The 141,971-nt window shown below is 46.2% G+C and overlaps 4 protein-coding genes and 5 non-coding genes across 12 annotated transcripts; 7 read left to right on the top strand and 2 right to left on the bottom strand.

Annotated features, from left to right (window-relative positions):
* Positions 1 to 36,648: 36,648 nt before the first annotated feature.
* On the top strand, positions 36,649 to 60,172 carry FBXO47 (F-box protein 47). 4 transcript variants are annotated; one of them, XM_032871780.1, is made up of 11 exons: positions 36,649 to 36,793; positions 39,182 to 39,391; positions 39,812 to 39,982; positions 43,116 to 43,192; positions 45,185 to 45,262; positions 47,837 to 47,945; positions 52,955 to 53,131; positions 54,243 to 54,389; positions 55,056 to 55,198; positions 59,155 to 59,314; positions 59,959 to 60,172. In XM_032871780.1, the coding sequence occupies exons 2-11, from the start codon at positions 39,208 to 39,210 to the stop codon at positions 60,069 to 60,071; spliced, it is 1,359 nt and encodes a 452-aa protein (XP_032727671.1). In that variant the 5' UTR covers positions 36,649 to 36,793; positions 39,182 to 39,207; the 3' UTR covers positions 60,072 to 60,172. The 4 variants fall into 4 exon arrangements, with proteins under 4 accessions (XP_032727671.1, XP_032727672.1, XP_032727670.1 ...); XM_032871781.1 differs by having other exon boundaries at positions 36,649 to 36,828; positions 39,890 to 39,982; XM_032871779.1 differs by having other exon boundaries at positions 36,649 to 36,828.
* Positions 60,173 to 73,387: 13,215 nt separating this feature from the next.
* Positions 73,388 to 108,272, bottom strand: LASP1 (LIM and SH3 protein 1). Its single transcript, XM_032871467.1, is given in 8 exon segments — positions 73,388 to 73,582; positions 75,452 to 75,555; positions 75,932 to 76,019; positions 76,021 to 76,059; positions 84,756 to 84,863; positions 91,551 to 91,635; positions 101,037 to 101,131; positions 108,204 to 108,272. Coding segments are annotated over 8 exon segments (762 nt in total). The 3' UTR covers positions 73,388 to 73,408.
* An 873-nt stretch (positions 108,273 to 109,145) lies between these two features.
* TRNAC-GCA lies at positions 109,146 to 109,217 on the top strand. Its single transcript has one exon. It is a non-coding gene; the product is annotated as a tRNA-Cys (tRNA).
* Positions 109,218 to 110,919: 1,702 nt separating this feature from the next.
* TRNAC-GCA lies at positions 110,920 to 110,991 on the bottom strand. The gene has a single exon. It is a non-coding gene; the product is annotated as a tRNA-Cys (tRNA).
* Positions 110,992 to 114,746: 3,755 nt separating this feature from the next.
* Positions 114,747 to 114,818, top strand: TRNAC-GCA. Its single transcript has one exon. It is a non-coding gene; the product is annotated as a tRNA-Cys (tRNA).
* Positions 114,819 to 122,151: 7,333 nt separating this feature from the next.
* On the top strand, positions 122,152 to 127,502 carry RPL23 (ribosomal protein L23). The gene is made up of 5 exons (XM_032871465.1): positions 122,152 to 122,250; positions 122,824 to 122,907; positions 123,200 to 123,328; positions 127,159 to 127,272; positions 127,374 to 127,502. Exons 1-5 carry the CDS (start codon positions 122,157 to 122,159, stop codon positions 127,454 to 127,456), a joined length of 504 nt encoding a protein of 167 aa, XP_032727356.1. The 5' UTR covers positions 122,152 to 122,156; the 3' UTR covers positions 127,457 to 127,502.
* Positions 122,939 to 123,073, top strand: LOC116876128. The gene has a single exon (XR_004384346.1). It is a non-coding gene; the product is annotated as a small nucleolar RNA SNORA21 (small nucleolar RNA).
* A 3,382-nt stretch (positions 127,503 to 130,884) lies between the features above and the next one.
* Positions 130,885 to 134,165, top strand: CUNH17orf98 (chromosome unknown C17orf98 homolog). Its single transcript, XM_032871464.1, has 3 exons — positions 130,885 to 131,107; positions 132,993 to 133,092; positions 133,957 to 134,165. The coding sequence occupies exons 1-3, from the start codon at positions 130,901 to 130,903 to the stop codon at positions 134,112 to 134,114; spliced, it is 465 nt and encodes a 154-aa protein (XP_032727355.1). The 5' UTR covers positions 130,885 to 130,900; the 3' UTR covers positions 134,115 to 134,165.
* Positions 134,166 to 134,932: 767 nt separating this feature from the next.
* On the top strand, positions 134,933 to 135,004 carry TRNAC-GCA. The gene has a single exon. It is a non-coding gene; the product is annotated as a tRNA-Cys (tRNA).
* The last annotated feature ends 6,967 nt before the right edge of the window (positions 135,005 to 141,971 follow it).

Here is a 141,971-nt window from a genome sequence, read left to right as displayed (position 1 = left end):
AAAGGAAGGTAGGTAGGTGTGAGGCCTCTGCCGTAACCTCTGCAGCTGGAAAAAGCTCGAGATTCCTCTGCCAGGTCAGAGTGAGCCTGACTGACCCCAGCAAGGACAGTGGTGAGGGCAGAGACGGCCTGTTTACAGCAAAAAGAGCTAAAGATGTGTCACTGGATATTAAGTCTTTGGACTTCTCAAGCCAAAACACATAGCTCCCAAGATACAGAGCCTGGCATCTCACGGAGTTAACCCTGGTTCCAGCTACCCTTAGGACTGGGGACAAGAGAAGGGTCTCCCAGATGCAGGAATTCTACTCCAACATTTAGAGCAGGCTCGCCGGGTAGCTAGAGAGAGAGGCTCACTTGGGGAATGAGGGACCAGAAGAAGACACAGGGGTCTTGCGGTCAACCTTCCACGCCTGGCTGACAGTTCAGCAAGGCCAAGTCATATTGCACATATGTGTACAGTCAACCCGAGAGGGCTTGCAGCCGCCCAGGACCTTCCGCACACACAGTCTCCAGGGAAAACAGGTGACTGGCAGTACCTTTCCCACACGGGGACTTTGTGTGTCCTCACAGTGATCTCATTGCCGGGTGGGAGGGTGGATTCATGAAAGTTCACCACTGCGACGGGAAACTTCAAGCCTGTGAAACAGGGCTCTGGAGGCTGTCTGTGTTGCACTCAGAAGTGAGAACTTCTCAGGGAAGCTCTGCTTTATACCAGAACTCTTAAAAGAGCCAGCATGAGGGAAAGAAGAGGAACAAGGAACACAGAGGCCGGACATGAGGGGGGCCGGGGGTCAGGCTGAGAGCACCTCCTGTGCTCCTCTCATCTGCTGACCCAGGGGCGTGGACGTGTCCTGTGAGGTCTCAGGGTTTCTGATTCTAGAACATGGACATATGAGCCCACCCATCAACCCCGACACCAGGAATGCAGATGGGGTTTCCGAGCTCACGTGACTGGCTATCTCCCTCCCAACAGAATCAGGTACCACCCGCTCCCCCCAGCAGACCTGTGATGCTGGAGGCCACTTTTTGGGTCTCAGCCTAGAGCCAAGGTGTAGAGTGTCCTTTGGTCACTGTTCCATGTTCTCTATGGACCACAGAAAGCAAATTTTTCAGTTTGTGTGTTTTATCATAACTCCCCTGTGCACAGTATCCCCATGTGTATGTGCACATGTAGGTGTGCACACACATATGTGCACACACGTGTGCATTGTATTGCCAAAAACATTGGAGGAAGCTGATGCCATCCTCAGGCTTAAGGCAGTGGCAAAAGCTGCCAGCCAACTTCACCGTTTGTTTTGTTTTGTTTTGTTTTGTTTTTTAAAGATTTTATTTATTTATTTGACAGGCAGAGATCACAAGTAGGCAGACAGGCAGGCAGAGAGAGGGGGAAGCAGGCTCCCCGCTCAGCAGACAGCCCGACGCGGGGCTCGATCCCAGGACCCTGAGATCATGACCTGAGCCGAAGGCAGAGGCTTTAACTCACTGAGCCACCCAGGCTCCCCAACCTCACCGTTTTGAAAGGGCTGAACACTCATGTAATTGTGGACAAGGCTAAGACTCCCTTCTCCCGGTCCTGGAAAGGATGACAGATTTGCACAGAGCACTGATCAGGAGCTGCCCACAGACTCTGTGGCCTCGGGAACCCACTTCAGGTAGAGTCAGAGAAAATGAAGCCAACCTCTCTGTTCTCTCTCTGTCTCTGTCTCTGTCTACACCCCCTTTTCCCCCCACTCCACCTCCCAACAAAAACCTGAACTTATACTCAGTGTTAATAATAAAAAGCAACTTTGGGAGGCCCGGGTGGGTGGCTCAGTTGGTTAAGCGGCTGCCTTTGGCTCAGGTCATGATCCCAGGGTCCCGGGATCAAGCCCTACATCAGGCTCCTTGCTCAGCAGGGAGGCTGCTTCTCCCTTTGCCTGCCACTTCCCCTGCTTGTGCCCTCTCATTCTCTCTCTGACAAATAAATAAAATCTTAGGGAAAAAAAAAGCCACTTTCTTCTAAGACTTCTGCAGTGTGCAAAATAAAATGCCAAGAATCCTGAAAAAAAAAAAAAAAAAAAAAGGAATTCCAAGTTCATTCTGCAAATTGCAGCTCCTGCCCGATGACTAGCTCTCCTCTTAGGAACTGGACTAAGGAGCCTAGGAGCAGCCTCCAGCAACCTGCCCATCCTGGCTGCTTCTCCCAACCTCCCATCTTGCCTCCAGGAGAAACAGCCTGGAAAGAGATCCCAGCTCTTTATTTATTTGAGGTTTGTAAATCCCTGGAAGTAAACCTCATGGGTTTCCAATCTACCATCTAGAGACACAAAATCCATCTGCATACGATGAGGCTGCCACATTTCTGGAGGCTTCGCAGTCAAACCACTCTAGTGGCCTCATTGTGCTTTTATTACTTTGCGCTTTTCGTTCACAAAACGAGAAACAAAGCAGACCAAAACGAAGAGAGGAAAAATTTGAACCCCTCACAGCCAAAATCAGCTGCACCAAATTTTAGGTTCCAAACAAGCTGATTTATAAATAAACACACTGTGTTTGCCGAGTGAGGAGAAATGTGTTGCAGAAGGCAGCAAAGACTAGTGCAGAAAGTGCCGAGGTGCCTAACTGCTTAGAAGCCAGGAGCAGTAGAAGCCCTGTCGCTGAGAAGCTGTGTGGTGTGGGCCAAGTCACCCAACTTTTCTGGGTGGGAAGATGCCCCTCTCCTTAGCTAATGGCCTCACCTGCTTTTTTATTCTTCCCCCAGTTCACACAGCAGCTCAACCCTTTCCTGTCCATTATCCTGACGGGGTTACAAACTTTTCTAGTCTGCCTAGAACTTTCTTGGTTTGAACACTGAGGGTCCTACGTCCCAGGAAACCCCTCCAGGATGGGCACCCTGGATCAACTGGTTAGTCTAGCCTTGGGGTCTGTCCAGATTCCACGGGCTGGAAAGATAAGGTTAATAATTTCAAGGACTTTAGGGTCTTGGACGTAGCTACTCCAAGTGTGGTCTGGATCACCATCCCCGAAGGATTAGCAGAAAATGCAGAAGTTAGGCCCATTCGACCCAGAATCTGTGCTTGAGGAGCTCCCCAGGTAACTCATGGGAAGCCCAAGAAAGTCTGGGAAGCACTTCTAGGAGGCAAATTTACTTACATGAGTGTAGCCTATTGGGGAGTTGTTATTCCCCCATTTCCCAGATAAGGAAACTGAGGTTCAAACAGGTGGTTTACTTGTTTATTTCTTGATTTGATCCATACTCGTGAAGCACCTACCACGCATCAGGCACCATCAAGTGACTTGTCCAAGGTCACATGGCTAGTAAGTCGCCTAGACAATCTCCAAAACCAGAGCTTTGGATTCCCAGCTGAGGTTATTCCCTGGGGACCACCAGGCGGCGCCAGAACCCCCGACCACAGTTAGACAGGAAGCGGACTGTGGAGTCACAGAGTCCTCCCAAGGCCTGTAGAGAGGCTCACAAAGACACACAACGATGACTTCAGATCCTCGTTCTTGGATCCTGAAACTGTGAGCTTATCAGGTATTTATTTACACAGTCCCAAGAGCTTAAAAATGTCCTCATTGTTCCTGCCTCCCCCCGCTCCTCTGGCTCCCGGCTCCCCAACTCGGGTAACCCCTCACACGAAGATTTGGAAGCATTCTCCACAAAGCTTTACAGAACAGAAGCCCAGGCCTCTGTGCTAGTCTCCTTCTTGAATGGAGGACAACTGATGACTTCATTTGCCATGATGGGGCTGGAGAGCAGGGAAGTGGGAAGGGGGAATCCTCACTTGAACTGCTGAAACCAAAGAGACAGTCTTTGGGGGGCGAGGTTTCTGATGTTTGTAAGACATTTTTACATTTGGTCCCTAGAGACAGGTAAATCATGCCCACGGTTTTCCACAAAGTTAAAAGCACCGAAAAGGAACTATCTGAACGCAGGCCAATAATATTTCAGCATATACACTCCCAGTCATACAATCCAACCTCCCCTTCTGGCTTTAGTCGGTCCTCTTCAAAGGTTTTTTCTTTAGATCAAGGGTCCAAAAGGTATAATATAAGGCTCCCTGTGTCCAGCTGAGGAAAGGCTGAAAATACTCCAGAAGTAACAAGTCCCCTCTCTCTTCCACTGACCCACCTCACAGTTCCCTCAGTTTAGATCCCATTTTGAATTCACAGACAGGTAGCTCTCAACTAACTCAGATGTGGTCAGTCAAGTGCCGAATGGAGAGCTCTTTGCCTTGACACCCCCCCTTTCCCAAGGAACCGGAAGTCATTTCCAGAGCCTCTCCTCAAGGCCTAAAAGGCAGCCTGCCCCAGGGCCCACGGTGTCCCCTCTCTCGAGCTGCCCACACCCCTCTCTGTTCCTTGGGGCTCTTCTCCCGCAAGGCCTCTATGGACTGAGCCACATCTGCCCAGCTGACTTTGCTCTTCCTCCTGCCTCCAGAGATGAGCACTCAGCCCTCTTCGTGGTGAAGGAGGAACCAAAACTAACAAAACTGGGAATTAGCCAGACTTTCTTACAAAAGCCCTGATCTATTTACTTTCATCCTCTGAGATGACGAGGGGGCAGGTAGCAGCTCACGTTTACTAAGTGCTGACTAGGTGCCAGGCGGTGTGTCACAAGATTTATTTGGGTTGTCTCCTGTGAGGCGGGTCTGTGGTTAGCTCTCCCTTACAAGGCAGCCACTGAGGTGCAAAGCACATGAGGGAATTTGCTCAATTTCTGAGGCCCCACAGATGGAGTGACTGACCCCTAGTTCACTAGATGTTAGCCCTCTAGAAACGAACACTCTGGGGGTGCTCCTGCCACCCTTTGAGCCACACATCTTGGAGGCTGTTACCTGATGTGTTCTTGTCTAGGTGAGCCCAGGCTACAAGAATGGCTTTGTCCACTTCCCCAATCCCTTCGTTTTACAGAGGGACAAACCGAGGCCCGTGAAAGCCGGGCAGGCCAGGAACAACTTGCCCACAACCACACAGAAAGCCCGAGAGCCCCCAGGCTGCTGGTTCTCAGGGCTAACACCTGTGGTGGGTAAGCGCAAGGGCTCTGATGTTATCGAGTCCGAGCTGAACACTGGTGATGCCATATGTCACCTCTGTGACCTTACACAATGACTCAATGACCTTGCTTGCCTGCAGCATTAGTTAAAAGAAAGTGGTAGAAAGAGTAGCACCTGGCAGCACCTGGGTGGCTCAGGTGGTTAGGTGTGTGACTCTTGATTTTGGCTCAGGTCATGATCTCAGGGTCGTGGGATTGAACCCTATGTCGGGGTTCTCTGCTCAGTGGGTCTGCTTGAGAGTCTCTCTCCCTCTCCCTCTGCCTCTTCCCCCACTTGCACACCACTCTCTCTCCCTCCCTCTTAAAAAAAAAAAAAAATGAAAGGAAGAAAGAAATAGTAGCACCTGCTTTACCAGGCTTTTGTGAAGGTTAAACATTCCAGCATTTGGAGACAAACCTCGCACTGCGGAAGACCTTGGCTGCTTCTTTTCTTGCTTAATTTTACTTGTTAATTGCTAACCTCAGCGGGACTTATTATGGGCAGTGGCGGCGGGGTGGGGAGAGTGGCGGCCAGGGGATGGGATTTTCTGGCACTTTCTGCTTCCTTTATGTTTGGGTATGGTTTTCACCAGAAGGAGGCGCTCTGCTGGCGACCTGTTCAGCAGACAGCATCTTCCTCTCTGAAAGCCTCCCACGTCCCCCAGGAGGGGGATAGACGTTGACAGACATCCTTGCAACGGGGTGGCTCTCGTGACTCTGACCAAAACAGGCACTGAAACTAACTTCTCCTCCCTCTCCATTCTTAGCTTTCTATATTTATCTTCAAAAGACTTATTTTCATGTTCTTTAGGGGGGGAAAGAAAGAATATGAGAAAGGGATATTGTAGGATTCAGCCTGCAGAAATCAACCCCTGACAACTTCCCTCGGTGATTAATTTTGAAGGGTTCAATACCCAAGTCTGACTGTTTTGTAAGAGATCAATTGAGGCACTGAGTTTATCCTTCTAGTTCCCGTTAAACCTAAATTAAAAACAGATTACTCTAAATAAAACTGGAGGTATCACAATCCCAGATATCAAGATATACTACAAAGTTGCAGTAATCAGAACAGTGTGGTCCTGGCACAGAAACAGACACATAGATCAATGAAACAGGATAGAGAGCCCAGAAACAAACCCACGATTATATGGTCAATTAATCTTCAACAAAGGAGGCAAGAATATACAATGGGAAAAAGACAGTCTCTTCAACAAATGGTGTTGGGAAAACCAGACAGTTACAGGCAGAAGAATGAAACTAAACCCCTTTCTTATACCATATGCACACACAAAAATTAAACTCAAAATGGATTAAAGACCTAAATGTGAGGCTTGAAACCATAAAAATCCTTAAAGAGGACATAAGCGATGATGCCTCTGACATTGACCATAGCAGCAATTTCTAGATATGTCTCCTAAAGAAAGGGAAATAACAGCAAAAATAAACTGTTGGGACTACGTCAAAATAAAAAGCTTCTGCACAGCAAAAGAAACAATCAATAACACAAAAAGACACTGAATGGGAGAAGATATTTGTAAAAGACATATCTGACAAAATGTTAGTATCCAAAATATATAAAGAACTTGTACAACTCAACACCAAAAAAACCAAAAATAATCCAATTAAAAAATGGACAGAAGACATGAAGAGACATTTCTCTGAAGACACACGGATTGCCAATGGACACATGAAACGGTGCTCAACATCACTCGTCATCAGGGAAACGTATATCAAAATCACAATGAAGGGGCACCTGGGTGGCTCAATGGGTTAAAGCCTCTGCCTTCGGCTCAGGTCGTGATTCCGGGGTCCTGGAATCAAGACCCACATCGGGCTCTCTGCTCAGCAGGGAACCTGCTTCCTTCTCTCTCTCTGCCTCTCTGCCTACTTGTGATTGCTGTTAAATTAATAAATAAAATCTTTAAAAAAAAATCACAATGAAGTGTCACCTCACACTATGGCTAAAATCAAAAACACAAGAAATAATAAGTGTTGGCAAGGATATAGACAAAAAGGAACCCTCACACACTGCTGGCGAGAATGCAAATTAGTGCAGTCAGTATGGAAAACAGGATGGTGGTTCCTCAAAAAATTAAAAATAGAACTACCCTACGATTCAGTAATTTCACCACTGGGTATTTACCCAAAAAATAGAAAAATACTAATTCGAAAAGATATGCACCTCCTATGTTTATGGCAGCTTTATTTACATAGCCAAACCATGGAAGCAATCCAAATATCCCTCAATAGATGAGTGGATAAAGAAGATGTAGTATGTATACACAATGGAATATTACTCAGCCATAAAAAAAGAATGAAATCTTGCCATTTGCAACAATATGGATGGATCTAGAGGGTATAATGCTAAGCAAAATGAGGCAAAGAATGACAAATAACACATGATTTCACTCACTTGTGGAATTTAAGGATGGAAACAAATGAACAAAGGAAAAAAGAAACAAACCAAAAAACAGACTCCTTTTTTAAATTTTATTTATTTATTTTTGACAAAGAGATCATAAGTAGGCAGAGAGGCTGGCGGAGGGAGTGGGGAAGCAGGCTCCCTGTTGAGCAGCGAGCGGGATCACTAGGCCCCTGAGATCATGACAGATCTTGAGCCTCTTGGCAGAGGCTTAACCCACTGAGCCACACGGGCACCTAAGAAACAGACTCTTAACAGTGGAGAACAAACGGATAGTTATCAGAGGGGAGGGGGGTTGGGGGATGGGTGAAACAGGTGATGGGATTTATGAGTGTACTTATCGTAATATATAGAGTTGTTGAATCACTATATCGTACACCTGAAAATAATATAACACTGTATTTTAATGACATTGGAATTAAAAAAAAAAACAGATTAAACTAATAAAGCCCCAACATTGAGGTCTGGCACTCCATAGGCATTTTGCCTATTTGTAGAAAGGGCGAATGTAGGAGAGACATGCTTCTTAACCCAAACAGAAACCCTTCTCTTCCTTACCCGAGAAATCACTCTCACAGGTATTTTGATGGAAAGGAATAAGGTGAAAAGCCTTCATTTTCTTTCAAAGGCACATAAAGCCAAGAAAAGTCCAGCTGTGTCTCCCTTACAAGCCTTGGGTTCAGGTGGGCTGCAGGTTAGCAGACCCCAAGGGGAGAGTGGGATAACCTTCAAGCCCAGCTAAGGAGGGGACCGCCTATCGGTAGGCTCACAGAATAACCAAAAGACCCAAATTTAGAATCCTCATTTCTCCCTTGGCCGGCTTCCTCTCCTTCAGGGGAGAAGGTTGATGTTCCGGCAGCTTCCAGAAGCAGGACAATGGATCTTTAGACAGGGAAGCAATTCTCACTCTTTGCCCGCCCCAGGGCTGGGTCTGCCGGTTTCTGGTGATTTGGCATAAAAGCACAAATTAGCTTGCAGGGCTCCGGCACCCAAATAGATGACTCACAGTCAGCCCCCGGCACAAAGAAAGGACACAAAATGAAGAAATGCAGAGCAAAGTGCCAGAGGCACTGGGAGCATTTCTGGAACGAATTCCTTCCCAGCCTGGTCTTCGTCATTCAGATTCTCAGTTTCTGGGGAAAATCACTTTCTGAGATATAAACACTGTGGGGGCGTGGGTGGGGTGGGATCACGGCCCAGGGTGGATTAGAATCAGGCACCGGAAGGCTACAAAAGAATTTCTCCCTTCCTTTGTTAGAGATGATTTCCCAAAAAGGCCCTTTGGGGAAGGAAATACCCTTGAGACCTCAGAGGAGCATTGAGGCCCACAGGCCCTTCTCCAGGCTTTCTCCCCATTCTGCTACTTGGGTCTGATAGTTAAAGAAGTATCCACCACAGGGGTGGTTTCTGTTATTCCGTCTGAGTTCCTTCTTTTCAGGCTACTCCATAGATCTGACATAGATCTGATCTACCCCATAGATTGCAGGAACCTGAATGGACGTGGGGTTCCCGGCCACGGCCACTTGTACTTCCTACACCCCCGTGAAACAAAGCGCCTCCTCCGTTGGGCCTGCACGGTGCTTCTCTCCTGCCTTCACTCTCCCTCAGAATAAAAGGATCCCTTGTGGAGGGCTTTACAGCTTCCAGAACATTTGCACACATTCAGGTCTCAAAGGCAAGGCTCACACCGTTGGGGACCTTCGGGACACAGGACTGTCCTGCCCCCAGCCCCAGCAGGATGCTGCTGTGCAAGAAACCATGCTTCTTACTGACCGATCTTAGCTTGCAAAACCCTTGTCTCAGTATCTTAGGGATGATTTGAGTTTCAGAGTGCTTCCTGGTTGCCAGGCTTGAAACTGATGGAGGCAGGCAAGGTCTGGAGCGCCCCCCACCAACCCCCTGCCAAGAAAGAATCCTTGAGATGTCTTTGGTGCAAAAAGGTAATCTTATGAAAGCATGGGGACAGGACACCTTGGGCAGGAAAAGAAGCTGCACCAGAGCTGCGGAATGGCTGGTTATATATTCTGGGCTTGGGAGAGGTAAGGAAAAAGGAAGATGTCCAAAAGGACTTACTTTTTATCTTTTCTTTTCTTTTCTTTTCTTTTTTTTTTTTTTTTTTTTTTACTTTCAATGTGCTAGATTTGTTGTTGTTGTTTGGTTTTTGTTTTTTTCTTTTTTTATTATTAGCATATAATATATTATTTGTTTCAGGGGTACAGGGTCTGTGATTCATCAGTCTTACACAATACACAGCGCTCACCACAATGCACACCCCCACCAGTGTCCATCACCCAGCCACCCCATCTCTCCCACCCCCTTCTGCTCCAGAAACCTCAGTTTGTTTCCTGAGATTAAGAGTCTCTAATGGTTTGTCTCCCTCTCTGGTTTCGTCTTTTTTTTTTTTTTAAAGAAATGGTATTTTATTTTTTTTTTAATTTTATTTATTTATTTGACAGAGATCACAAGTAGGCAGAGAGGCAGGCAGAGAAAGAGAGAGAGAGGAGGAAGCAGGCTCCCTGCTGAGCAGAGAGCCCGATGCGGAGCTCAATCCCAGGACCCTGGGATAATGACCTGAGCTGAAGGCAGAGGTTTTAACCCACTAAGCCACCCAGGCACCCCTCTGGTTTTGTCTTGTTTCATTTTTCCCTTCTTTCCCCTATGATCCTCTGCCTTGTTTCCCAAATCCCATGTATCAGTGAAATCATATGATATCTTTCTCTGATTGACTTATTTTGCTCAGCGTAATACTTCTAGCTCCATCCACATTGCTGCAAAGGGCAAGATTCATCTTTTTGGTGGCTGTGTAATATTCCATTGAATGTATAGACTTCATGTTCTTTATCCATTCCTCTGTCAATGGACACTGGGGTGCAGTTGCCCCTTCAGTTCCCCACATTTGTATCTTTGGGGTAAATGCCCAGTAATGGAATTGCCGGGTCATAGGGTAGCTCTGTTTTCAACTTTTTTGAGGAACCTCCATACTGTTTTCCACAGTGGCTACACCAGCTTGCATTCCCAGCTTTTTTTTTTTTTTAAGATTTTATATATTTATTTGAGAGAAAGAGAGCCCACAAGAGTGGGTGAGGGGCAGAGGGAGAAGCAGACTCCCCACTGAGCACGGGTTGGGGGGACTCCTGGGATCATGACCTGAGCTGCCAAAAGCAGATGCTTAACCCCTTAACTGATTGAGCCACACTTCGCAAGGATTTTCATCTGCCCAAGAAGACCCTCAGGATATTGGAGGTATGGCTATCATCAGACTAAGTTTGTTTTTCCCTCTAGCCACGCATTAACATTAAGAGAGTTGGAAGTTAATCACACAGATCCCACCCGGAGTAGGGATTAGGGGAGGCTGTCCAGTGCCAACCTCGTTTGTCCTCAGCTTGCCTTCTTCTCCCTCCTCGGAAACTAGCATCTCGTTGTAAGGATAATGGATAAAACTCCGAGCCCCAATGGTTTTCCCTGGCCCCACTGCCTCTGTCTGACCAGAACACTGCAGTAGCCCTCCTACATGTCTCACATGGCAAGGACAGCTGAGCTGATGGAGCAAAATCTTTTATGATCCCGTGGGACTAAGCATCTCACAGGCATTTCAACCACAAGATAAGAAGGAAGGCCATCGCTTTTACTCATGGTTGGATTCTCAAGGCTGTCAATCAAAACTCGCTTCCTGGGCAATTTACCCCGAGCCCTGCCAAGCAAGAGCTGTGGAAACACAGAAAATCAGAGCTGGTTGTATCTATGGTATTAGGGCAATGTCTGTGAGAAAGATGAGATGGAATGAAACAGGGGACGAGAGGGTCTAGTCGGCATTTAAGGCCTAAATTGGTAAGCAGACTAAACTCTCAGAGAGTTACCCTAGCTGGAAGGAGAGCCGAGGTAGAAGATTTTGGGCTGTCCTCTTCAGTCTGAGCGCTTAAGACAGAGCTGGTCCCCACGGGGAGGTGCTTGTAAGTGTAACATAACTCTGGATTAAAAAAAAATTTGTTTTAGATTTTATTTATTTATTTGACAGAGATCACAAGTAGGCAGAGAGAGAGAGGAGGAAGCAGGCTCCCCGCTGAGCAGAGAGCCCGATGCAGGACTTGATCCCAGACCCTGGGATCATGGCCTGAGCCAAAGGCAGAGGTTTTAACCCACTGAGCCACCCAAGCACCCTGGATTTTAATACTGGAGGGCACCTGGGTGGCTCAGTGGGTTGAGCCTCTGCCTTTGGCTAGGGTTGTGATCTCAGGGTCCTGGGATTGAGTCCCGCATCAGGCTCTCTGCTCAGCGGGGAGCCTGCTTCCCCTCTCCCACCGCCCCACCGCCCCACCGCCTGCCTCTCTGCCTACTTGTGATCTTTCTCTGTGGGTCAAATAAAGAAATAAAATCTTTTTAAAAAATCTAATACTGGAAAAATGACTGTAAATATAACTCATTAATAATTTTGATATTGATGACACATCGAAATTATAGTATTTTGGATGTGTTGGGTTAGATAAATTATTAAAATTAATTTCACTCCCCTAATGTAGCTACTAGAAAATTCTACATGACCTATGAGGATGACATTCTATTTCTGTTGGACAGCGCTGGTTTCAAATAATGGTCTGTCATCCATGTGCTTTCGATGCCAATAGTGCTAAGCACTTTATGTCCGTTCCCTCATTCAATCTTTGAATCATTTCCATTATCTCATTATTATTCCATTTTACAGATTAGGAAGCTATGGTTTAAAGAAGTTAATTATATAGCTATTAAAAAGGGTGAGTTAATGGGGCGTCTGGCTGGCTCCGTGGGTTCAGCCTCTGCCTTTGGCTCGGGTCATTACCTCAGGGTCCTGGGATCCCCCACATTGGGCTCTCTACTCAGCAGGGAGCCTGCTTCTCCCTCTCTCTCTCTCTCTCTGCCTGCCTCTCTGCCTACTTGTGATCTTTCTCTCTGTCAAATAAATAAAACAAATCTAAATAAACAAAGCAAAACAAAACAAAAAACCATGTGCATTGTGATGGAAGGTATCCATAATAACTTGGGTTTTTTGACAATGATCATTCATTATCAGAAAAATAAAATATGCCTATATAACTTATTTTGAATAAAGGCATTAAGTGACTTGCTCATATTCATTCAACTAACTGTAGAGTCAGAACTTGAACCCTGGACCTATGACAACTCCACATTCATGCTCTTGTCCCCATGAGAACCTATGGAGGTAAAAAGCCTTTGGGAGGTGTTAAAATCAAGTGTAGACAGAGACCAGTCTGGAAGGTTCCCTGAGCAGACAGAACCAGTTTAGTCATGCAGACAAAGCTTAATTTAGCTTATTATGCAAGGCTAACTTGACCTGGATTATTCCTTGCTTGTACCTCTGGAAATGATAAGCAAAAGTTGAACTGTTTCCCAGGTTGATATGAGGGAGCCACTGAAAATTGTATTGTAACCAATCAGTGTGAAGAATAAGCAGTCACAGCTTTGTCACTGTAATAAGCTGCTTTATAGCAATAAACTCCTGAGCCTCATTCCATGTTCTGGTTCAAGTGCTCCCAGTTTGCAAACTGCCTTTTTGGTGTGTGCACAATAAATTTTTCCTATTTACTGCCTCAGCGCTTCATTGGTTTTACTCTGGCTATTTTGAACCTTTGACAGAGGGCAAGGAGCTGAACTCCCACCCATGTCCTGCCATCTCTCTCTGTAGTATTCCTGGAAGGCAGACAGCTACCATCTGCTTGAATACCTCTGGCAATGGGGAGTTCATTACCTTTCCTGGCAGCATGCCCCATTGTTGACCACCTGCTTATTAGGATTTTCCTCCACTAAATGAGGAGAAATCAGTCCATCCTAAGTCCTGTCCTTGAATTCTGGATACTTAGATAGGAGGCAGCCAAGTTGAGTTTTGGCCAAAAGGATGGGTTGGCTTGCACAGGCCTCTACGGAGAGAGCTCAGATGTGGGTCCAGCAGATTCGACACTGCTATGTGGGGACAGGAGCCCTAATCTGCCCTCCACCCTGCTCCCACCACCTCCACTGCCCAATCCATCCCGCAGACTGACCTAGGTAAACCTCCCTTGCTTGATGTGCACCGATGGCCTCCCTGATTGGCTGTGGGGCCACAGCTGCCTCAAATGTCTGAATTTCCATTCATGGGAAGGCCTCCCACTGCTGAAAGGGTAATTATCTGCCCGCTGTGCTGACAGGTTCCCATCTGGTGAGGGCTGAACGCTGTCTCTTTAGAAAAGGCAAGCTTCTAGCCTGGCTTTGACAGATTTGCTCAGCAACGCTATGGGGAAAAAAAGACATTGTTGGGGGTTAGGGACAAGGGGGTCGGGTAGTGGAGAAGCCAAGAAAGAAGAGAAAGAATCTGGGATGCTAATGAATTCCTTGTGATCTCACTCTCCTTTTACCAGAACATGTCCTCGGCAAAAATCCAAGGGGCCACTTTGCCAGCCTGGGCCTGAAATGTGCCCAGGTAGAGAGGATCCCAAGTCCTAGGACAGCCTGTGGAATGCTGGCTACCTGCTGATGGCTGAAAGCTGAGGACAGAAAACAAGAGGACGGATCTGCAAAAGGGATCCCCCCACTCCCTTGACATTGTACTTCAGGGGTTCGCTTTCCCAGTCTGCCCTCCTCACAGTGACAACAAAGCTGTGAACTTAGAACATTTATAGCCGATGGGACCTTAGCACGGCCTCTTCCCTCCTCTCCTTGCTGCTTTTGAAATCAAAAAATAATAAAAGAAATGCCCTTTAGGAGTTTGAGTAAAGGGCCTGAAGCCTATCATTTGATCCCCAGATCCCCAGAGCAAGTAGTGAAGCTGTGGCAGGCTCCGTGTGGTCAAGACGGCAGGCCCGCTGTCTGCCAGCAGCCACGACCCGCTCTGAGAGCTGGTGTCACTGAACAGTTAGGCTCAAGCAAACCCTGAGTGGCATTACTGATTGCCAGCCACGTCCCAGGCTTCGCCCTAAGGACTTTGTACACTTGCTACACATTTGTGAACCAGGATTTATTCTCATTAACCTTTTAGAAACGTGGAAAGTGGGCTGGGAAGAATTAAATGAGCAGATTACCCAGCCAAAAAATAGCAGAGAGGGGATTTGAACCCAGGTCTGCCATGCTATAAAATCTGTGCTTTAAACAACAAAACCAAATTTTTATTATGGAACGTCTCCAACATACAAAAAAAGCAGCACAAACTAGTGCCGCGAACAGCCCCCTACCTAACACCAGGTCCTAACGATCAGCAACATGGGGCCCCTGTTGCTGCTCTGTGCTCACCCATCCTCGTTTATTGGGGTATTTTTCTTTTTTTAAGAGACACAGCGAGAGAGGGATTACAAGCAGGGGGAGTGGGAGAGGGAGTAGCTGGCTTCCCGCTGAGCAGGGAGCCCGATGCAGGGCTCGAGATCGTAGAATCCTGGGATCATGACCTGAGCCGAAGAGAGATCCTTAACGACTGAGCCACCCAGGTGCCCCTATTGTGTTATTTTGAAGCAAACATTGGCCCTCATGTCATTTTATCCATTAATAGTTCCGTTTGTATTTCTAAAAGAGAAAGATTCTCCAAATCTGTGCTCTCGACTCCATCAAAATACCAACCCTGGGTGAGATGATCACAGAAATCTCCAGAAAAACTGCAAGATTTCCATCGCCCCCAGGGGGAAGTGACGCATTCCCATACTGCCTGTGGCGTTTCGCCATAACGTGGGGAGACTACGGTCATTACCAGCTAAGTCCAAGAACACCCATCTGGCAGCCCAACACCAGGAGGACCCGCCCACCCGGCCACATGGCCAGACCTTTCCTGCCTGTTACTCCTGGTAGCTTCTAGCTAAAGAAAACAGCACCTGACCAGTCTCTTTTGGAACCCTTGACTGTGTTGGCTGTCCTAGGCACGTGGAATGCTGCTAACATCTATTCAAGACATCTACTGTGCATCAGACCCTGACCTAGGAGTTCTGATGTGTCAGGAACCCAATGTTTGATTCCTTTTTTAAATTTTGATTTGATTTTTGTGGTTCAAATTTCCATGTGGTTTGGAATCTCATCTTGAGCTGAAATATTCTGGAAGGGACTATATATAATCCCTTCAAGTGTTGGATTCAACCATCAGCAGTATTTCTTGAGAACGTGTGTGTGCGCACGTGCGTGTGTAAATCATCCTGTGAGTCACCCCGGAAGTACCGAGAATAGTTCCTGCTTTATACCACAGCGGAAGAAATGTCCCTGTATTGAAGTCTGCAGATACTTTATTAACCTCCTTTTCTCGCGCCACAGGGCTTGCGGTCCCCATCCTGAGAGGTCTAGTAGGGTAGGTAAGACAAAGCACACAAGCAAGCAGATCTCCAAGGCGGAACATACCACTGCCCCAGCAGATGTAAAAAGAACACGTCGTGGGAGCTGAAAGGTCTTCTGATGGCAGTAATGCGTGACCTGGAGAACTCAGGAAAGCGCTGGTGGCATGTGAGATGTAGAACGTTCCCCTGGGGGTGCCTGGGTGGCTCAGTCGGTTAAGCATCTGCCTTCAGCTCCTGTCGTGATCCTGGGGTCTTGGGATCAAACTCCCTGTTCAGCAGGGACCCTGCTTCCCCCCCTCTCTCCCTGCTGCTCCCTCTGCTGTTCTCTCTCTTTCTCTCTCTCTCAAATGAATTAATTAATTAAACACATTAGAATGTTCCTGAGAACTCTGTGAGCTGTGCTCTACACGCCATGTACCACAGACTAGAGAAGCCACACACTGGGTGTACTCTCAGCTTCTCTTCACCACAACAGGGTCCCTGGCTCTGGTCCCATCTGCATTCTTCTTTCCTTGAGTGGGAGCTGCCCCCTAACCACTCCGGGCTGTCCCTCCCTTACTGTGGGAGCCTGGTTGCTGCTGGTGATGGCTCTCGAGGGGTTGCTTGCTGACCCCAGAAGGCGGGGTGATGCTGTAGCTCTCTGTGTCTCCAGTACGGGCTTTGCTCACCAGACCATTGGTTTTCTGCACACCGTGAGGATGACAACGGATCTGAAGCGCCAAGGGAGGAGAGCTATGCCTCCTGGAGTCAGGGCTGAAAACAGACCTATGGTTAGGATTTTTACAGGTGGAGGTGATCGGGGAATAGAGCTATAAGCAGAAAGGCACAGAGGCAGGAACAGATCGCTTTCCGAGAACCCCACCCAGAGGGAGGGCTATAGGGGAAGACAGACCATGGGGATGCATCTGGAGGCACAGGCTGGGTGCCTGATGAAAATCCATAAGTACACGCTAAGGACAAATACAGACAATGGAGAGCTAATGAAGGGACCTGGCAGAGTTGTCACCGTACCTTAGGAATGTTCCTCTGGCACAGCAAGTATCATGGACTGGGATGGAGGGAACAAACAGAGGCCAGGAGACCCGCTAGAAGGCCCAGGGTGTACACTCTTCTGCTTGCTTATCATGGCCGGGCTGGAACATGGGCCTCTTGAAATAAGCCTTCTATTGAGTCTCCGTATCTTGGGAAGTGGGCCTGCACTGCATTCTTTTTTTTCCCAGGGCCTGGCACATAGCAGGTGCTCATTAAATATTAGTGCCTGGTACATAGTAGGTGCTCAATAAATATCTGTTGAAAGAAAGAAATGGAGAGGGAGAAGGAATGGAGAGGGGGAAGGAAGGAAGGAAGAAAAAGTCCAAACCCGTGCTATGCTATGAAGATAGCTTGGGGAGAGGCCATGGAGGACTTTCTGTAGCAGTGGAGGAGTTAGAATTGGGAAGGTGGGGGTTTGGGGGAGCCACAGATATGCCAGTAAGAGCATCGGGGCCTGGCGAGTGGGAGGAAAGCAAAAAGGAGGAACCTAGGATGACCAGGAGAATGATGGGGCCATTAAGAGAAATAAGACAACCAGGAGAAGAAGCAGGATGGCGGGAAAAGGCAGTAAAAGGATGATTTTTCACTTTGGACACTTGGGAGTTTCAGGCGCCCCCCAAAGCTGTCCCATCTGCATGGAAAGAAAGCTCCAGAAGGAGCTAGGTATGCAAAATACAGGCTGGCGAGGCATCCGCAGAGAGGATCCAGTGGTAACCGTGGGAGTGGGTGAGATCGTGGGGCTGGGAAGGGAGAAGACCAGAGGCCCCGGGGGCAGAGGCTTGAGGAATGCCAGCACCACGGGAAGGGAACAAGCAAGTGCTGGAGACACAAGGGAAACTGGGAGGTGCAGCCTGTGCTTACGAGGGGGCGTTTCAAGGGGGAGGTGATCAGCAGGACCAGATGCTTCAGGGGTCCAGTGGGATGAGGTCTGAAAACCAGCCTGCGGGATTTGGCAACAGGAGGTCACAAGAGCCCTCCTAGGGGCGAGGGTGCGGCGACAATGACGCTGCTGCCGTGGGATCCAGATGGCGCCTCGTAAGAAGGGAGTAGGCGGTGAGAGCCCGGAGGCGGCCAGCGATAGCGCTCCTGGAAGGGCCCTGGCAGCCAAGGGGAGAAGAAAGGAAGGACCAAGGCGGGGAAGGAGGAGGGCTGGAGGAAGACGGGCTTTGGGAATGGGTGAGATGAGAACAGACTTGTAGGCGGGAGAGAAAGGAGAAGTGAGGTGTACAGGAAGGTGACAGAGGGCATTTGGGGGAGCAGAGCAAAGCCTGAGAGGAGGGAGAAGATCAAGAGAGTTGGTAGTTTGAAAAAGTCTACCAATCAAAGCAGCACATAAGTGATAACGGTAAGTCCTTACACTGAAAAGCAATGAAATGCCATCTACAGAGCATTTTAATGTGTTTTATCTCATTTAATCCTTGTGAGGGGCCTATGATTTTCTCTACTAAAACACAAGGAGGTTAAATGACTCATGTAAGATCACACATCTAATCAACAGAAGAACTCAGGATCAGAAAGGCCACCATGAGACACTTATCGATCAAATACGGGCTGGGCCAACACTGTTTGGTGCCAAAGATCCCAAAGAGAATGCAAAGGGCTCCTGCCCCTCAAGGAGCTCACAACCCAGGAGACTGACCTCCACGTTACTGACCAATATGCTCCATGACATAACTGTGCTCAGACCGAGAAAAGGAGAGGACCCAAGGGAGGGGTAGGACCCAAGGGGGTCCTTCCTGAATTGGTGATGTTGAGCTGGGCATGGAAGTTTAAACAGGAATGAGCTGGCGCACAAGCAGGCAGGCAAGGGGAAAGGCATTCCCAGCAGAGGAGATCAGTCTTGCAAGAACCTGAAGCCTTTGGAAGCTGAGAGCAATTCACTCTGCAGGAACGCGGAGGTGGTGTAGCAAGGTGGGGGAGCAGGGCATGCTACCTGAGGACGTCTAGTCATACCCTTAAGGTGAGAGCACCTCCAAAGGGTTTTAAGCAAGGGAAGGAGATTAGATTTGCGTTCTAACACAATCACTCTGGAAGACGCCTGGAGGCAGTGTGGAGGATGGATTAGAGCAAGATACTATGGGAAGCAGGGACACAGTTAAAATGTACATGTAGTGGGCTAGGCAAGGAAGGATGAAGCCAGCCTGGAAGGGGCTGTGGCCTTTGTAATGGACTAGAGGGAGGAATATTCCCATGTGTGTGATAAAAAAGCTGGCCAGTCTTAGAGGAGGAAGGGGAGGAGGAAATAAGGAAATGGGAGGGTCTAGGATGACTCCCAGCTTCCAGCTTGAGCACAAGCAGGAAGAGAAGCAGATTTTGGTTGGAAGTGGGGTGTTGAGTTCAGGACATACTGGGTTGAGAAGCCCATGGATATCCAGGTGGAGATGCTCCGTAGGTGGTTGGATAGGGGATCCAGGGCTCCTGGGGAGGCTGACCTGAAGATCTAGCTTTGTGCATCACAACATAAGAGAGTGGTTCAAACCACAGATTGGGGTATTTGGCTGGGGGAGAAAAAACGGTCTCTTACACGGCCAACAGGAGCATCGGCACTTAAGGAGTGAGAGGATGAGAAGGGGTCCCTGAGAAGGGGGTCAGAAGGAGAGGCCAGAGAGGTAGCAGAGAACAAAAGGAGAAAAGGATGTTCCAGAAGATGCTGATTTTTCCAGCGGCTATTCTGGGAAAATGCTATGGAGGACTAGAATACCATTGTCATTCCCTTTCAGGGGGAGAGGAGATCCCCCTGGGCTGGTCAGAGAAGCTTTTAGGAAACAGAAGGAGGGCACCTGGGTGGCTCAGTGGGTTAAGTCTCTGCCTTTGGGTCAGGTCATGATCTCAGGGTCCTTGGATCGAGTCCCGCATCGGGCTCCCTGCTCAGCGGGGAGCCTGCTTCCTCCTCTCCCTCTCTCTGCCTGCCTCTCTCCTTACTTGTGATCTCTCTCTGTCAAATAAATAAATAAATTCTTAAAAAAAAAAAAGGAAACAGAAGGAAAGTGAGAAAAAGAAAGTGGAAAGAGAGAGGGTTATGCCATCTCGTCTCTTCTTTAACATGTTTTCTTGACTCCGGCTGTAATAATCAGTGCATTTGTAGAAAATAAAGCACGTTATTTGATGAAAGGTGGAGAATCAGAAGTTCAAAATGTTTCAGTGACGTGCTTTGAAGCCAGACATGCTAAAAATGGAGACCATCCAATGTGATCATGCTGTCCTTCAAAATATTCCTTTGATAAACATTAAACTGTTCTTTTTACCAGAAACATTAACAAGGAAAATAAACAGCAGGTCTATTTAGGAGTATTTCAAAATTGAACTTGAAACAAAAAAGAAAACAAAAGGAAACAAAAACAAAAACAAAGCAAAATCCAAAACTGAGTGACCATTTCAGACTTCAGCTGCCCTTAAAATCTTTTTCTCCTTCTAATGCTACCTAATTCTTCATGAGCCCAAACTATCAGGTTCACATGCTAAAACTCAGGGAGTAGGTGTCATACTCAAAGGACAGGGTATTGAGAGGGGAAAATGATATAGAGATGAGAGAAGGTTTGACACATAAAGGTCTGAGGAACCTTTTCTAGAGGAACTTTAAGAATATTATTGATGCACATTCCACAGAGACCATACTTCAAATTTTGCATTTTTGGGTGTTTTCCCAGGCCAGCAGTGTGCAGTAGGATGCTTTCTCATGAGGCTGGGCAGGGCAAGCAGGCATGTAAACAATGGACATACTAACAACCATCCCGTACCATACCACCGTCTTACACTTTGAGTTCAGTATTCAGTAAATCATGAGATATTCGACACTTTATTATAAAATAATAGGCTTTGTGTTTTGCCCGGTTGCAGGCTAATGTAAATATTCTGAGTACATTTAAGGTAGGCTAGGCTGAACTATGATGATCTGTAGGTTGGATGTATTAAATGCATTTTCGACTTAATATTTTCAACTTACCAGGGGTTTATCGTGAAGTAGAAGCACGTATCTGCGCCAAGAGGAAGCAAGAGACCTGAGCAGTGTCCCGGCTACCAGGAAGAAAACAGCTGCTGACAGGACCAAGCCCACTCCCCGCTGCGCGTGATAAAAACTTTACAGAAAAAACGAAGTGGCAAGAAGGAACTCAAACACACGGCCCAGTAACACAGAAGTCAGAAGATGGGTGATGGAAATTATGGTGTTTTAATGTCCTTACGGTATTTGGAAGAAGGCGAAAGAATGAAGATATACTTTGGATGAGTTAATGAGGCAAGATACATTTTTAGATCAACTACTCGAAGTCTAAGAATAGAATATGTAGCTTCCATCCTAATAGAGGAAGAAACATGAAGTGAACCAAATACAGTTGACCCTTGAACAACACAGGACTTAGGGGTGCTGACCCCCTCCCCATGCAGTCAAAAATCCACGTGTAATTTAAACTCCTCAAAAACTCAACTACTAATAGTCTACTGTTGACTGGAAACCTGATTGATAACATAAACAGTCGATTAACACTTTTTTTTTTTTTTACTTGTGTCACTTCTACGCTAGAATATTTAATTTCCAGCGTGAGACCATCCAGTGCTCGCTTCTGCTGTGATGGTCGTGGAAGGATGTGTTGAGAAGGCGCCTCCACCTGCCAGGGTCCCTGAGTCACTAAATGAGCAACTGGCATTGGACATATAATGTGACCAAGAAATAAACTTTTGTTGCTTAAAAAAAAAACCAACTTATTTTTATATGTATTATATACTGTATCCTTACAATAAAATAAACTAGAGAAAAGAAAATATTATTAAGAAAATAATGAGGGGTGCCTGGCTCAGTAATTAGGTGTCTGCCTTTGCCTCGGGTCATGGTCCTAGGGTACTGGGATGGAGCCCTGCATCGGGCTCTCTGCTAGCTGGGAAGCCTGCTTCTCCCTCTCCCACTCCCCCTGCTTGTGGTCCCTCTCTTGCTGTGTCTCTCTCTGTCAAATGAATAAATAAAATCTTAAAAAGGGAAAGAAAGAGAGAGAGAGAGAAAGAAAGAAAGAAAATAATAAGGAAGAGAAAATAATATTTACAGGACTGTACTGTAAGAAAAAAAAATGCGTGTAAGTGGAATCACATAGTTCAAACCCACGTTGTTGGAGGGTCAACTGTAGACAACAATTTAAAAGAGAAAACTAGGGGTACCTGGCAGGCTCGGTCAGGAAAGCATGTGACTCTTGATCTCAGAGTCATGAGTTCGAGCCCCACTTCGGGTGTAGTGATTACATAAATAAACTTTTAAAAATAATAAAATAAAGAAAAAATAATTTATTATCAATGTGCCATGCAATAGATGCTACAAATTAAAAGATTGTCAGAGTAGAGAAAAGCCCAGCTCTATCCAGTTCATTAAAAAACCCACCTAACATAAGGATACAAAAAGACTGAAATCAAAAGAATGGGAAAGATGCACTAGGCGAATGCTAAGTCAAAGAAAGCTGATATAACTCTGTAAGTACCAGACAAAATGTACTTGAAAGGAAAAAATATATACTATTAGGTGAAAATATTATTAGATCACTATACATATAATGATAAAAAAATACATTGCAGAAACTGACAGACCAAAAGTCGAGGCTGAAAATCTACCATGATCATGGGAGATAGTAAGTAATACCACCCTTCAATGACCAATACACCAAGCAGGCAAAAAAAAAAAAAAAATCCATAAGTATTTATGAAATTTGAATAGTGCAATCACCAAGCTTAATTTAATGGACATCCATAGGAAAATGCCAAAGCAACATTCCCAAACCGTACAAGGACAGGATGGGGAAAGAATATGATATACCAAGTTCACTCACAAATATAGATGCAAATATGATAAGTGAACTACTAACAAACCGAAGTCAGCAGTGTTTAAAAAGGTAATAGGTTATTACCAAGTTGGATTTATCCCAGGAAGGTGTAATAGATTTAATATTAAGAAGTCAACTAATTATTTATTTTTTTCAGGTGTGATAATATATTGTGTTTTTGAAGGAAAATGTCCGTACACTTAGGAGCTGCATGCTGAAGTATGACATGAGGAACCTATGGTGGTCAAATTCATAGAGAAAGAAAATAGAATGGTGGTTGCCAGGAGCTGAGAGGAGAGGGGAATGGAGAATTAATATTTAATGGGGACAGAATTTCAGCTGAGAAGACGAAAAAGTTCTGGAGATGGGTAATGGTGATGGTTGCACAACAGTGTGAATGTACTTAATGCAATGGACGCTTACAGATGGTTAAAATGGTAAATGTAACGTATATTCCACCATAATAAAAAATGGTTAACACAAAATTCCAGGTAATACTAGTGTCTAGGATAAAAACAGGAGATGCAGCTGGAGAGGTACACACATGAGTCTTCTGGGACGTGATAATGTTCTTTCTTGGCTTGGAAATAGATTCCCAAGTGTTCATTTTATTGTTGCTTTTTTAAAGAAACATAGGTTTCCATGCATGATTTTGTATGCATGCCGTATTTCTCTTAAAAGTTTAAGCACATATAAACGCGTGCTAAAACAATAATGAAAAGCAAGTAGATATATAAGCACAAATTCAGGATAATGGTTACCTCTGAGTGGGGAGGGAAAGGAGGGGACCTAGAAGGGGATCCTAGGGAACTTCAGAGGTCATGCTGGTTTTTATTTTCTAAAACTGAGTGGTGGGACAGACACAGGAATCCCTTACATCACCATTCTTAACTCCTCACATGTATTTTACAAATATACCTAAGTATAGGTGTGGATTTTTAAAGTTCGGCTTTCCGGGGCGCCTGAGTGGCTCAGACAGTTAAGCATCTGCCTTCTGCTCGGGTCATGATCCCGGGGTTCTGGGGTCCAGTCCTGAATCAGGCTCCTTGCTCAGCCAAGAGTCTGCTTCTTCTCCCTTTGCTGCCCCACCCCCCGGCTTTCTCTCTCTCACTCTCTCCGTGTCAAATAAATGAATAAAATCTTTAAAAAAAAAAAAAAAAGAGAGAGAGAGAGAGAAAAAAAATAAAGTTCAGCTTTATTTGTAAATCTGGCATGTGTCAAACCCTGAGGCCAGCTACTTCATTGGGCTATTTGTCTAGGCTATATCTTCCCTAACACCTCTGTGTGCCATGGGATAACCACCATGGTCTTGTGATGTGATGAACGGACAGCTTCAGAGCTTAATAAATGAGCACTCTCCTTTATGCAGGCGGTTAAAAGGAGAACGCGCCCTCCTTTGGGCTGTATTAAAGTTCTGCTGCAGCTCCAGTTTCTTACAGGGTGGAAACTGGGCCACTATGTCCCTTGGCTGCGTCCAGCCCATTAACTTCCTCTGCCTTTTTCCCAACACCAACAAAGAAAAAACACGGAAAATACAACCACATAAAAGATCCTGTCATATTTGACAAAGGAAACATTTTTCTAGGATAAAGTACCAAGTATCTCTATTCTATCAGAAAGTGAGTAGGGCTTATCATGGGAGGGTCAGAGGGCTGTTTGGCTGAGCCCTCACAGCCCTAAAAGACCTCAAACTTAGCTCTTTGACCTGGTCTCCACAAGAGATTACAATACAGCCACAAAGACATACAAGAAAGATGGAAACATTTGTTATGCTGTTTTAAATGTGTGTCTCCATATCAGGCTGCACTTCCTGTAGGTGTTCTGAGAATGAACAGTTGTTATGAGTCCTGTCGTTATCTTGGGACCAGCACTTATATGGCAAAGTGGTTTCTGCTTGGAATTCTAATTTATTAAATGTAAGTGTTTAAAAATTGAGTGCAAATTTAACACCGATTTGGCATTTCTTCATTTTGTAATAAATCAGGAGATTTTAAAACTCAAGGCTGCCAGATTTAGCAAGGAAAAATACAGAACACCCAGTTAAATTTTAATTTCAGATAAGTAACGAGTGATTTTTTAGGATGAGTATGTAGCATACAGAATCAGGGACGTATTTACACTAAGAAAAAAAAAAGTGTTTATTGTTTATCTGAGATTAAAATATAACTGGGTGTCCTGTATTTTATCTGGCAGGCCTAGTAATGACGTAGTCAGTCTTACCATCTCTGTGTACCCTGGCATGGGTAGAAAAAGCAAATAACATTCACTGAATGTCTGCTAAAGATCAGCCAAATACATTACAAGTGAGATCTCATTTAAACCTTGCCACAGTCCTATGGCACAGTCCTGTCTTATTACTTCATTTTATAAGTAAACACAAAGCTCGAGTAATTTACTCAAGGTTAGACGGCAGACATGGGATGGAGGAAGAATCACATTCAAATCTGCTTCCCCAATCTGTGCTTTCTCCCTCTCAGTGCACTTTCTACCAGAAAGCTTTCACATGGCTTTTTAAAAAGATTTTAATCAAAAAGAGATAGAGTTCTCTTGCCATTTGCAACGACACGGATGGAGCTAGAGTGTATAATGTTAAGCCAAATAAGTCAGACAGAGAAAGACAAATACCAAATGATTTCACTCATAGATGGAATTTAAGAAACAAAACAAACAAGCAAAGGAAAAAAAATAAGAGAGAGTCAAAGCAAGAAACAGCCTTCTAATCATAGACAGCAATCTGATGGTTATCAGAGGGGAGATGGGAGGGAGGGATGGGTTAGATGGGTGATGGGGATTAAGGAGTGCCTTTGGCATGAGCACAGGGTGTTGTAAGGAAGTGTTGGATCACTACATTGCACACCTGAAACTAATGTAATACTGTATGTTAACTAACTGGAATGAAAATAAAAACTTAAAAAAAAAAAAAAAGAGAGTTCCAGAAATATTCCAAAGCCTTTTTTATCAAAAGTTAATATTTCATGTGAAATATTTTATTATATCTAATTAAATGTGTTTGCATGGCATGGAACGTAATTACAAATGAAATCTGTATAGCCTGACAGGTTTCAAGGAATTTTAATGCAGTTTTGCCTTAGGAAGGTCAGATAATCTTTCTGGAGCTCGGTTTCCTCATCTGTGAAAAGAAGGTGTTTTGTGACAACTGATGTACCTTTGGGATTTCCAGGCCCAGGGGGGTGGGGAGGTTGGGGGGGGGGGGGGCGGTAGTGGTGGGAGGAGAGACGTAGTAAAATCTTATACAGCTTTCTGCTGCCACCTGCTGGAAAAATTACAGCTCCCATTTCTGCTTGAAATGCGCTCTGTTCAGTAACCAGCCAGTACCCTTGATCCCAGGCTTGTTTACTTAGTAATTTCAGTCAATTAATGAGAATTATAGTTTTCTGAGTTTTCCCAGCTTCAGTGTTTTCAATTTGTAAAACAGTCCAAATGAGTCAAGCCTGAACTTTGACCATCTGGAAATTAATTTCTTAGGTTTTCCCACAGGGACGTATTTTTTCTACTTGTCCAGTGTTTTGCAATGACCGTCCTGCCAAATCTGCTCACATGAATTCTCTTTAATACTAGCCGTTAGTAAAAACAAAACAAAACATTGCCGTTAGTGTTGCATTCGTGAGGTCTGATAAAAAGTATTTAATAGAACAGAAAAAAGACATTTTTCTTCAAGTATCTTTTAAAGATTTCTGAAACATTTAATTTTTCTGCTCAGGAAGACAAATACAGTTCTCACCTACATTCCTACAAGCACACACAATTCGGAATACATTTTTTTAAAATCTGACTGCTTAACATCTGAAATCTAGTTGTTTCTTTTTTTCTTAAGATTTTATTTGACAGAGATTGAGAGCACAAGCAGTGGGGAGTGGCAGGCAGAGGGAGAAGAAGAAGCAGGCTCCCCTCTGAGCAGGGACCCTGATGTGGGGCTCAATCCCAGGACTCTGGGATCATGACCTGAGCCAAAGGCAGATGCCTAACGAACCAAGCCACCCAGGCACCCCTGGAATCTAGTTTTTTTAACTGGAAAAAAAAAAAAATTCCTAAATTAAAGGCTGAGTTGTATATTCACTATACTGGAATTAAAATAAAAAACTTAAAAAAAATAAGGACTCAGTGTTGGCCTTAACATTTTTTTTTACATATAGACTATTTTTTGGAGCAGTTTTAGGATCCCAGCAAAATTGAGTGGAAGTCATAGTGCCCATGTGCCCATGCCCCACCCCCACACAGCCTTCCCCCACCAGAGTGGTACACTTTTTAAAATGGATGGGCTTATACAGCTACATCCTTGCCCCCAAAGCCCACAGTTCACATGAGGTGTTGTACACACTCTCGGTGTTGTACATTCTACGGGTTTTGACAAATGCATCCTATGTATCCACCATGATAATATCATACGAAATATTTTCAGTACCCTAAAAATCCTTTCTGCCTCTTCCATCCTCCCTCCTTCCCAACCCTTGGCAATCCTTGGTCCTTCCACTGTCTCCATCATTTTTGCCTTTCCCCCATGTTACATAATTGGAGTCATACAATAGGCTGCCTTTTCAGACTCCCTTCTTTCACTCGGCAGTATGCATTTAAGTTTTCTGTGTCTTTTCACGGTTTGATAGCTCATTTCTTTGTAGCACTGAAAACTATTCCATTGACTAGATGTACCACAGTTTATCTGTTCACCTACCGAAAGACATCTTGGTTGCTTGCAAGCTTTGGCAGTTACGAATAAAGCTGCTATAAACATCGTGTGCAGGTTTTTGCGTGACATAAGCTTTCAGCTCCTTTGGGTAAATACCAGGGAGCATGATTCCTGGATCATCTGGTAAGAATATGTTCGGGTTTGTAAGAAATCACCAAACTGCTTTCCAGGATGGCTGTACCATTTTGCCTTCCCACGAGCAATAAATCACGGGTCCTACTGCTCCACATACCGACCAGCATCTGGTGTTGTCAGAGTTTGGGACTTGGGCCATTCTAATAGGTGTGTCCTGGGAAGGTTGTTGAAATTTGCAATTCCTTGATGACAACACAATGATGTGGAGCATATTTTCATCTGCTTACTTGCTATTTGTGTATCTTCCTCCATGAGCTCTCTCTTTAGGTCTTGTTGTTCATTGTTCAATCGGGTTGTTAGTATTCTTAGAGTTGAGTTTTAGAAGTTCTTTGTATATTTCAGATAACAGTCTTTTATAAGGTATGTCTTCTGTAGGTATTTGCTCTCAGCCCATGTCTCATTGGCCTTCATTTTTAAAACAAAAATGCTTTCCAGAATTCCCATCATAATGCTAAAAGGGCAGTCTGAATAATTCAATCATAAAATATAAAATATAGGACTAAATATATTGCCAGCTGGGCTTGAGTCAGCTTCACAGGGTGGGAGCCAAAAGCCAGTCCCTTCGTATCTGAATCCACATTATCTCAGGGTTTTGTTGTATACCTGCCAGAAGCTTGATGTAATCAGAAGGGCAAAAAAAAGCAGAATCTCACTCCTTTCTAAAAATTAACCTTGAGGTAGGGCTTATTTTGAAAGGAGATCAGGAAAAGATCTGGGGGAAAAAGAGGTGATGCCCATTAATGGTTGTGCCATTTGCTCCTTCTGCCTCGTGACTTCCCAGACAGAACTATCAACAGGCCTAGATAGTTGAATACATTTATTTATGACCATCTTTCAGTTTATGATGATACTCATTAAAACGCTAAAACTCATTAAAACCCAAACTATTGGGATGCCTGTGTGGCTCAGTTGGTTAAACGTCTGCCTTTGGCTCAGGTCATGATTCCAGTGTCCTGGAATCGAGTCCCGCATCAGGCTCCTTGCTCAGTGGGGAGTCTGCTTGTCCCTCTCCCTCTGCCTCTACCCTCTGCTTGAGCACGCGCTCTCTTTCTCTCTCTCTCTCACTCTGTGCATCTCAAATAAATAAATAAAATCTTTAAAAAAAAATAAAATAAAACCCAAACTATTTTCCAATCCTTCCATTTACGGTACCGTAATAGATAAGAGTGCATATTATTAATGTTTTTTCTGATAAAACAAGTAACACAGGCTCCATATACAGAGCTTGGAAAACTCAGAAACGCAGAAAAGAAAAAAATAACTTAATTCCAGCTCCTTTTATATTGCCATGCAAAAATGACTATGGCCAACATATTAATGGACAAGATCCCATGTGATTCCTCTAACTGGCTTCATGCCAGGATGCTAGCATTGAAAATCTTGGATAAGACATTTAATTCCTTGGACCTTGGTGTCCTTGTCTGGAAAGTGAAGAATTTCTTGCCATTCTCCTGCCAAAGCCTATTTTGGGGTGATGTTTTATCACTATGACACATCTCGAGGACTCCATATAACAGCCCCCAGTTCCACATACCCTCAGTTTAAATGGAGTTTTATTTTTTGTTAGTCTTTATTTTCAATGGCCCTATGCAAATCATTGGGATCTGCCTTATTATTTTTGCTAGCAATTTTTGTGATTCAGCTGACTAGTCTTTAAAAATAAGTAAAAATAAAATAGCCATCTTTTTAATAAAAAAGGATGACAAAAGCTAAAAAGAATCCAGCATTGGGCTTTACTCTTGGTGTATAAAGAAATAAATGTATAAAAATAGAGGATGAAAATCACTATATTTCAATTCAATTCAGACAATTATGATTTACTAAGAAAAAAGGGTAGAAACTTAGAGACCAAAATAAACCAATGTCAATAGAACACAAAAAATATTTCAGAAGGATGGAATAGGATTTGGAAACTCGAAGGAAATCCAACTAGAAAGGAAAATTACTTACTCTAAGGAAGGGAAGTTAGAGGTGGCTTTAATTACATTCAATTATATAGAAGACATAAGCCAATTATGTGTCTTCTCTATCAAGAACCAACAGGAAATTGGCTTAGGCTGTTGTTAGATTAACTTATACATTAAAAACTGTTAATAAAGGGATGGAAAAGGTGGCAAAAATGTACCAAAAATGGAAAATGTGCTAACCTTTTGTACAGGGACTGCTGTTATACACTGATATCTGCTCTTTCCTTTTTTTTTTTTTTCCTTCAAGAGATTTGGGTGGGGGGGGCAGAGGCAGAGGGAGAGGAGAGAGAAAATTTCCAGCAGATGCCATGCCCAGGATCCTGAGATCATGACCTGAGCGGAAACCAAGGGTCCAACATGCAAACCGACTGAGCCACCCAGATGCTCCCTGCTCTCCCCTTCTTATATAGTAATGGAATCTCCTATTTTTCATAGGGCACAGGGCCCTGTGAAATATTTTCTTTTCTTTTTTTTTTTAAGATTTTATTTATTTATTTGACAGACAGATCACAAGTAGGCAGGGAGGCCAGCAGAGAGAGAGAGGAGGAAGCAGGCTCCCCGCTGAGCAAAGAGCCTGATGCGGGGCTTGATCCCAGGACCCTGAGATCATGACCTGAGCTGGAGGCAGAGGCTTAACCCACTGAGCCACTCAGGTGTCCCTGTGAAATATTTTCCAGTTAAGTATGACCATGTTACTAAGTTTTGGCCAAATGCATGTCAAGGAGAGTCTTTAAAGGGTCAAAAAGGGACACCTGGGTGGCTCAGTCAGTTAAGCATCTGACTCTTGGTTTTCCCCTTAGGTCATGATCTTAGGTACATGGGATTGAGGCCCATGTCAGGCTCTGTGCTAAGTGAGAAGTCTGTTTCTCTCCCTCTGCCCCTCCCTACACATGCATGTGCTCTCTCTCTCTCAAATAAATAAACTTTAAAAATAATAATAAAATAAAGGGTCGGAGAGAAGTCTTTTCCTCCCCTTTCTTCGTTTCTGCAGGCTGAAATGTGAGTATGATGCTTTGCATTCAAGCCGCCATCTTGGGCCATGAGATGGAAGCCACAGGGTGAGTATGGAAAGCAAGAAGACAGAAGGCGCCTGGATTCCAGATGATTGGTAAGTGCCTCGCCAGCCCTGAGTGCTTATCTCTAGACCGACCTTGTTTAGGTGAGAAAAACACATTTTATCTTGCTTCAGCTACAGTGGTTGGGAGTTCTCTATCACTTTCAGCCTAACCTAATTTTAAATGGTATCACTCTTACAGCCAGAAATGAACTTTAAAGATTTTACCCTAAGATGAATATACAAAGTGCTCCTTGCAGCATTAAGTAGCAAAATATTGAAAACAATCTAATGAGGCAGAACCAATTAAGCAAATTTGTATGATATATCTTTATAGTGAAATACTGTATAACTAGTAAAAAGAAATGATACAGATTTATATTTTTGACCAGGAAAGATCCCCATCAGGAAGGAAATGTACCCAAGTGTCATTAGTAGTTATCACCAGGTAGAAAGATTAGGTTGGTTTTGGTGGTGGGGGTTGGGGTGGGGGAAGAGGTGGAAATTGTGTATATTTTTACTTTTGTTTTTTGCAGTGAATACTGATTTTTTGTAGGAATTTTCAATTAATATATTTTTTAAAGATTTTATTTATTTATTTGACAGAGAGAGATCACAAGCAGGCAGAGAGGCAGGCAGAGAGAGAGGAGGAAGCAGGCTCCCTGCTGAGCAGAGAGCCCGATGTGGGGCTCAATCCCAAAACCCTGAGATCATGACCCGAGCCTGAGGCAGAGGCTTTAACCCACTGAGCCACCCAGGCACCCCTTCAATTAATATTTTTTTTAAAGATTTTTATTTATTTATTTGACAGAGAGAGATCACAAGTAGGCAGAGAGAGAGGAAGGGGGTGGGGGAAGCAGGCTCCCTGCTGAGCAGAGAGCCCGATGCGGGACTCGATCCCAGGACCCTGAGATCATGACACGAGCTGAAGGCAGCGGCTCAACCCACTGAGCCACTCAGGCGCCCCCAATTAATATTTTTAAGAAGAAAACCAGCATATTGTTTTAACCAATAAAAATTTGGGGGAATCTCCTTCCCCCAAATTTTTATGGAATTACAGGTAACCAGCTATTTTGGAATAATTTTGGCCAGCTTTCCACCTACTTTGAAATTCAAGGATGAAGATATAATTTTATCACACGGTATCAATCAAAGGTAAAGGGAATGATATTCAAGACTTTTGTTGGGCGCCTAGGTGGCTCAGGGAGTTGAGACTCTGCCTTCAACTCAGGTCATGGTCTCAGGGTCCTGGGATTGAGCCCCACATCAAGCTCTCTGCGCAGTGGGGAGCCGGCTTCTCCCTCTCCCTCTACTTGCCTCTCTGCCTATTTGTGATCTCTCTCTCTGTCAAAAAAAAAAAAAAAAAAAAAAAGACTGTCGTGACATACTGGTGAGATACTCATTTCCTTAACAAAAATAATTGCAAATGATTTCCCTGCCCACACGTGGCATATCTGGGAGTCAATTTATATCTGGATCCTGGCAAAATTCTGAGTATCAAGTAAAACAACATGTAGGTTTGGGTGGGTATACATGTGTATACAGGATGCAGCAGGAGCAGAAAGAGAAATACCAAGGGAACTAACTCATCTCTAAGTGGAGACTCCATTGTTAGTGCTTTCAAAGAGCTCACGGAATTAACCATGACTCAAAGGCAAAATGAAACGCCCAGAGAGCAGTACCAGAATGAAGAAGGTTCAAAAGAGGAAAAACATTTCTCATTATAGGGATTTTTTTTTCAAACTTAAAACTTTTATTTTACCAATGGAAATGATAAAATGAATTAGTGACATTCTTTGGTTTCATATTCTATCTGAGCAGGTTTTCATTTACCCAGATCCTCAATGACTAGAATGTCCCTTATGAGGATCAACTCTTACCTCAGAAATTCTGAGAACTTCTAAGGATTCATTTAATAAAATTCATACTATTATTCTATCAAACACCATGTTCACAAACTAAAAAGCGTCATCTACTCAGAATCTTCACTCCAAATCCCCCAAGTACAAACGCTCCTCTAGCTTGCCGTGGAATGACCGCAGGAGTTAAAAAGGATCCAAACAATCTAATACAGTAAGCTCAACTAAACTTTGAAACTTGCTGGCTTAGAATTTTGATCTATGCTGCTCATACATTTTTAAACCATGGGAATTTATAAAATTTCAATAAAAAGTAAAAGATAACACTAGCATTAACTGTTTGTTAACTGCCCAGGGAGATATGCTGAAGATGCAGAAGGGAGCACTGCAGGTTTGGAAGATGTCTGTAATGCTCCTAAAGTGTCATCTTTTTGATGGTCTGGATTATTGAATAGGTTTTGGCTGAGCCCACGTAAAGGAATGCTGTCTTCCCTTTTCTTCAGGTATTTGGATTCCAGCCCTACATTTGCACAATTTTCTCATTATAGGGATTTTTAAAGGTTTAAGACACTTAGAGGAAGTAGCCTGAGAAATGGCCAAAGTCCATACATCTCAAACTAGACTGTGGATTCTGTTAAAATGCAGGTTCTGATTCGGGAGGCCTGGAGCAGGGTCTGAGAGTCTGCATTTCTAAGAAGATCTCAGGTCATGCTCTTGGTCCTGGGACTCCTTCCAGAAGCAACTGTCTAAAGTCTATTCTTAGGATGTCAAAAGGTAGAGCTCGAAGATGGAGATTTCTTAGCAGAGAAATCAGCACGAACCATACCACTATGGGGACAGCAAGAGGGTCAGTGTTGGGGAAGTAAGGAGAGTTTGAGGAGTGACCTAGAGACATAAAATTCAGCCTCATTGAGACAGGCCTTGAAGACCAGGTTGAGAAGCTTCTATTTAATTAGAGGCAATAAGGAACCACTGAAGGCTTTTGGGAAAAGGAATGATACAATCAGTAACTAAAATCTTCATAGAAATCCCAATGAATAAAACAAGCTTAGGAAATCAATAAATATTTGAAGTTAGTTAATTTGGAGTCCATCAGCAAACATGTATTCAATATTTCTTGCTCTTTATGACTACGAAATCAAGTGCAGGATCTTGGAAGGGGTCTGTGCAAGCAGGAGGCTCATGGTAGATTCATCCCTGTATCCATTGTTCTTCCATATATGAAGGATACAAAAGAGACATACGGCATCTTAAGGAGTTCACAGTTTCGTTTAGGAGGGAAAGCATACTTACTGAAGAAACAAGCTTCATGCAAGGTGCAAATCTTAAAGTAGGACCAGGGGAAGATTTAGAAAGGAGGGAAATCATTTTTTAAAAGTTTATTTATTTTTTTCTTTTAGTAATCTCTATACCCAACATGGGCCTGGAACTCACAACATTGAGATCGAGAGTCACATGCTCTACTGACTGAGCCAGCCGGCCAATGATTTACCCTGGTAAATCTTTTTTTTTTTTTAAGATTTTATTTATTTGGCAGATACCACAAGTAAGCAGAAAGGTAGGCAGAAGCAGGCTCCCCGCTGAGCAGAGAGCCTGACTCGGGGCTCGATCCCAGAACCCCGGGATCATAACCTGAGCTGACGGCAGAAGCTTTAACCCACCGAGCCACCTAGGCACCCCTTGATAAATCATGTTTGATGGAAGTTTCAACCCAAGAAGGTGGGGGTAAATCTGCTAAGGACAAACCTCTCCCATCCATTCTCCCCAACCCCTCATCTGCACAGAAGAAGCAGGTCTGTCTCCTTGGGAAGGAGCAGAATACTTGTTAGACCAGGTCAGGTGCTTGTGACCCTTAGCCACTAGAAGGCAGAAACTCTATTTACCCTGCAATTACCAATGGATTTGGCAGAAAGTAGGCTTGGGTCAAATGTAATGAATGAACAAGTAGAGGGAAAGAGATAATAGAGAACACTGAAGAAATGGCAGAGAGTTGAATGTGATGTGGCTGGCAAGGCAAAGTCACTATACATTCTTGAGATGGGAAATGACAACATAGACCCGAAGTACTTCTCCCTCAACTGGATTGCCAATCCAGTGGACACAGGTAGGACTCATCTAACAGACAACTTGTGGAACTCAGCAGCACTCAACACTACCGACCCTGCCTCACTCTTGAAACACTTCATTTCCAGCTTCCATGATTCCATTCTCTCCTGGCTTTCTGCTGTTTACTCTACCAGAGGCTCCTTTTTAACTTCCTCTAAGAACTTGTCCTACTTTTCCCAATCTTTCAATGTCCGTAAATGTGTATCCCCAGAGTTTTTCTTCCAACATCCGGATTCGTAAATTCAACGACTTTCTTGATAGCTCTACTTGGATGTTTCCTAGACACATCAAATTTACTATCTGCCAAATTAAGCTCTGAATTTTCTGCTAGAAACACTCCTCTCCACTTGCATATCTCAATAAATGGGATTAACATCTACCCACTCATTAAAATCCAAAGCCTGGGAATCATTCATATCTTCTTCCTTTCTCTCACACAATGTCTAATCCATCAGCAAATTCAGCTACTCTATGCCCCAAAATATATCTCAAACCTATCTTTCCAGGGCCACTACTCTCTAGTCAGGCATCAACATCCTAACAGATCTCCCCTCTTCTACTTCTACTAGCTTCAGTTATTCTCCACATAAAAGCCAGAGAAATCTTTCAATGATATAAATCAGATTATATCACTCTGATGACTTTCCATGACACTTTGAATAAAATGTAAACTGCTTACCACTCAGAATCTTTATATTCATTAGGTGCTCCTGGCTCCTGGGGCTAAGATCTTCATGAACCTATAAAAAATGTTTGAGATGGGGAAAAAAAAAGAACTAGCTCCAAAAAACTAAAAAATCAAAAATCAGTGTTTGTGATTACATAATATAACAATATGTCAACTAATCCTAAATGTAAAGTTAATCATTATGTAGTCATTTATGTATTTTATTTTAATAAATGATGTGGATATAAAGTAGAGTGGGTCCCCCAAAGCTCGAATATATAGAGCCTACAGGGGTTCTAAAATGAGCCTCTTTTAAGGCCTTTATATAAGGTCCTGCATACCCCATCTGTGCCTACCTCTCCATGGTCTCCATGATGCTACTCTCCTACTTCCTCACTAAACTCAGCCAGGCAGCCTTACAAATCCCTACAATGTACCAAAATCTTTCCTACTGTTCCCTTTGTCCCAAGCTCTTTCCTGACTGGTTCCTTTTCCTCCACTAGTTCTCGAATTAAGTGTAATCTCCTTAAAGAGACCTTCCCGACCAGTCCATTTAAAGTAGGCACCCCCCCCCCCTTCCATACTATCTTTTTCTCTGTTGCCTTATTTCCTCCATAACACTGTGTGTTTATGCTATCTTTCCCATTAGACTAATAAGCCCCATTAAGGCAGGGAAATACATGTGCCTTGTTCTCTCTAGTGTCCTTAGGGCCCACTCCAGTAGCTGGCCCAGAGCAGGCTTTAATAAATAGCTACTGAATGAATGAATAAATGCGTAAGAACCTCATTTTCAAGGGAAGAGGGCCAAGCTAGCAAGTTCTGTCTTGGACTCCATCTTGGGAGGCTGGAGGTACAAATGCTCGTCTGATTCTAGGAACCCAGATAGGTTTAAAAAAGAATGTTTGGAGGTTTCCTCCAACAGAAGTTTTTTTTTTGTTTTGTTTTGTTTTTTTTCACTATTTTTTTATTTTATTTTTTATAAACATATATTTTTTTTCCCCAGGGGTACAGGTCTGTGAATCGCCAGGTTTACACACTTCCCCACACTCATCATAGCACATACCCTCCCCAATGTCCATAATAACCCCATCCCCCCCAACCCCCCTCCCCCCAGCAACCCTCAGGCCAACAGAAGTTTTGATGAAAGCTGTCTAATTTACCCTTCTGGGGTGGGGGCAGGGGGAACTAAAAAGGGGCTCAAAACTAGGTTGAAGGGAGAGGAAGTGGTTTGGAGCAGACGCCGGGAGCGCCAGGTACGGGCTCTTCCTTTGCACCCTCCCCTCCCCCTAGACTCTAACGGCTCCACCCCTTCCTGTCTTCAACTTGGAGCGAAGGGTCGCGTTCGTCTCTGTTTGGGCTCCGAGGACCTCATCCTCGTTCATTATTCATGGTGTAGGAGGGCACTATGGGTGCTCAGGTTTTTACTATTCATGAGGAGGCGGGGTCTCTTTCCCGTGTGGGTGTGGTGCTCCTGAGAGGTTTCTAAAATATTCATGAGAGAGGAGGGCACTATGGGAGCCTGGGTAGGCGGCTTACTATTTATGAGGGGGCGGGGCTTCCTTCCCGCTGGGGCTCCTGGGAGGATTCTAAAATATTCTTGAGGCCACCGGGACGCCTGGGAGGCGGGAACGCAGCTCCGGAGCCGACCAGAGCTGGACCCGCCCTCAACCCGGCGGGAAAACCTTGAGGAGAAATTTTCTTTTTTAAACTTTAAGAAATTTGAGGATGGTGGGGCAGAACAGCTAAGTCCCATTTGCCTGTGATTCCTTAGGCGGAAAACTGTCAAAATCTGTGGTAAAAAGAGATTTTTTCCCCAGTACTTTCTTGAGATAGTTTCATCTTTTCCTTGACTGAAGGGGGTAAAAAAAATGCATCACCATGTGGTTTAATTCTTATATCGGCCAGTTTCTGCTTTATGGTGTCCCCGGTTTAGCTCTTTGGAGGTGTTTCGGGCCAATACCCTAGCAGGAGTGGGTCTCTTCTAGGGTTTTCTTAGGTTGAGACAAAATAGAAATTGCGGTGAATTGCTGTTGGACGGTTTTCTCTGAAAGGGGGGGAAGTTCAACCAAGAAGGCCCTCAAACCCTTTCCCAGTCAACAACGAATGGGGTGGAACGGAGGCATGGAAACTTTATTACTATTATTTGGTCAATGATTCTCATTCTCTTGGGGGAGGAGGGAGAAAGCCGGAAATAGTTTGGGATTACACCTTCGGGATTTTCAGAAAAGCCTGTATTCCCCCCCAAATCGTCCAGCTCTCCTCCAGTGAGGAAAATAAGGAATTGTAAGAGGAGACTTCGGTGTTAAACGAAGGGGCCCATTGAGTTTTAATCCTCAGAGGTTTAAATATATACGCTTAGTGGTTGACACTGAAGTCCCCGGGGCTCCCAGGGGTCAGTGAGTCTCTGAAGAGCCCAAAGGCCCCATCTAAGTCCCATTTTACATGTTCTTCACAGACCGGACAAATCCTAGGACCGATTTATAATTTTATTACAATGAAAATGCTTCACAGTGCCTACTGTGAAAGTTAAAAACAACCTCACGGATCAACATTCTTCCATTTATTTACATGCAGCCTTTAATATATATATATACTTGCAGAAGTATCTATTGGCATGGAATGAAGTTAGTTTTCCTTATCATTGAAAAAAGCGGATTACAAAATAGTATGAACAGTGATCTTTTTTGTCAGAATATATATATATTCTATATATAGTTGTATGTGATATATGTAATTCTGGAGTGATATAAACCAAAGTTTCTAAGTGAATTTAAGTGTCTTCTTTTGTCTTGCTGCACTTTGTAAACTTTTTTGACAATGCAATATGTTACTTGTGGAATTTTAATGATTATTTTAAAATAGCTTCTAATTGAAGTGCTCATGGAATGCTTAAGCAAAGTGCTATGGTATGGTTTTAAAGGAGGTTCACATACGTTTTTCACTAAGAACTAAATTTCTTGGCCATGTTTTCAAAGTATAACTGATTTTAAGTTGATATGTAACCTTTTAGATGAGTAAGTAACAATGATTTTAGCAAGTTTGTGACAAAAGGAGAATATGCATTTGGGTCAGATATATTTGTAACTCTTTGATGAAATGTCTTAGTTGTTACTTCAGAAATAGAAAGGCTTAGAGTTGTAGTTATGTACATGTATGGGTACATGTACAAAAGACAATGTCTTCTGAATTGGCGTAATAGTGACACAAAGTCACCTATTATGAATATTTTTTAAGAATTATTATTTGGTGTAAGTAAATTATCAGAGTTTTTAATAAGTTCTAAGAAATGTTCATTTCAAAATCAAGTTGTGTAGGCCCTTCTTAAGAATTGTAAGTGACCAAAAGTGGAATTAGGAGGAAAATTATTGTTCATTTATTTATTCTAATCTTTTTAATTTTACAGGACTTTAATTTCGCTGTTTGTGTTATACAGCCCAGCACATAATTGGTAATAGTAATGCAATCTTCTTAATCTGTTAGAACTTGTAAATTTTAAATGTTCTAAAGTTAGAATTTCTATTTCTTGTCTCTATTTTTACTGCTTCCAACAAAGAAAATATCAGTACTCAGTTTGAAAGAAATGGAAAAACTTCACTACAAAATTTTAAAGCTACAATGATATTTTGATTTTTTTTTAATGTAAAGATTATAAAAGCAACATACTAATTGACAGATCTTGAATGTTGAATTTGTTATATTGGTTTTTTTCTGTCAAATCTTTTACTTTTTAAAGATTTTGCATATTTTCTTAGGCTATATCTCATCCAAATACATGTCTCTTATTCTGCTAAAATTCTTTTTCTAGAATATTTGGCTAAGAGGGAAAAGACTTTCAAATACTTCATATCATTTGAGATGAATCGATTCACTCTTAATTGGTGGGAGCTCCGTAAATTAGACATTATATTAAAGGTTTTGTTAATAGAGGGGTTCCTAGTTGACTGAGTCAGTAGAGCATGTGACTCTTGATTTTGGGGTCCTAAGTTTGAGCCCTGCAATGTGGGTAGAAATCACAAAAAAAAAAAAAAGTTTTGTAAATAGATAGCTATTTACCAACAAGGTATCAGTTTCTCCATTTTAAAAAACAGCTCTTTGTTGCTATAATTTCCTTTCTCCTTTGTCTCTTGTATTTTATTTTCCTAACCAGGATAAATTCATGAGATAAGAAAAAGGATGGCATCTAGAATAAATACCAGTTTCACTTTGATTCCCAACCAGAAATATAGACGTAGTAATCGTCGATCCAGCAGCTATTTTTCCAACACCCTTGGCTCAGATTCTCAGCCCTTATCAACGCTTGGAAATTTTAAAGCCTTGCCATTGGAAATATTCCAAATAATCTTAAGATATTTATCAGGTGAGGTCTGGGAACTATGAGTACGCTATATAGATGTTTGAATTTTTTTTTTTTTTTCCCCGCAAGAACTACTTTGTCATCTTGGGCCCTGCTAGAATGTTAATGGTATTTACATTATGTTTGTTTTCTGGTTTCATCATTATTAGGTAAGGGATATAATGAAGAAAGTGTGGCATTCAAACTCTTTAAAGTATGCCTCTAATTATAACTTAACTGTTACATCCCTAAGTATTTCCAACTCATTGAACAGGAGATTTAAAACAATTTAAAATTTTCCCCTTTTCCTCCACTTTTTTATATATTTTATTATTTAGTATATTATTGATGAGCTAACTTATAAATTCATAGATTGTACTAATAATGATGTTCTTGTAATTAAGCTATTTATATATATATATGTATATGTATTTCTTTTGGTAGTGAAGGATATCAGCATGCTAAGCATGGTGTCCAAAACAGTCAGCCAGCACATTATTAATTATATTTCAACCTCGTCAGGAAGCAAAAGACTTTTACTACAGGATTTTCATAACCTTGAGCTGCCTAGCAAGAGACAAGACTCTGCCATACTGGAACATTACAGATCTCTAGGTAATTTATGTAATGAGAATTGTAACAAGTAAAGAACTACACTTAATTAAGGGGATTTTATTAAAGAATTCCGTAGGGCCTGTGGGAAATGGGGGATATTTCTTAAAATGTGCCTATTTCTATGATGCTTTTATTCTTCAGTGTGAAGACTTTTCCATAATAGTCCCTTAGACTTATCTTTAAAGATGAGAGAATGCGCTTTAGTGTAAAGAATCAGTCCTTGTGGTTTCATGTGCATACAGTGTCACCTTTCCTTATTGTTTAAGTGACTTTCCAGTGAAATTGATGTACTTCCTATACTTCCTGGGGATCTAATGAATTTTATTTCTAAACTTTTTTTCTCTTTCAACCATAATCTAGTAATGTAAACACATTATTGTGGAAGATCACTTATTCTCTTATCAGAAACAATTTTTTAAAAGTACTCCACACATTTATTAATAAATCATTACACTATAATAAATTAATCTTATCAAAGGAAATTCCATATAATCCATTCCCTTGGCTTAAAATCATCTATGTCTTTTACCCCATTCATTGATGTACTCAAATAAAATTCTAATTTTGACTTGACTGGTGGCACCAGTTTAATTATGAAACTACCTTATAATTAACCAAAACATGGCAATAAAGCCTAAAATTAAGGTGATGTTTTCAGTTTTTAAATAAAGGCATAATAGTTAAGTTAAATGATTATTACCTTTTAGTAGTGCAAGGAAGCCTAGCTTTAAGATAATAAAATAATAATCTCACAAAACAAACTGAGGGTTGCTGGGGGGAGGGGGGTTGGGGGGTAGGGTTATTATGGACATTGGGGAGGGTATGTGCTATGATGAGTGCGGTGAAGTGTGTAAACCTGGCGATTCACAGACCTGTACCCCTGGGGGAAAAAAAAAATATATATATGTTTATAAAAAATAAAATTTATTAAAAAAAAGATAATAAAATAAGACTATATACATGTATGTAAATACATAAAAGTATATTTAATAAATTAATAAGATTACTATTAATTAGATTTAGTTTCATAAGAGTAAATGAAAGGTATGTAATCTGATTACAGTGTTATGTGTTTCAGTATTTGTAGTTGGACTTAGTAAAGCCTGTAACAGAATATAGCAATGACTTTTTGCTACTTGTCATTGTAAATATCTTTTTTCAAACATCCTTAGTTGTAGAATAAGTGGTACAGTAAAAGAGCTTATTTTATGGTTTTGATCTGAAAGAATTTTTTTTGTCCTTAACCAAGATTCAGTCACTTAAAGAAGCAAAAAAAATTAAGATAATAATTGGATAATTCAGTGAAAAATACAAATATGTATTGATCTTAATAGCCAGCTTTTATTTATTTATTTATTTATTTTTAAAGTCTGCATTCCAGCTCTGTTTGTTTGTTTGTTTCTTTCTTTCTTTCTTTCAAGATTTATTTATTTATTTATTTGATAGAGATCACAAGTAGGCAGAGATGCAGTCAGAGAGAGAGAGAGGAAGAAGCAGGCTCCCCACTGAGCAGAGAGCCCCATGAAGGGCTCGATTCCAGGACCCTGGGATCATGACCTGAGCTGAAGGCAGAGGCTTTAACCCACTGAGCCACCCAGGCACCCCAATAGCCAGCTTTTAAACACAGTTTTATTCACGTAATGATTTCAACCTTCCACTTAGTTTTGGTGCAGACACCTGGCTTATGACTGATTCTTTAGGTAAATGTTTGATGTACTTACCGTTTTCTCGTGTAGCCTTTCTTATCTGATCTGTTCTTGTTTTCAGACATTAAAATAACATTTTCAGAATTCTGTGCTCTGAAGATTATAAATTTTAATTTGCTTCTTCATATAAGGCAGAGCAGATGGCCAGTGTGAAAAGAACATTACATCTGACTCTATTTTAGTGGGAAGAAATTTTAAAATTTAGTCTCTAAAGGGTATAGCAGAGCACCTGTGTTAAAAAAATAAATAAGTCAGCCAGTATTGGTTTTTATGGTAAATTGCAATCCTCAAAAATAGGAGTTTTACATTAGAAAAAGCAACCATCATACAATTATAGCTTACACTTCCCCAGCTATGATCTGCCATGGGACTGGATGCCAGAACATGAAAGGGAAAGAACTCAGCTTAAAAACCAAACATTGAAAATGTCTTTTTATGTACAAAAATACAGAGGGTTTATATTTCAAACTCAATTCTGGTCATGTGTTGTCCAAACATAGCAACTTCTAAAAATAAATTGGATTCCCATAGATTCTACAGAATTATCTGAAGTAGCTATCATATATGTTAAAAAAAAAAAAAGTAAATGCAAGGAAGATAAAGATGGAGAAATTCATGATATTCAGGTATTTATTTTCCTACCATATATCTTATTTTTAGTAACACTGCCCTTATAGGAATGTTAACAATTTATTGCCATTTTAGGAAAACAGACACATAAAGTTAGAGGAAACAGATCATACACTTCTGTCACTGTAGTTCAAGTTACATGTCTCCCTGGGAAATTGAAGGGTTTTTTTTTCTTTTTTAAAATATCTGAACACAAAATTCTATACATTCTTAACATGTAAGCCCCATAAAAGGATATCTTTGAAGGAAGAAATGGATATTTCATCCAAACTGAATACTTTCTGTGAGTGAAAATAACTTCTAACCTCTGAAATTTTAAGTACTTACGATTCAAAAACTTTTTATATGGAGAAGGGAATACAAAGTCGCTTTTCTCATTCTTTCCATGTTTTACATTAACAACTCTTAAAGCATTTTCCTTTGTGAACATGTTAATCTCAAGAAATACTGGAATCTGTTTTCTGTAGAATAAAGATACAGTTCCACTAGTGCATCTTTGTGTCTGTTGTTATATCTTTTTTAATCTAAATATTTTCTATATCTATTTTATAATACCAATTTCATCATTTTTATAAGATTTTTATACCACTTAGTGGACATCACAGTTACTTGGTCAACACCATATATTGTGTTTGGTACCCTTGCTCCCAAACTTCCTCTTCAGAATCATATCAGCTCACAGTCCACTGTGATTTACTGTACTTGACTTTCAAGGAAATGTTATGCTGTGCTTTACAGGTACTTTTACATTAATTGTATCGTTGTCATTTTTGTCATGTGTCTCTTTATGTTTTCAGGTCTGCTGTTTAAAAGATGTACGTTGCTGCTACCCACAAGGGAAAGACTAAAGTACATTCACAAAACACTGGCAGAAGTAAGATCACACTTCTCAACTGGTTCACAATCTTGATTTCTAGTAAAGCTATTTGTTATAGCTTTTTAACAAGCTATGGATGGACCATTTTAGATCCATCTTCAATTAGTAGAATTTTGTGAATTAGTACTAATAACTGATTGATGATAATCTAATACTATACCAAGTATCCAGAGATTATAAAACACTAAAATGTAGTAGTCTTTTACTTATCATAAAATAATTTTTATGTATAACTAAGAATATCATTCAAGTTTATTAGAGTTATCAGAGTATAAAAGTATTTTTTAACCTACATGAGAATCCTGAGGCTGTTTTAAAGTGGTGATTTAGATTTTTATTAAAATGAAATAATTTCTGAATATTTACTCTTACTGTTTATGAATGTATGAAAACAAGGAAAGTATTTTTTTTAAGATTTTTATTTATTTATTTGACAGAGATCACAAGTAGGCAGAGAGGCAGGCAGAGAGAGAGAGGAGGAAGCAGGTTCCCAGCCAAGCAGAGAGCCTGATGCGGGGCTCGATCCTAGGACCCTGGGATCATGACCTGAGCCAAAGGCAGAGGTTTTAACCCACTGAACCACCCAGGTGCCCCAGGAAGGTTTTTTTTAATATTAAAATAACAGAACTTCTGAGGGTGCCTGGGTGGCTTAGTTGGTTAAGCATCCGACTCTTGGTTTTAGCTCAGGTCATGATCTCAGGGTTGTGGGATTGAGCCCCATATTAGGCTCAGGCCTCAATGGGGGATTTTCTTGAGGTTCTCTCTCCCTCTCCCTTTGCCCCTAGCACCCCCTCCCCATGCACACAAGCACACTCTCTCTCTTTAACTCTCTCTAAAATAAATCTTTAAAACATTTAAAAAAATAAAACTTTTTGTTTTTTTTATTTATTTTTTAATTTTTTTATAAACATATGATGTATTTTTATCCCCAGGGGTACAGGTCTGTGAATCGCCAGGTTTACACACTTCACAGCACTCACCATAGCACATACCCTCCCCAATGTCCATAACCCCACTCCCCTCTTCCGACCCCCCTCCCCCCAGCAACCTAAAAATATAAAACTTTTATGGTAATTTATGACATGTGTATCCATGTGTTTAGGCATAATCTCTGTATAAGTGTTGATTTTCAATATACAAACTCAAACATACATCCAACACTGATGGTTCAGTTCTACACTCAATAGTATGCAGACTGTTTCTGATGCATTTGCTTTTTTTCGTGTCAGTATTTGCACTGAGTTCAGGTCTATATTATTAGAGCAGCTTCTCAGATAATCTTTCTGCCATCTCTTTCTTTATTTTGCAAGACATTCTGTGTGCTGAATCAAGGTTATTCTTCCCAAAGCATCCCTTTCCTTGAGTTAATTTTCTTACTTAAAAATCTTTCAATGGCTACTTAATTTCAGCAAGATAAGGTCCAAAGTCTGTAGCTGCTATTTAGGGCTCTTCCTGACAGTGCAACCTTACTCCCTGCTACACTGAGCCCAGTTAAGTATGTCATATCTTTCTTCCCACATAAAGCTTTTCATTCCTACCATTGTACAATGTTATCCTTATTTTTTCCCTCACCTATCTTTCCTATATTTTTCATTCCTTATGTTTGAATCCTACTTTAAGACAATGCTTTTTTCACATGCTTCAGAAGCTGTTTTGATCATTCCCAAATTTATCGTTTTTGCTTTCACAGTGTCTAATAGAGTGTGTATTTAGTCATTTTCACATCTATGTATATTCTAACCTGAATTATCAAAATAATTTCACATGCGTCTATTTTATTCTTCTAAATAAATTATGAACTCCTTTAAGACACTCGGTTTTATACTTCTTTTGTGACCTTACTTTTGTAACACAATGCTAGTTATTTAGCCTTTTCATTATTTTCAGTTAATAGTGAAAAATATTCCTGCATATTTCCATTAAATTTGAATGTCCAATCATTGTACAGTTCCATTGTAAAAGAGGAATTAATAGTTGTTCTCTTTACAGGTTTCCTGTTTTAAATTCAATGGCTGTGCAGCTCCTATCCAATGTTTAGGATTATCATGTTATGGCATATTTTTACAGGTACATTTTTTTTAAATGAAAGAGGAAAAGGCATGTTTTCTGAAGTGTTAACAGGTAGAGCATGTAGTCTACATTTGCATAGGTTAATAAAAATAATAATAATCTAAAAGAGAACAAAATAAAATTATTAAGATTTGAGGAAGTGTTACTCTAACAAGGTGTTTGCTACCTCAGATTTTTTTCTTGAATTTCTCGAAACATTTATTTGCTCAATACCAATATACTTGAAGTTTCCAGCCGGTTGTAAAGACTAGAAATCTTGTGGGGTGGTGTGCGCAGGCACGCGCACATGTGTGTGTGTATGTAATGAATTTTTAGTTTTTTGCTAGTTATTTAAGATGTGATATTTAGAAGTGAAAAAAAATTAAAGCTTTGGAAGATGGTAGATGTGTTAACTAACCTTACTGTGGTAATTATTTTGCAGTATGTACAATTGTAAAATCACTACATTATATACTTTAACTTACACAATGTTATATGTCAATTAGATCTCAAGCTGATAAAAAAGAAATCAACTACCTGATTTTTTTAAAGTTTTTGACTAACCTTTTATTATAAACAAAGAAGATTAATACTATTATTTAGTGTTATTCAATATTAATGGTATATTATTAATCTATTATATTGTTTTAAGCAGTTTAAATGTATAGTTTACCTTTGAAGAACATGGGTTTGAACTGTCCAGGTTCACTTATACACAGATTTTTTTCAATAAATATAGTATAGTGCTATAAGTGTATTACCTCTTCCTTATGATTTTCTTTTTTTATGATTTTCTTAATAACATTTTCTTTTCTCTCACTTTATTGTAAGAATACAGTAGACAATACATATAACATACAAAATATATGTCAGTTGACTATGTTATTGGAAAGGCTTGCAGTCAGCAGCAGGCTATTATTAATAGTTAAGTTTTGGGTAAGCCAAAATTGACTGGGGGGGTATAAGTGCCCTAATCCCTGTCTTTTTCTTTTCTTTTTTTTAAGATTTTATTTATTTGACAGAGAGAGATAGAGGGAACACAAGCAGGGGGGGTGAGAGAGGGAGAAATAGGCTTCCCACAGAGCAGGGAACCTGATGTGGGACTTGATCCCAGGACCCTGGGATCATGACATGAGCCAAAGGCAGATGCTTAATGAATGAGCCACCCAGGCGCTCACCCCTGCCTTTCTCAAGGATCAACTGTAATGACTTATTTAAAACTTAACCTTACAGGGGTGCCTGGGTGGCTCAGTGGGTTAAGCCTCTGCCTTTGGTTCAGGTCCTGATCTTGGGCTCCTGGGATTGAGCCCCACATCGGGTTCTCTGCTCCACGGTGAGCCTCTTCCCCCTCTCTCTCTGCCTGCCTCTCTGCCTAATTATGATCTCTCTCTCTGTCAAATTAATAAATAAAATCTTAAAAAAAAAATACCTTGCAAAGTTTACAACAATTTTGCTCTATATGCCAGCCTGCCAGCCACCATCTGCATGCCCAGATTCCAGTAGCGTAGGCCCTCCTACCATCTCTCTTCTAAGGTTTTTTTTTTTTTTTGCTTTTGGGGGAGTAAGGATAGGTAATATAAACACATATATTTATATAAAATTCAAAAGGTGCAAACCTGTATAAAATGAAAAGGAAGTCTACCATCAGGGCCTGTCTGTGGTCCACTGAGTTGCCTTCAACAAAAGTAACTGTTGTTAGCAGTTTCTTCTATGTGCTTGCACAGGGAATGTGATTAATTCGTAAACTATTAAAATCCAGTTCAACTATTTTTTTTTAAGATTTTATTTATTTATTTGACAGACAAGAGATCACAAGTAGGCAGAGAGTCAGGCAGAGAGAGAGGAGGAAGCAGGCTCCCTGCTGAGCAGAGAGCCTGATACGCGGCTCGATCCCAGGACCCTGGGACCTTGACCTGAGCCGAAGGCAGAGGCTTTAACCCACTGAGCCACCCAGGTGCCCCCAGTTCAACTATTTTAAGAAAAATTGATATGATTAATCAACCTTTTCAAAATCTAACTATAGATTAGCATGCCATTTGAATTTCCTTTTCATATATGTTTAACTGTACATTCTGGTTGGGTCAAAGATAAATATTAAACTTTGTCCTACTAAAAAATTTTTGCTCACTCGCATCAGTTATTAGTTATTATCAGTTATTACTAATGTTATTAGTAAGTGCTCATAATTGTCACATTAAGATGAGGTCATTCTCATTTGTAAGCAGTATCATAAATGATAACTAGAGGAACTCAAAGGGATTCTGCTGAAAACTAAACCACGGTATGGCTGTGCCACGTATCTAATGTTGTGCTCTAGGATTTTGGTCTTTGTTACTTTGCCCATACTGTCAGCGTTCAGGATTCAGCACCATTTGAAAGTGTTCTGAAAGGATACTCCCTTGACAACCAAAAAGAAACTGGGTTTGGGGGCTTTCTAGGATTTGTTTATGTATATTTTCTTATTAATTTTAATTTTCCATTGTGGATAAAAATTGCACATCACCTTGATCATGCTCATAAGCTAGCAGTGACTTATATTTTGATTTGATGGTCAGGACATCTGTAATATTTCCTTCATTTTATTATTCTCAGACCTTAACGGCAGGTTGGGATGGACTCGAGTGCCATCGCGTGTATAACTTCTTATGTGAGCTGACTAATCTCTCCCGCAAGATGCAGACCGTTGTCTGCAGCAAACCAGGTAAAAAAAACTACAGTTCACAGCTAATGTTATACAGATACTAAAATAGAAAAAAAAAAAAATAGCAGAGTTCGAAAGTATGTTTAAAAGAAAATCATGACATCCATATGTAGTAAAAGGACAAAGAAATGTAAGGAGAGGATAAACACTGAATTAGATTGTGAAGCACGTGATTACAGAAAGAAGTATTCAGAGAGCTCAACTGTATGAATAATATTTTATTAATTAAGACTGGATGGAGGATACAAAGGTGTTCATTATAGTATTCTTTAAACCTTTATGTATATGAGATATTTCATAGTTTTAAAATTATGGAATCCTACAATCTAGCAGTTTCACTCTGAGATACTCCTACAGTGTGCATAAGGAGACCCGTGTAAGAATGAGCATTACAGCATGTAAGCATGAAAAACTGCAAACAATCCAAATGCCTCTCATCAGGAGAATGTAAAAATGAATTAAGTATCCATACAGTTGGGGCGCCTGGGTGGCTCAGTGGGTTAAAGCCTCTGCCTTTGGCTCGGGTCATGATCCCAGGGTCCTGGGATGGAGCTCTGCATCGGGCCTTCTGCTCAGCGGGGAGCCTGCTTCCTCCTCTCTCTCTCTCTTTGCCTGCCACTCTGCTTCCTTGTGATCTCTCTCTCTACCAAATAAAAAATAAAATCTTTTTTTTTTAAAGATTTTATTTATTTATTTGACAGAGATCACAAGTAGGCAGAGAGGCAGGTAGAGAGAGAGGAGGAAGCAGGCTCCCTGCTGAGCAGAGAGCCCGATATGGGGCTCGATCCCAGGACCCCGAGATCATGACCCGAGCTGAAGGCAGAGGCTTTAACCCACTGAGCCACCCAGGTGCCCCAAACAATAAAATCTTAAAAAAAAAAAAAAGTATCCATACAGTTAAAACCATTGTAGTTAATATATATGAACTAAAGCCACATGTATTAATATGGATAAATCTCAAAATGTAAGTTGAGAGAAGGATAACCAAAGGATATTTTGAACATGTTACTATTTATATACAAATTAAAAACATGTAAAATAATTCTATATATTCTTTATGGTAATATACCTGTATTAAATATAAGAACATAGGAGATGTGATGTTAAGTTTGTATGTTAGCTTGGCTGGGTCAATACCCAGCACTCAGATATTTAGTCAAACATTATTCTAGATGTTTCTTTGAAGTTATTTCTTAGATGAGATTAACATTTAAATCAGTAGACTTTAAGTAAAGCAGATTACCCTCCATAATAAGGGTAGGTCTCATCAATCACTTGAAGAAGCCCTTAGTAGAAAAAGACTGACCTCCCAAGCAAGAAGAAATTCTACCAAGCCGACTGCCTTTGGATTTGAGCTGAAACTCTTCTCTGGTCTCTAGTCTGCCAGCATATGCTGCAGATTTTGGATTGCCAAACCTCCATAATCTCGTGAGCTAATTCCTCAAAATAAATTATTCTCCATACACACACACACACACACACACACACACACACATCCTGTTTATTCTATTTTTTCTGGAGAACCCTGACTAGTACAAGAGGGTCAATATCCAAATCCAAGGTGGTGATTACCTCTAAGGATGAAGGGGAAGAGGATCGGGAGTGATATACAAGAAGCTGTAACCATACCTATGTTTTATTTATTTTTTAAAAATCTGAAGCAAATATAGGAAAAAGTTAAGCCTTGACAAAGCTAAGTGACCAGTATCCAATATTTGTTATGGTATCTCTGCTTTTCTGATGGCTTGAGATATTTCCTTTTTTTTTTTTTTTTTTAAGATTTTATTTATTTATTTGACAGAGCGATCACAAGTAGGCAGGGAGGCAGACAGAGAGAGGGGAAGCAGGCTCCCAGGACCCTGGGATCATGACCCGAGCTGAAGGCAGAGGCTTTAACCCACTGAGCCACCCAGGCGCCCCGGCTTGAGATATTTCATTATGAAACAAATTATGGATCTAAAAGGCGGATTTGAAGTCTAATGAAACAATAACAAAATTACTTTATCATATTCCTCCCTGGACGAAAAACTTTTTTTTTTTATTTGACAGACAGAGATCACAAGTAGGCAGAGAGGCAGGCAGAGAGAGAGGAGGAAGCAGGCTCCCTGCAGAGGAGAGAGCCTGATGCGGGGCTCGATCCCAGGACCCTGGGATCATGACCTGAGCCAAAGGCAGAGGCTTTAACCCACTGAGCCACCCAGGCACCCCTGGACGAAAAACTTTTATTGGCTCCCCAATGTCATCAAAATAAAGTCCAAACTGTTTATACTGGCTTTCACATTCTCATCCCAGTCTACTTTTTCAAGTTTATTCCCCACTATTCTCCGTATCTGCTTGACAGAGAATAGTCTTTACCTCTTCCCTCACTGTCTCGCATATCTTTTACACATTTCTACCTCATATCTTTTATTCATTCTCTCTCTCTCTTTTTTTTTCCCTAAAATTCCATCTCTCCTCATCTTTTAAGACCCAGTTTGCCAGACTTCCTCTGTAAAGCCTTTCCTGATGCTGTGTTACCTGGCTTAATACATCAAGGGATACTTATTTCATATGGCCTTAGATCAATAGGCTTTCCATTTACTCTTGTCTTATCTACAAGTAAGTAGAACATAAATGGTATAAAAGTGTAAAATGGTGCCACAACTATGGAAAAAACTTGACCATTTCTCAAAAAGCTAAACACAGAATTATATGGCCAAGCAATTCCACTCCTAGGTATTCCTAAGGGAATTGAGAGCTGGGACTTGGAAGGATACTCAAATGCCAGTGTTCACCACAGCGTTATTCACAATAGCCAAAGAGTGGGAACAACCCAGGTGTTCATAAACGAGGAAGGGATAAACAAACGTTGGCTGTTCATACAATGGAATATTTTTCTGCCATAAAAGTAATGAAGTTTTAATGCATGCTAAAATGGATGAACTTGGAAAACATGCTAAGTGAAATAAGTCAGACACAAAAGGACAAATATTGTGTTTCCACTTAACTGAGGTACCTCAAACAGGCAAATTCATATAAACAGAAAGCAGATTTGAGGTTATCAGGAACTGGGGGCAGAGGGAAATGGAGAGTTATTGCTTAATAACTTAATAACCTCTATTTGAGGAATAAAGAGTTTTGGAAATAAATAGTTGTGGTGGTTGAACTGCAAATTGAATGTAAGTGATGCTACTGTATTGTACATTTTAAAAATGGTTAGGTTGGCAAACTTTGTGTTATATATATTTATATATGTATAAATAAATTTATATTTTTATGACAATTTTTAAAAATTAATAATATAATAGGTTTTTAAAAAAGATTTTGTTTGTTTGACAGAGATCACAAGTAGGCAGAGAGCAGGCAGAGAGAGAGGAGGAAGCAGGCTCCCTGCTGAGCAGAGAGCCCAGTGCGGGGCTCAATCACAGGACCCTGGAATCGTGACCTGAGCCAAAGGCAGAAGCTTTAACCCACTGAGCCACCCAGGCACCCCAATATAATAGATCTTTTAAAGTTTAGTTATTTAAGTAATCTCTACATCTAACATGGGGCATGAACCCACAACTTCAAGAGTCTCATGCTCTTCCGACTGAGTCAGCCAGGCACCCCGGTATTATTATAGATTGTAAACTATTGAATTATACACTTTATTTTTTTTAAGATTTTATTTATTTATTTAATTGACAGAGAGAGCGAGAGAGAGAGAGACAGGGAGAGAGGGAACAGAATTAGGGGAAGTGGAAGAGGGAGAAGCAGGCTTCCCGTGCAGCAGGAAGCCCAACGCAGGGCTCAGTCCCAGGACCCTGGGATCATGATCAGCTTGATGACTGAGCCACCCAGGTGCCCCTGAATTATACACTTTAAATGAGTGAATTTCTTGAAATGTAAATCACATATATTTTGATAAGTCTGTCTAAAAAGACAAATCCAAGAAATTACTTCATACCCACTAGAACAGCTAGAATCAAAAAGTCATATAACAACAAGTGTTGATAAGAATATGGAGAGATTGGAACCTTCATACATTGCTTGTCCAGATATAAGATGGTGCAGCCATTTTGGAAAGCAGTCTGGCAGTTCCTCAAATGACTAAACTTAGAGTTACTATATGACCCAGAAATTCCACTCCTGGGTATACCCACAAGAAATGAAAAACATATGTCCACACAGAAACTGGTACACCAGTGTTAATAGCAGCATTGTTTGTAATAGCCATTTTTTGTAATAGACCTTTGGATACAACCCCAAATGTCCATCAGCAGGTGAATGGATAAACAAAATAAGATAGATGCAATGAAATATTATTTGGCCATAAAAATGAAGGAAGTACTGATAGATTCCATAACATGGATGCTTGAAAACATGCTAAAGGAAAGAAGCCAGTCACAAAAGACCACATACTACATGATTTCACTTCTATGAAGTCCAGAAAAAGGAAATCTTTAGACACAGAGGATAGATTAAGTAACCAATGTTACTTAAGTCTAGGGGTAGTAAAGAAAGGAGGGATGGGGGTAAGAGCTAAAATAACGGGATTTCTAGGGCACCTGGGTGGCTCAGTCATTAAGTGTCTGCCTTCGGCTCAGGTTCTGATCCCAAGGTCCTGGGAATGAGTCCCGTGTTGGGCTCCTAGCTCAGCAGGGAGCCTCCTTATCCCTCTCCCACTCCCCCCACTTGTATTCCCTATTTCGGCTGTCTCTCTCTCTGTCAAATAAATAAATAAAACCTTAAAAAAAATGGGATTTCTTTTTGACGTGATAAAAATGTTCTAAAATTGACTTGGTGCTGGCTGTATATATCTGTGAATATACTAAAACCATTGAATTGTATGATATATAAAGTTTATCTCAATAAAATTGTTTAAAAAATAGTCCCTTGATAACCTAAAATTTTACAAAGGAAAATGAAGTAACACTTCAATACAAAGTATATTATGGATGTCTATCACTGACCATATCCACTGTGTGCATATCCAATATGCACATCAGCCTTTCTAGGAAGAATGGTTTACAATTTTTTTGTCTTCATAGGAAGTGCCCGAAAACTGGAGTTAAGGATAAGACTGTTCTGTAGGAACGTCCTGCTTGATCATTGGATACATCGGAGTGATTCTGCTTTTTGGTTGACACGTATATTAAAACCATGGCCAATGGTGAATCAGGCAAGATTATTATATATCATCTTCGGACCAGTATCTCCTCAAGATGGTGAGCATCCATTTTTTTAGGGATGTATGTTTCAAAAATGTTAATTACTTCTACTTTAGGAAGCATATCTTTTTATACCTCCTTAGTTTCTTCATTCCTAATGATTAAACTGTGTTTCATGATTTCATAGATATATACTACATTAACTTATGCATAGCTTGAGCTTCAAGACTACAGCCATTACCAAATATATTCCTGTCATCTCTGGTGTACTTAAAAATCACTACTTTTCATTTCTAAACATTACCTTACCTCAAGATTATGTTTCTGCTGGAAGGGAATAATACTATCTGTAAAACACAGTAGAAGTTAAATTGATGTTCTATCTAATTTGGGGTGCATATGATTATGCACATTTTTTTGCCTTTTTAATTAAGTTTGGCTTAGATTAATATTAAAATTAGTGTGCAGTTCTTTGGTTCACATTACCTATATCAGGAGGTAACCAGTTTAAAGTAGCAGCAGGAAGCCAATCTGGGATTAAATTTTATGTGTAATTCACAAGGAGAATTGCTCATAGGTAAAGATTCAAAAATTGACTGGATTACTGTGTTTTGATATATTTAATGTTTGGAAGACATTGAAATACAGCATACTCTCTTTTTGAAGGATATCAGATCTCATTTGATTTTAACAAGATTACATTAATTGTTTATTATAACTTTTTTGAAGATTTTATTTATTTATTTATTTGACCGAGAGAGAGAAGGCACCAGCCGGGGAAATGGGAGAGGGAGAAGCAGACTCCCCGCTGAGCAAAGAGCCTGATCATGACCCGAGCCAAAGGCAGACACTTAACCTACTGAGCCACCCAGGCATCCCATTATAATTTTTGTTATAGGAGTAGCATTATCTTTGAAATAGAAGCACTATTTTCTTGGTGAAACTACCTTTTCTTTACTTCATGTAGCAATTGTTGCTAAACTTCGTCACATCAGTCAGAGACGTTCACACTTATACTGTTGTCAGAATTGACTTTTCATTATGAAAGTAGCATATATAAGCAATGGGATTCTGTAATGCCACCCAATTTCCTTTTTAAACAATCCATGAATCTTTATCACAAAACCAACTATTCTGTCATAGCCTAGTTTTTGTTTCAATTATCCAGGACAGGTGGTTTGGCAGAAAATGATAGAAGGACCTACAGATGAATCCAGTCTGAAAGGTTTGGCTGATGCTATTAAGTTACTGTATGACACAGGCACCAAAGAGTGGACAGCAGATGATGTTATCAGTCTTGTAGATGAACTATCAGGTAAACGTACATATTTGCCACACAGAGTAGTAGAAATGTATTCTTAGAATACAATTATAAAATTGTAAGGATAATCCTACAGGTAACAAATGAATTGCCTATTCGAAATCAATAAATGTTCTAAAATATTTGAAGAGTTTGGTATATGCTTGAAGAGAATGCATATAATCAATTTCCTTTTCTCCAATTGCCAATAAATATATATTTATTATTATTTGAAAGTTTCGTAATTTAATCAGCTCAGTTATTCCCATTTTGCAAATTCCAAATTCTCACAATCTCCTAGGTTGTGTAAGAAGAGAGCCCTCTCCTATTGGCTCAAAAGGAAAACAGTTTTTTCTATTCCTGCAGAATCCTTTAGATTTTAAAGGTTATAAGTTTTCTTGCTTACACAGAATTAGATCACCTTGCCTTTTGATCTGTGTGTGGGAGAAATGCTTTGACTATAGTGCTAGGACATTTGTAAAAGCCACTATAACTTGGCAATAATCTCTGTTTCTGGTTGAATGCAGTAATTGCAAAACTACAACATTTTTTTTTCTATGCTTTTCCCTTGGCTCTAGTTGTATTTCCAAAAAGGTAATATAATATTGCATGTATTTAATGATGTTTACTAGAGCTATTATGTAATTTCTCACTAAATAACTGTTCTTCCTCTAATAAAAGTGGTTCCCCGTGAGTGGCTCCTAGAGAATAATGCACGTCTCCTAATCCTAAGTGGAAACAACATCTGTTTCACTTTCATGGCGAGTAAAGCTGTGAATGGACGGGCCATTGAACTGGCAAAGCTGATAGTCTTTTTGGCTTTGGTAAGTAAAAAACAAGCTTTTCTCTAGCAAGTCGTTTAACATTATATTTGACTTACCAGGGAGCTGCTTGAAGGAACTGAAATATGTTCAGAACATTTTGAATGAATAACTACTTAAGCATCTTTTTTTTTTTTTTAAGATTTTATTTATTTATGTGAGAGAGAGAATGAGAGAGAAAGCATGAGAAGGGAGAAGGTCAGAGGGAGAAGCGGACTCTCCATAGAGCTGGGAGCCCTATGGGGGCTCGAGACTCAATCCCGGGACTCTGAGATCATGACTTGAGCTGAAGGCAGCCGCTCAACCAACTGAGCCACCCAGGCGCCCTTAAACATCTATTTTATGTATATTTAAATTTTTAAAAATATATATAATGTAATATCATATTTGGAATCATTCCTTATATTAATCTCACCCCACTTAATGTCCATATTTTCATTATACAGCTCTGCCGAGTTATATTCTTTTTTAAAGATTCCATTTAAAAACAGCTTTTATGATTTGCTTTAAAATAATCATTGGGGAGCAGGAGAGGATGTGAAAGTAAATGGTAGTAGAGAGGAGACAAGATTGGTAATTGCTGAAGCTAGGGAATGGATATTGGGGGTTCACTATGCTACTATCTCCACTTCTGTATAGTTAAAATGTTTTTCAAAATAAAACATTAGGGGTGCTTGAGTGGCTCAGTCGGTAAAGCAGCTGCCTTCAGCTCGGGTCATGATCCTGCGGTCCTGGAATCAAGCCCCGCACTGGGCTCCCTGCTCAGCAGGGAGTCCGCTTCTCTCTCTCCCTCTGTCTCCCGACTTGTGCTCTCACTCTCTCTGTGTCAAATAAATAAATAAAATTTTTTTAAAAAGAAAAAACCAAAATATTAAAGGGGGCCCCCCTGGGTGGCTCAGCCGGTTGAGTATCCAACACTTGATTTTGGCTCATGTCAGGATCTCAGGGTCATGAGATCGAGCCCAGCATCAGGATTCACACTGGATGTGGAGCCTGCTTAAGATTTTCTCTTTCCTTCTCTCTCTGCCTTGCCCTCCATGCCGCTCTCTCTCTCTCAAAAATAAACAAACAAACAAACAAACATTAGATATATTTAATATTCATCCGTTTAAACACATTGAATGTTTTACTGTGGGCCTAACACTGTGTGAGATTCTAAGAGTATGGAAATTAATGGAACAAATCTCCGACCAAAAGCTGCTTAAGGTCTTTTTTTTTTTTTTTTAAGATTTTATTTATTTATTTGGCAGACAGAGCTCACAAGTAGGCAGAGAGGCAGGCAGAGAGAGAGAGGGGAGGAAGCAGGCTCCCTGCCAAGCAGAGAGCCCGACCTGGGATCATGACCTGACCCGAAGGCAGAGGCTTTAACCCCCTGAGCCACCCAGGCGCCCTCCTTAAGGTCTTTTGAGATCTATCAAAGTATATATAAATAAATTCAGTGTGATAAGTACAAATATATGTGTGTTAAAAAGATACAAACAGATGTAGCAGAGGGGAGTCAATACTGGGTGAATATAGCACAGACAAGGCTTCCCCAGCAGAAATAGGTTTTTAAAAATGAATGGGAGGGGGCACCTGGGTGGCTCAGTGGTTTAAAGCCTCTGCCTTCGGCTCAGGTCATGACCTCAGGGTCCTGGGATCGAGTCCCGCATCGGGCTCTCCGCTCAGCGGGGAGCCTGCTTCCTCCTCTCTCTGCCTGCCTCTCTGCCTACTTGTGATCTGTCTCTGTCAAAGAAAAAAAAAATGAATGGGAGGAGTTTAGTTTGCAGGGAGATGAGGGGTGGATGTGTGTGTGCAAATTATTCTAACGTGTACCTGCATACGTTACATAGAAATCTCACTGATTTGCCTACCATCACAGATGCCACCCCAGCCAGTGCTTCAGAAGCACTAGAATAGTCTTCCAGGTGACTGTTGTGAGGAATGAGTGATGTAATGCATTTCCTATGGAATAGATACAAGAATCTTTACCAAAGCAACAGCTTAAAACATGGATAAAACCTCTGTGGTTTTCTTAAAATGCGAAACTGAAGAAAGCTATCAAATTAACTACATTCACAGTGTAAATATTTATTTTAGTAATTAAGCAGATTGCCTCTGAGAAAGAGAGAGAGAGAGAGATGGAACTGCATGTGTTTGCAGGACTGTGAGCAGCTCAGTATTATTTCAGGAGTAGAATCTGCAGAGGAGGAGGAGGTGAGGAAGGGCGATAAGAACGGAGAGGCTAGGTAAGGAAGGCTTTGCCAGCCATTCTGCGGGTCTTGAACACATCTTCTAATAGGGAGCTGCTGAAACGTTTTAGGAAGGTGAGAGCCATGGTAAGTTTTAAGCGTTTGGAAGCTTACTTTGGCGGCACCGTAGCAAGTCACCTTTATTGACTCCCTAGAAAACCTCTGATAAACACCTCAGCGCTGATACTCATTTTCTCTAAGTGGCCTCAGTTTTGTCTTCTCTTCATCTTCAACTACTACTAGTGTTCTTTTTTTTTTTTTAAGATTTTATTTATTTATTTGACAGACAGATCACAAGCAGGCAGAAAGCAGGCAGAGAGAGAGGAGGAAGCAGGCTCCCTGCTGAGCAGAGAGCCTGATGCAGGGCTCGTCCCAGGACCCTGAGATCATGACCTGAGCCGAAGGCAGTGGCTTAACCCACTGAGCTCCCCAGGTGCCCCGACTACTGGTGTTCTTAAACCATTTTATGTGTGGGGTAAATTGTCTCCCAGAAGAGACTGAGAGCTCTTTGACATTCAGGACTAGGTGACTTATTTGTTTCATAGTGCCTGGAACAGTGCCTTACACATAATACATAGTCAACAAATCTTTCCTGTTAAGTTTACGTTATAACTAAATGTTGCACTACTATATATGGTTTATTTATTTATATATATGGTTTGTTTTCATACTGTATATTATTTGGCTATGTGAATCAAATTGGCCATTTAAAATGTTAGTAAATAAACCTTTTTCCTTTTGGCCAGCTTTAACTATTAACATGTAATCTTTAAATATTTTTATCCTTGGGGTGCCTGGGTGGCTCAGTGGGTTAAAGCCTCTGCCTTCAGCTCGGATCATGATCTTGGGGTCCTGGGATCGAGTCCCACATCAGGCTCCCTGCTCAGCGGGGAGCCTGCTTCCTCCTCTCTCTCTCTCTCTGCCTGCTTTCTGCCTGCTTGTGATTTCTGTCTGTCAAATAAATAAATAAAATATTAATAAATAAATAAATATTTCTATCCTTTATTTTTAAAAGATCTTATTTATTTATTTGTGAGAGAGAGTGAGCAAGAGAGAGGAGAGAGAGAGCATGAGCAGGGGGAGAGGCAGAGGGAGAGGGAGAAGCAGATTCCCTGCTGAGCAGAGAGCCCAGACGTAGGGCTCCAACCAAGGATCCTGGGATCATGACCCAAGCCAAAGGCAGATGCCCAACCAACTGAGCCACCTAGGTGTCCCTTAAATATTTTATCTTTTAAGTAATGGATAAATATTCTGTACAACTCTCAAGGTGGAGAATTGATAAGATCATAGTTCTCTTGCCTATTAAAATTGCCTGTCACCTTACTAGATTCCTGGAAAATAGAGGCCCTGTCTTTATGGCTTAACCATTGTATCTCCAGCTCTTAGCATCTGCTCAATAAATAATAACTGCATGAATGAATGAGCAGAAGTCTTATTTTTGGTATGTTTAACAATTATTTGTAATATTAGTTCTCACCTTAATGAATAATATGCTGTGATAATCTTGGACAAAGCTTTTATTTACATCACACTTTTTTCCACTAAAATTGTACCATTTGAAAGGAAAGGAAAATCAAATGTAGGAGCATTTCCCACTTACAAACTCAATATGATGTCATGTGTAATAAATTATATAAAGTCATAAACCATCATTGTCAATACCATTTTCAAATTCCAGTGTTTTCTTCACATGAAGCTTTACCATTACTCTTTTTATATCGAAATCAGGTTTGTGAGAAAGAACTATACTGCATGGATTGGGCAGTTAAAATGATGCAAAAAGTCTGTAAAGTCTTTAGCACTCCCATGGAAAGAAATAACTTCCTGCAGAGTGTGGCGAATGCATTCGCGTGTGTTATAATGGAAATGCTTCAGTCGATTATGTCCGGTGAGTGAGTGTGCTTGTAGACAGTGCACAGGTGTGACTTACAATGCATTCTAGTCTCCACTTGAAACAGCGAATTCCATGTAGACTTTCATTTGTAAAGCAAGAATAGAATAAGCATTTTTTGTTTATTTTTCCACAAGATATATTTAGCTCTTGGTTTTGCTACTTTTTAAATCTTGCATGGATTTTAATGGAAAACCTAAAGTTGAGGAGTCTGTTCTGAAAGGAGCTAGTTCCAGTTTTGCACAGCAAAACATTCACTTGCTCACTTCCCAACCATCCTAATCATCATAATAATGCCCTATATTGTTTAGTTTCAACACATATGATTATATAGTTCTATTAAGTAGCTAACATGATAATCACCCCTATTTTACAGATGAGAAACTAAGGCTTAGAGAAATTACTTGACTTGCCCAAGGTCATAGAGTTAGAGGCAGTAAAGCATGGAGCAGCATCCTTTTCTTCTGACTCCTTATTCAGTGCTCTTATACAGTTCCCTGACTTAGTAAAGATCACTGACTAGTCCTCTGTTACCTATTATTAGGGAAAATTGGAACATCTTATTCCAAATAAATCATTTATTTAAAAATTTAACTGTCATTTTCTTTTCCCTACTATCCACTCCTGTGTGTGGCATACAGGAGACCGTGACGAAGATGACAGAAGCTTTCTGAATTTGTTCCATCTTGTGCATGCTCAGGCAAACTTCCATAAGGAGGTCTTGTATTTGACCATGAATACTCTTTCTACCTAAATACTCAGGAAGTCTTGCATTTCGAGAATACCTCACCAAAGAAACAATCAGAAGAGGCTACTTTTCCACACTCAAAGAATAGCATCCATGGGACTTTTTATGACCTAAGTAACCTAAAAACTTAAAAAAAAAATTTAGAAGCAACTGCTTGTACCATTATTAATATAAAAATTACAGGCAAACCCAAGAGTGTATTGAGATTTCTCCAGAAAACAAGCTGTGCCTTTCCAGATTTTGGTAAACCTAACCCCCAACTACATAGAGCATTAGTGCCCAATTGGGGGCCAACCTGTATGTATTGGATGTTGGAAGCAAGGGAAAATTCTGTTTTTTAAGTAGAGGTGACTCAAATTCATTAAGTGGCTTCTATATGTTCACTTTGCTTAGGTCATGTAGACATAACCTAGTATGCTTTATGAAGAGCTGTAATATGATGCTTTGGAATGTGCAGATAGAAATCACATTTTTTACCACCTTATGGCACAGAACATTATATTTCGTTGATGTTTTACGTGAACTAACAGATCAAAAACTAAAGGAAGTGTGTGTATATATATATTCATACGTATATACGTATGTCTGTATATTTCTATACATACACACACACACATACACATTTCCTTCTTTAAGACAAAAGTCTATAAATAGAGGAAAGTATATGTTGTCTTAATACAATTAAGTCATCTTTTATTCCTTCCTGGAGATTAGAGTAAAATGTTGCAAATAAGGGAGAATATAAAATGAAAGAAAGTACCCATTCTGCTGCCAGAACAATCTTCACAAATAATTTGCACTTCTTCCTAAAGCTTTCCTCTCTCTCTTCAAGAGTGGGGTTTGAGGGAACCTGGAAGCAGCGTGCATGGGGAGGGCAGCCCTGAGAGAGTGGGGTTTCACTCCAGTAAATGCATTCCAAAGATGCTCCAGGACTATTTCAGTCTGACTAGCATTTACCCACCACTTTTACTATTAAAATAGAAACGAACACTGTCTCATGGAGTTGAAATCATGCTGGGGCCCTCGTGGATCTCCCATTTTCTTCTCCTTGGGTTTGACCATTTTATTTCTGCTGAAGATATACTCATTCCTACTGGACTTCTTAGAGGATGGCTTTCTTTTTCTAAGCCTTTGACTTAACTCACCTCTGCAGCTGAGGAAGGAAAGGAACACTAGAAAATACGGAAATTACCCACAGAAGTGGGGTGTAAATTGTGTAATTTGTGGGAAATTCTCAAGTGTTTGGCAAGAGTTTAATAAGATAGAAGAAGAGTGAAAATTTGGGGAAAAATATAAGTTGTGATAAAAGATTTTACTATATTTCAGTAACAAAGGCACTTACCTTCATTTTTGAAATATTGGAAGTTAACTACCTTTCCGTGATGAATCGTCCAACTATAATTTCATCAATGGCAGAAATTTTTTTCTCCAGAGTTTAGTATTTGCATATTCCTGCAGAAACAAAGTTCTTGCTTTTCTCCTGGTTTCATTTTCTTCCTCTCATTTTAAGAATTCACCCACAACTAAATTATAAGGATTAAAAATTGGCAAAGACCAAATACAAAATAATACCTTGCTTTTTAGCATTTTCTTCACCCCCTCACTCTTTTTCCTGTACATGCTCTGGAAAGCCTAATCCATATATTTATCAAAACACTGGTGATTCCAAATCGACAGTATACCCATTAGATTATTTGGGGCAGGGAAAGAAGAGTAGAGGAAAAAGTAAAAATTTTAATATATACTGAATATTTTTAGTATTTACTCAATAGATATTTTCATTCTCTTAGAGAAAGAAATTTGGCTTTGTGAAGTTTCCTTGAATTATCCAAGTCCCCACAGTGGTTTTCGAAAGAAGCATGGTTTAACTTTACACGTTTTTGACCAGGTTTTAAATCTCCTGTACACTTGAACTGACGTGACTGCTACTATAAAATTTTTTACACGTATTATTATATTATCCTGGATAATTGTGAGATTATTATGTCACCCTCCTCCAAAATTTGGAATATAAAAAAAATCGAATTCATCTTTGGGTGCAGTAGATAAATGATATTGTCTCACTACCAATAAAAAGTAAATTGACTTCATTCAGTTATCGATAGATAAAAACACTGAAACCAAACTTGCAATTTCCTCAATTTAGCAGCCTGGTTTTTTTGTTTTGTTTTTGTTTTTGTTTTCCAAATGGAGTCAGGAATAAAGTGTGATATCAAATGTTTAATTGGGAGATTAATTTGCAAAAGTGCATGTTGTTGTCACTGGTGTCAATGTTTAATTGACAGAATAGACACTCATAGTACCACCAAACAAGGAGTATTAGCAAAACACATAGCCTGAAATTACTAAGAGCTTGTCCACTTATGACTAACTTTAGAACAGTCATAACATAACAATGTGAGCTGCTAACAGGTCAGGTAATTTATCCTATATCTTTTCCTAAATTAGAAGATGGACCTGGTTGTCTAGCTCTTTTATTCCTTTTAAAAGTGATTCCCTCAATCTTCTTTCAGTTGAAGCTGATTTTTACCTCTCTTAGAAAGCGAGCCCATGGCTACATCATTATATTTATCATACTGTTGTTTCTAGACACATACACACCATACTAATAAACTGAGGACACTTCTTTTCTTAGAAACTGATTTAAAGTTTATATCTTGTGATAAATACTCTATGCCTTAAGAAACCATGGAACATCTATCCTTAACACTTTTTTTTTTTTTGATAATTCCTTCTCATGCCCTTCTGATCCCTCAACTTCATCATATTCACAATGCAGGCCGTAAATTAATGTATTGGGGAAGCAGCTTAATCATTCCAGAAGTTCAAGTGGTTGCTTATCAGGCTGCTTTCCACAGCATGAACAGTAGACACCTGACTTCACACTTTCCCCATCCTTTGATGACTTAGTTCATGCTTCCCGTTCTTCAACAAGAACAAAGATTTTTATTGCCAGGATAGCCATCCACCTTAAGTGGAGATTAGAGCAAGCATGAGGTGTGCAGGGAAAGATGCAACCGGAAGAACCATCTTATATTAATAAAAACAAACCTTTATCTCTTTGTGTGATTATTACTTGAGAGGCAATCTCTTTAAGTGAATAGGACAGTACTCAATTATATGATTACAGATTTCTTTTCAGTTCTACTAGCAGGTAGCTGTGAAACCTGTAGGAAATCAGGTCATGGACATATGCTCCTTGGTTTATTGAAACATCACTAAGATAGGAAAGATGACCCAAAAGACATCTGTATTTGATAGTCTTCTCTAAATTAAAATAAAAAGTGATGAAGTACCAAGAACACAGTTTTTTTTCATCAAGAGAGCAAATATAATTCCAGAATATTCTTCAAGTAAACAGAGACCAAAAAAAAAAAAAGTTTAGCCCTCAAAAGGCTTTCTTACAGATATATATAAAATTGAAAAATATGCATTGTATTTTTAAAGTATTTATGGCAAAATGTCTTTGATACCTTAATATTTGCTAAATTTTATTTAATTTGTTATTTATTCATATTAATAAAATTTAAATTAGAAACATTCTGACTTGTATAGTGTTTGTTATTATGCCAGTCATTGAGTATAATTCCTTTATTTCTTATGGAGAAATTTCTTATGGAGGAAATTTTTTTTTTTAAGATTTTTTTAAACTTATTTATTTCACAGACAGAGATCACAAGTAGGTAGAGAGGCAGGCAGAGAGAGGAAAGGAAGCAGGCTCCCTGCTGAGCAGAGAGCCCAGGGCTGAATCCCAGGACCCTGGGATCATGACCTGACTGAAGATAGAGGCTTTAACCCACTGAGCCACCTAGGGGCCCCAGGAACTTATTTTTATTTAAGCTGTTAGTTGTAGCTCTACCATGATCAAAACACAAAACATCCTAATATAATGTTGCAGGTAGCCATATATCTATGTTTATTTATGCTTAGTATTATAGTACATAAGTTAATTAGTTAAATAATTTCATTTACTAGCAACAACTCATAAATTGAACAATAATCTATAAGTAGAACAGTATTTTGTACTATTCTCCTATTTAATTCAGAGACCAAATTCCCAAGCAATTAATGTTCCAAATACTACAATTACCATTGTTTAACATCAGTTTCAAAAAACAAAGTGTGTAAGTAAGTATTGTGGATTACCTGCAATTTCCCATGATCACAAGCTCTCTTTTTCTAAGAAAAAAGAAGTTCTTAAATATGTCTAAATGTATCTGCCTTTGCATCTTTGAGTTCATAATGGAAGTGTGTCAATAGTTTTTTCTGTTTCCTCTTTTATAAATGATTAAAATAGATGGGACAAAACTAACTTAGAATAGGTCATTCTAGGTTTAGCAAAAATTGGAGTATCATAATGCCAAGTCATGTAATTTACAATTTTCCACTTCAACTATGCTAAGTCTTTTCTTAAAGGAAATTCCTTTTTTTGAGTAATTTAAAATTAAAATGATACTTTTAGGGGATTTGAAGTCTGAATAATGCTAATTTTAAGCCCTTTAAAAGCAAACACATTTTCTGAAATTTAATAAATCATGTCATGCCAAGTTGCAAACTCAGAAAGTTTGGATTTGATTCTGTATACCCAGAACAATGAGTCTTAGGTGGCTCAAAACTTAGTAACATTTATCTTTCCATTATTTAAATGTTTCCCAAAATATATCCTCTTTCTCCTGAAATAAAACATGTCACTTCCCCATGAAAATCTCTATTTCTTGTCGGGAAGGCAGGAATTAATGTAATGCCACATTAATTTTTTCTAAGTAAACTACAATTATTCAGAGATGTTTTTATTGCATTGATGTGGGCCAAGTACAATATCTATTCTATAGTACAGGATTGCCATATGACAGATTCATAAAATTTATACAACTTCATATTACAGAAGTAACTTTCTTCCGTGTTTTATTATGTACGAGAATGCTAATATACGCCAGTATACAAATAGTTTAAATGTGAAATTAAAAAAAATATCAAAATGATGAACACCATAAAACTCTGTTATAAACTGGCATATTATAGCATGGATATGGGCACAAAGTCCTAAAATTTCTTCCAAAACATAATCACTTACTTTTTTAAACCATAATATTTCACAAGTAATATGGGCACTCTTTCTACGTCCTTTCATTACATGCAATACCAGTGATATGTATCAATGGGGTATAACTGAAACTTCCTGCTTGTTTTCACTGAATGTTTGTTTAGTGGTTTCAGCTATGCATGTGTACAGGCTGAAGAGCCTTGACCTCATAAAAGTCTTCAGAGTGAACTTGGTTAGAGACTAAACCTTGAAGATCCATACTACTATAATTAACTGTGTAACTTGGACCCCTCCAAGACACTGACATTCGCCTTGAAGTAGAGAAAATTTTAGTTTGAAACATGAAGTTACGCCAAAGAGTCAGAGGAATGTTTTAGTGTCATGTCAAGGACTCCCCAGATAACTGGAGATCATCCCTGAATATATATATCTATATATTTATATATATTTTAAGATTTCATTTATTTATTTGACAGACAGAGATCACAAGTAGGCAGAGAGGCAGGCAGAGAGAGGGGGAAGCAGACTCCCCACTGAGCAGAGAGCCCGATGCGGGGCTGGATCCCAGGACCCCGAGATCATGAGCAGAAGGAAGAGGGTCAACCCACTGAGCCACCCAGGTGCCCCCATCCCTCCTACATCAGTGTAGCGTTTGTCAAATCGCCTCTTGCTGTTACATACCACCACATAGCATTGCTTTTGTTAATATCCCCTAAACAACTTAGGCAAATTATCACTGCCAAATGTTTGGAATAAGTAAATACTGTCATTTTCTCCTGGCAGTGTGGTTAGTGGTGCCAAAAAAAAAAAAAAAAAAAAAAAAGTTTTGCAGTTGAGTTTTTATTATAAAATGTCATGTGGAGAGAGCAGAAAAGCGAACTACTGGTAAACTGTTAAAAGTTTGTTCCATAAGAATTCTGCTCTCAAAGGTGTGGTTTCCAACAATAATGCATCCTAGAATTGTAGAATTTTAAATGGAAAGGGAAATTTCAAAAATTAAAACTAAGTTAAAATTTAATAAATAATAGCATAATAAATAAGTAACAATTTTCTAGTCCAACTCTTTCATTTGTCAGAATAAACAGAAGCCCTGAAAGTTAAGTGACTTATTGAAGGTCATTCATTACCAAGACAATGCTTGTAGAGCAGTGTTTTTCCTTGGCCAGAATTTTAAAATGCAAGTTTCCATTTTAATTGGATCATATGTTGTAGTGCCTCCATTTTACTTTTTTTTAAGACATGGAAATTGAATACAATATCATAAATCAAAACTCTTAAGTTAATCTTTCTCCTTGTTTATTTGTAACCTAGAAAGGAAAATCAAACGTAGAACAATTATGATGGACTTTTCAAGGGAATAGGAACCACAGATTTGGGGCCCACATCTACTCTAGATTCCAAAATATATGATTCCTTCAACCCTAATCAGACCCCCTCAAAAAAAAAAAAAAATATATATATATATATATATATATGTTGAAAGTTTTGTGGGTTTTTTTTCCCCAGACGAGGAACATTTGACAATATAAAAGACATTTATTTGGGAGTAAGAGACAGATTCCCCCCCCAATAACAAATAAGATGAGGTATAGCTACCCTATTTCAACAATTTATAATTCAGTCAGTGACAAAGAATGAGGACTATATATATAACCATTTCTCTCTTGAAATGAGAAGCTGGGCCACAAATGGTATGGAGTGGGAAAAAAAATATGATAAATCTTAAAAATTCAAACGACAATTTTCTTCTTTCTGGGGAGCAAGACAAGGGCCACCACACAAGCTCACACTGCGGTCTATAAAGAGTGTCAAAGTGACTACTTCAGAGATGAAGATAGACGATGTGCTCTTGAACTTACAAGGGGCCCCCTGCCTTTGAGAGGGAAAGGAAAGAACATATTTTAGCATCATCTGTTGCATTTACACCTAAAGAAAGGCTGTCACGATGAGTATCTGAGCAGTTCTCCATGGTAACTTTAATGAGTCTACATTTCAGCTCGGTGTCCTCAACACCCTCTATCCACAGCTCGAACGCACACAGCATCTGCCAGGCGTGCCCACGAATTCCTGAGGTCCCCGCGGAGGGCCTCTGCCTCATTGTCGACAGTGGTTAACCATATCCGGAAGGCTCTGGAAGAGGTCTGCCGGGTAGCAGGACCGGTGCTGCTGCTAAGAGGCCTCTGGTTGGACTGGAAACCAGGAGCTGCAGGAAACCCAGTAACAGGGCTCAGATGGGAATACCCAGGACTCTCTCAGCAACCCCGTATTGGCTACGGATGAACAAATGAATGCGTTCCTCTCTCCTCGCCACGAAACCCCACAGCTGGGAAAGAATGGACGTCTTCCCCCAGACCCCACGCCCAAGTACATTTCATTAGCTACTTCATCTTCCGGTGAAAATGAGTCATTAATTAATTAACGCAACTATGAGAGCTTAATTGCAAACCACTCTGCCGACATATAAAGATGTGTTTTACCTTTAACTACCAAGGGGGATGGGGTGGGAACAACAGACAACTTCAAGTCCGAGCACCTACTAGGAGATAATAGTCCCCCCACCCCGCACCCCCCTCCCAACCCATTCTCTCTAAAAATGCTTTGCATTGTGGGTTTTATGTTTCATTATAAAAGCTCATTATTTTAAATTAGGTCTCAAAGAAAGAAGTTGGCATTTCTTGTTCTTTGCAGAGTGGTCTGAGAAAGGCTATAGGAATGCATCGGAGGGGGGAAAAATAGGATAACAAGATCTCTTTCAATTTTGTTTTTGAATCAATACCCGGAATAACGACCAGAAGCAAATATCCACCGGTGCGTCAGCAAAGCAGGATGCTCGGGCGGTCAGCTTCATCCTGAGCTGGGTTCAGAGGGATCCCCGCCGCAGCTGCAGGCCCCTAGAGCAGATAGATAATGTAGGACAGAATGACCAGGCCTATGATGGCAAAGAACATCAGGATGAAAATATCCAGCATTATGGAGTCCTTGGCTGGCAAGCCTCAGGATTCCGGGCAAACGTGAGCTGTGAGCACGGAGGTTGCAGCCCGGGGAGAGAAATGGCTCCCTCTTCCCCCCACGGCTCCGTCTTTTCCCTTCCCCCTCCCAGGGCCCGAGACTAAGGGATGCTGCTGCTCCATCAGCAGCCTCCCCCCCACCAACTCCCCTCCGCTCCCCAACCAACCAATCACGAAGCCCGGCAGCGGGTAACCAAGGCACTGCTCGATTTAGAGCCGGCAGAAGCGAAGAGGCTCAATTTCTCCCCAGGAACCCAATCCCAGCCCTTCGTATCTAAATGGAGCCGGCATGATAGGGACGGAGGAGGAGATCTGATCTCTATCCGGATCCCCCAGGAATGAATCCTCCTGGCTGCTTTCCTTCTGCCTTTGTCCTCTAACACGTTGGTGGCCAATTATCTCGGAAAAATAATGGCTGGACGTTGGGTGGGCCATGGGCGGGTTGTAAAGGTCGCGGTGTGAAGGGACATAGGGGTCTGGTGGGAGTCCCAGTTGGCCTCTCTGGGGTTGGAATCCTTTACCGCACACCGGTTGTAAGTTCAGCCTCCCTACAAGTCTTGTACAGATGAGGCTCAGAGCCGGTCAGGAACTTGCCTGATGTTTCACTGGAAGGGGTGGGGGGGAGGGTTGGTGGTCCAAGATGGCAAAGGAGGCTTACACACTCTGGAGTCCATATTCCTCTCTCGCCTCCGCCCCCTTCCCGCACTGGCCCACCCTTGGTGTCCGAAATGCCCCTCGGCCCTCCCGACACTGCTCAAATCCCTCCGTGCACAGTGGGAGCTCCGGAGTCTCTCCTCCAGATACTCCATCTCTCTTCGTGGTCCTGACCCGCGTTCTTGTTCTCGTCTGTGTCCTTTTCCGAGAGCTCGGAGCAATGTTCTACCCAAAGAGCGAGGGGTCGACTCCCAGGCCGGTCCCTGTGTGGGGAGAGAGTCTAGGTAGGCAAATCAAGTGATGCCTTCCGAGGGGAGAGGGGAACGAATGTTTTATTTTTTTTTTTAAACTGGATGGTGGGTACTCACTCAGTTCTGTCTTGTGTTGTTTTTATGTCTTTTATATCTTAATTATTCCCTAGTAAATTAAAAACACTCCCGTGTCATCTCTGAGGCCTGGTGTCCTCAGTTCCACCCTAAAGAGTTGTTTTGAAGGCCCCCGGGGTGGGGTCAGGGGAATGAGGGCATTAGGGACCCCTTTCCACAGGCTCTGCAGAGGGAACGGAGGCCCCTTCTGGAAGGGGGTCTAGAAACTGCTCTCACCGGCCTGTGCCCAGAAGGTAGAGCCCAGAGCTTTCTGTGAGCAGGGAGTGGGGTCGCCCCTCCCAGGCAGACTGCCCCCTCCGATGGCTCTGGTGAATGAAGCCTCCTGGGAGGGAGGACTGCAGCTCCGCAGACAAGAGGGGGCAGGCCAACAGGAGGCCAGATTTGCCAACTCATGCCCCTCTGCTAGGAGAATATTACTCGGCCTGCTCCTTTGGAGACGGAGTGGGTGTCCATCCGGTCTTTAACGAGCCCACCTCCCCTCCCAACGCTCCCTACACCCCTCCAGCCCTGCAGACCCACTTCTGTCCTTCTCCCTGTGACCAAGGCTCAGGAAGGGCCCCTTCCAACTCCGCCATGGCTCTCCCAAAGCCAGAGCACCCTCCTGCTGAGCCCGCAGTGGGAGACGCCCCTCTCCACAAGCAGCAGGATGGCTTCCTTCTCTACCCCGGTCCCCTTCCCAATGCCACAGAAGGGAGGCCACTGGGCCTTCTGATGGGGGGGGGGTCAGACCCAGGGCACCTGGAGCAAAGGACAGAATGGGGGGGGGTACAAAGATGTGAGGTGCAAAGGGCAGGGGCACAAGGCCCACCGTGGCAAGGCAGAATGGATTGAGGCTGCAGGTCCTGAGACCTCGGGCCCAGCAACGTGCTGTACAACTTATGCCGAATCACAGCCCCCCTGGGCTTCAGAACCCCATCCGTGAGACGGATAGGATGGTTGGTACTCCGCTGATGAATACTGCTTTGTGCTGGTAAGATCGCTTCATCCCGTCTTATCCCACCCAGATGGTCCCTCCATCATTTCCATCCTCACACAGCACCAAGCTCTTTGCAGATGCCAGGCAGCGGCAGAGGGCACAGTGCTGTAGGGCCGAGCTGCTGAGTTAGGGCAACACAGATTTGTTGAGCAGCAATGGGCCTGGCCCAGGACAGACCCTGGGGCTTTAGAGGAATTAGATCCATCCCCTGCCCCAGGAGGGCACTGGCTCGTGCAGAGACAGGTGCGTAACTCGGGAGGTCAGACAGGAAGAGGGAAATAACAGCTCAGAGATGTTTCGGGAGTGTCATCAAGCTGGGCAGAGAGATGCAGCCAGGAGCAGACTGGCTGGAAAATTCTGCACGAGAAGCAAGTGCCAAGTCCCCATCGCAGAACCGACTGCCGCTCCAGGCCGATAGCTTTCAAACCAGTCATCCTCTCCCTGAAGGGCATCAGGGCTCTCGGGAGGGTGCCAGGCTAAGGCCCTGAGTACTTGGCATGCGTGCACACGCACACATGCACGCACACACAGCAACACTTCAGAGCCAGAGAGAAAACCAAGTCCACAGGTAAAAATTATACTTTTATTATTTGAGTCACCAGGAGAAAGATTCACTTGTGGTCCAAGTCAAATGTTGAGAGTCGTTAACAGGCCAGAAAGAGTTGATCCCAAGCACAAGCCCACGAGGGAGGGGACCAGAAGAGACCAAGAAAAGACAACCACCCCATATAAAAAGATGAACGGACGGCTTCACACACACACACACACACACACACACACACACACACCACACATACACACACACACGGATGAAATGTTTGGACAGAGGCAAATTTCACATGGTCATTTGTTTCTTTTTAAATACAGGCTTGTGGGGTGGTATTTTTTTTTTTTTTCCAGCTATTTAAAAAAAAAAAAAAAGGCCCAAAAGTGCATATGTGAGAGGGTAAAGGCAGAAATGAAGCAATAAAGTCGTTTTCCCTGGAGGGACATGAGGAAGAAAATAGGAAGCAGTAGGACAGAATTCACTTTTCTCACCAATGGACTTCTTGCATTTTCTTATTGGTCCACTACAGTTATATTCACATTCTAGCTTTGATGCATCTTCTTTCCTGGTATTAGGTTGGCCAAAGACCTTTGGAAACTGTACGAAAAGGCCAGGGACTCGACCCAGCCACCGGTTCTGTGCTCTTGTAGGGATGGATGGTTCTGGAAAGGAGCAGGATGCCTTAGCAGCCCCTGGGTCCCTCAGCACCAGTATGACAGTCCTTCTCTCTGGGGGTGTGTAAGAAAAGGTCCCCTATTTTTAGGGCAGGGGGAGCAGGGGGGCCGGCAGCAAGATTCCAGTGGCTGGCCTGCCTTGTTGTGGAAGGAAAACGAAGCGAAGGGAGAACAGGCTCCTTCTTGCTCCTCTAGGCTTTCCTCCCCTCTCTGCCCGCACAGGTCCTCCAACGACAGGACGCGTCTCTGACCTTGGTCCCCAAATCCAAGCTGTGCTTTGAGATCAAGAGGAAAGGTAACGGATGGCTCCCTCATCCCCCAGATCGTCCAACATAGACCCTCCACCTGCCTTCAGCTCTGCCGGGGCCAGAGAGAGACAGAGAGACTGCTCAGGCAGGGCTCTCCCCGCCCACAATGGTCATTTCTTCATTCTTCCGATTTGGGGAAGATATTCCAACGTCAACCCTCACGCACTGAGGACCTGACTGCTGAAATTTGCCTGTAGGGTCCCCCCTCCCCTGAAGGAACAAGGAGGCAAAGATGTCAACTGTGGAGCCTGAGGGGAAGACAGGAGGGGGAGACCCAGGGAAGGTAGAGCGAGCCCAGAAGAGATGAATGAAGCCAAGCAAGGGTCATCACAGCCACCAACGGACGAGAGAAGGGACTTGGAAATAGCACCATCTTTCCCTTCCTCATCCCGGGGTCTGTGCTTCCAGTTTTGAAGCCCTGGGACCTTCTCCCTCTGCTTCAAGGGGGCCTGAGGTTAGTAAGGGGGAGGGCAGGGGGGTAGCGAGGCACCCCCGGTAGGGGTGACAGAGATGGGGCGGGGGAAGAGGCCTAGAGCCATGGAGCCTGCCCCCACCCTCACCCCAGCAAGCTGCCGGCCCCCACATCAGCCCGGCCAACTCCACAACTACCCCCCCTCCCTGACCTCTGCCCAGCACACTGGAAAGGGGGCGGGTGGGCTTCCGCCATTTGGCAATTGAAGGAAAGGAGGAATTTTCATGCCAAAGAAGCCACCAGGGACTTCTCCCCCGCTGGGGTCCTCCCAGAGACTCCCACAGGCCTGCACCCTGACTGCCACAGATACAGAAATGCTCCTTCCCGCACAGACGGAGTCCTAGAGAGGCGCGAAGGTTCTGTGGCTTTGCACAGTTCCAGTCCACTTGGCTTTGGGCCGAGGAGGGGCGGCTGCGCGGAGGCCCGAGACATCTTCCCATGGGGAGGAGGGGGTAGGACCCACCTAATCCAGAGCTCAGGGGGGCTGGCTCTCGGTGCAGGAGCCAGCCAGGGCGCCTGGGGACTGAGAGGAGGAGGAAGTTCTCTGTGGGAGAGAACACCCTCCTCCCCTCCTTCCTGTAGCTGTCCCTAAAAGTAAGAAAGGCGAGCACTTGACCCAAGCCATGCTTCCTAGGGAGCTCCTCGCCCACGCCCCATGCGTGGGCAGGAGCGCGAAATCACAGTGTGAGAAGGAACACATGCAGGGAGGGATGAATGAACCCCGAAGCGGGAACGCTCCCCTCCTCTGTGGTCCTTGAGAGTGGGAGAGGGTGGTGAGGGGCCCCCTCAGAGGGCTGGCAGCCCTGTCTTTGAGAAGTAGAGGCAAAGCCCATCCCAGGGACAAGGGTGGTGGGGTCTCATCTCGGAATGTACGGAGCCCCTCCCCTGGGAGTCCTGGAAAGTTGGGGTGTGTGAGGAGGGCAGGAAGGTCTGGGAGGAGGGGGGAGGGCAGAAGAGAGAGAAGGCAGAGGCCTGGGAGCCAATGGGTCTGCAATTCCAGACCAGCTCCCCAGGCCTCAGCCTCCCCCAGAGAGGTCCACACCTGTTCCGTCCAGAGAGAAAAACAAGAAGTTGGTCAAGGGAAAAACCTGCCAGAGAACAGCCCGCGAAAGTGGCAGAACAAGGCTTCAGTTGGCAAAAGAAGCTGGAGGAGGGTGGGAATAAACAAGCTGTCGCAGATTTAAAAAAACAGACACTTAAGGGTGGGCAGGTCGGCCCAGGACAGAGGATGCGGTGGAATGCACTGAAGACGGGCGGGGGGGCGGGGCCGGGGCTCAGATGGCCTCCACGTAGTTGGCTGGCAGCATCCCCGTGTCGCCAGTGCGCTCCACGGTCCCGTACATCCAGCCATCGTCGATCTGCTGCACGTTGACGATGGTGTCCCCATCCTGGAAGGAGACCTCGTCCTCGTCCGCGGCACTGTAGTCATACACAGCGCGGTACCGCTTCTGCAAGAGTGGGGATGCGGTCAGCCTGGGGCCAGGCCCTTCTTTCTAACCCTATACGGCCCAGGCCTCTGATCTGTTCATCCACTGGGATCTCAGGGGGAACTTTCCAAACTGCAGACCTGATCATGTGACTCCCCGGCTTTAAGTCCTTCAGCACCAGATTTTTCTTTTTTTAAAGATTTTATTTTTAAGCAATCTCTACACCTAACGCAGACCCCGAGATCTGGAGTCCTATGCTCTATGGACCCAGCCAGCCAGCACCAAATTGCAAACTTTCTTTCAAGCAGCAGAAAATAACTCCATCAGCCCCGAAGGCTGTGTGTGGGTAAGAGGTTACACCCCGCCCCACAAAGTGACCTTGGTCTCTTATCACCAACTCCGCCTCTATCTCTTGGGCTGAATTGCCGCCAGCTATGCCTGCGTCCTGCGACAGCCTCCTCCCTAGTCTCCCTGCTTCCGCCCTCAACATTCTGCTGCCACTTCTTAAGAGCCACCCGTGAGCCTTTAAAAACAGAAATCAAAACCGTCATTCTGCATAGCTCACCAATCACAAAGGCCTTCCTGCGACCTACAAGTCCCTGCACGACCTGACCTTATCTCCTACCTTTTTCCCCTCTAATCGCCTTGGCCTTCCTGCTAGCCCCAGGGCCTTTGCAGTTGCTGCTCTCCCTAAACCACTCACTCTCTCATCTTACTGAGGACTCTGGGGCTCTCCCTCCAAACGTCCTGCTTTTTCTTCCTGGCATGTGCCACTATCCGACCTTATATTATATACCTACTTAATTTATTGCCTCCTTATTTGTCTCCCTGACTGAAATATAAGCTCCAAGACAGCAGGAAGGTGGTCTTTTATTCAGTGCCAAATCCCTCTTGTCCAAAACAGGTTTAGCGAGTATTAGAAGGACTGGCTGGTCTACCTGGAATCTTATCCTACAGATGATGTCTCAGTCCTGCCCAGCAGCCCCGTGGCATGGACACTCCCTTGTTTACCCCCTCGTGTCCAGGGCATGAGGCTCCAGGAGGACGGGTATCTCAGGCTATTTTACTTCTCTAAGTATAGTGTCTCCTACTTCTTCCTCCATGAGCTACTTCCAATTCCCAGGAACCGAGCACAGAGGAGCTGAACGCAGCCAGGAGCTCAGGCTGGGGGGCCCAGCAGCTCCCTCAGTGGGACAGGCGGCAGGACTTACAGACCAGGGACTTCAACTCTAAGGACAGTAAGCCTGGTCCTGCCCCAGTTCCTATTTTGCTCATCACTGACCTGGCAGCATTGCTGAGCGCCGGCTCTGCGCCTGGTTCAGAGCCGCTAAACCAAGAGGACGCGGCCCGGCCCTTACCGAGCTGCAAACCCAGCAGGGGAGGCAGACACAAGTTAACAAACAGAACATTCTGAGCTGCCAAAAGTACTCTGAAGAGAACCAGTGGTGGGGAGTGACAGATGTGTCAGGGGAGACCCATATGACATTGGGGGGTTTAGGAGGACCCCTTGGAGGCAGGACTGAGATCTAAAGGATGTGGTCGGGCTTGGGGGTCATCCTCATGAGGAGTGGGGAGCAGGAGGCAGGAAACTGAGCAGGGGAGGTGACTTGTACAACGTACACCCAGAGCTGGAGCCCTGGGCCCCAACCCCAGCCCAGGGCTCGGTGCCTTGACCACACAGGTCTCTCTTATCACCTGCAGAGGGCAAAAGGAGCTGGGGTCAAAGATCAAGGGAAGCCAGGCTTCCAGGTTGGGTTTCTTAAGGAGAATCTAGGAACTGTGACCATGAAGGCTTTCCCTGGGCCCATCCACCTCTGGCTTCCCCAGACTTCTGACCCCCATTCCACCTCCCAGCTCTAGGATCTCTCCCACTTGGCCACAGCTACTTACCCCGCCCCCGCCTGGGGCCCTGCATGGTATGGAGACTGGGGCAGCAGGCTCCTTGTAGCCACCATAGGATTGTGCCACCGGCTGCTGCTGGGGCTGCTGGTAAACTGCAAGATGGGAGAGACAAGGCTCAGAAACCCGATCCCTCCTTCGGCCTCCTCCCTAAGAAGCCCCTATCATGCGTTTCCACCCCCCCACAACCTTGCTCAGCCCCCACTTCTCAAAGGCTCATCTGTCTGCACATGTTCATCTGCTGGTGTTGCACACTCTCCAACAGGGGCCGTACCTCTGCCAACACACTGGAACCCGGCACGGACCCTGACCCGGGTGCTCATTGCCCCACTGGGAGGGGGCCTGAGGGTTTATAAGAGGGTTGTGAGGGTGTGTGTGTGTGTACAGAGGGATTCTTGCCAACCTCCTCCCCATCCCAAAGCTGGCCTGGTCTCAGGCCCTCTGCCTAAACAGGGGCACTGGCTTGCTCACCTGGGGCGCTAGCTGGGATGTGGTGGGGCGGCTGCTGCTGCTCCTGGGTGTCTCGGCGCTCAGACTCCATGCCCTCGCCCCCGCTGGGGGGCCATGCGGCTCTTCTCAAACTCCTCATGGTATTTTATCTGCAGTGGCAGAGAGCGCTGGGTAAAGGACTCACAGCAAACCAACCAAAGCTCCTTTCCCGTGGCCACTTAAGATCTCCCAGGAGAGGAGAGACTCCCCAAGGGCTATAGGCAGACGGGACCAGATTCCTGTGGCTACTTAACCTTGCTGGGCCTCAGTTTCCACCTCTGTAAAATAGGACATCGGAGCCCACCTCTGGTGTTGCTGCAGGACGACAAGAATGCCCGCTCACTGGTACCTGCTGGGTGCCAGGCACTGTGCTGGATTCTACCTCCCAGGCCCATTTTAGCCTGTCAGCACCTGGGAGGGGGATATACAACAGTCCCTGACTAACTGACAAGAAGGAAACGAAGGTACTGACAAGCTAAATGAGGGAGGAGAGCAAACCCTGCCCTGTTCTCTGGAGCAGAAGGAACCAGTGACTCTGGGCCCCAAGGCCTGATGGGAGCTGTCCCGGCCCAGGGCAGTCCCTTTTGGCCATCCTCTCCTACTTGCTCTGCTCCCTTCTCTCCCACTCAGTGGCATTCGCTTTGCCAGGAGGGCAAGAATTGACACTTGGCCAGGCAGGGCTTATGTTTACTAGACCCAGGCTAAAGGTCTAGAGGTGTGGCCAAGGAGAACAGGGCACAGCATCTGTGGCTCAATGCAGGCCCGGCTGGGAGGCCCAGCTGGGAGGACGGGCAGGGTGGGGGTAACACCTCACCTAGGAGTCTGGGTCCTGACGAGCCCCTCCTTTCTCTGCCCCTTCTCTTCGAGCCAGAGCAGGGACTCACCCCCAAATGGTGAGATGGGCTGTGTGTATTATGGGCTGACCATATTACTTAGGGGGAAGCAGCCAGCCCTGGCCAGACTAAAAACCGACAGGTTCCTTCAACTCCTGCTCAGAAGAGCACCCAGGAGGGAAGTTTTCAGACATAAGGCCAGTGCCTTGCTCTAACATTCTGAAAACAAGAGCCAAAGCCAAGTGTCCCCGAGCTCCACTCCCTCAGTGACTCCCGTCCACTGGCTGGAGAGGGGGCACGGCGACAAGGAGCGAGGCCACCCCTCCTGAAGTCTTGAGGCTCACAAGGCAACTGCCCTTCCGACTTTTGTCCTAGGGGTTAGAAGGGTGAGCTTCCTGTGTTTACTTTCTGTGGAAGAAAAGAGACCTGACCCCGGGAGCCAGTGACAAGGGGAGGGAGAGCACATGCGTAGAAGCAGACAAAGGCCTGCACTGGGGGGACAGCTGTCCCTAATGCTGGGGGCCCAGCTTCCCTGCATGGCAGCCGCCTTCTCTGGGTGTGAAGAGGTGACAGAGAGCCCTGAGGGAGAGGGTACTTCCCTCCCAGTTCTTCTGCCATACTCAGGAGCCAACGCCTAGAGCTATTCCCAGTCAGTGTCCTACAGACTCAGTCCCTCAGCACGAGAGTGGTGCCCCTTCCACGCCTCATCCCTGGAAGGTCATCAGCTTTTTGCTTACTCATGTGACCCTGGGAGAGTCCCTACTGCTCTGGGCCTCAGTTTCCTAATCTGTAAACTGTACCAGCTGTTCCCAGGAGGTCCTGAGGCTCCAGACCAGGTCCAGCAACCAAACCAGACTCTAGAGCTGAAAGCAAGTATGGACATGCGTGCAGTTCCATGAGCGGCTGCTAGAATTGCTCTTGGTGCTTAGAAACCACGACCCAGGATAAATACTTCTAAATTAGGGCCAGCTGCCCCAGGTAGATGGAGTCGTGGCAGCCCGAACATAGCAGAACCCTACCCACCACCACCGATGTACACACCACCTGTTAGTGTTAATACCAAGAACCTTCCCATTTGCTTGGCAACTCACGCAGAGTGCTTGAAGGCTCTTTCCGCCATCATCTCCCCCCCCCCCGGTGACAATCCCCCCTTGACCCCGGGCAGGTACACTTTCATTCCCGCTTTACAGAAGACAGACATGTGCTCAGAATTTTAATGACTTCCCAAGACAGAGCTTTCATTACTCAGGAAGGGCCGAGGCTGGTGACTGACACAGGGACAGAGTCACGAGGGACAGGCCTGAGCCCAAGGGCAGGTGCGGAGCAGGGGGGGCCACGTGCCCAAGGCCACCCCTCACCCCACTTCACGGCTTTGGTTTGGGCATAAATGTGAGTGGTGCACCTCTCACTTGAATGGGGGTGATTACCCCAAGGTCACCCTAACTTTGAGGGGAGACGAGGCAGCGTGGCAGGGAAAGTGGGGTGCAGCCCCTCTGCCTGGGCCCACTGGGAGAAGACGCCACCACTCTCCACATCCTCTCCCTCCCTTCCCCAGCAAATGAGAAAACTGTGTTCTGTCTTTGCCGGCCTACCGAATGGCATGAGAAGCCAACAGGCACGCTAAAGGGAGTTAGCCTATCCGAAAGGGAAAGAAACATTTTCCAGACTCCAGGGGTCTGGCTCGTCCCTGTTCCACAGTCGGCAGAGTTTGATCTTCCAAGAGCCCTGAATGGGGGTCACCACAAACCCAGAGATGTCACCTAGGGCCTCAGTTTAAGAACTGTCATAGCCAACAGGGTGGCTCAGTCGGTTAAGCATCCCACTCTTGATTTTGGGTCAGGTCACGATCTCATGGGTCATTGGATCAAGCCCCGTGTCGGGCTCTGCGCTCAGCATGGAATATGCTTGAAAGCTTCTCTCCCTCTGCCCTTACCCCCAACTATCTCTCTCGATCTCTCTCTCTCAAATAAGTAAACTTTTTAAAAAATAAGGAACTGTCATGGGCCCCCAAGCACCCTGTTCTATGCCCAGAAGATCCAAGTGCACGTGGGTTGAGAGGCTAGGACTCGGGGGTGATCAGTGGAGGGTCCATTCCATGGCTAAATACAGAACCCCATTTTCTCTGCTAGCCCACATTCTGTTTTCTGAACCCCTGCTCCCGATTGTGGTGTAAAACGGAGGTCTGACACCGCACGGCACTCTCACATGACTCTACATCATCGGCCACAAGGGAACACAGGCTCTGGATGGAATCATTAACTCACCAGCCAGAGTCTATATTTTTTAATAATTCTTTTTTTTAACATCTCCCACTCTCTGAGGGCCGATTGTTTGTCCTTACATGGATTACTCATTTCCTTTTCTCAGCCAGTCCTACGACTGTGTATCACTATCACGCCCCCTCCCCACCCCCAGTTTTCTAGATGGGGAAACCAGGTAACGGGGTGGAGTTAGCAGAATCCAGCTCTCACATCTCATCCATACTTCTCAACTACCATGCAATACTGCTCCCTACTACAGACTAACAGTATTTTGTTTTTAAAACAAATGTGAATCTGTGTTCACCTTCATTAGTCATCAGAGAAATCACTGCAGGTTAAAACCACAGTAAGATTCCACTACACACAATCAAAATGGCTAAAGTGAGCAAGTCTAAGTGAGGAGGCAGAGCAATGGGAACTCATCACTGCTGGCTGGAGGGGAAATCAGTACCCACTTGAAAATTAGATTAGCATTATCTGGCAAGGTGAAGGATCATAAACTCTAAGACCCAGCAGCAATTCCACTCCACAGGAACCCCAAGAAATATGTATGCGGGCATCCAGAGCGTGTGGAAGCAATCTCAAATGCAACACCAGTATCAATAAAATGTATTAAGCATTAAAAGGAATATGATACAGCAATGAAAAAGAATGGCGTGTAGCTACATGCAAGTACGTCCATGAATCTTTAAGCCCAGTGTTGACCAAAGGAAGAAAGACACAAAAAGAATACCTAGTATATGTTCAGAATCAGGAAAAACAAAACTACAGCATTTAGTAATACATAGTAACATATTAAAATTCGAAAAAAGAGGGGCGCCTGGGTGATTCGGTCTGTTAAGCTGAGTGTCTGCCTTTAGCTCGGGTAATGATCCCAGGGTCCTGGGGATCGAGCCCTACATCGGGCTCCCTGCTCTGCAAGGAGCCTGCTTCTCCCTCTCCTTTCTGCCTGCCGCTCCCCCTGCTTGTGCTCTCTCTGTCAAATAAATAAAATCTTAAGAATAAAATAAAATTTAACTAGGAAGAATAAATCACAGCACACACTCTCAAAAATTTTACACTGGTTGTTCCACGAGCTTGTGTCCAGGTCATCTGACCCTGGGCATAGAATTTCTGTTTGATGTTACTACTTAACTACTGACTAGGCCCAGCCCCTAAAGACTGAAGCCAACTTAACCAGAGTATGGGCTGCTCATTATTTTTCTTTTTTATTTTTAAGATTTTATTTATTTGACAGAGATCACAAGTAGGCAGAGAGGCAGGCAGAGAGAGAGGAAGGGAAACAGGCTCCCCGCTGAGCAGAGAGCCCGATATGGGGCTTGATCCCAGGACCCTGGGATCATAACCCGAGCCGAAGGCAGAGGCTTTAACCCACTGAGCCACCCAGGCGCCCCTGCTCATTATTTTTCACTGATATAAACGCAAAGCCTGTGTCAAAGATATTCCCAAAGTTTATGGTTTTATGGTCCTGTAGAACATTACCGAGTTCTGCAGATAACAGCAGGGTACCAACCAGTTCCGGTCTCACTGTATCCAGCATTTTCTTTCACTAACCAGGCAGCACATCTGCCTGTCTTAACCTCCAGCATAATTAATTAAGTGAAATATAGGAGAGGTGCTCACTGTATGAGAGCTAGGTTTTTAGCACTTTAAAAATTCTCTGCTGGGGTGCCTGGGTGGCTCTGTGGGTTAAACCTCTGCCTTTGGCTCAGGTCATGACCTCAGGGTCCTGGGACCTGTGGGTGGGGAGCCTGTTTCCCCCTTTCTCTCTGCCTCTCTGCCTACTTGTGAACTCTCTCTCTCTGTGTCAAATAAATAAAATCTTAAAAGAAAAAAAAAAAACACCACAAAACTCTATTTTAAGAGGAGTTCGGGTTGTGGTGGTGGGGGTGGTAGGGAGTTCAGGAATGTTTCTTGACTTGCACAGTGAGCACAGGTGTTCCCTCGGTGTTACTGGGTGTTACGTTTCACAGAAAAACTTTACGTTTCACAGAAAAAGACACAGGGTTGTATATAGAAAATCAATATATAAGAAGATACAGAGGTAAACAAAACCAGAACTTCCCCACTGTTTAGCAGGGGCTCAGCCATGAAAATTTCCCAGTGCATTAAAGCCACTGGTGCTTGGGACCAAAGGTCCTTCCCGAAGGATACGCTGCATCCCAGAGCACACAGCCCTGACATCCCAACCCTTCCCATGCCTTTAACTAAGACACAGTTCCCCCAGAAGTACAACTTACTGGACCCTGCCTCAAAAGTTTTCACACATTCTCAGCACCAGACAATGGCCCAACTTTCCAACCAAGCTTTATCCCCTGCCTCTTCCTGAGCCACAGTGAGGAAAGTGGACAGGTCTGCCTTTACAGAGATGGTAACTGTACTGACCACACTGATCTGACGGATGACAGACTGCACACATCCAAGACCTTTAACCATTATTCCTCTGGGGATGCAATCTCATCCCTTCATAAGATGGTCTGACCTCTCCGGGAGCAGCTGGGGGTCACTGGGTGCTAACCTGGGAAGCAAGTGACCAGCCACACAGAGGACACTATTTTGGATACTAAGCAAAAGGTGTGTCTCTCTCTAAACACTATCTTTGCCCCCAACTCTTCTGGAGGTTGGGACAACCTCACAATGGCTCTCAGCATGGTTTCGAGCTCCCTGAGAGTTCGGGGATGTGGCTGGGCCTGGCAATCCCTGACTTAAGGCTTGAGAAAGCATTTTTTTTTTTTTTAAGATTTTATTTATTTATTTGACAGAGAGAGACACAGCGAGAGAGGGAACATAAGCAGGGGGAGTGGGAGAGGGAGAAGCAGGCTTCCCGTGGAGCAGGGAGCCTGATGTGAGGCTCGATCCCAGGACTCTGGGATCATGACCTGAGCCGAAGGCAGTTGTTCAATGACTGAGCTACCCAGGTACCCCGAGAAAGCTTTTTCAAGCTTTTTAAGTAACAGCTCTCAAACTTCACTGAGCATCCCCTGAACGCAGCGAACATGCTTAAAATGCTGGTTCCTTGACTGCGGCTCAGGTCATGACCTCAGAGTCATGGGACGGAGCCATGTGGGGCTCCCCACTCAGCCAGGAGTCTGCTTGGGATTCTCTCCTTCTCCCTCTGCCCCTCCCCCTGTGCTCTCTCTCAAATAAATAAATCTTAAAAAAATAATGATAAAACAAAATAAAATGCTGGTTCCTGGGTCGGGCTCCCAGAGATGCTGAGTCAGCAGCCTATGAGGAGCCGGCCTGTGGGCCTGCATTGTCAATAAACCTTCCCACATCGGGACATCTGGGTGGTTTAGCTGGTTAAGTGCACGACTCTTGGTCTGGGCTCAGGTCATGATCTCAAGGTTGTGAGATCGAGCCCCGCATCAGGCTCTGTGCTCAGTCCAGGACTCTGCCACAGATTCTCTCTCTCTCTGCTCCTCTTCCCCTGTGCATGCACTCTCTCTCTTTCTCAAATAAATAAATAGGGGCGCCTGGGTGGCTCAGTGGGTTAAAGCCTCTGCCTTCGGTTCGGGTCATGATCTCAGAGTCCTGGGATTGAGCCCCGCATTGAGCTCTCTACTCAGCAGGGAGCCTGCTTCCCCTGCCTACTCGTGATCTGTTTCTCAAATAAATAAATATAATCTTTTAAAAAATAAACAAACAAATAAATAAATAAATAAAATCTTTAAAACAAAACAAGACCAAAAAAAACCTCTCCCATGTGATTTTAGTACAGTCATTTACTGAGGCCACATCTGACAGACTAACTGCATTCACTAAAACTGAGAGCCCTCCAGCTTTGTGGTCACACCTCAGACATCCCAGCTAAAGCTGCAAAAAGCAGAACCCCGTCAGGTTCAAGCCACTTCCCCCACCTTGGAGCAGAGGACAATCAGCTAATGGCAGCCCTGTGGTTAATGATAAGATGGTTATCGCTTTAGGTGTAGATGTCTTGGCCATGGTGAGTTCAGTTACCAGAGCTCCTCAGATGTTAACACCTCCAATAACTGGGTATGGAATATTCTGGAAGCCTTCCAGAAAGGGAGGCAGGGATGACTGGGCTCGCTTGTCTTCTGCCTCTAAAAGCCACAGGCTGGAAGCAATGAGTAAATGTGCTGGGGAACTGGGGTTGTAGATGAGAGCACGTGTCCTTGCAATGGAAACACCATAGAGGCCTGGAGAGTCAAGACTCCAGCTTTGCGAGCCATTCCACGTTTTCCCCACTGCCCAAGGCTTCCCCCTCCCTCCCACTTGTCGTGTGGAGAGCTGCAAGACACAGACCTTCTTTAACCCTTTTTACCCTTCAGAGAGTCTGGGCAGCATCATTCGAGGCCAGGCCCTGGCTTATAAAGCAACTGAAACAGGTTTTACTTAAGAGAGAGAGAGAGTGAGAGAGAGAGTGTGTGTGTCTGGGTGGGGGGTTGAATTTGAGCTCTCCTAGCCCAAGGGAAGCTCTCCATTTCCTTAAGCCACAAATTTCAAACCGTAGGTCAACGGCCTTGTTGCAAAACCCACTTAGTTACCCATTTAGTTAAGTCTGAAGCAAGTATCTTTACAAGATAAAATAGAACAGAAAATAGGTATCTGAATCCTCTCCAAGGACTCTTCGAGGAAAGCTCTGATTCGGTTTTCTCTCTAGATAAATAAGCAGGCCTCTTTGGTGGGTCACCATGTGAAATGTATGTCGTATCGTAGGTTGCAAAGTCTAAAAGCCACTGACTTGGGCCTGACTGGTTCTACTGGCCCTAAGCCCTTGCCCTGGAACCCACTCGAGCCACTGCAGAGTCACTCTAAGCACAGTGCCACCAAGGAGGCTGGGGGAGGGCTCTGGAGGCTGGGGGGGGGGGTGCCCCAGGGGGCCTGCCTGAATCCCAGACCCTCCACCCCCAAGTGACCTCGGGCAACCTGCCAACTCCTTTCTCTTCTAGACATAAAGACAACCGTTTGCCCAGGCCTTCATTTGTAGGACTGCCCCCCCCCCCATGAGGCTGGCTGGGCACACACTGCTATTCTGTGCCCTAGGACCCTGGGCCACGGAGCCACGGGGCTCGCAGCCCAGGTTCATAGCATGTGCCCCAACCCCCTCCCGCCCCCGCCCCAGGCAGTTTCCCTGCAAACTCAGATACACAGGCGGCAGGTCTGTGGCTCTGCAAGGCAGGAAACCAATGCCTATTCCCCGGCCACAGGTGCCACGGCCCCGAGATCGACCACCCACGCTTTATACCCAGCGCCACCACCTCGACATGCCGACCATCCCTAGACCAGGGGGACGGGGCCGGCCAGCAAAGCCAGCTGGGGTTTTTACACAGGAAGGAAGAGCAAGCCGAGGTGGGGGTGGAGGCCGAGGGAGGGCGGAAATACTGCAGTATCAGCACCCAGAGACAGACGAAAGGGGGGCCGGCCCCTCCCCACCTAGCCACCCAGTTATGACCTTCGTGCTCTGACAAACAGTCCGTCTGGACCCTGACGCCCACCACAGCCGCGGTCAGGGGGACACTTTAGAGAGGGTGGGGAGAGCTTTAGCACATGCGCCCTCCCTGTACAAAAGCTGAGTGCTTTTCCAGTAGAAGTGCCATGTGGGCCCAGGGTGGAACGGGGGAATATGGGGGTGCACAGAAAAAAGGCAAGTGGGAAGCCTAGACCCTTCCTTCCTTCTTGACATCTGTCACCCAGGCGGGCCCGGGGAAGTGGGGCAGTGGGGGTCCCATAGCGGGCAAGGGAGCGTACGTTACTGATCTGGTCCTGGGTCTTCTTGATTCTCTGGAGTTCGGGCGTGTCCGCCACCACGCTGAACCCTTTGCCCTTGTTCTTCTCGAACTCCTCCTTGTAGCGCACCTGGAGGACCAAGTTGTGGAGAGGGATTAGCGTCAAGACACGGGCAGCAGAGGGCCCCAGCCCACGGCCACCTCCGACGGAACAACCAGCCAGGATGGAGACGCTGACCAGAAATGCCCTGCAGCGACGTCCACTGCCCCCGCACCCCGAAGTCAAAGCAGGAGCCTGAGCCAAAAAAGGTTCGACTACTAACAATAACCCACGGAAATGTATTCAGGGCCTTCCGAGTGCCAAGTGCTTTACATGAATTACCTCAAGTCAGTCTGCTAGCTCCGTTTTGCAGATGAAGAAACTAAGCCAGAGAGAGGCAAAGCCCCCTGCCAAGGTCATACAGCTCGGAAATCAAGTCCAGAATCACCAGGCTGCAAACTCTCGGCTGCCTGACTCCCAACCCTTCCCCGCTGACCCATCCTGTGTGAAAGCTATAGGAAGAAGGTACTTTCCAGAGCTCCAAAGGCTGCCCCAGCCCTCCTCACCCTAGCCAGGATGTGGCCCGACCCACCGAGAACCCGGAGAAGTCTTGAAGCGCCCAGCTGAGCGAAGGCTGTGCCAAGTGACAAAGCCGGCACCCAGAAAGGAGGGCGGAGAGACAGCCACTCGGAAGGACTCCATCAATGAGCCTTTGACAGGCCCGGCGGCTCCCTGGAGCCTGCCAGGCCTGCTTCTAAGGTCAATGCCGCATGAGGAGATGACATCGGTGGGGGCAGAGACAGGACTTCGGAACAGGGTTCCAAGCTCCGGGAAAGAACCCTACCCTCCAGCACTGCCTTCCTCTCCTGAGAAATTCACGGAAACTCAAGTACCTGAGGGACTCGAGTCAGACCTAAGAAAGGACTTCCCGAACGCTAATGGAATTGAAATACGAAAAATATCTCGTTCTCCCCAGGGGGTTTTAAAGAACGGAATGGAGGCTAGAAACGCCCATGGGACACAGAACAGTTCCTTGGTTTCCAGAGACTTCACCGTCCACTCCTGAGCCACCAGCTGTTCCAGCCCCACCAGCTGCCTAGATTGCCTCCGGGGGTGTGTGTGTGTGTGTGTGTGTGTGTGTGTGCGCACGCGCGCGCGGTGCCTGCCCTACAAGCAGGTCAGCCCAGGACACAAGGCCTGGGGCCTCGGGAGTTTCCAGGATGGGATGCCCAGGCAGCTCGCAGGCGTGGAGTCAGGAGTCACCTGGCCACACCGCTGAGCTGCACCCTGACCCAACCCACGACAACATTCTCGGATTCATCCGGCCACACCCGCCAGTTCCTCGGCACACCGCCCAGGGGTCAGAGGTCCTTGTTCATCCTCTGGAGCCCAGCTTATCCACCCAAGGGGTTCTCAATCCTACAAGGTCTCAGAAGCGCCCTTGTTTATTTATTTGTTTTAAACAAGCCCCTTCATTCTGATCCAGACTGGAAACCAAGGCCTGGATGTGCCAGTTCCCATTAGACTGCAAGTTAACACAGTAATACATGGACTGACCCACCCCCAAGGGCCCAGAACTGCCCCCAGCATCAACTCTTCCAGAAAGCTCTGGAACAGCGTGGTGACCTTTAGTGCTGAGGGCAGGGAGACCCTTTGGGAAAGGAGCATCAGGGAGAAGGCAGCACTGGAGTCAGAAAAATACAACTCCTGATGCAGAAGCCCCAAATCCAAGGCCTCTGGCCTCGGTTTCCCCATCCATAAAAGAGCTGTCATGGGAATCAGTTAAAATATGGGGAGGAGGCTTCCCACACCAAGCATGGGCAAACAGCCAGAGGGAGTTGGTCCTAACGGGTGCTCAGTCTCCTACTTGCCAGGCGATCTTGGGCAAATGACTTCACCTTTTGAGCCTCCATTTGCAATCTGTAAAATGGGGATAGCACCACCCATTCCAGTCAGTGGCGCCAACTATAAACAGTGACTCGAACACAGCCAATGTGTCCTGGAGCATCCTGGAGCAAAACCGGACTCCACATCTGCTGCTGAGGGCAAGTGTGGAAGTGCTTTGTCAACATTCAAGTGCTGACCACGTGCCAGACCCCCACTCCTTTCTCTACTTCCTGGCCCTGCAAGGGTCAGGTCCCTAATCCAGGGGAATAATTGCCATGGCGACACTACAATGATGTCAGCTAGTTCCCAGGCTCAGGAACTGCCTCTCCCTCCCTGCTGGGGAAGGAGAATGTGCTTTACTCCTGGCACAGGCCACCAGATAGGGCGGGGCTGGGGTGGAACTGGGATGCAGAAGGGCTGAAGGGAGGTCAGCCTCTCAGGGTTGTGTGTCACTAGGCAAGCCAGTCCCCCTCTCTGGACTGAAGGGGGGGGGGGCCCTGGGGCTAGGGACTGGCCGGCTGATCTCTAAAAACCTATCTAGCTCTGGAGTTTGTGATCATTTTTAAGTACCTGCAGATCTTAACTATGAAGATCAAGATGAGGAAGATTCTCTGTGAGGCCTTTTGGGGCTGGAGTGGGTGGCAGAAGTGAAAGGCAGACAGCCAGGGAGTGTGGGGGAGGACCCTGCCCAGAGCCCCTCCCTCAGGGTTCTCTGGTCACCCAAGCAGGAGTGTCTGCCTTCACCTGGGATGGCTCAGCAGGATGTTGTGGGGGTTGGTCTCTCAGGGAGGAAACCTGCCTAAGGTCATTCAACCCAGTTGTGGGTAGGGACAGGGGGCAACTCTGCTCTGGGGACAGATGACTCCATGTCTGGGAGCTGCCTGGGCCGCCCATTCTGGAAATTCCCCACGCAGGGCCAGGTCTGAGGCCGAGGCTCCTCCCACCCACCAAACAGGGCCCTGGAGGCTCTACTTTCTCTACACGTGTTTATTAATAACTCCCCGGGTCTATCTTGTTCATTATTTATCCCAGCAAAGTAGGTACAAGTAAGTGTTTGTGGCGTGAATGATGGGTGACTTGAATAGACACAAAATATCAAACAGACAGCACAATTTAGAAAGTCACTGTTTTGCTGACCCAACATAAGAGCAAAGATCATGACTTTAACAAAAAATTTTTTCTCCTAAATAAACCAGTATAAAACCAAACAAAACCAGAAAATTTGGGGAGGGGGGAATACAGTGCCATTTCTTTTTTGGGAAAAAAAGAAAATACAGTGCTTACTGTGTGTCTACTATGTGCCAGGCCCACATACTGTGTAACTTACCTCCTTCTAACAGAAAAGAAACCAGCTTGAAAATTAAGACACAGATGGGGAGGAGAGCGAATGAAGGAGGTCAGTGTTGGAAGCAATCATCAAAAGGTCAGTGTCTACTCCCCAGCTTCACTGAGCCCAGGCTCCATTTCCTCCACTTTCTAAGAGAATAGTTAGTAGTGAACATTGATTGAGTCCTGACTCTAGCCAGGAACTGCTCTAAATGCCTACCCTACACTAATATCCTCTATATCCTAATGATGTTGAATGTCCTTCATAACATCTGCTATATCCTCACAACAACTTTTGGAGAAAGATAACCCCCATTTTACAGATGAAGGCACTGAGGCTCGGGAAGGTAAAACAGTTTCCCCAAGGTCACACAGCTAGGGTGGCAGACCCAGGATCTGACCTTTAGCAGGCTCAGGTCAGAGTTACACCAAGTATGCTGCCTGCGGTGCTGGGGACAGACCACACTGTCCAATGCCTGGGACTGTACAGTGCCACAGGGTGGGACGATGGGGGTAAGAAAGATTTATTCTCCCTGAATTTCTGCCTGGGTTCTGGGGGCCACATGGATGTTGCCTCTACTTAGCCGGGAGCTGGGGGAGGGAGAGCTGCCTTGGGGAGGGGGTGCAGCTGGGGCCCCAGCCTCCACTTCCCTGCCTCAGCCAGGCCTGGGCAGGACCACCCACAGGGTCATTTCTGGTCAGTTCTGTGGTTACCTCCCCCGCAGGGGAGGCTCCAGGTGTCCCAGACACCCAAAGTACCACTTTGGGAACCGATCTAGACATAGGAAAACAAATAAAGTTGAACCAGCACTGGAAGCTTCCAGAGACTGAGGAGGGCTGGGACACTCGCATGCAGGTCAGGAAGGGGCCCTGGAAAGAGCCCAAGTGACACCCTGGTGGGGTGGGGCACGGTAGGCAGAAGAGGCTCCCACTTCCCTTCCCGCCAGCCACAAGCTGCTCTAGCCAGCCCTGCCCCCACAGGAGCCACAGGAACCAGAACCTGTCACCACCCCCGGACAGGCCTACTCAGCCCTTCCAAACCTCAGCGCATCAGCCCAGCCCCCAACCGCTAGGCAACTGGGGTTCGCTGTCCCCATTTTACCAGGGAGTTTTGAAAAAAGCTAGGAGAGGAAAGCAGCCAGGCTCAGACCACAGACCCACGCTTGCAAAGAAGACAGGGCCCCGGCCTCTATCCTCTCTGCCTACCCCAGCTTCCAGGCCCAGGAGCCCAATGCAGGTTAGAGGCCAACGCAGGTTAGAGCCATGTCCTCAGTGCAGAGCCGACTCCCTGAGGCCCCCACCCCTCCGCTCAGAGCAGAAGCAAGGTGAGCCCCAGGCCGTTCCACCCAGCTTCCTGCCTGCCCCTCTCAAGTCTGGCTCTAAGTCTCACAAAGTAAGTCCAAAAGGCCCATGACAATCACCAGGGCAGTCAAAATGCAGATTCCTGGGCACTGCCCAGAATTGCCAACCAGAGACAGAGGCCTGGAGGCCCAGGAAGCAAGCAGCAGGCCAGGCCCCAGGGGAGCAGGGAGCAGAGGTGGGGCAGAGGGGGCCTGAGGAGCACAGGGGGAGCCTGAGCTCCTGCTGCTTCCTCCTACATACCCCGCCCCTCAGGGATCTGGTTCCAGGGCCAGAAAGGGCTACAGCCCGTACCTTTGTGGGACTGACAAAAGCTAAGGGAATTAACAGGGTTTGAATTTCTCCTCTTGAGAGTAGGGGTGTGTGTGTGTGTCTGTCCTTCCCTCTGCCTTAGTGTGTGCACACACACTCACACACCTCTGGGAGCTGCACCTTTCCAAACACCTGACAGCCCCTCCCACATCTCTTCTTTCGGGTTCCCCTGTTGGGACCCCCACCACTTGGGGTTCTGACTGCCCCTCTCAAGCTGTGGAGTGAGTACAGGTCACCCTAGACGCTGTGGCCTGTACACTCCCCAAAGCCCCCTCCACCTCTGGCCCCAGGGGGCCCCTCTCCAGGATGGGGGAGTCCCAGGTGGTCGTCAACAGCCAGCTAGAGTCTGGCCAAAATCTTCCACGTACAGATCCAGTCCAGGCCCCAGGGCTGCCTCAGCCCCTCTCCCTGCCAGCTGGACCGCCCGTGCCCTCCTCCACGGGCAGAGGCCCGGTGTCCATACCAGCTCCCCGCCAACTGTGGGTTTCACGCCCGGCAGGGTCCGCATCCGGGCTGGCAGCTGCAAGATGCCGCCTAGGGAAAAACCAGCTTCCCCTCCTTGCTCCTGGCTGTTGTGGGACACGCACGAGGCTTACGCCTCACACCTCATCGGGACTGTACATGGTCAAGATCACTGTACTTGGGAGTGGAAAAACCAGAGTCCGGATCCTGAAACTTCACTCGCTGTGTGTCAACAGGCAAAGCCTGCATTCCCCCATCTGATGGCTCCCAGAGTGCGGTCAAGGATGAATGAGGCAAAAAGTAACTATAAGCACCGTGCTAAGCTATAATTGTCAGCAGTACCAGGAACTAATGTGTTTATTATCAAGGTAGAGATAAGTTCTCCTGAGGGAGCTGGGTGGAACACTGGAAAGAACCCAAGTCTCAGGATTCGACAAACCGGCCTTTAAAGTCCGTAGGATCCCTTCCTTCTTTCTTGGAGTGGGGGTGATCCTGCCAAGGGCTCAGGCTTGTGAGAACCAAGGGCACTCAGATGCCCACGGCATTCGGCACTCAAGACCAGAGCAGTCAACAGTCTTCCCATCCCTGCCGCTACCCCGTATGATCTTAGCAAGTCCTCTCATGTCTCTGGGCTGTTTCCTCATCTGTACCACGGGAGAAACAGCACCTTCCTCCCAGCTGCCAGAGGACACATGCCCTCGGGAGCATAGGGCTGGTTCTCTCTCACAGGACCTCCTGGGACACAAGGACCTAGAGAGGTCCTATAAACGCCAGACAGCAGGAAGCCCACTCCAGGGGGATCAGGAGAGATTCCCCCGTGGCCTCAGGGGGATCCTCTGCCTGCAACATTTTCCTGGCCCTGGGCACCCTGCCCACTTGGCTAAGTCCCTCAAGGGGTCCTTGTAGAAGCCCCATTCCCCCAAAGTCCAGGCCAGGCTGGTCCCAGAAGCCCTCCCAGACCTCCAGATAGAATGTCCTGTTCAGGGCCCAGGACTCTGGATTCTTTGCTTATTCCTCACTGTCCCCTAAATTCAGAGTCTTGCCTATGGCCATAAAGGAAGGGCGGACCTCCGATGGCATGAGCCTGCAGAGGTGAGTCCCCTCCTTTGAGGGGGGTATGAGTGGAGAGGAGGGAGAAGGGAACAGCTTCTTGGAGAGGCGGGCTTCAGAGGCCCCACAAGAAATTTCTGGAGCAGAGAGAATCAGACACCCATACCTCTCGAACCCACTTCCTCCACTCCTTTGATAAGGTCAGGAAATATGAAGTAACCAGGAGCAGGGGTGGGGGCAGGGAGACATGGCAAATGCCAGGATTTCAGCACCTCGGCCCTGCTGAGTAACCACAGTGGGGAGGAGGAAGGAGCCCTTGCCAAACCCAGGGGTTACAACACCCCGCTCTCCCAGGCCACAGGGCCTGCCCCGCCCCCTCACCTGACTCTGGAGCTCACTCTGTTGCTTGAGACGGAGGTTTTCCGGGGTGTCAGCCACCATGGTGAAGGACTGCTTGGGGTAGTGTCTGAGGAACAGAAAGAAAGAGTGAAGGTCACTCTGGGGAAGGGGTAGGAACCTCTGGGCTTCTCACAGGCCTGACTCCCCTAGAAACTTCCTCTTATTCATGGGCAGCCTCTGCCCTGCCCAGCAGCAGGACCACGATGTGTACCAGCCTTGGCTGAGGGGAGGCAAGCATGTCTCAGACTTGGCAGGGGCCGAACCAGGAAGACATATCAGGCCTGAGGGGCTGGCTGGCCATGGAGAGCTGTCCTGAGCCAACGGAAGGCCCTGGGGACAGTGTCTGAGGGTTTCAGATGGCCCTTGTTTGGAGAGAATCCATGTCTTAGAATCTAGCATCCAGAGGGGTTGAGAGGCCTGGGCTGCCCAGGACAGCCCCACCAGCCAGCGGCCAGAACAAAGCATCCAGCTAAAGGCAGAAATAGAGACCAACCAAGCAGAGGAAGGGCAGGAGGGATGTGGAGACAGAAGTAAAGGAGAAAGGAAATGAAACAGACCGAGCAAAGGGAAAAAAGAGAGAGACAAACCAAGAAACAGACTCTTAACTCCAGAGAACAAACTGATGGCTAACCAGGGGGCAGGTGGTTGGGAGATGGTGAAAAACGTGATGGGGACTAAAGAGTGCCCTTGTGATGAGCACTGGGTGATTAAAATAAAAACTTAGGGGCGCCTGGGTGGCCCAGTGGGTTAAGCCTCTGCCTTCAGCTCAGGTCATGATCTCAGGGTCCTGGGATCGAACCCCACCCACATCGTGCTCTCTGCTCAGTGGGGAGCCTGCTTTCCCCTCTCTCTGCCTGCCTCTCTGCCTACTTGTGATCTCTCTGTCAAATAAATAAATAACACCTTTTAAAAAATAAATAAATAAAATAAAAACCTTTAAAAAAAAAGTAGTAAAGGGGAATGGGACATGCATATCCAGGGTTGGGGGGAAGTGGGGAGCTTCCTGGAGGAGGTGGTAAGAGAGAAAATGCACACAATCCAGAGTGGTGTTATGAAGGGCTAACGTGGTCTTACTTAACTGGAAGGTAGGTGAGACATTGGCTTGACGTCAGAAAATCAGCTTGAGGCCCTCAAGTGACAGGTAACGCTCTAACAATGGCTGATGTTTGCCCAGTGTCTCAGTTCATCAAATCCCCACAAATGCCCTATTTTCCTGCTTTGACAGAAGGGAGAACTGAGGTTCAGACAAGTTAAACAATGTGGCCAAGGCATGGGGCCAGTAAGTCATGGCGTCTAAATTTGTACCCCGTGTCCCCAGGGCCCAGCATCCTGAACCAAACTCCCGACCCCAGACACAAGGCAGACCAGGAGCCTGTGCCCCAGAAAGAGGGCTGGCTTGGAGGTAAACAGGACCCAGGGCAGCCCTCAGAGGAAAACCCACAGGGACCTCCAGGATCAGGCAGGTCGTGTCCCCTCAATTCCCAGAAGAGGAAACAGTGTTGTGATACAAGGCACTTAGCACTTAGCTGATTTCATAATTCATTTATTTATCACACTGGTTTCTTGTCCTCTCTCTACTTCTCTATGATGTGAGGGGTTTCTGGTCTCTTTTGTCCACAGATTTATCCCAAACTCCTTCAAACAGAACCTGGTGTTAACAAACTGTGTGTTGGATAAATGAAAGTCCCACCAGGCACTGAAGCTGGGTCAAGACTAGAACTTGAGTCTCTCACGTCCCCCTGGGTCATGCCAAAGGTCCCCAGCAAACCAGCTAGAGGAGCGGCAGCCCTGAGTCACTGGTCTGTGGGAATGTGCTGGAATGGGAAATGGCTGCGGGTCCACGTGGGCTCCAGATACCTCAAGGGTTGGCCAGCGGCTTCTCTGAGCAGGAGCTGAGGTCTGGCCATTTGCAGCCCTGGGTGACGGACATCTCACCACGACCGTGACCACCTGCAGATCCCCGCATCACAGACTGTCCTCAGGTAAGTAGTGGAGCGCCTCCTTCCAGGCATGTTCAACCCTGGCTGGCCTGGCAGACAGGCCCTAGAGCTGGACGTGAGCTGCCCTCCTACTGTGTGCTCACCAAAGCTGGAAGGTTCATGGGGCGGGGGGTGAGTCGCCCTGAGCAAGAGCTACCTGCGACTCATGACTTCCCCGAGCCACCACTTGTGAAGGGCAGGACTGGGGTTTGTGGAACCCAAACCAAGGTGGGGGAGGGGTGACTAGACACAGAGCTGGGCTCTGGCCCTGCCACGGACTCGCTGGGTGAGTTCAGCATATCCTTTTCTTCCTGGGCTAGTTTCACTGTCCAGGACCCAGGTGCGCCCAGCTGTGCCCCTCCCCCAGCCTCCCCTGCCCCACCTGGGTCCTGCCTCCCAGTTAGGCCGAGCGCTCTGCAGAGCGAGGGAGGGAGAGGACAGAAAAGTAAACACAGGTGCCTACAGCTGGTGAGGCTAAGGCTACCACAGGAAAGCTGGGCCACCCACAGCCCAAGTGCTCCATTCAAAATTCCTCCGCAGTTCCAGAAAAAGGGAGGGCCCACTGGGAGTCTGTTACTGGAGATTAGGAAGAGACGGGCAGGAGGGATCCAAGTTAGGATCTCTAGCAGAACTGGCTGGCCCTGAAGGCCTAGGAGGGAAGGCTGGAGACAGGACCCTCCCACCACATCAGGGCCCTTCAGAAGGTGTGAAGGTGTCCGCAGGTGCTGCAGATGTCACGGGGTAGGGGGTGTGGAAAGGAGAGCATCACTGGTAGAGAAGGGAGGTGGGCTCCTAAAGCAGGGGGACCAAGGGGAAGACCTCCCGGGCAGCTCTGGCCAGTTTCCAGATGACGCCACTCAGCACCGGGTGGGGAAGGGTGGCGGGCAGCAAACACATGTGCTCCCAAGCCAGTCTACACACCTGGGCTTTCCCATCTGCCTGAATGTCCAAGGTTTAACATGGAGTGCCAGTTCTGGTGGCCCAAGGACAGCCCGACACAGGTGGCTGACATGCGCCCCCCTCCCCACCGCTACTCTGCAGTTACTCTGCTCCCTTGTTCCTCAAACCCACAGAATACAGAGACGGGCCCTCCGCAGTGGCGCGTGTCTCCGAGATGCAGGGGCCGGTGGGTCCCTGTCTCTGTCGCTGCACCAGAGCAGTATTAGGACAGCCCCCCACCCCTGCAACACGCAGCAAGGGCCTCTGGATGGGACCGTCAGGTGTTTCACCTTCACTTTGGAACCACCATGACCCACAGATCTCAGCCCCCCACAGCCAATCCCATCAGAAGGGAAGGGGAGACCAGCCTAGACGCTCACGCAGCTTAATCTGGAGGGAAGGGGGGGAAAGAGGGGGAAGATTTTAATCCTGCATCAGATTAAACAGATTAAAGAGGAGCTCCAAAACCTCCAATCTCTTAGCCCGCTGCCTCCTGGACCCCAACCCTGGACCAGAGGAGGGCAGGCAGACATCTCTTCCTCCTGCTAGGTCAAACCTGTCCCCTCCCCACATTCCCGGGCCCCTGGCGAGACAACCCTGCCTTTCCCTTCCCCTGCTCACTACGCTTCAGGTTCCCATGGCAACCCCATCCTCAGCTCCAGGCAGGAGAGCAGAGCAGAAGCAGACAGAGAGAGGCTGTGGGGGTGGGGGGAGAGGCGCAGACTCGAGGGTGTCCTCAGCCGCAGAGGAGCCCAGGAGGGCAACACCAGGAGGCTGCGAACTCAGGATCCTCGCAGACAGTGTCAGTAAGGAAGACAGGTGCCACGAGTGTGTTTCGGGGTGGGAGGGAGGATGCACAAATGTGGGTGCTGTGCCCTTCCCCCACCCACACAACTGCCTTCCAAGAAGCCTGCAACTGAGCTGACCTGCTTCCAGAGATAACTGCTGGGAATTCTACCTTTTCCATCCCTCTCTGTCCCTAGGCTGGAGCTCTCCCCACCCATCACCCACAGATCCCAGTCAGGATGAACGGATGTGAGTGGAAGCCAGTGCAGGGTGCTGAGGCCGCTGAGGTCACGAGGGGTTACCACCTCAGCTAGTGACCCTGCTGGGACCCCAGCCCCACCAACAGCCCGGGTCCAGGGTGGGAAGAACTGGGTGTCCCAACCCTACCTGGAGCTCGGTGCAGAGCACAGCTGTTCTTTGTCCCTTCTGGGGCCAGGCCGCACCCAGCCCCTTGTTTATTTCTCCCAGCAGTGGGCCCTCAGTGATGTCCCTCCCCGCCTCTGACTGCTGCATCAGCTGCTCTGGGGAAGAGAGGGGCATGGAGACAGCCCAAGGCCACTAGGAAGGGAAGCCTTGGGGGTAGAGCGGGAGGCCAGGGGAAGGGATCTAGCAGCTATGAGGGCAAGGACAGGGACCAGCAGGTCAATCAGGCAGTGGATGGCAGCGGCGAGGACCTCTGCGAGAATTTACAGGCACACCAAGTGACTTCTTGATAAGACTATGTCCTGTGCCCCTTCTCTCTTGAAATCCGCCACAAGGCTTTGGGCTGGAAAAGGCAGGCATTATCATCGTGCCCATTTTACAGATAAAGAAACTGATGCTCAGTGTCAAGGACAAAGACTTTGCCCAGTGCACTCCCCCTCCCGACAAGGGCCCCGGCCATCTAGGGAGACGCTGACATCTCTCTCAGATGGACCCCAGCCCACACCGCTAGCTCCCAGAGCTCTGGGGAAAGATGCACTTAGCAGGGTGGGTCTCGAGCAAAGTTCTTTATCTTTCAAGCCCAACCAGTTCCTAAGATTGGTCATTATGACACCCTCTGGGAGTCAGAAGGCTGGTAGACAGTCAGAAGCCACTTACTCCTTAATACTTTTCTAAAGCAGGGGCGCCTGGGTGGCTCAGTGGGTTAAGCCTCTGCCTTCAGCTCAGGTCATGATCTCAGGGTCCTTGGATCAAGCCCCGCATTGAGGGGAGCCTGCTTCCCCCTCTCTCTGCCTGCCTCTGCCTACTTGTGATCTGTCAAATAAATAAAAATCTTAAAAAAAAAAAAACTTTTCTAAAGCAGGTGTCTACAGAGGGGAGAGTGACCTGCATGGATGTAGGAGAAGGGTCCTCTGCCTCTCCTGGGTTTGCCCTAAGGACCTCTGAGTCAGCTTCCTGTTCAGAAGGGCAAGGAGGGCGGGGAGGATGCTGAGAAGCTGAGGCTCCTGCTATAGACACACTGGTGACAGGGATAGCTTAGAGGACACAGCCCTGCTCCGCTCCTACCCTCAGCAGCATTCCAGAGGCAGAGCCAGAACCAGAATAGACCAGAGATCCTGAAAGCCCGCTCCCCCTTTCTACAAGCAACCTGGCCCCTTCCAGCCTTAGACCCCTTCAAAAACCACAGCTTTTTGTTCAGGGAGGAACAAAAATACATCAACAAAAGCAACAAGGAGCCTTTGGTTTTACCAAAAGAAAAAAAAAAACAAAACAAAAACCCAGCCCCTACATCCTGCCTGTGGAAGGAGCTGCTGATTCCCCTGCTGGGAAAACTGCCCATGTTGGGGGGGGGGGCTCCTTTCTAACCCAGTTTCTCACCCGTCCCCCAGGCCTAAGGGGCTGAAATGGTGGGGACAGGAAGCAACAAGGAAGCATTGTTTGACCAGAGGGAAAAAAAAAATGAGCAGCCAGAAAGATCAAGGCCAGACATGAAGAAGAACTTACCAGCCCTCAGGCATGAAAGACAGGATGAAAAATCAAAGCTGGTACCCATCCCTGATGGCAGAGTACATAAAGAGAAATGATTCTGCCAAGGTGGGGAAGGCATGCAAACACTGGGCCTCAGTTTCCTCATCTCTAAAATGGGCAGTTAGGAAACAAATCCCTGAGGTCCCTTGAGGCCCCAACATCTCTGAGTGTAAGGCTTTAGGGATGAGTGTGGTGGTGGTGGCGGGGGGGGGTACTGGCCCTTTGAGTCTGCCTTCTCCATTCCAAACACACATCACACACACACCCCTCACCCCCGCTCCCAGCCAGCACTGCACCTGCTCCCTGGGACATTTGATCCTACTGTTCCCAATCAGAGGCAGGAAAGAAGGAAGTAGGAAAACTCCAGGCCCTAGTCCCCGATTTACCCACCAATGCCCCATCCCTAAGTGTAGCTGGGATTCGGGACAGTTTGTTAGAACCCAGAGACATTCTGAGCCGGCAACCCCAGGAGCACAAGCCCCACCCCACACTCTGACACCTGAGGGAAGGAGCAGGGGGACAGTCCCTTGTTCTCCAGAGTCGGCCATCTCCATCCGCCCTCTTCAGCCCCTCACCATACAGCTCAAGGAAACTGAGAGAAGGATCTGGAAGTCTGCAGTCAGTGAAGAAGTGGGGAAGGTGCTTCTGAGTGTCCTCCCTTCCTTCCCCAGCCCATGTCCACTTCCACACTCAACACCCCCAAAAGCTGGTTACCCTCTCTGCCTGGCGTGTGCGGCCTCCGTGAACTCCTGGCTCCCAAGGAGGAGGGAACAGGCCCATTTCTCCCCACTCGCACCCCACCCACCCATGACCTCCACATTCCTGGACTATGTGCATGGAGACAAAGGGACAGGTTTGTGGGTGTGGACACATCAGCCCCACTTTCACAAAACATAGTTTACAAAACAAATAATCGAGGGCATAAATGTTTCTCTAAACAAGGGAGCCAGCAGGTTAGAGGGAGCCCCACCTACCTAGAAGTTTCGCGAAAGCATTTGAGGGTGGTTCTTGTACCTGCAGCCACTGTGCAAAAGCGGAAAGGCACACCTCTCCCTTGCCACAGCAGTGCCAGGGTGTCTGGGCCCGGGAACTGTGAACACACACGCCGCCCATTCCATCTGACTCCTTGGCATTTCTCCCCAGCCCCACACCCAAGCATGTGCGTCTGGATACGCACGAGGCACGTGTTTATTAAGGCCCCGTCTGTAGGGGCCCCTGACCGCCCAGCAGGCTGGCTGTAAGCTCTCGCCTGAGTTCTCTTTCCTGTCTTACCCTGAAACAAGTCTGGTGCAAGGAGAGAAACAGAAGAGGCCTTTTTGCTGCTCACAGTCACTTTCTGGAACATTTTAAAATCTCAGTCTTGAGAAGCCACCAGGGAATGACAGCCAGCCTTCTTCTCTCTTGACCACCTCCCCCTGCAAGATTCTGGCTCAGGGACTGGCCAAAAATAGGCACACCATAGAAGCCTCCCTGCACACCAAAGTCACACCCTCACCCACCAAGGGGGACAGTCCCACTCCCTGGCAAAGTGCCAGGAGAGATCACCAGCCCCTCTGGGGAAGACCCAGAGGGGCTGAGAAGGAAGCAAGCCAGGCCTGAGGTCTACAAGGCAAGGCCGGGAGCAGGGTGAGGGCACAGCTATCCCCTGGGAAACCCCAAGATTTAGAAACCTGAATGCCACTGAAGGATGGGGCCAAAGGCAGAAAGGAAACAGGAGGGAATAAGAGCCCTGTGAGAGCACAGGGCGGCCTGGCCCGTGGCAGGGGCTCGCCCTCTTTGGTCTAGGGACCGGCATCCCTAAGATATCCCTAAGACACCCGGCATCCATGACAGGGGAGAAACTGAAGGTCAGACAGGTGCAGAGGGTACTTCCTGCAGGCCAGGCCTACTACATTTGGCTTCTTCTGGACTCACCAGATCAGGTGTGCGGGCCAGACCCACTGCTCAGCAGACGCCCTCCCAGCTGAAGTGAGAAAGGCCTGGGGGAATGAGGGGCCAACCTGCTTCTCAGGCAGGGCGGGGAGGGGGGTGGCAAGAACCTCGGGGAAACAGCACCCAGGAAGAGATGCTTCATCTTCTGTCCCTCCCTGGAGACCCCACCACCTGCAGGAGCCCTCACCCCACTTACTGTGACCTCTCTGGGAGAAGGCTGAACAGCTAAGCTGGGACTCTGGCACTAGGCTGAGAAGATATGGAGAAAACAAGGATAAGCCTCTGATTTCTCTCGCCAACTCCCATCGCTCACTGAATTCTAGGCTACTAGAGTCCGAGGCAGAGACATGAGAAAGCATCAATCCCTGCCACCCACGCCAGGCTCGGGGCTCTGCCACACTTCGGTCTTGGAGGGACAGAGGCTCAGCAGATGCCCCCAAAGGAGCCTTGGGGCCCGGAATCCAGCTTCACGTGGTCCAGCCACGAAGGAGTTAAACTGCCCCTGGCCTCTGGCTTCACTGAACCCCACCCCACTCCCCAACGGAGGGAGGAAGTGGCAGAGAATCAGGGCTTGTGCGAGCCCTTAAGAATTCTAAGAATGTCCCATTTCCCTTGGGGGGTGGGGGGGGTTGGTGGGGGAAGAGGATCCGTGGAAGCTAATAGAAAAGCAGAGGCAGCTGCAGAAGAGCCAGGACCAGGCTGTGACCCTCCTTCTACCCAGGGGCAACCTTCCCAGTGCCCCAGTCTCGCGCAGAAGGGACAATGACCAAGCTGCTTCCTCAGCTGGAGATTTTGGTCAATCTGCTTCTCCAGCACCTGGCACAGGTTGGCATAGAACAGCAGGCAGGCAGTTAAGTGCCTGATGGATGTCCAAACCCCAGGGACAAGACACGGTGAGGTTAAGAGGTGACTGGGGTGCTATAAGCAAGAGACAGCCTTTCAAAGGGGTTTCAGCCCCCCAGACCTTTTAGCCAAGTCCCATGGTTCCCCTCCTTGGTCAACTTCAGCTGCGAAGAGCCTCCTGACTGAGAAAAAGCCAGGACTCAAGTCAGATCCTGGCTTTTTCTGAATTTTCATGTTGCCGCTACTTAGTAACTTGACCTTTTAAAGCCTTCATCTGCTAAGGGTGCCGTGAGGTCACACACACGTGGCAGCCCCCACACAGAGTTTACACTTGCTACACAGGAGGTCAACTTGAAGGCGGCGAATTTTCTGGAACTGCCCAGGATGGGAAGGGGGTATGCCGGATAGAGTCGCACCCCACCTCTCCCTACCTCCCTGCAGCAGGACAGGCAGCAGGTCCCAGTAGGTCTCAGTGCAGCAGGAACAGAGCCAGCCAACTCCACTGGGAAGGACAAGGATTCTACAGCCAGGAGGGAAGAGATCTAACCCTGGGGCCAGGACCCCCTGCAGGCTGCCCCCAGTTTTCAGGGGGCAAACATCAGGAAGGGCTAGAGCCAGAAGCCCCCAAAGCCTAGGGCGCCGACCCTCTGACAGGGGGCAGGGGAGATAAAGAAATGAGGGAAGGCAAACACAACAGGGCAGAGCACCGTGTCCTCAAGGGCCACGTAGGGCCCCTCTCTCACAGTAGGGCGCAGTGGAGGGAACATGCTTGCCTAGCAGAGAGCAGCATGGTTACTGGGTCTGAACCAGCCTCTCACTGGCCACATCATTGCGGGCAAGTCCATTCCCTTCCCCAGCCTCAGTTTCCCTCCCTGTAAAAAGGGCCTATGAGCTGCCCTTACTTCATCCTGCCCAGGTGAGGACTAAAGGTGATGAATGCTTATTCCTGCGGCAGTGCTGGGCAATATCCCCAAACAGGAGGGGGGGGGACTCACACATTGCAGTAGAGGGTAGGAGGGGGGAGGGCGGCAGGACTCACGCGTTGCAGTAGGGGGTCTTCTCGTAGCCCTTGTAGTTCTTCATGTTGAGTGTCATCTTGCAGGTCTCGCAGTGGAAGCATGCTTTGTGCCAGAACTGGGGACAGAGGCAGAGGGAGCACAGCTGTGAGACACTGGGACTCAGAGAAGGGGGACTCGGGCCCTAGGAAGGAGCACTCCGTCCCAGGGACTGGATCACAGCCTCAGGTCACAGGCTCCGGCAGACATGCTGGGTGAGTGGGGGGAAAAGGCCCCCAGAAGGTTGGTTCCGCCTCCCCCAGACCACTTCTGCCGCCCGCACCGCCGCCCCCCCCCCCACCGCAAGCTGGAGAAGCCTCATTGCTGATGCAAAGTTGCACCAGGGTTGCTAAGAAGCCATCACTGCTGAACTTGAAGGGGCAGCTCTGCGGCCTTGACAAGGTCTAGAGAAGCCGACGGAGGCGGGCCCAGTGGCCATGTCCTGGGCAGGAAGCCTGGCACGCCTTACTCCCACTCCAGCCCCACCCCCACCGCAAGGCTGTTCCTGCTGTCACCTCCCACCTCCTTGGGGCTCCCTGTGACCACGGTGTGGTGAGTGCCCCAAGCTCTGGTCACCACACCCATGCCCTTTCTACCTTCCCTCACCCTTCTCCCAGATCCAGCCAGGGAACTGGTAGGAGAGCCCCCCACAGGGGCTCGCTGTCCCTGGAGGCACTACAGAGCTCTGCTTGGAGGCTTATGGCGCAGTGGGGACATCAAGTCAGGGCCCAGGCCCCTAAGCCATTTCCACGTAACAATGAGGAGTCAATGAGGAATCACCTATACAGGGGCGCCTGGGTGGCTCAGTGGGTTAAGCCTCTGCCTTCGGCTCAGGTCATGATCTCAGGGTCCCGGGATCGAGCCCCACATCGGGCTCTCTGCTTGACAGGGAGCCTGCTTCCCCCACTCTCTCTGTTTGCCTCTCTGCCTACTTGTGATCACTCTCTCTGTGTCAAATAAATAAATAAAATCTTAAAAAAAAAAAAAAAGAAAGAAAGAAAGAGATCACCTATACAGCACTCAGCACAAGCACTCAGCTTGGCCCCTCTGGAACGTTAGGTGCTGGGCACTGCGACAGGTATAAACCCACCCCCAGGGGCTCAGCAGCTCCCAGTGGAGGTCTGTGTGTGCTGGGGAGCAGGCAGGGGGTGGGGTGCCTCTACTGGCCCAACCACAGCTACGGCGCACGTGCAAATGAAGGGAGCAAACCATGGGGTGGGACAGGGAACACGAGGGGAACAGGGAAGACGAGGAGCGAAGGGGGACTGGTGCAACAGAAGTGCCCCCATCCTGAGAAATGTTGATCCTCACTGGCAGGCAATCCCCTGCCAGGGAAATAGAGATCCTGCCCCAGGCAGCCCAGAAAGAGATCAACACCAACCTGGAGTCCAGCTTCCAGGATCCCAGAATCTGGGCTATCTGCTGACCTGGCTGGCCCCTCTCTGCCCCATTTCCTAGTGGTCAGAGGAAGGCACTCCTGACCCCTCAGAGAAGGAGGCCGGAAGCCAGGGAAAGGCCTAGGGGGAGACTTCTGGAGGTGCCCAGCACAGAGCTGGCTCTCAGCCCCGTGTCAAGGAATTCCCCCTAGTCAGTGCTCTTCCAAATGTGTTGCCCAGCCAAGGGGCGCTCCTGGGTCACTCTGGAGGAGGGGGGGCAGAAAAATGGAAGCTGAGAGGCTAGGATACCACCTCCTCAACCCTGGCCCCCCTCAACCAGAAACGAGGGGATAATCTGGGGGTAAGAGCCACTTTCCCTACCAAGGAGACTGGCCCAAAGTGGAGGAGTAAATGAAGTGGTAGGAGATCCACTCTTTACGGAAGAAGGCCAGCAGGAAATCTGGAAGCAAAGGCATGGCTGCTGTCAGCTTGGCCTTTACCCCCACCTGGGCCTATCCCAGAGCCCAGCCCCAACTCCTCCCAGTACGAAACCCCTACACACACAACCTGGCTGGAAAAACGAGACCAGGGTAGTCCCGGCCCCCCATCAGTGCCCCCAAGTGACAGCCCCCCTCTCTACCCCAGTGCCTGGGAGGTGCTGGCAGAGTGCCCCAGCCCTGTCACCACCCAGTCTGCCGGCCTCTGCCTGCCTAGCGGCACAGGCCCCTTGCCTGGGCCTCCACCTCCCCGCCACCCCCTCAGGGGCCTGCCAGGAAAAACATTCTCTGGAATCCGGACCATGACCCACTTTCACACTCACATACGCAGGAATATGCACTGTCCTAGGACTGGGGACCTCCAAAGCTGCCTCCTGACTGACTTGGGGGAGACACAGGGCAAGAAGGAGATAGCCAGGTCCCCGCACCGGGGGGGCAGGGGGCTGGCGAACCCCTCAGGAAGGGGGCAGGGCATACTGGAAAGGCTGGGGGTACAAGACTGCCACAAGAAACCTCCCAGCTGCCTTCTGGAGGAAGGGAAGCCCCCAGGAGGGGAAGGCGCCCATTTCCATGGACGGTTCATCCCCCCTCACCCTCAGAGACCCCATACTCCGTCGGGCGAGAAGCAGTGGGGGGCTCAGGAGTGGGATCATGGAAAGGAGAGTGGACTGACGGCCTCCAGCGGCGCTACTGATCTCAGGCTCCCTGCCTACAGAGTGGTCTCATGGAGGTGCGCGGCGGGGGCGTGCAAGGGACGGGGTGACCCAGATGCAGGCTCCAAGCCCGGCAGGGAGAGCCGCTTCCAGTCATTTCCCTCCTCCCTCTAGGGGAGAGCTCCAAGGTTAAAGAAAATCCAGTAGCTCCGACTACTGTGTCCTCTTTGGACAGGGGAGGGGAGGAGTGGAAGGGGGAGCAGACGATGGCCCCTGGGGGTCAAGCTGGAGCTGGGGAACCCAAGGGGATCCCAAGATGAAGGGCACCCCATCCCTGTTTCCATCAGGTCTGGTAAAGGACGCAGGGAAATCAGTCAGTATAGCCCCACAATGACCTGTCTGCCTCCCTCCACTGCAACGATCGCTGCCCTGGCCCAGAGCCAGAGATCCCCCACCCTTTCCTGGAGGCCCCAGGTAGATTTCAGAGAGGCATGCCTGAGACTCTAGCCTCAGGGGAGCAAAGTACACCTCTGGGCACTGCTCTAATCCTTCCTGCTGCCTGTAGGAAGTCCGCTGTTTCCCTTGTCACAAAAACCAGAGCTGGGGGGCCAGTTAGAAGCCTCTCAGCCCCTCTCCAGGCTCCAGAGGTGCCCACGACGCTCCTCCACCTGCACCTCTAAAGCTGCCATCTGCTCCACTGCAGACCCATTCCACAAGAAGGCAAATGGAGGCTGATGCGGGCAGAAGCCAGATCCCCCACACTGGTGGAGGCTTGGGCCAGCCTCTCTCTCTGGAAGCACTGTGCAGCGGGGGGAAGGGGTTCTCACGGCTCTGGGGGAGCGGGACGTGGCAAACCTCAGGTCACTGTGCCTGCAGCCTGGCACCTTGCCCTCTGCGCCTAGCCCAGGCTGCCCGGGGTGGCCATGAGTCAGGGTTAGAGGGTGAAGCCGTCCCCTCCCTTCCTGTTGCCAAGGGTTACAGAGACTCCCTCCTCTGGGAACAACACCAGCTATACCCTGGCCAGGCTGGGGTCACCACCCTAGCTCTGCTGGCCACCTGGGCTACTGGCTTAAAGGCACAGACCCTGGCTGCACCTCCCCAATTCTCGAGGGGGAGATTACCATTCCCAGTGCCCCAGCTCCACACAGGAGCCCAGGCCCAGAACATTCCTCAGGCAGGGGTCAGGAAGTGGACCACCAAGGACATTAGGAGACGTGTAAATCAAAGTACCTTTTGCAAACACAGAACAGACAGAAAAGCTGAGCACAAAGAACTTTAGATTTGAATTCCAGCTCTGGCTGAGGGGGAACAGCCACATGATGTCGGAGCCTCCACGGACGGGGTTCATAATTTACAGGAGCAATCACATCTGTTTTGTGAAGACGGAACCTGGCGCGTCAGTCAGTAGTAGCTACTGTGAACGGATGGTCACGACGATCGTGGGGTGCACTGAGCTTCAGCTAGGAAAGTGGGGCACCGCGGCTATCCGACTTGTCCTCTCTCACGTCTAGCCCAGCCACCTTCTACCTTGCTGCCCCCTGTGGCGGGGTGGTTCAGACCACCAGAGCACAGCGCCCTCTGGCCAAGGTGTTCCAAGGGGACGGAGCAGTCCACCAATCCTCTACCCCTCCCAAATGTCTCCACCAGTTTTCAGGGTCCTGGCAAAGTAAGCCAGGGGACAGCATCAGATCCCCAGATACAAATGCTTCCCCAGCAGGGTCCAGGACAAAACTCCAACCTTCTCCAAACGTCGAGGAAGTTCTGAGACACAGACTCCCCTCCTCCCCAAAGGCCCCACAGCAACCATTCAGAGAGCCCGGCACAAAGCAGGTGATCAATAAATATTTGCTGAATGAATGAGTGAATGAGGTCACCCCATTTCTCCCCCAACTCTAAGCCTAGAAGTCCTCTGGGAAAGCACATTCCGACCTCCCTCCTCAAATGCCATCAACAGCAATGCATATTTATTCAGCATGCAAAGCATGCTGGGAGCTGCAGATTGGGGACAGGTTGGGGGCAGGGTGGCCTTCAGAGGTGACACAGCCTTTACCCACCTAAGCCTTTGAGAGGTAAGTCTCAGGGAGAAGAAAAAGCTAACATTTAAGGACGTTGCTTGTGCTCTGGGTCACAAGGTGAGCTATGTACCACAGGGAAATCATAGTGAAATGCGTCTAATTTGACACTCCCCTATAGTAAATGGGAGGCCTTGGGAAGTTTTAGCAACCACACCTATGAGACGGAATGCTTCCCCCTCCCAGGTCTCGGTCGTCTGGGCACCAGGTCCCTAGTCCAAGCACCTGTCCTTACTGTATAGAGAGAGTTGAGAGGAGTAAGTCTTACACCTGAATATTCTAGGCCTGCTGCTCAGTGGAGCTGGGGCCACAGGTCTCCCCAAGGCTGCCACCTGTAAGGAGGGCTCTAAAAAGGAGGAAGAACCAACTTCCACTTCTCAGGGCAACCCCACCTGAATGTCTTCTTCTAGGTAGGGCAAGAGAACCCCTGGAGAAGCACCTTATAGAATCCCTACCCCCTCACCTCTGGCACCCAGCACCAAAAGACTATAAGGGAGCTGGATGTGGGGCTGGACCGAGTATCCCAGAAAGACAGGCAGGACAAAGACTGCATGTACCACATCCCCTGCAGGCACTTTAGTACACTGCCCCACCTCCAAGGAAATGAATCATTCATACCCATAAGACAGATGGTGAATACTGAGGCCTAAAGCCATTCATAAAGCTGGTGGGAGCAGACCCGGAACTAAGACCAAGTTTCCCAACTTCTGGCCTAGCAATCCCTCCACCATATATAGCTTCTGCCTTATACAGGTCAAAGAGCCTACAGCCTCTTCCCAGTTCGTGGCTAGGGAGAGAAGGGGGGGGGGGGGGGGGGATTTGCGGCACATGGAACGCAGAGGCCAAAATGCAAGATGCAGAGGCCAAAACAGGCAAAACCCCAATGTGCAAGGACAGTTAGCTCTTCAGTCTGTGCCTCCAAGCTCAAGTCCTGCCCCCCAGAAGCTGGCAGGGTCTTTGGGAAGCTCAACACCCCCACTGCTTATGCCCACAATATGGCCCTCCTCTTCTGCCCAGCCAAACCCAGGAAAGACAATGAAAAGCAGAAACACATACATATGCCCATGTATCCCATATGCCCATGTATCTCCTTCCTCCAAGAGCAAGTTCAATTTTATTTCAGGACCTGGGAGCCCTACTCCCACTGCCCTGACTCAGAGGCTAAAGATCACCGGGGAAGCTCCAATCCCAAGGGGGAGGGAAGAGACAGAAAGTAGCCAATGAACTATCCTTTCCCAAACAAAACCTGGCTCCAGGTGCTCAATGAAGTTGGCCCCAGGGCTCTGCACCCTTCTTCTATCCCATGCCCCTCAACCCCTAACAGTTCAGACAAATCAGAGGGGTATCTGGATCTGGGGTCAGCATTGGGAGGTGGGTGAAAGGCCTGCCAAGGAAGGAGATAAAATCACAGAGACTTCTCCTCCAGAATGGGGAGAAGATGCAAAGGGGAGGCATCGCCTTAGGATCTTAGGGAGCTTACAAGGCCAGATCCTACCCCAAACTGCTGGAAACACCCAGTTCTACTCTTCACCCCCCTCCAAAAGTATAATAGCAACCAGATGAACAAGTCTAACATGGATGGGGGGGGGGAGTGACGACGCATAAGGGCCCCTAGGGGACAGTGAATTTCTAGAAGGCCACCTTTCGCTCTCCCTAACACCTCCCCCTTTTCTTGGCTTCCCCTGAACTCAGCCAACCCCACCCTCCATTGGGGAAACCTGCTTTGAAAAGTTAGCTCTTTGTTCTACAAGCCGGTCTCAGGCTCTGAGCACAATTTCAGGAGATCTCTGCAAAGCACCCTCCACCCTACTCCAGCACCCGACCCCGCCCCGCTCTGGCTGGGCAGCCCAGCCCCGGGAGTTGGCTTCTAATTTGAGGTGGGGGCTGGGAAGCTATGGAGGAAGTCCGCTAGTCCATTAAGCGCGGAACCACCGAGGGGGGTGCAAGTCGTCCAAAAAAGGGGGGTCTTGCAGTGGGGCTTGGGTCCTTATTCAAAGCCCAGTTCACCAGATGCAACACTCGCCGGCTGATAGCCCCCGCCCCCGGTCTCCAGGCCATGAAGTCCGGCCATTTGCGGCCAGAGCTGACGGTTTCGCTGGGCCCCCCAGCCTCTGCCCCGCCCCCCCGTCGCCCCCTCCCCCAGCGACCCGCGCTTCCGCCTACTTGGCGCTCAGCGCGGCGGGGAGAGGGAGCGGCCGTCTCCTCTCACTCTCCCGGCCCTAGGGGGCGGGACTGCACCCCTAACCTTCCCCCACCCCCTACCCCCCCACCCCGGGGCCTGGCCACCCTACTCCTCTTCCGTCCTCCCAGCCTCAGGGCACAGAGCTCTACTATTCGCCAGTAGTGGCTGCCGCCACGCGTGGACTCCTTGCCGCGCCGCAGATCTCCCGGTTTCCAGGCTGGGGTCTGTCCCCACACCCCATGACACCGCCCTCCGTCCCTCCTCCCGGGATCGTGGGGATGAGGCGGCACAGACCCGGCCCTTCTCTCCTCCCCTAATCCGAAGCATTGCTCGGGGATTGCAACGACGTGCCTCCCGATCCCGGGGCTCACCTTATCCAGACAGTTCACCTTCTCCGTGGGGTACACGATCTTGCCGCACCGGGCGCAGTTGGGATTCATGGCTCCGGGAAGGGCTGGGGCGGGGACGCCCGAGCTCGCGCGCGTTCTCTTTCCCCGGAGCGAGCTGGCGGGAGGCGGCCGCGGGTGCAACTACTCAGGCAGCGGCGACGGCGGCTGGAGCTAGGAACTGGCCTCCGCCTCCGCCCTCCTTCCCCTAATAAACACAGCGGGGAGGAGGGGCTGCACCGGGGCGGGGACGCGCCGCGGGCAGGGGCGCGCACGGGCGGCGCGCTTCCCGGGCTACGTGGGGCTGCGCGGGGGCGGATTCCGGGGAGGGCGGCGGGGCCCGGGGCGCGCGCCTAGGTGCGTCTCGAGGGTCCCCCGTCAGCGGGCGCTCCGTAGCAGAAGATGCCCGCGAGAAGTGCGCCCGGAGGCCAGAGACCCGTTGGCGCTGGAGGCGGCGCGCAGCCGGTGTGGCTGCACATCTGGGGCGCCCGGGCTGCGAGAGGCGGGCCAATCTCTCGCACCCGTCGAGGGTGGGGGCTGGAACCCTTCCGAACGCGGGATTGGATTCACCAGATTCGGGGACTTTCCTTTGTGCTGGTCGATACCTGGCGTGAACCTGCGGACGGAACGGGAAGCCCCTACCCCGCCCCTCCTTTAGCCTCCCTTCCCCCACATCCTTTCCCACATTTGTAGGGCGGAACCCGTCCCTACAGCCCGGACGCGGCGCAGGGCAGCCCTGGCCGGTTCTTCCTTCCCTGCGCTCTGCCTTGCAGCTTTCCTGGGGTTCTCCGGGTCCCGACACCTTCTGTTTTCCGCCTGGCCCCCCCCTTTCTTCCTTCATCCCTTTCTCCTTGGTCTTACTCTCTACCCTCCGGGTAGCAGTGTTTTAGTACCCAAAAGAGCCGTGTCCGGGCGCAGCAGCGGCTTGGGGGTATAGCTCAGTGGTAGAGCATTTGACTGCAGATCAAGAGGTCCCTGGTTCAAATCCGGGTGCCCCCTTCGTGGCTTTTCCTTCACCTTGAGATGAGCATTTCGCGAATTGTACTTACAGGTGAATTGGATCCTAGGTTGAAAGAAAACCCAAAGTTGATTTATTTTACAAATGCCTTCCTCACTTTCCTAACCTTAGCAGAAAGCTTTCGATTTTGCTTTGTACCCAGCTGAAGGAGGAGTGCGTGCGCGCACAAATCAAGTTCAAAACCTGCAACTCCCTATTATCCGCGCCAGAATTGTCACGATCTCTGGGGCCGCCGCCAGCAGCCTCAAGTGTGTCAGGCAGTTCGAGGCGCCCGGGTCGGAGGACAGGATTACTCCCCCAACTTGGCTTTCCGTTTCCGATGGGGGAGGTGGATGGTCAAAAGAGGGAAACCCGCAAACACAACCTTTCCCCAACTTCAACTTTCTTTCTTAAGTCAGGTGTCATGGACCTGCTGTATCCACCCCTCCCTATTGTTCGTGACACAGGCAGAGGGAACGCGCTTCAAGAATGTTAAAACGGCGAATGCACACCCACCGGCTCATTTTAATTTACAAAAATAAAGTTACGTCCGGATGCAAACGGATATATGCCGATTCGGTGACTCTCAAACTCCAGCGTGCGCCAGAATTACCGGAAGACCTTATTGAGTCCCGTTTCTGAGCCTGGAGGGGAACTTCAAAGAATTTGCATTTGAAACCAGTTCCTGGGGGCTCCCGCCGCTGGTGGTCAGGGGCCACACTTTGAGAACCACTGAACTAGCACTAGGAGGCAATGGAGTTTCACAACCTGAAGGTAGGCCAGATATCTCCGTTGGCTTCCTGACTGACAGTTACCATTGTTGGGTCACGGGGGAATGATGTGTGAAAGCAGCAAGGGCGGCCCCCTCGACTAGGTTTTGCCCAAAAAAAGGAAAAATAAAGGAGAAAGGGAGAGACATGCTGCCTGGATCAGGGGGCAGCTGTGATATTTTAAACCCGGAATCTGATTGTGTCATCCTTGGGAGCCCCTAGGGAATCCTCAGGCGCATTTTTCCCCATGGCTCTCATAACTGTGAGAGGCGTTAAAAAAGCCAGGACATGGAGACTGAGCAGAGCCCAATCCGAAGGAATAGCCAGCTTTTCACCCCTTTTCTGGACACCAGGCCTCAGGCTTACCACCCGCACTTTTGTCAGACCAAAGCCCTCCCTTTGAATAATATAAAGAAGGAGAAAACCATGTACTTTTGACATGTCTTCCCTCTGTGCTGGGACTCAAACTTCTCAAGAATGTAAATAAACCTTCTGAATGTGGATTCTGTTCTCTTAGTCTCCTCCGTCAGAATATGAATAAGGCTAAATAATATTACCTCCCCCACGGGGCACTCCACTGTTACCCCCCCCCAAAAAAAAAACAACCTGTAATTAACATTAAACCAATAGATCTCAGTCTCAGAGATGAAAATAGTTTGATCCCATCTTTCATCCACAAGTGGGCTTCTTGCCACTGCGTTGAGTTATATCATAAGACAGAGTAATAATCACTGTTCAACCTCTGGGATGTTACTGCTTGCTTCTCAGGTACAAGGAAGAGGTAGCTACTAGGTGAAATCAGCCAAGTGGAAGAGACAGGGATTCCAAACAGTTTTGTATTCAGAACCTGCAGATATTGGGGTCACACAGGTATTCAGAACCTTAGATATTGGGGTCACACCTGAACAACTGTGAAAAACAGTAAAGGTAACCAAGGGGGCACCCGGATTTGAACCGGGGACCTCTTGATCTGCAGTCAAATGCTCTACCACTGAGCTATACCCCCTCTGCTGGCAAGAGCTTGTTAAATTCTCTTTACTGCAATCTAAATTTTTCATCTTGAAAATTCTTTGTTGGAAGTTTGTTTCTTCCCGCTAGGTAATACTGAATTTTCTAGTAAGGAAGAACAGAACTAAAACACCAATTGAAGATGTGACATTTTGAAAACATGTGAAGTCAGGTACCAATCTGCCTTTTCCAAAACAGACTCCATCTCTTTACCCAAAGAAGTCAGAAAACAATCTTTTGCAAAACTTGATAGGGAATCCTTTTCCCTGGTCTCTCTAAGAAGAATACAAACACCAGCTAGCAGGACATCACTGGGAGACGTCCCCTGGCTATACTTTCTAGTGGTCACTCTCTCTTTTTATGGAGCAACTACTCCCCTTTAGGTGCAGAATATATTTTCCGTTCTCACTCACACCGAATTAAAAATCTAGTGAAGACAAACCAGAAACTAGAGAGTTTGGATCTGAAAGACATGAAAGGGACACTGGCTACCTGGGAAAACATGCTTTCTAAGTAGCGAGAATGACTAATGCCATGTCCCTAGAGCCAGAGTGGGAGGAGAGGTGGACAAGGGAAGGGCAATTCAAAAGAGCTGGACAGGTAGCCAGGGCCAGTGAGGGCCTTGTAACCCAAGGTAAGGAGTTTGGATTTTATTCCAAATGGATGAAAAGGCAGCCGTTGGACGGTTTTGAGTGGGGATTTGAAATCATCACCCACACTTCTGAGGGCAGGATGTATAGGGATCCAAGAATGGACATAGAGAATACATACAATGGAATATTACTATGCCTTGAAAAGGCAGGAAATTTTGCAGTATTTGACGACATGGGAATTATGCTAAGTGAAATGAGCCAATCACAGAAGGACAAACACTGAATAATTCACCTAGATGAGGTATCTAAGACAGTCAAACTCATAGAAGCAGAGAGTAGAATGGTGGTGGCCAGGGATGAGGAAAGAAATATGGGGAGTTGCTAAGCAATGGGTATGAAGTTTCAGGTATACAAGAGGAGTAAGTTCTAGAGCTCTGCTTTACAATATTGTGCCTATAGTTAACAATATTGTATTGTACACTTAAAAATCTGCAAAGGGACATCTGGGTGGCTCAGTCATTGAGCGTCCAGCTCTTGGCTCCATTTCTGCTCAGGTCATGATCTCAGGGTTGTGAGATTAAGCCCCACCTCAGAGTCCATGCTCAGAACAGAGTTTGCTTGAGATTCTCTGGCTCTCCCTCTCCACCTCCCCCTGCTGACACCCACGCACACACACACACACACACACACACACTCTCTCTCTCTCTCTCTCTCGAATAAACAAACCAACAAACAAATAAAATCTTTAAAAAATCTGTGAAGAGGGTAAATCTCATGTTAAGTGTGCTTACCACAAAGGAGAGGAAAAAGATGGACATGGAGAGACAGGTTAGGATTCTCTTGCATAGTGGAGGTGAGAGATGGTGATGGTGTCTTAGACTAACTACAATAGTGTGCTTACTTTCTATTGCCGCTGTAACCAACCACCACAAACTTATTTCCTTAAAACAACACAAAAATATCATCTTACACTTCTGCAGGTCAGAATTCCAAGATCAAATGTACGGGGCTAAACTCAAGGTGTTGACGTGTCTGTATTCTTTTGGAGGCTTTAGGAGAGCCTCAGTTCCCTTGGCTTTCACAGCTTCCAGAAGTCACCCGCATTTCTGGGTTCATGGCCCCTTCCTCCATGTCCAAAGCCAGGATAGTATCTTCTTGCCCTCTGATCTCCGCCACATCCATCCTTACATCTTCTCTCTGTCTCTGACTCTGATCCTCCGGCTTCTCTCTTAGAAGGACCCTTGTGATTCCATTGAGCTTATCCACATTGCCCAGGATAATCTCCCCAACTCAAGATTTTTAACTGCAACCACATCTGTCTTTTATAAGCTAACAGATGCACAAGGGGTGGGGGACATGGACATATCTGGAGGGCCATTATTTAGCCTACTGCCATGGGAACAGCAGAGCTGGAGAGGAGTGTGGGCCTCCAAATGGGCCACAGACGGGGAGTTACATGCTTCCTCTACTTTGGATGGCTTGAGGAAGAAGAGCGAAAGAAAAGAATCAAAAGCGACTCTTCTTTTTTGTCCCCCATCTGGGTGGATGATGGTGTGGTTTCCTGAGATAAAGAACACTGGGAAAGGAGTAAGCTTAGAGGAGAAAAAAAAATTAAGTTTCTTTTTAAAACTCTTAAACACAGAGTAGGACAGTATAATGCCCTGCCCTCATGGACCTCACATGCTATTATGGCTCCACATGTTAAGGGTGAGATGCCCCATAGATATCGAAGACGGGATGGTAAGCATGCAGTTGAAGACCCAGTGAATTCTGGGGACCAGAGAGAGGTCTGGGCTGGAAATGTAATTTTGTGAGTTGTCAGTATACAGTGGGGAGTTGAGGAAGAAGGAAGTCAATCCCAGAAGTGTGCTAGACTTGGCTCATGCTCCTTCTGAGAACTGATGACTGGATTTTCAGGAATTTTAAAAGCCAGTTGACTTCCTTGTGGTAGCTTGAAATTGGCAGGTGGGGATATTTGCACCATGGGAATTAGCAAATGCTATAAACCAGGTCCTTTGAAGCCAGTTAGTTGTTTGCCATTTACCAGCACACCACTGCTTCCGACTGATTCCGATTTTCTCCAAAATGGAAGAAAGAGCCAGCTCTTCGGCAAAGCTAATGAAAAGAGATAAGATGTGGGAGGTTGGAGACAGGAGAACGTATGTGGAATAGACATTTTGGAGACTGAGAACATGAACCTAGCCAGCCAGTGGTGTAGGAATACTAGACGGGGAAGCCTAGGCTGTTTGAGATTGATGAGTTGATGCGGGCCTTGTGAGCTCTTCTCCAGCAAAATTCAGCGGCTTAGGTGCTAGCTGGGTATAATGTGATGGTTGAGTTTAATCAGGACTGATTTGGCTTGGCAAGTACCAACTAGGGCGTATAATGAACCAGGCAACAGTGCCAGCTACTCTGGGAAAACAAGGAGGAATGCAAAGTGATCCCTGCCCTCAAGGAATTTACAATCCAGTTGGAGAACCAAGATACGTAGTCCGGGGCGGGGGGATTGGGGGGTAGGGGGGGATTGCTGACAGGAAGGAAATGTCGAGTAGCAGAACTGCAGAGATAGGTCGATGATGTTGAAAGAAATGAAGTCACTGGCTTTCTAAAAAATGGGTAGCGAGAAAGAAGAAATGTGCAGGCGACCACAGCTGTACAAAGCCATGGAAGGGCTTTCCGATGTAGGGGAAACCTGTTGATGTTTGAAGAAACCAAGGGAGAGGAAGTGACTGAAGAAGATGCAGAGAATGGGGACAAGAGAGGTTCTTCTGGTACAGGAGCAGGGAGGGTCTGAAGAAGAACAGGGGAAACGTTTTCTCTCTTGCACAAAGCACTGGGCTGGGGATTTAGGACAGCTTGGGATGCAGGCAATGCACGGAAGAATTCCCAGACGCCAGAGGTAAGAAAAGCCTATAGTTGATGGAAAGAGGGAATCCTGTCCACAAGCACCTACACAGAACCTTCAAGCCTGGGTCAGAGCAGGCCTCACATTCCTCCCCTGCCACTTGGGTCCAGAATCCCTCTGAAATCTCATTTTGGATCTTTGCATCACCCCGGGAAACCTGAAACAGTCAATCACAGGTACTAAACTATTATTAATCACTGAAGGACTGGTCAGCAAACACTACAATTAAAGTATAATTCCTTTCCTTCCAGCAGAGGGGGTATAGCTCAGGGGTAGAGCATTTGACTGCAGATCAAGAGGTCCCCGGTTCAAATCCGGGTGCCCCCTCGGTATTCACTTTTAAGCCTTACCGCCCTCCAGACCAGGAGAGAAAAGAGATGCGATGCTAACCAAGCAGGCATCCTCCTGTCCATTCTGCAGTGTTCTGTAAGTACAAAAAGTAGTAAGCTGCAGCACCAAGGATTCCAGGTTCTGATACCTGAGTCAACGTGAAAACAGAGCAGTTACTCTATAAGGTGACAATGTCTGCAACCATTCCGGGGTTCTCTGTCCAGGTCAGTTCCCAAATATGGTCTGTGGGCATTTCTTCTGGGGGTCTCCGGGACCCTTTGTAGCAAGAGAAAAGCTAATTTTATAAGACTACATGATCTGTTTCTTGTTTTTTCATGAGTACACAGTAGAGCTTTTCTAAGGCTGCCACAGTTTGTGCTATCATGACAGATTAAGTGTGGGAACATGAAAATCCAGGTGTCTTCCATTAAGCCAGACATTAAAGGGATCTCCAAAAGCATATAAAGCAAAGTCACTCTTCTCATTAAATTATTTTTGTTTGGAAACATGTATTTTTCATGTTAAAATGTTATGTATTTTTTTAATAGGCAGTGGACTTATTATCCTCAGTGAATTAACAAATGCTTAAATATTTCACAGTTTGTTTTTTAAAGGATTTTATTTATTTATTTGACAGACAGAGATCACAAGTAGGCAGAGAGGCAGGCAGAGAAGGGGAAGCAGGATCCCTGCTGAGCAGAGAGCCAGATGCGGACCAGATCCATCCTAGGACCCTGAGATCATGACCTGAGCTGAAGGCAGAGGCTTTAACCCACTGAGCCACCCAGGCGTCCCAACATTTCACAGTTTTCATGGCTAGTCTGGTCAATGTCAGTAGATACAACCTACATAAACAAAACCTCTTTGGGGTTCTCAATAATTTAATAATGTTAAGGGATCTTCAGATGAAAATTTGAGAACCAGACTCTTAAGTAAAGAGATGGCTCAGGGGAGAGCATCCTGGGGTTGCAAAATGGCACAGGGAAGACATGACATTTGAGTACAATGTTGAAGAACAGAAGGATAAAGCAAGAGTCCTGAAATCCTAAGCAGTTTGGTGTTTCTGGAGAATGAAGTGTAAGAGGAAAGGTGATTGAAGATGAGGCCAGAGAGAAAGTAAGCCATTTCAGGAGGAGATGCCCATACTGTGCTAAGGAGCTTAGACTTTATTCTATAAGCACTAGAAGGCCAGCACGGGGTTTTAAGCAATGGAATGTTATGGTCAGACATTGGTGGTAGCACCAACTGAGAAGACTAATACAGGGGAACCTGGGTGGCTCAGTTGGTAGAGAATACAATCATTGATCTTGGGGTTGTGAGTTTGAGCCCCGTGTGGGGCCCATTGTTTACTTTAAAAAGTCAAAAAGAAGAAAAAATAAATAATTGCAGTCAGAAGAGCAGATTTCCTGGCAAAATGAGGATTTCTGCTTTGGACATGCCAGGTTTGAAGTGCCTGTGGGGTGGAGGTTTCCCAATCACCATTTCCATACATTGGTGAGAGCTATGCAGAAATGTCTGGGCTGGAGATAGAGACAGGGGAGTGGTTAGCAAAGAGACAACTGAAGCCATCTGGTTGGATGTGATCACCCAGGGAAATACAGGAGGAAAGAGCATAGTGGCTTAGAGACTGTGCTTGGGAATCAGCCAGGTTTGGAGTGGCATCCCAGCTCTGCCTTGCACAACCTGGGTGATCTTGGACACATGACTTCACCTTTTCATTTCTCCATTTTCTTATTGGTAAAATGAGAATAATAATAATACCTACATCACAGGTTTGTTGGGGGGATCCAAGAAGTCACATTCTGGTAAAATGTTTAACTCCGTGACTAGGACTCAGTAACATTCCATAAATAGTAACTTCTATTTTTTTTTAAATATTTTTATTTACTTATTTGACAGACAGAGATCACAAGTAGGCGGAGAGGCAGGCAGAGAGAGAGATGGGGAAGCAGGCTCACTGGCGAGCAGAGAGCCAGATGCAGGGCTCAATCCCAGGACCCTGAGATCATGACCCGAGCCGAAGGCAGAGGCTCTAACCCACTGAGCCACCCAGGCGCCCCGTTACTTCTATTATTAGCAACATCATGGAAAACATGGGTGAAGAGTGTTAAGAAGGTGGGAATGGTCCCAGCATGGAATGCTGTGGAGGTCAAGTAAGACACTTGGATTTTGAAAATGAGTAGGTCACGGTGACCTTTCTAGTAAAAATTTTCAATATATATCATTTCTGATATAATTTCAGTCATATAGGGGGGACATAAGCTACAGAGAAGGAATGTGTGCATGCAGGAAATAAGGAAGTAGAGACCAATGATTTCCCATTGAAATGACCAAAAAAACCAATAGCGTTGGAAGGATGGGCAGCCAATAAGAGTGCTGTAGGGAATAGTTTTAACACCAAAAAAGATGAAGGAAGATAATTCCAGAACAATAAGCAGTCCTTTAAATTGAGCAAATGTAGCTTTATAAGAAACGCTGTATTTTCCAAATATTTCTAATTTTGCCATAAGCGAATGAAAGCTTCTTCATGAAAGGATGCTGACATATGGAGATGATCAAGATTGATTTCTTAAGGGGCGCCTGGGTGGCTCAGTGGGTTAACCCACTGCCTTCAGCTCAGGTCATGATCTCAGGGTCTTGGGATCGAGTCCCGCATTGGGCTCTCTGCTCAGCGGGGAGCCTGCTTCTCTCTCTATCTACTTGTGATCTTTCTCTGTCAAATAAATAAATAAAATCTTTAAAAAAGAAAAAAAAAGATTGATTTTTTAAAAAGAAAAAAAAGATTGATTTCTTCATTTGTTCAGCAACAATTCAACATGTATTTATTGAGCAAGGCCCCGTGCTAAGAGCTAGGGATATACTGTTGAACAAAAAGGATGTGGACCCAAACTTTATGAAGCTTATAGACTAGTTATAGACTATTTGTGGGGGGATGATTCAACAAACAATCTTCAAATATATATTTATGAATTGTAATAAGTAGTATGAAAGATATGAAAGAAAAATGCAGCGTGTTAAGACTTATGACCTAGAAAGAGAGTCAGGGCAGATTTCCCTAAGAGACAGTTAAGCTGAAATCTAAAAAATTGGTAGACATGTTGTACATGATGAGGGTAGGCAGGGTAGAGTATTCCAAGCATGTGTGAGGCCTGTGGGTAGTCAGGAGCATGGGCACCATGCTAAGAAAAGTCGACAAAAAAGTTAACTCACGGGGTGCCTGGGTGGCTCAGCAGGTTAAGCCTCTGCCTTTGGGTCTGGTCATGATCTCCGGGTCCTGGGATTGAGCCCCCGCATCAGGCTCTCTGCTCAGCAGGGAGTCTTCTCCCCTCCCCACCACCACCCTGCTTTCTCTGCCTGCTTGTGATCTCTGTCTGTCAAATAAATAAATAAAATCTTAAAAAAAAAGTTAGCTCATGAGAACAAGAGCAAATGTGGTGTAAGGCAAGGCTGACAAGATAGGGCAATACCAGATCAGGGCGTAGCAGGCCATGATATGGATTTTAACTTTGATTCTATGAGCCCTAGAACCACTGGAGGATTTTCAGGAGGGCAACATTGTAATGTTTGTATTTCAGAAAAATTATTCCTGGCCATTGTATGAATAGTCAGTAGGTAGAGGGAGAAACAGAGGTCAGAAGGTATGCTAGGAGGCTTCTGAAGAAGCTTAGGTAAGACATGGACCAGAGCAGTACTAGAGGAGATAGAAGTGGATAGATATGACAGGCTTTTTATTTTTTAAGTAATCCTCCATGCCCAACATGGGACTCAACCCTGAGATCAAGAGTCACATCTTTCCCCGCTGAGCCAGCCAGACACCCTCGTAATGTTTAGGAGACAAACTGAAAAGAACTTGGACAAGAGGCTCCGATGGGACACCTGGATGGATGGCAGTTCCATTTATCAAGAGAGACTAATTTGGTAAAGAAATCACATATTGAGAAACACATGGAATTTGGTTGAGAAGTGAAGGAGCGTGAAAAATTGGTAGCTAGAGAAGCTGGCAGGATCAAGTGAAGGCATGTTAAAGTGGTAAGGGAGATTGATAAATGTACAGATTTATAGACTTCTTAATGTTGAAGTGCCCCAGAGCTTAGCTCATGGTCTTTATTTGCCCTTACTTTTTTTCTTTTTTAGATTTTTAATTTTTTTTTATTTTTTAAAAATATTTTTCAGGTTTTTTTTGTCTTGCATTTTTAAAAAAAAGTTTACTTATTTATTTGTCAGAAAGAGAGAAAGAGCGAGTGAGCACAAGCGGGGAGAGCGGCAGGCAGAGGGAGAAGCAGGCTCCTTGCTGAGCCGGGAGTCTGATGTGGGACTCGATCCCAGAATCCTGGGATCATGACGTGAGCCAAAGGCACCCGCTTAATCAACTGAGCCACCCAGGCATCCCTAGAATTTTTTTAAAAGATTTTTTTTTAATTTACTTATTTTACAGAGAGAGAGAGAGATCACATGTAGGCAGAGAGGCAGGCAGAGAGAGAGGGGTAACAGGCTCCCTGCCTAGCAGAGAGCCCAATGTGGGGCTCGATCCCAGGATCCTGATATCATGACCTGAGCTGAAGGCAGAGGCCTAACCCACTGAGCCACCCAGGTGCCACTAGATTTTTTTATTTTTAATTTCTACACCCAATGTTGGACTCAAACCCACAACCCTGCGATTAAGAGTTCCACCCTCCACATAGGGGTGCCAGCCAAGCACCCCTACCCTTGCTTCTTTATGATCTCATCCACTGTCATGGTTGCAAACAGGGTTCACCCTTGAAAAATGTGGGTTTGAACTGAAATCCCATTTTTTTAATCCCATTTTGTAAAAAATGCTGTACAATACTGTAAATGTATTTTTTCTTCCTCTTGATTTTCTTTTTTTTAATATTTTATTTGTTTATTTGATGGGGGGGAGCGCACTAGAGAGCACAAGCAGAAAGAACGGCAGAGAGAGAGAAAGAAGAGGCTTTCCACTGAGCAGGGAGCCTAACATGGGACTTGATCCCAGCACCCTGGGATTATTACTTGAACCCAAGGTAGACACTTAACAACTGAGCCACCCAGGTGCCCCTCCTTTTGATTTTCTTAATAACATTTTATTTTCTCTCTTACTTATGTTGTAAGAATACAGTATTAATACACATAACATAAAATATGTTATTTGACTGTTTATGTTATTGGTAAGGCTTCTGGTCAAAGTAGGCTATTAATAGTTAAGTTTTAGGGGAGTCAAAAGTTATACATGGATTTTTTTTTTTAAGATTTTATCTATCTGTTGGACAGAGACATAGCGAGAGAGGGAACACAAGCAGGGGGAGTGGAAGAGGGCGAAGCAGGCTTTTTGCTGAGCAGGGAGCCCAATGCTGGGCTTGATCCCTGGATCCTGGGATCATGACCAGAGCTGAAGGCAGATGCTTAATGAATGAGCCACCCAGGTGCCTGTATACATGGATTTTTGCATGCACAGAGAGGTTGATGCCCCTAACCCCAGAATTGTTCAAGGATCAACTGTACACCTATATGCTGACAATTCCCAATTTATAGCCCCTTCTCTTCAGAACTCCAGGCTAATATATCCAACTTATTATTTGAATCTTGTTCGGTTGTCTAATAAACATTTAACTTATGTCCTATTCTTTTTTTTTTTTTAAAGATTTCATTTATTTATTTGTCAGGGAGAGTGAGCACAGGCAGAGGCAGAGGGAGAAGCAGGCTCCCTGCTGAGCAAGGAGCCTGATGTGGGACTCGATCCCACGACGCTGGGATCATGACCTGAGCCGAAGGCAGCCGTTTAACCAACTGAGCCACCCAAGGGTCCCATTTATGTCCTATTCTTAACCACAAATCTGTTCCTTCCATAGTTTTCCCTATCCCAATTGATGGCAATGACATCTTCAACTTGCTCAGACCTAAAACCTTGGAAACATTTGACTCCTTCCTTTTTTTCCACACCTTGCCTTTTGTTGGCTCTACTTCCAAAACATATCCAGAATCTGACCACATCACATTTCCTCTACTGCTACCACTGTAGTCCGAATCACCATCATTCCTTTCCTGGGTATTTCAAGAGCTTCCTAACACATCTCCTTATTTGCAACTTTGCATCCCTCCCACACTCTAGTCTCAATTAGAGTGACCCTTCTGATATATTAGATCATGTCCCTCTGCTTATCATGGGGCAATGGTTCTCCATCCCAGTCCCAAAATGCTGAAGTCCATAGTGGTGTACAAAACCATACACAATCTCATTCCATTACTTCTGACTTTCTCTCCTACGACTCTTCCCTTCACTTACTCTGTCCGGTCACATCCACTTCCTTGCTGGTCTTCATATTACTTAGGCACACTTCCACCTTGGGGCCGTTAATTGGCTGACTGCTTTCTCCCCTGTTCTTCCCAGACATTCATATTGCTAACTCCCTCACCTAAAGTCTTTGCTTTAATATCGACTTCGTCCATGAAGCCCACCCTGACCATATTGTTTCAAATTGCAATTTGCCCCTATTCCTACTTCCTGATACCTGATACTTTTACTTTTCCATAGTACACATCATCATCTTACGTGATACACTGCAGTTATTGTATCTATTTAGTGTGGAATATTCACTATCATTGCCACCCTTGCAGAATCCTTAAGGGCAGAAATGTTGATCTGGCGTTTTTCGCTGATGCAGTCTAATGTATACCCATGATGGTACCTGGCATCATCAGGCGCTCAATAAATGTTTGAATGAATGCATCGGCAAAAGCAAAGAAGCCAGAAGAGGAGGTTGAAGCCGTGAAAGGGGTAACTGATAAACAAAGATATCTGAAATACAAATGAGTCTGGGACCAAACACACATAAATGGAATTATCTGTAGTGCTAAAATGGCACTTACTCAAAACCACATCCTTTTTTGGGGTGGGGGGTGGGGGTTGTTTATTTTTATTCTTAATCTTTTTTTAACACAATTTTTTTTTCAATACCACATCCTAAAGATACCATTCAGAGCTCTTTCTCGCTCGCTACCCCACTCTCTTGTGTTCTTTGGGGCTCCTACACAGGCCCTTGTAATCATTTCTAAATTTCGAGTGTCCAGCGAAGTTCCTGACACATACTGCATGCTCAGTAGACGTTGTTGAGTAAGTTAACCAATGTTTCTGTATCCCCAACAACTTTAGAGCTCGTAAAGAAGAGACTCCGGGCGTCATTCTCTCCAGCAGCCCTCAACACCCACACCTCCCACTTCCCAACGAGAACTCAATCCGACGTCCACGACTCATTACATGATAAGACATTGTGCTTGCGGAGGGCGGGGCGGGGGGGGGGGCGGAGAAACAGGAGGATTGCGCAAACTCCGGGTCACGTGATGATACTGGGCGGGGCACCAAAGTTCATATCCCAGAATCCTTTGCACCTACTTCCTTTTTGTCCTTTTCCGGCGTTCAAGATGTCGAAGCGAGGTGAGGGTTTGACTTTTGAGTATCGTTTTCCATCTGTCGCGAGGTGACTGCTGGCCTCTCCCGGAGCGGTGGCCATGGGCAGCTGGGGCGCTTTGCTCTTCTCTGGGGCGGAGAGGGAGAGGAGGGCGCCGTTGGAGCACTGGAAGGGCCGCCGAAAGTGGCGGCGAGGGGGGTGCTTGGAGAGTTGAGTTGGCAGGATCCGGACAGGAGTTTAGACCAAACCGACGGGATCCCTCTGCACCTAGCACTCCAGTAATGGTGTTGAAGTGAGACTGGCTGAGGCCCCAGAGTGGACGACTTGGGCGATCTCCCGCCTTGCAGGGAGAACTACGTGGTGCAAAAGGTGGAGTGAGGGTTGAGTAGCTCAGGCCCCTTAACCGTAACGTAAGGGCGGTAACAGTGAGGAATTGGCTGTTTGCTATGGGGAACCGGGTGACTCGTGGGGAGGGTTAGGCGGAGTCCCAGAGAAAGGGACTGGAGGATACCGTTGCCCAAAGCCTGTGCGAGTGTGAGGGGAAACTCGGAACCATGGTTAATCAGTGACCCCTATCCTGTTTCCCTTCCTACCCACAGGACGTGGTGGGTCCTCCGGTGCGAAATTCCGGATTTCCCTGGGTCTTCCGGTGGGCGCCGTGATCAACTGTGCTGACAACACAGGTGAGACCTTCAGCTGCACTCCGTCAGGCTCCCCCTTTTAAAAGCACTCGTTGGGCCTTGACTAATGACCCACTGAGCCGTCAAGAAAGGGCAGAGTAAAAACACTGCTTTTGGGTGAAGCAGCAGCGTGCTGTGTTGTTTTGCTTCAATCGGTGGTGTGACAAGGTTTTCCGCCTTGGTTGGGGGGTACTAACTGGGAGGGTGAGCTGAGGGAGAGGCTCTGGAAGTGCCGGGGAAACGTTACACAAGCAAAAAAAAAAAAAAAAAAATCACTTGTTTACATTATCGATAGGAGCCAAAAATCTGTATATCATCTCTGTGAAGGGGATCAAGGGACGATTGAACAGACTTCCTGCTGCGGGTGTGGGTGACATGGTGATGGCCACAGTGAAGAAAGGCAAACCAGAGCTCAGAAAGAAGGGTGAGTAGAAACGCTGAATCTTCCTTGACTGGTGCACAGTTGAAGGATTTTTCCCTTTATTGGAAAATGGAATCATAATTTAACCATTCTGAAGGCTTAATTTCCTTTGAGGGGCAGTGTGAGATAAATAACCTGCAATCAAAGTTCTGCTGCTTTTGCTGTCTTAAGAGACTGTGCTCTTCACTGCCGGGTCTTGCTGTATTTGTTTCCTTTTTTGAGTAATCTCTAAGTCCAAGGAGGGACTTGAACTCATTACCCTGAGATCAAGAGTCGCATGCTCTACTGACTGGTCCACCAGGCACCCCAGTAAAAAAATTTTTTTTTTTTTTTTGGTAGGCATTTAGAGCTTGACCAGGTGTCAGGCAAGTTTCCTTTTCTGGAACTACTGATTTGAAGGGGAAGAGTGATCCTTGAATACTTTCTCAAGTGGTTGTTAGATTCGGGTAATAAACTGAGCATGTAGAGCATTTGGCCTGTGACCTAACACTTTGTAAGTACAGAAAAACATATGCTTCCTGACTTAAGGGAAAAAATAATTAAGGCTTTATTTGTTTATTTGACAGAGAGAGCACAAGTGGGGGGAGTGGCAGGCAGAGGCAGAGAGAGAAGCAGGCTCCCTGCCAAGAAAGGAGCCCGGTGGGGGTCTCTATCCAGAGACCCTGACAGTGGGACCCGAGCTGAAGGGAGCAGCTTAACCCACTCAGGTGTCCCTAAGAATGGTTTTTGTTTGTTTTTATAGAAGAGATTAACTCAAAATTGTGACTTGTCAAAAGTTAAGCATGGTTGCTTCCAAATGTCTTCTGGTAGAAACTAAAATAGGGAGCTGCTCATTGCTTAATCCCCCTAGGTGTATGAGTTGATGGGGAGGGTTTCGGGCACTTTGACTTGTCTGTCTGGCTTTAGAGCTCCTGACACTCCATGCACTAAACTTCGGCTCCTGAACGTCCCTCCTGTACCTAAGTAGTCTGTCTCTGATCTAGGGTATCTTGCTCTTCTGAGAAGTCCTAGCCATCTCTTGATGGACAGTGCAAATACAGGTCTTGGCTACATACTGCAGTCTCTTCTTGTGGGCCTGTACAAGCACCCCTCCCACCCCCTGATGATTTGGTGGGGGTGGTCAGAAATCTTTGTTTACATTTAATACCGACTGGAGGGTGTGGAGTACCAAGCATTGTGGTTAAGCATTGATTAATTGATGTGTAGATTGGGGATCTGCATGCAACTGGACAGGCTTTCCTCTTAGAACACTTGCTGGGTCTGGTCTGTGGCCTGGGAAGCTGTCAGAGAATGGCAGAGCAATCCACTGTCTGTTGGTGAGATGGCAGCAGGGTGTGTTGGTGGTCTCAATCAGGTTGTGGTGGGACAGGCCGGAGAACACTTTATAGTTTTAAAAATAGTGAATTGCCAGCTCTTAATTAATCTTACTTGTCCTTGTTTCTGCTGAATGAATATGTTCCCTCACCTTAGACTTCCATATAACAGACAGAAATGTGGAAAGGAGCAATTCTGGAAGTCCAGAGTCTTGGATTTGTGTGTGGCCATATTCATCTGATAGATTGGTCATTTGTGAGAATTTAAATGGTTATGAATAAAGGCTCCTGGCTGGCTCAGTCATTAGAGCATGTGACTCTTGATCTCCAAGTCATGAGTTCAGTTCCCACATTGGGCATAGAGTTTACATTAAAAAAATTTTTTTCTAGTTAAAAAAATAAATGGTTATGAGTAGATGAGAGTCCAACAGAGAAGGCTCTCAGTAAATACCAGTTACCCCTCAATGTGTATTTCATTCTTAAAAACCTGATCAGGTAGAGCTGCCTGGCTAGCTCAGTCAGTGGAGCATGCAGCTTGAGCTCAGGTGGATCTTGAGTTTGAACCCCATGTTGGGTGTGGAGATTTCTTCTAAGGGGGAAGAAAAAAACCCTGATCAGAGGCCATCTTACATATAGAAATAATAATGGCCTCAAGGATAGCCAGGATCCCTGTCCTTGTTTAAAAAAAAAAAAAAAATTCTTGTATTTGCAGTGTCTGATGTTGAATGTGGAACTATAACTGTTATCCCTGTTTACAAAAGGAACACTTGAATGTCAGAAGTTTAAGTAACTTGTTCAGAGTCTCTAAGCTAATGATGGTCATGGTTTCCATGCAGGTGATGTCTGACTTCAATTCTTTTAAGTGCTATAGATGAAAGTCTGGAAAGGGTTCATTTTAGTGCTGGTAGGTTTTTTTATAAAAGTTTAACTTAAGACCCTGAAAAACTGTTCCTCAAAAGTTAAACACAATTTTTTTTTAAATTTTAGTATTTGACAGAGAAAGATCACAAGTAGGCAGAGAGGCAGGCAGAGAGAGGGGGAAGCGGGCTCCTTCCTCGATCCCAGGACCCTGAGATCATGACTTGAGCTGAAGGCAGAGGCTTAACTCACTGAGCCACCGAGGCATCCCTAAACATAATTAATTACACAGGAAATAGAAATTAAATTTCCATTACCCAACCTTCAGACTTCCAAGAGATGACCACTGTTAATATTTTGTTGTCTTTTTTTTTTTTTTTTTAAGATTTTATTTTATTTATTTGAGAACAAACAAGCATACAAGCCCAGGGAAGGGGCAGAGGGAGAAGCATACTCCCCACTGAGCAGGGAGCCCAATGCGGGGCTCGATCCCAGGACCCCAAGATCATGACCTGAGTCAAAGGCAGATGCTTAACCGACCGAGCCACCAGGTGCCCCGTCCTTTCTTTTTGAGTTACATGCAAAAAATTAGCTTGTAAACTACTGTTTGAATGGGACCACAGCCTTCCCGTAACTCGTTGCTGCACAGATGATTGTCCTACATATGAAAAATTACAGATAGACATAATCATTTTTAAGTGGTTCTGTTTTGTGTATTTGCCATGAAATACATAGGTTAGTTCCAGCTTTTTGCTCTAATACAACAACACATGTGCCCGCAGTTAGGCATTTGAGATAAGGTATAGAGTGTGTGGTCAATATCTTGGATGATATTGGATGTACTTTTGGGGTTCAAGGAGTGTGTAGACATATACGCACACCTTGTTGTAGGTTTTCTTTGGTTAAATTGGTGTGTAAATGAACTTCTATTGTGAAATCTAACATGCTGCATATTTAATGCCAGTAAACTCTGAAAAGCAGTAAATTTTAGATCAAGGTATGTACTTTCTTGGAGGTTTTTTTTTTTTTTTTTTTAAAGATTTTATTTATTTATTTGACAGAGAGAGATCACAAGTAGGCAGAGAGGCAGGCAGAGAGAGAGGAAGAAGCAGGCTCCCCACTGAGCAGAGAGCCCGATGCGGGGCTCGATCCCAGGACCCTGCGATCATGACCCGAGCCGAAGGCAGCGGCTTAACCCGCTGAGCCACCCAGGCGCCCCTTTCTTGGAGGTTTTGATATATACTGGGATGGAATATACCTAATGAGTTCATTAATAGCTGGGCCTCTACTTACTCTGTCCAAAAGGGGGTCCCATTTTGTGATACTAGGATTTTAACCGCATCCACCTGTTGGGTGAAGTGGGACCAAGTATAGAACGTGCTTAGCAAGTTTTGTGCTAGTGTTGCTGATTGTTGTAAGAAGAGTACAGATTTACATTTGCAGTAGGTGCAGGCAGTTTTCCCTTGGAGTAAGGTCTTTCCTTAAGGGGTGAGTGGTATTTGCACTGTCTCACACTTGCTTTTAGGAAATAAAAAGCAAATGGTGAGTCTACATTTTGTTGAAGTGGGAAATGTTGGGAGACTAGGTGAGATGTAAATTGCTTTCTTGTGGTGGCACTGGGACCTGACAGGTTAGTGACTACTGTCCTGTTTTCTCTCTTAGTACATCCAGCAGTGGTAATTCGACAACGAAAGTCATACCGGAGAAAAGATGGTGTGTTTCTCTATTTTGAAGATAATGCGGGGGTCATAGTAAACAATAAAGGTGAAATGAAAGGTAAGAAAGAAACCACAGTGTTGCCTAAGTCTTCCAGATGGGATGATTTAACCTCTGTGTCTATCTGATCTTATCTGTCATCTCACTCTCTTTTTATGTAGGGTCTGCTATCACAGGACCAGTCGCAAAGGAGTGTGCAGACTTGTGGCCCAGGATTGCGTCCAATGCTGGCAGCATTGCATGATTCTTTGGTGTAATTGTTTAAAAAAAAATTAAAAATTATTTGCTCCTGAAATTTGCCTTCCTGTTGTTTTCTACCTGTCACTCTTCTTGACAACCCTGAACCTTTTGTAACATGAAATTGCTTAGTGTAGTACTTGGTTTTGTGACTACAGAAACTTACGGACTTTCCATTTCTGCTGTAAAAACTTAGTTATTTGTGTTCAGAGTTCTTAAAGTAAATTGCAGGTAGTAGTTACTGTTCAAGAGGTTACCCCAGGTAACTGCACTGCGCTTAGTTTGAGATACAGGATAGTGAATGGTCAGATGGTGGACACACACAGAGTTCACTGAGTGATGTGGGGAAGGCCCAGGTGTGTGTGTCTGTGTGCACACTTGCAGTTACAGGTGTCCTTCCCGTAAACCAGCACAAAAAGGACTGTATTTGTTTTGTTTTTTTAAGATTTTTATATTATTTTATTTATTTGACAGCGATCACAAGCAGGCAGAGGAGGAAGCAGGTTCCCTGCCAAGCAAAGAGCCAGATGCAGGGCTCGATCTCAGGACCCTGGGATCATGACCCGAGCCGAAGGCAGAGGCTTTAACCCACTGTGCCACCCAGGCGCCCCATAAAGGGCTGTATTTGTAAAACCTAACACATGATTGCCATGTTAATTTGCTCTTGTGGAAGGCAATTGAGTTACTAAAAGTATCTGCATGGTTTGCCACCAAAACATTTTTGATAGGATAGCTGTATGTACCTGCAAAACCCTAGTTCGGGAATGAAAGGTAATGTAATGAACCAGCACAGTGGGTGTAAACCTTGGCAAATTGTGCCTGAAAGCATTGGACATTGTGCTTTTCTAAACCATGAGAAGTGATGTATGTGGAATTTGGAGTCTAATGAAAAAAAATGAGCGCTCAGCAGGTTTGGGTCAATAGTCTGGCCTAAAGATGTTGGAACAGGCTTTTCAGCCTAGATTCGTGTTCACACATCTAGTATCTATCTGAATATACTCTACCTTATGTGTTCTTTGTAAGGCTGAAGATTAGACTGTGTGGACCCTAGCACATGGTAAGATAACTAACTACCCTTTTGTCCAAGATTCAGAATGGAATGTACTAATCTAATCAGTGGTTCTCAGCCAGAGAGTGTCCAGGCAATATCCCAGACCCAGTTAAGTCATTGTGGAGGTAGGACCCAGGCATCAGTACTTTCTAAAAACCCCCCAGGAAATTTCAAGGTGCAGCCAGGATGGAGAACCAGGGCTGTCTAGACAGCCTATCTTGGTTTTAGGACCAGGAATCTAAAACAGACCTGTCGTACTACCCTATTCTCCATCCTGGTGAATTTGAAGTTTTTAATGTGACATGAAGCCCTAGGGTCCTCCATTTAAAATTAATCCTTTTTGGGGGGTGCTTGGGTGGCTCAGTGGGTTAAGCCTCTGCCTTTGGCTCAGGTCCTCATCTCAGGGTCCTGGGATCAAGCCCCACATCGGGCTCTCTGCTCAGCAGGAAGCCTGCTTCCTCCTCTCTGACTGCCTCTCTACCTACTTGTGATCTCTGTCTGTCAAATAAATAAAATCTTTAAAAAAAAATCCTTTTTGGGGTGCCTGGGTGGTTCAGTGGGTTAAGTGTCTGTCTTCAGCTCAGGTCATGATCCCAGCGCCCTGGCTTGAGCCTGACCTCTGGCTCCCTGCTCTTCCCCAACCCCCACCCCCAGCTGTGCTTGCTTTTTTCACTCTCAAAATCTTTTAAAAAGTTAATCATTCTTACCCCCTTGTGTGAACTCTATATATGAAATTTCTCCCAAGAGGTATGGGGGCTGCCCCACCCCCCCCCCCCCGCCCCGTGTCTTCTGTCTTCCAGGCTCTGTCCAGGTTCTTTACAAATTTTAATAGAATGGGCTCAAACTATAGACTTAATTTTCTGTAATTTCAGATTCCTAGGAATTTACCTGTTAATGGTATAGAAACATGCTCAGCATTAACTTGCCAGAATTAGTGGGGTTTGTGTATACATACAAACAACCTTTTTCTAGTTAATACATGTGCCTTTGGGGCACCTGGGTGGCTCCATCAGTTAACTGCCTGGCTTTGCTGGGGTCATGATTTCAGGGTCCTGGGATCAAGCCCCACATTGGGCTCCATGTTTATGGAGAGTCTGCTCCATCTCCCTCTGTCCCTGCACCTGTGCTCTTTCTCACAGTCTCTCTCAAATCTTTAAAAAACAAACATGTGCCTTCATATAATAGTGAATATAAAAGATTTCCTTGATCCTTTTGTCTCCTGTTAGGATGATAATAGCACCTCATAGAGTTGGTGTGAGGAGCACTGAGTAAGGCACCTTGATGTGTAAAGCATCTATGTAAGGTTATTCAAGGGGGAAAATTTTGGAAATAAAAAAAATCACATGTAACTAGTGACTAGAAATTATTGTTCATGGTTTGCTGTGTCCTGACAATTATACATAAAAATTGCTAGAGGATGGGGCGCCTGGGTGGCTCAGTGGGTTAAAGCCTCTGCCTGCGACCCAGGTCATGATCCCAGGGTCCTGGGATCGAGCCCCACATCAGGCTCTCTGCTTGGCGGGGAGCCTGCTTCCTCCTCTCCCTCTGCCTGCCTGTCTGCCTACTTGAGATCTCTGTCTGTTAAATAAATAAAATCTTAAAAAAAAAAAAAAAAAGGGCTAGAGGAAAGTAATATGGTAATGTGTTAACCTGCTGGGTTTTTTTTTTGGTTTTTTTTTTTTCAAAGACTATTAGATCATGAGCTGTGGGAAGGGCAGAGGGAGAAGCAGACCCCCTGAGCACAGAGCCCCGCTGGGGGCTCTGTCCCAAGACCCTGGAATCATGACCTGAGCCTGAGGGAGACGCTTAATGACTGAGCTACCCAGGTGACCCTGTTCTGTTGAAAGATTTTATTTTTTTATTTTTATTATTTTTTTTTAACAGGAGGAGGAATGCTGGCTGTTGAAAATAATTAGGTGGGGAGAAGTACTTTAAGCGGACTTAGTGGTAGGCCTGAATTCTTGTTCTGGATCTGCCACTAAATGGATTTAGGGAATATCTCAGTGTTTCTGAGCTTCAACTTAAAATTACTAAAAATGAGAGTTGGAAGTAGATGGTCTCTGAACTCTTTCTGATCCATTCTGGGTACAAGCTTTTCAACGGAGCTGAGTTTGGGAAGTGTATGTAGTAGGGTGGGGAGGAGGAGGAGGAGGCTGGCCCTGCGTGCACACCACCTGAGTTCAGTAATACCTTCTCCAGTCTCCAGTTCCTCTGGCTTGGTGTCTTAAGTCATCCTTCGCCCCAGGGCCTTGAGAGCAACTTAACCAGGCAGCCCTAAGAGCCTACCCTGTTTAGACACAGTACGGTTTGTGTCACCGGAGTCTTTGACAACGTACCACCACGTAACAATGCGACTAATGCGCAGGGGAGCCCCTGCGCTTGAGGGCTGCAGTGGTGGGGATGTCGCACTACTGCGAGTGTCCTCTGCGGCTGGAGAAGAGCTTCATCTTGGATGGCGTGGCGGTGAGCTCTGTGGCCCGCACCCATGAGCGCCTGAGGCCCAAGCTCTGGTCGGCGATTCCGCCCTACAACGCCCAGCAGGACTACCACGCCCACCGCTACTTCCAGAGCCGCGTGGTTCCGCCCATTCTGCGGAAAACCCAACAGGTTATTAGCTGGGGCCCCGATCCCGCGGGCTGCCCCGCAGAGCTTGACCCTGATGGCGGGGCCTGACTTCCCAAATCCTGGCATCTTACCCCTAGGGAGGGCTCCCCGCTCCCACGCACCCTCGGCTTTCTTAATTAAAGCCCAGAACTGGTGCAGGCAGGTGACAGGGACTGAGCTTCCTGAGCTCACGGAATCACTTTCCAGCCCTGCGTTTGAGAACGATCTCATTGTGGGTCTCTGCAAGCCTTAGGTAATGGGGCTGGAAGCCCGCCTCTGCCAAACCAGTTTCATTGTCCTTTTTGACGTCACGGACCCACCCTTTGGGGTGATCTCATGCCACAGATTCTCTAAAAGCTCGAAAATCCTTGTGACTTAAGCAAACGAAGCAAAGCAACCCCTAGAACCCCCAGGCGGGGCGTCCTCTTTTGTGATATCACAATGACAGAGGGGGTCCATCCATGGGACTGCCTGTGAGCTGGTGGGAAGGAAACTTCCCAGACCTCCGCAGACCTCACTTCTCTCCCGGCCTTTTCCCTCGTGGGTGTTGCCTCTCCTCCGCAGAGTCCTACCCGCGATGGGAGATCCTGTCCATGTTTGCCGGTGGCTGCAACTTTTTCCAACACCTTTGCCTCCAGTGTTTGTGTACATTTGTCACAGTGGTATGGGGAGGGGACAGGTTGGGTTAACGGGGGTTGTTCTGAGAACAAATCTTGGGTTTTTGTCTTTCTGTGTGTGTGGCCTTGGTGTTTGTGTGTGTGCCTGGGTGTGCATTGCATGTGCGTGGACACGTCTGTATGTCCCATGCCCATGCTGGAGTGTGTGTGGGCGCTCTGCTTGCATAGTTTTTATGACGGAAGGATCCAGAGTGTGGGAGGAAGAAAGAAAAACTTGAGTATTTAAAAGCTTGAAAATAATATGGTATGCACACTTTTGAAACTATTTTCCCTTTTATAAGGGTTTAATCATCACAGCTGTTGGTGGTGGGTATTTTCATTTACATAAAGATAATGGTTTTTTGTTTTTGTTTTTAAGTAAACTCTGCCTCAGCGTGGTACTTGAGCTCAAGACCCCAAGATCAAGAGTGGCATGCTCTGAGGACTGAGTCAGCCAGCTGCTCCATGATATTGCTTTTTTTTTTTTTTTAAGATTTTATTTATTTATTTGACACAGAGAGAGAAATCACAAGTAGGCAGAGCAGCAGGCAGAGACAGAGGAAAAGCAGGCTCCCCGCTGAGCAGAGAGCCCAACATGGGGCTCGATCCCAGGACCCTGGGATCATGACCTGAGGTGAAGGCAGAGGCTTTAACCCACTGAGCCACCCAGGTGCCCTGATATTGCTTATTTTTAAAGTAAATTAGGCACCTGAGTGGCTCAGTTGGTTGAGTACCTGCCTTCAGCTCAGGTCATGATCTTTGGGTCCTGGGATTGAGCCCTACATCAGGCTCCCTGCTCAGCAGAGAGTCTGCTTCTCCCTGTGCTCCCCCTCCCCCTGCTCATTCTCTTAAATAAATAAAATCTTAAAAAAAAAAAAATTAAAGAATCTTTACTATGCCAGGCCCTTCATTTGTCTCAAATCTTACAGCAACACTCCTTTCACTGATGAGGAAATAGAGGTCCAGAAAAGCTGTGCCATTGGCCCAGGGTCACACAGCTCGTTAGCGGCAGAGCTGGAATTGTAACCAGTCTGGCAGCAGACACTAAGCCTTGAACTGCCCGCCTACGCTGCCCCTCTCTGAGAGACAATGGGTCAATCCGTGTTTCATATTTAATCTGGCCTGGTGACCCCTGGTCTCTCTCCCCCTGCAACAAACCCAAGGGGAGTTTTGAGTGTGCCCCTCTTAGCACGGTGGCTGACCGTCTTCCGTGTTTTCTCTCTCACTCTCAGGATCATGGCGGCACGGGAAGAGACGGCTGGATAGTGGATTATTTCCACATCTTTGGGGAAGGACAGAGATATCTGAACAGGAGGAACTGGGCTGGGGCAGGCAAGTGCCCCTGGCTTTCCAGCCTCAGCATGGACCCCGTGGAAGAGTGGTGTGCAGTCCCTGGTTCAGGGAGAGAAATCAGGCCACAGAGACCCTTGGCTTGGGGGGCAGGGGAGAGGCCTCGGGACTGCGTCCCCAGCTGTGCTTCTCAGACGTGCGCCGATGGCATCACCATGCTCCTATGTAGTGACTAAGCTAACCGGCTGTAGGTCAGACGGTTTTTATGCCCACGCTCCCGCTGCACTCCAGCTGGGCAAATCAGTGTAGGGAGGTGTAGTGACTGGCCAAGGAGGGCTTGGTGGGGATTGGAATTGCGCTCTTTCCAACTCTAAAGCCCATGTTCCCCTCCCTGCTCCCTGAACAGGCTGTGTTCTCCTTTTCCAGGCCCTGTTGAGCAACAGGAAAGGAAGGGTGGAGAGAGGTTTTTCTGACAGTGTGAACCCTCCTCCCACCCCAATTCCATCACCCTTTGGCCACTGTCTAGTCATGTGACCCTTTGTACCATTTGGCCAAATTGAGCTCATCCATTTCTTCCACATGGGTCAGAAGCAAGGGTGAAATGTTTTCAGTCTTCCTGGGAGTGAGGCAAGTTCAGCCAAGCCCAGAAGTTTTTGGCCCCTCCTGTCTTAGCACATAGCATTCACGCTCCTCCTGGGTGCTACTCCTGGTATACAGTTTGGTTTCCAGAAAGCTATTTGTCTCCTGGACTTTATCAACCCTTGGCTTTTAATCAAGAGGCTTGAGACATTTGAAGATGGGTTCAGCTGGGACATGGGGAGTACATTATATACCAGCCCCGTGGGAGCAGGGGAAAAGCAAGAGGGGGCTGAATGGGGGCTCAGGCCTCTCTCTCTACCTCCCAAGGGCATTCCCTCCAGCAGGTGACCGGCCATGACCACTACAATGCTGAACTGAAAACGATCAAGGGGTTCAACGGTCGGTTTGGCTATCGCCGGAACACGCCAGCCCTCCGCCAGCACCCGTCTGTCTTTGGAGAGGTCACCCCATTCCCTCTCTTCTAACAGCATCTCTTCCGTTCCCACCCCTTGACCTGAATAGAAGACAGATGTTTAGATGAACTCTTAATGCTATTTTTATATAAGCAGTGATGTTATTTGTGCCTCCGAGTGTGTTTCTTCCCTGAGGTTGGGAGGGGGCTGGCTATTTTCTCTACCTCAGCTTCTTTAGCCTTTGGAGAGGAGGTGGGAGGAGAGAGGGCATCCTCAGGCCTGCTCCCTTACACTCCTTGCCCACCAGTGCCACGCTTGGAAGGAGGCCTCCTTTCCCCCCTACCCCTGCCAGAAGAAGGACGGCACTGGACACCTTGGCCTCCACAGAGCTCTGCCCCGGGCAGCACCCAGGCTAGAAGCTGACTATGTTTGCCCATCAAGAATGGAGCGGGTGGGTTGGTCCAAAGAGATTGTGCTTGGTTGCCCTGAGAAGGATTTCCTGATTTTCCTAAGTCATCCCATTCAAAATAACTGACATCTTCCTTCTCCTTCCCATCCTACAGTCCATCAAGAGTCAGGGAGTGAAGAAGGGGATATCTGGGGTTGCTTTTTAGCCTCTGGATTCTGCCATAGTATTTCTGACATGGTACTTGTGGACATTTTCCCTGTTGGCGCTCTGTCAATTTCCTTTTCAGCTAGTTTCCAGGATGTCATTTTTCAAGTGTCCCCACCCATTTTATTGGTGGCCAAGAGAAAAGCCAAAGCAGATGATGGATATAAAAGAAGGTGGAGCTTTAGAATACAAAGCTCGCCAGAGCTCTAGCATGGGTGGAACCTGATGGTACTGAGTCACCTCAAGTGGACAAGGAAGAGAAGGGCACTAGGGTGTTGGGGGTATAGCTCAGGGGTAGAGCATTTGACTGCAGATCAAGAGGTCCCCGGTTCAAATCCGGGTGCCCCCTTCCTCCCCTTTTTTTTTGCTTCCATTGAATAGAAGCAAGGAAATGCACTGTACCTCTTAACTCCCAGCCAGAGTTACTAGAGAGGACAAGGAACTCTCAACTCATTCTTACACTGAAACACTACTAGTTTCCCCTACATTTCAAATGACTCTTAGCTGAGATCCCTGGAGGACCCAGCTGGGCTTTAATGAAGCCAAAGTCCCTAAAGAAACTCTAAATCTAAAATTAGGTGTGGGGTGCCTGGGTGGCTCAGTCATTAATTGTCTGCCTTTAGCTTGGGTCATGGGATCAAGTCCCACATCAGGCTCCCCACTCTGCAGGAAGCCTGCTTCTCCCACCCCCCCCTAGTTGTGTTCCCTCTCTTTCTGTGTCTCTGTCAAATAAATAAAATCTTTAAAAAAAATTAGGTGTGAGAAGGGGATCTGGGTGGCTCAGTTGGTTAAGCTTCTGCCTTTGGCTCAGGTCATGATCCCAGAGTCCTGGGATTGAGTCTGCTCAGTGGGAAGTCTGCTTCTCCCTCTCCCTCTGTCCCTCATCCCTGCTTGTGCTCTCTCAAAACTCTTTAATAATGAAATAAACTAAAAAATTAGGTTTCAGAGCTATGAACCCAAATTTAGCAATCTGATGTATGAGAGTACAGATAAAGAGGTTCATACAACATGTATTTTTGAGAACTTAGTATAATACAAGGCAGCTGTGAATGAAAACCTGAAACCAGGCCCCTGTCCTCAGGGAGTTCTGTGTCTGCTGGAAATTGGCATGTTCACACACAGCAGTCAGGGGGAGACATGTTTGTAGCTGGAGGAAGAAATGTATTTTAAAAATACCTACTCACCTTTTCTAGACTAATTTCTAACTGAAGCTTTCCTACAACTTGAAAGGACATGTCTGCCTGATCTGAAGAATTTATTATGACACTGAGCAATTCTCTCTCTTGAAGGTTAAGGGCACTTTTTTTCCTCTTAGTATTTTTTTTTTAATTTTTTATTTATTTTTTAAGATTTTATTTGAGGGAGAGAGAGAGAAGCAGATTCCCGGCTGAACAAGGTGCCCGAAGCAGGACTTGATCAGAGGACCCCGAGATCATGACCTGAGCTGAAGGCAGACACCTAACGGACTGAGCCACCCAGGTGTGTCACTCCTCTTAGTAGTTTATGGTGCAAGTCAGTGTTCTTGGAATGGAACCGATATCCTCTCTGGCCAGGCAAAGCAGGGATGCGGGTATGGTGGACACTTGCAGAGCTGATAGAAGGTTGGAGAACCTAACTCACAAAGCAGTTAACTATGAAGGGCGGCTGAGGAGGGAAATCCAGCTCAGGTCTCATCTCGGGGGCGTCCACCGCTGGTGCCACCAGCTCAGGGCACTCATCACCAGACGTGACTATTGTTCCAGCTGCACCTGCATCTCAAGGACAGTTCCTCCGCTCTCCCAACGCCAAGTGGAGGAGGCATCTAATTGGCTGAGCCGTGGTCTGACGCATGTGCAGTGTTCCACCAGGATGGGGAAGGGGGTCGCTGTGCCTCACCGCGTTTGAAGACCCAAGATACTCCCCCAGAACTGGAGGGGTGTTTGGGTGCAAAAATTTACAGTTCTAGCTGTCGAGGATTTGCCTTGTCACACCCTTTGACTGCCCATTTGCTAAAATTAGATCAAAATGTTGTATTAAATCAGTTATGTCCACATTATGTCACATTATTATGTTCATGATCAGAGAAATACTATTTAGAATTGAGTTTATATATACTACGATAGCATTGGTTTCTTGAAAACTTTTTTCCTCTGGAAGATAATTACCTCATTTTTTCACATATATATTTTTCTTTCTGTTCAATCCTTTAACAGCCTCACAGCACAATCGTTCCCCTGGTCCAAACTTTTCAAATGAATTTTTTAATTTTTATTATTTTTTAAAGGTTTTATTTATTTATTTGACAGACAGATCACAAGTAGGCAGAGAGACAGGCAGAGCTCCCCGCTGAGCAGAGAGCCCAATGCGGGGCTCGATTCCAGGACCCCGGAATCATTACCCTAGTCGAAGGCAGAGGCTTTAACCCACTGAGCCACCCAGGCGCCCTGAAATGAATTTTTTCAAGGCAGTCTTCCCGACACTCTCCCTGCTTCCGCTTCAGACAGGCTGTTGAGACCTGCCACCCACCTGTTGCCTTGGGAATTCGCTTTCCCTCTCCTAGGTGTGGGATTCCAGGTTTCCTGGGTAGCGTCTCCCTTTCTCTTGGTTTCCTCCTTTATATGGCGGAGAATAACCCTGAGATGCTTCCCGAGAAAAAATATATGGCAGGTAAGATGCTTGAGTTCTGGCAGATCTGAAAATACATTTTGTCTGAACACTTGAGAGATAGTTTGAGAACACAATTTTTTATTTATTTATTTTTTTTTAAAGATTTTTATTTATTTATTTGACAGAGAGATCACAAGTAGATGGAGAGGCAGGCAGAGAGAGAGAGAGAGAGAGAAGCAGGCTCCCTGCTGAGCAGAGAGCCCGATGCGGGACTCGATCCCAGGACCCTGAGATCATGACCTGAGCCGAAGGCAGCAGCTTAACCCACTGAGCCACTCAGGCGCCCGAGAACATAATTTTTGCTGAGAATTTTGTTTTCAGAAGTTTGAAAATCATGGTCTTCTAGCTTCTCTTGGTAAGTTTGATGTCACTCTTATTCCTGTGCGTGATCTGTTTCTCTCTGTAAAATCTTAGGTTCTTTGTTCCTGGTGTTCTGGTTTTGTTTTTGTCTTTGTTTTTCATGACTTACTCGGTGATCTCTTCCAATCTAGAGATTCATTTCCTACCTTAAGTTTTATTATGTCTGATAATTTCTTCTCCATCATTTGCTCATGTAAGGACTTATCTTTTCCCTCCTCCTGTTCATTTGTCTTTTTGTTGTACTTTCAAGATTTCCTCACACTATCTTTCCACTTAAAAAAAAAAGATTTTATTTATTTATTCATGAGAGACAGAGAGAAGCAGAGGCAGAGGGAGAAGCAGGCTCCCTGCTGAGCAAGGAGCCTGATGCCAGCACTAGATCCCAGGACCCTGGGACCACAACCCGAGCCCAAAGGCAGATGCCCAACCGAGTCTTTCCACTTTTTTTTTTTTTTAAAGATTTTATTTATTTATTTGGTAGAGATTACAAGTAGTCAGAGAGGCAGGCAGAGAGAGAGAAAGAGAGGAGGAAGCAGGCTCCCCGCTGAGCAGAGAGCCCGATGCAGGGCTCGATCCCAGGACCCGGAGATCATGACCTGAGCTGAAGGCAGAGGCCTCAACCCACTGAGCCACCCAGGCGCCCCTCTTTCCACCTTTTTATTGGCTTTTGGATTTCCATTTTCTTGTGTGCCCCAATTACTTTTTTAAAAAATTACATCCTGTTCTAGTTTTATGGATACCATTTTTCCTCTTGTTTCTTTAAAATTGTCGTTGTTTCTGAAGTGTTCTAATCCAAGTGTTGCCTTTTCCCCCTTCTTTTTGCCACTGTTTCCTTTGGTTTTGGACTGGTGAGGGCATTCACCAAAAAACTGGACCTCCAATAGGTTAAGGCCATTGGAAGCTCTGTTCTTAGGGCTTGTTGACTGGTGAACTCCCTTGTAGGTTCTCCAACAGTGAGCTAGCCTTTTCATTTAGGAACTTCCCAATGTCTATATCAGCGGGTCACCATCCTTCCTGACTCCCTGGGCCATTTAGTTTCTCCATAGGAAAATGCTGAGATCTGGGGCACCGGGTGGCTCAGTTGTTAACAGTCTGCCTTCAGCTCAGGTCATGATCCCAGGGTCTTGGGATTGAGTCCTGTGAGTCCTGCCAAATCCCTCATCAGGCTCCTTGCTCAGCGGGGAGCCTGCTTCTCCCTCTCCCACTCCTCTTGCTTGTGTTCCCTCTCTTGCTGTGTGTCTCTCTCTGTCAAATAAATAAAATCTAAAAAAACCCAAAAAACAAAAAACCCTGAGGTCTACTGCCTGGGATATCTCCTTGATGCTGGCATTTTGGGAGCAAGACAAGGAAAAAGAAGGGAATTGGTGACTTCACTTTTCAATATGCAGACTTACATTGAATCCCCACTGCTATTCTGAAAGCCCCTGGCTATCCAGTTAAAAGTAGAGGGGCCTCACAGATCCAGTCTCTCTAACGGATCTTTCACCCATAAGACTGGAGATAAATATTGAGGATCTTAACTGTTCCGTATACAGACTTTTACCAAAATTCCTTATTTGCAGGACGCCTGGTGGCTCGGTGAGTTAAGGCCTCTGCCTTCGGCTCAGGTCGTGATCTCGGGGTCCTGGGATTGAGCCCCACATTGGGCTCTCTGCTCAGCGGGGAGCCTGCTTTCTCCTCTCTCTCTGCCTGCGTCTCTGCCTACTTGTGATCTCTATCTGTCAAATAAATAAATCTTTAAAAAAAAATTCATTTTGCTCCCCACTCCTCTGCCCTTCCTGGTGATGCCAAATTTTCTTCTCAGGAAGTCCACTTCCCCAGGATTCCTCACGCATAAATCAGTTCTCTTCTGTGTTCCTTTCCACAGCTCTCACTGTTGAAAACCAACCACTTTCTATGAATTTGACTACTCTAGGTACCTCATGTAAGTAGAATCCTACAATATTTGTTTTTTTGTGTCTGGCTTATTTTACTTATAAAGTTTTCCAAGTTCCTAGTGGGGAAGCACGTCAGAATCTCCTTCCTTGTTATGGCTGAATAATGTTCTATTGTATGGATATATCCCATTTTGTTTATCCATCCATTGATGGACCCTTGGGTTGCTTCTTCCTTGGCTATTGTGAATAATGTTGCTAGGAACACAGGTATACAAATAACTTTTGTGTCTCTACTTTAAATTCTTTGGGGTGTATACCCAGAAGTGGAACTGTTGGATCATATGTAATTCTTATGTTTAATTTTTTTGAGGACTACCATATATCTGAGAAATTTCTTAAAAAGACTTATTTATTGGGACACCTGGGTGGCTCAGTCAGGTGGGCGTCTGCCTACAGCTCAGGTCATGATCCTGGAGTCATGTGATCAAGTCCTGCATCAGGATCCCTGCTCAGTGGGGAGTCTGCTTCTCCCTCTGCACCCCTGCCACCTCGCTCTCTCTCTCTCAAAAACAAATAAAGATTTTATTTATTTATTTGAGGGGGGAGGGGTCGAGGGAGAGGGAGAGAAATCCTCAAGCAGATACTGAGCAGGGACTTGATCCATGGAGATCATGACCCGAGCCAAAATATCTGGAGAGATTTTTATTTTTTTTAAGATTTTATTTGTTTATTTGACACAGAGAGAATGAGCACAAGTAGGGGGAGCAGTAGACAGAGGGAGAGGGAGAAGCAGGCTCCCCTTATTAGGGAGCCCAATGTGGGTCTCAATCCCAGGACCCTGGGACCATGACCTGAGCCGAAGGCAGACACTTAACAACTGAGCCACTTAGGTGCCCTGTCAGGAGGCATTTTTAAAAATACTGATGCCTAGTGGGACCTAAACCTTCTGATTTGTTTCTCTCCCAGGTGACATTAGTGTGCACCTGGGATTGGGAACCCCTGCCTCAGCTAACACTTGGGTTTCAGCTTCCTCTGCTCTGCTGAAGTCACCCGCCACCCCGCCTTTCCATCTTTGAAAACTGTTGGGCATTCTCCTTCTGTTCCCTCTTCAGTCTTCTCTTTATCTTTAAGAGTTACACACTTTAAGAGTTTTGGGAGGGAGTGGAGATAAATACCTAATGATCCATAGAGACTCGTTTCTCTGTGAGAATTATTTATATATAAATTTTCAAATGTGTATGCATGTAGCTTATCTCTTGGGCTGAAATTTCTTAGAAGCGAGCACTTTGGCATATATGCGCTCTCTTTACAGTAGCCAGGAAAGAATTTTCTTGCATTCTTGTATTCCTTCACTCATTTGTCCATAGTAGCTGAAATACGGGATGCCTACCACGTGCTTGACACACACCGGGAGCTCCATCTAGGGTGGCAGTTGTCTGGGGTGCCTGGGGGGCTCCGTCGATTAAGCATCCAACTCTTGATTTTGGCTCAGGTCATGATCTCAGGGTTGTGACATCAAGCCTGGCATCGGGCTCCATGCTCAGTGGGGAGTCTGCTGGAGATTCTCTTCCTCTGTCTCTCCCTAACACTTTCTCACTCTCAAATAATAAATACATAAATTTTCTAAAAAAAGGACGGCAGTTGTCAGCGACACAGGAGACACAATTCTACCAATACACACATTTGGTCAAATGAAAGCTGTCTTCAGTTTCTTGCCCTCTTTATGGTGTCTCTGTTTTGACAAACACACACCCGGACGATATTTGATGTTGCCTTTTTTTTTTTTTTTTAAGATTTTATTTATCCATTTGACAGAGATCACAAGGAGGCAGAGAGGAAGGCAGAGAGAGAGGAAGGGAAGCAGGCTCCCCGCTGAGCAGAGAGCCTGATACGGGGCTCGATCCCAGGATCCTGGGACCACGACCCGAGCTGAAACTCTGCCTTCAGCTCGGGTCATGTCACAACCCACTGAGCCACTCAGGCACCCCTTGACGTTGTTTTTAACACATCTGGCCACTGCTGCCTTCTCACCCTTATAATTAAAAGGCCATGTTTTAAAGTTAGTATTGCAACAGTGAACACAAGGTGGCCTTTTTAGAGCAGGAGTAGAAGCTTTCGTCGCTCGGCAGGTAACTCCGGTTAAGCCTGCAGCGGACTATGACTGCAGGGACATCCTGAAGCCTATACTATTTTTTTTTTAAAGATTTTATTTATTTATTTGATAGAGAGATCACAAGCAGGCAGAGAGGCAGGCAGAGAGAGAGGAGGAAGCAGGCTCCCTGCTGAGCAGAGAGCCCGTGCAGGGCTCCCAGGACTTCGAGATCATGACCCGAGCCGAAGGCAGCGGCTTAACCCACTGAGCCACCCAGGCGCCCCTGAAGCCTATACTATTAAAGGCTCTTTAGAATACAGGAAGGCTCACTTCTTAGTAAC

This window comes from Lontra canadensis, unplaced genomic scaffold (assembly GCF_010015895.1).
Source record: "Lontra canadensis isolate GAN:19392208 unplaced genomic scaffold, GSC_riverotter_1.0 scaffold43, whole genome shotgun sequence".
Taxonomy (NCBI): domain Eukaryota; kingdom Metazoa; phylum Chordata; class Mammalia; order Carnivora; family Mustelidae; genus Lontra; species Lontra canadensis.
This window is presented reverse-complemented; position numbering and strand designations above follow the sequence as displayed.

What these genes read in the sequence shown, in the direction of transcription:
- FBXO47 (XM_032871780.1), top strand. Translation starts at nt 39,208, where the DNA reads ATGGCATCTAGAATAAATACCAGTTTCACTTTGATTCCCAACCAGAAA. An exon ending in ACCAGTATCTCCTCAAGATG is followed by an intron (nt 53,132 to 54,242) that starts GTGAGCATCCAT and finishes TCAATTATCCAG; the next exon opens with GACAGGTGGTTTGGCAGAAA. An exon ending in TCTTGTAGATGAACTATCAG is followed by an intron (nt 54,390 to 55,055) that starts GTAAACGTACAT and finishes CTCTAATAAAAG; the next exon opens with TGGTTCCCCGTGAGTGGCTC.
- CUNH17orf98 (XM_032871464.1), top strand. Translation starts at nt 130,901, where the DNA reads ATGTCGCACTACTGCGAGTGTCCTCTGCGGCTGGAGAAGAGCTTCATC. An exon ending in TTCTGCGGAAAACCCAACAG is followed by an intron (nt 131,108 to 132,992) that starts GTTATTAGCTGG and finishes TCTCACTCTCAG; the next exon opens with GATCATGGCGGCACGGGAAG. An exon ending in GAGGAACTGGGCTGGGGCAG is followed by an intron (nt 133,093 to 133,956) that starts GCAAGTGCCCCT and finishes CTACCTCCCAAG; the next exon opens with GGCATTCCCTCCAGCAGGTG.
- RPL23 (XM_032871465.1), top strand. Translation starts at nt 122,157, where the DNA reads ATGATACTGGGCGGGGCACCAAAGTTCATATCCCAGAATCCTTTGCAC. An exon ending in ACCAGAGCTCAGAAAGAAGG is followed by an intron (nt 123,329 to 127,158) that starts GTGAGTAGAAAC and finishes TTTCTCTCTTAG; the next exon opens with TACATCCAGCAGTGGTAATT. An exon ending in CAATAAAGGTGAAATGAAAG is followed by an intron (nt 127,273 to 127,373) that starts GTAAGAAAGAAA and finishes CTTTTTATGTAG; the next exon opens with GGTCTGCTATCACAGGACCA.